Source organism: Fusarium poae, assembly GCF_019609905.1.
Source record: "Fusarium poae strain DAOMC 252244 chromosome Unknown contig_2, whole genome shotgun sequence".
Classification (NCBI taxonomy): Eukaryota; Fungi; Ascomycota; class Sordariomycetes; order Hypocreales; family Nectriaceae; genus Fusarium; species Fusarium poae.
The window spans coordinates 625887-765640 of NW_025408660.1; the positions used below are offsets into that span (position 1 = coordinate 625887).

Genomic DNA, 139754 nt, shown 5'->3' on the forward strand with positions numbered 1-139754 from the left:
TATAAGCGAAGGTGGCTTGACGGAGCCTGGTTGGACGTGTGTCAGGTTCGGGACAGTCGCGGAGGTAGTGGTTGGCTGAACCGCAACGGAAGCACTGGTTGTTCTCCCGTCGTTGGTTAGGGCGGTTATAGCGGCGCTGATTGCTGAGGTCCATAGGTTCTCCGGCTGGTTGGCGGTTTTCGGGGGGGCTTCTCCCTCTACGAGGCGATGGGGACTTCTTTCGGAGTGTCTGGGGGTACTCCTTCAGCGGCATATTCGTCTTTCGTGACGCAGGCTGTGGCTCCGCTGCGAAGCGGCGTCGTCGGTTTTCCAATTCTTGTAGGAAGGTGGCTAGGTCGTGATATTTATAGCTAGGCGGTGGGTTGTGTATAAGCATTCCGCGTAGTTCTCGGGAGACAGCTTGTTCCAACAGGGTAGGGAGGGCCTCTTCTGACATTTCTCCTTCCAGCGCGAGGCGTTGGAACTCGGCGAAGAAGGTGCTGAAATCCTTGTGAGTCTGGCGAAGGCGGAATAATTCGGCGCGGGCATTATTGATCCGGTTCGGGTCTCCAAAAGCGCGTTCTAGTAGATCGATAATATCCTGGTAGTCGGGGAGTTGGCATTCACCAGCTTTAATGTGCGGTAGGACTTGTGCATAGGCGCGTCCCTTAAGACGGCCAGTTACATAGGACATTCGGGCGAGGCGTGTCGGGAATCGGTCGTGGTTAGCTTTTAGTTTTGAGTGTATCTGGGAGACGAAACGGCGTAGGTCGCTCCGTTCGCCCTCAAACTTGTCAGGGTCGGGTAATCGTTCGGTAAGACTGGTTGATTCGGTAGATCGGGAAGAAGGCGGAGGAGTCGTTCCCATAGGAGTCGCTACACGAAGCTCAGCGGGAGCGCTAGTCTCGGGGGGTTCACGGATAGTAGGTACGGTAGGTCGGGTGGCATCGAGGGCGCGACGTTCGGCGAGGCGGGCCTCGAAGATGTCGTCGTCCTTCCTCTTTAGGGCCTTCTCGTGTTGTTGCTCAGTGTACTCGAGCTGGGCTCGGGCAAAGTTACGCTCAGTGGTGATTTGTTGCAGGGATTGTTCGAGTCCTTGATGTTTATCCTTCATGTTCTGGGTCTCATTCTCCAGCTGGGATATACGGTTCTGGGCGTTCTCGGCGTAGGTATAAACGTTCCGGAAGTATTCGAACCAATCGTCTAGGTGTTCCGGGGCATGGTCACGGAATGACTCGACGCTGTCCGGCAGGAAGGGCGGGAGCGGGCGGGCAGACATCGCGTTCGGTGTCCAACGGTTAGGAGCTACGTAGTGTCACGGGCTGAGTCCGGCGGTACGGGTGGACAGGGAACGCTTCGGGCGTAATAGGTTCTATTGCTACGGATAGGCACTGCAGGCAGGTCAGGCTCTATTAACAAGACGTAGCTCAAGGAGCTACGTTCAGGATCTGACTGGCGGTCTAACTAAGGTTACGGCGATAACGCTATCGCCACGTGATCTGATCCACTTGTGGCTCTAGGGTAGGTTGGTCTGACTTCGAGCTGTGACAATAATTAAGCTTTTTTAATATTATTTATAAATATTAGTTATATATACTATATATATATTATATTTATATTTATATACTATAAATATTATTTATTATTATTATCTATAAATATTATTTATATATACTACTTATATACTATACTTATTTATTTTATTTATATTTATTACTTATAAATATTATATATATATATTACTTATATATATTATCTATATATTTTACTTATATTTATTACTAATATATATTCTTTATATATTTTACTTATATATATTATTTATATGTATTAACTATTTATATTACCTATATATATTACCTATATATATTACCTATATATATTACCTATATATATTACCTATATATATTACCTATATATATTACTTATATTTATTAGCTATATATAATACCTTTATATTATACCTATAAATACTACTTTAAAATATTACTTATATTTAATTTCTATATAAATTACCTATATATATTATTTATATTATTACTTATTTATATTAACTATATATATTAATTATATTATTTATCTATATTTATTACTTATAAATATTACTTTTATATATTACTTATATATATTACTTATATATATTACTTATTTATTTCACTTTTATATATTAACTATATTATATATTTATATTTATTACCTTTAAAGTTTACTTATAAATATTATATATAATTTTACTTACTTATTTTTATTTAGTATATAATTATAAGATTACTTTTACTCTTTTTAGTTTAATTAAAGGTTATTTATAATACTTTATCTATTTATATAGATTAAGGAATTATATATAGTTTCTCTTAAGATAAAGTTTTTAATATAAATATAATTAATAGGGTAACTACCTAAACTCTATAATATTAGTAATTAATAAAAAAAGCTTCTATTAAACTATATAAATAGTAATAACTTTTTATCTTATAATTTTACTTATAAATATTCTCTATATATTTTATTTATATATATTACTTATATATATTCCTTATATATATTACCTATATATATTATTTATATTTATTATATATATTTAATATCTATATTATATTTATATATATTAATTCTATTTACTATATATAGCTTATATTTATATTTATATTTATATTTCTTATAGCCTTAGCTATAATAAAGATATAAAACTATTAATATATTTCTTAATTTTACTTTATATAACTAATATTAATAAATAATATAATAAACCTTTAAATTTAATATATAATTTATTTATATTAATATATTTTAACTATAAATATTTTATTATTCTTTTTATAATAAAATAAAGATTTTAATAATATATAATTTAAAATATTGTATTTAAATAATTACTAATAATAAAGATTTAATATAATATATAATCTTTAAGATTATTTATTATTATTATTATTAAGCCTTAAATAAGAATAATAAATAGTTTAAAAAACTATTAATCTTAATAAAAAGAAATATATTATATATTAATATATTTATTAATTATAATATTTCTATTTAATATTATAATATTATATAAAAATATAATTTATCTTATTATAAAAGTATAATTTATACTAAGGGCTTAGGCTTTAGCTTAAGCCTAAGGCTAATTAAATAAGAGAGGATAAAATAAAGACTTAAAAAGGACTTAAAGAGAGGACTTTAAGGAGAAAATATAGGATTTTTATATATTCTTTTCTTTTACTCTTTAAATTTAATAATATTATTATTAATATCTTAAAAGTAGCTATTTAAAAGCTAGTTTTTTTTAATTTATTATTAATTAATTAAGAAAAGTATATAATATAAAAGTATACTTTAATACTTATTTCTTAGTTCTAGGACTATTTAAAAATAGTATATATATTATAAAAGATATTATAATAAAGAGGAATCTTTTTAATTTACTTAATAATTTTCTAATAAGATCTCTATTAATTATATAGATAGTAACTATATAAAGTAATTATTTTATAAGTTTATAAGTTAATACTCTTTTTATTTAAATCTATTAATTAATTATAATAAAGAGAAAGGAATTATAAAAAAAAAAGATCTAGCTTAAATATATACTTCTATATTATAAGAAGATTTTTATTTTTAATTATAAGTATATTTAATATAATAGACTTTATCCCTCTAAGGGGAGACTTTAATATAAAGAAGAATAATATTTCTAGGTATACTATTCTTTAATATCTATAAAGATAGCTTCTAGTTAAGCTTAAAGAAAAGTAAAAATTTTAATATATTAATAGATTAATATTTAAAGTAAAGATTATTTAAAAATAGCTAAATAATTAAATAAAAAAGGAAAAAATAACTTTTATTAATTAGCCTCTATATAGTCTTAACTTAAATCCTATTAAAAATCTATAAAAAAGACTAAAAAGTTAAATAATTAAGAAGTATCTTAATATAGTAGCCTATTTAAAGTTTAAGAATAGTTTTAATTTTATAATTAAAGTTATATAGAAAGTTTAACCTTTATTAAAACTACTAATACTTGCAATTATAAGAGATTACAGCGATTATATAATATAGTAAAAGGTTAAGTATATAATTAAGTTTAATTATCTATAATATTAATAAAGTTAACTTTTGCTTCAGCTTTTTAACTTTACACCGAACTCTCAACTGCGCATATAAATTTCTTTATCTATAGACTCTAACTTAGACAGAGTTTCCTATAGTTTAGGCCACTGTAGCTAGAATATATTAGAAAGCTATTACCTAGAACGCTTATACTCTTCTTTAACAGTCTAAACGAGAACCCTTAGTTCTATAAACTATAATATATACTGACTTATTGCATTTTAGAAAGCGGTCTGCCTTTCTATAAGGCCAGTCCTACCCCTGATACAGTAATACATCGTGTCAAGTTACTGCATCTCCTGTTGAATCTACTGTAAGTCCCCCTGAGGGACAGGGAGGCCAGGGAGTTGCAGAATTTCATAGCTAAATATAGCCAGTGCTACGCTGTCTTCGATCGACGGTGGTTATCCTATAGAGATATATCTTAGCCCCCCTGTCGCAAGGGTATATAGACCTCGGAATTGGATCGGGGTTGCGTATAGGGCCCTGATGATCTGGCTGTGGGTATACCGGAAATGCTATGTATATCGCCTAGCCGTTAGGCTACTGTCTTTCGGCCAGATTGTAAGGCGATATAGTAGGTCTTACTTGTTTTTATCTACTTTGCTTCTGAATTATAACTAACTATTTTAAGCAATTGATATTATAACTATAATCTAGGTTAGCTTAGTATGTTATACATCGGGGCAGGATAACTTGCGTCTTTTTTCCTAGTGATCTTATTAGGTAAGGAAGAAGAAAGTGTATAATATTATTATAATTTTAATAGAGCTTTTATTCTCTAATATAGAGTTAACTTTATTAAACCTTATTAAAAAGTATAGCCTTATAGCTATATAATATTATTTTATTATTAAAGGTTACTATTCTTAAGTATTTTATTTCTTTATAAAATAATTAAAATCTTAATTATATATTATAGAAAGTTTAATATTATATATAGAAGCTTTTTTTATTTCCCCCTTATTATAGAGTTTAGCTATTACTATATTATAGTCTTATTAAGAAAGTTAATTATTAAGAAAAAGTTAAATTTAATATATTAAATTCTTAATCTATATAAATCCTTTGATTTTAAATTTATAAGATAGCTTTAAGAAGACTTAGGCTTTAGTAGAAAGTAAAAAAATAAATAAATATATAATAAAATTTAACTTAAATATACCTTCTATTAATACTTTATAATAGAAATAATTAATATTAGTTATTATTATTAATTTTTCTATAAGTAAAGTAAATAAATTAAAACTATTATTAGCTTTTTTATTTAAATAACCCTTTTTAATATATTATTATTATATTAATAAATATTAAAATATATTAATTATCTTTATTATTTTAATATTTTCTTTTAATATATAAATACCTTTATAGTAAGTTAAATTTATTTATATAATATTAATACTTATAACTATTTATATTTATATTTATATTATTATAAAACCTATGCCAGGCTCCTGCATAATTACCTCAAGGTTTACAATGGGAGGCAGTCTATATAATAAGAGGATAGTTATCTATCTCGACCGGTAGAGATACGCCGTGCAGGGTAATGCCACTGCATTTTAATCGTCGTCCCCGGTAATAGAACGTGTTCGAAACGGGTGACGATGACGAGGTCAGGGTAATCCCACGCTAACGTGTCTTTCTATATGTGCAAGGATAAAGTGTAATATGCATCGAATGAATAATAGGAATTTCGAAGTCTCTCCCTCGCAAATTGGCTAAGCTTCGGAGGATTTAAGGCTGTTATCGACCAGCGAGTAGCACAACGCGTAGGATATAGCTTTCCAACCGGGCAACAAGGAGTTGTTGACGTCGATCGACAACGTCAGCGCCGCTGGTTAGTTGGTTTATCTATCCCGGTTACTCTTTTTGACGTGGTCAGTATAACAATACACGCGAGTAGAGGTTGACGGTAGAGTCATTACCTTACACACAGGGACTGGTTTCAACGACGCATTACACGGCTCTCGGTGAATCCAACACTTCAGTCGGCATTCATTCGCATGAAGCAGCGTTTATGACGTATTGAACATAGAACAAAGGTTCGGGTACCACACTGAAATCAGACTCTAGCCTCGGAGCCAGAAGTGCGCATGTCAGGCGTCCAGAACATGCTATGCAAAATCAACATTTACTCACTTCCTAGCGACAGATGGGTTTTCCGCTGATGAGGATACTCAGTCCCTTTGGTACTGCATGATGCTCGATATTGTGCCGTTACTTCTTCTGAGTTATGCTGATCGCTTTCTGCGGCCCCTTGATGTGATGGTCTATTTACACCTCGAAAACACACAACGAAATGGCCTTGATGCCTTTGGACCGCCGGATTTTACCGTCTAGATAGGTAGAGTACTCTACACTATGCTGCGTTTGGATTGTGTTGCATATACGATAACCGGGAGAAGTCGCGACTGTCACCCGTGAACAGGGACACCCCCCCTTCCACGACTACGGCTTGCAGCCGAGCGGAAGCCCGAGCCTACCCCCCCAGCGTTTATACATCCTGCTACCCGAAAAAGGTCGAAGAACACAGGTCAATGATATAAGTAAAAGGTTTCTGACACTGGGCAGCCCGACGGGAGAGATACGGGAGAACGCAGAGGCATCTCTTGATTGTGCAATCGTCGCAGAGTCGGCGCAGCTTGAGATCGTCAAACTGCAACGCGAGGTTCTCGCGATGGAGACACGCCAGACCGGCTCACGTCGGCGAATCCGCAACGAAGATGGACGTGCCTGTACAGTAAAGAGCCTGCGGGAGCAGGTGACACGACGTCAAAGTGACGAATTGCTGGTCACGAACAGAATACCGGTAGAAGGAGTTGCAGCAACAGGCAAGTCAGGGCTGCGGCCAAGGCGAAAGCAGAAAAGGAAGCTTACGATAACCCAGCATATTCAGATGAACAGGAAGCAGCACGACGCGAACAGGTAATACTCCATCGATACCTCTACGGTATTTACCAATACTTGCCAGTCTACTGTCCGACGCGAACACCGGGTGCAACGCCGAGCTGGAGAGGACCCTGAACCCACGCCGACTCTATCTCAACTGGTCCAACGGCAACAACAACCCAAAGTCGAGCCTCGATCGGTAGCCGTTCAGCATGTTATCCAGCCTGTCGATTTGCCAACTCTGCCTCCACATACTGCTCATCAAAATGTTGCTACTAGTAGATCAGTCGATGATGATGACTTTGTATGTTGTGAACGGTGTGGTATTACTCGGCCCATCCTTATATACCACACCGGCAATATATGTACATACTGTTTCGAGAACAACGAGGACCATAATCGAGATGAAGAGGAGATGGCTTGCCCTGCTTGCCGCCGGTCTTTCCCTCGACGACCATTCACAGATGGCCTTGGTGTTGAACAGGCTTATTGCGTGAATTGCAACTTCAATTCATCGCCCGAGAACCCGAGAACCCGAGAAACCGCTTCGGTGTTGAACTCGGAACGCCTTTCGTTTCTCAGCAACGTGGCTTTGATGACCAGCAATCTGAACCACAACCTGCTACACAAACCATGGCAGGCTCACAATCTTCATTATTGTCCTCTCAGCGCGGAACACAGACAGAGTCACTTCTTGGCTCCAAGCATGGTTCCCGGAGCGGTTCCCAACGATCGGATATGGAGGGCTCACCATGTATTGCATCATCGCAGATTCGCAGCCCACGTCTCCGATCATCACAAGCTGCACCAGATCCTAGGGGTACTCCTGAACCGCTGAATGTTGGAGGCCAACTTGAAGAGCGTTGTGTACCTGCACATGACCGGCGCCTTATCAACAATTGGAAGAACAAGATAGATGAGTATACGATGGTGTGTATCGTCCTCGATGTGGCATCCGCTCGTTCAATCTTGAACTACGCAATGGTATCTGTCGATCCCGCCATGGTCGAGATACTATCCATGCCCGGAAAAAGGAATGCTCGGCGGGCAGGAGGGCCAGAAATCTGGTCTGACGCCAACAACCATGACCCAGGCGACGTTCCAGAACACCTCCCAGACCCGACTCGGGTAGAAGAGATGCTGATCTCTGGCGTTCGTGCATATGTTCAGGTGATGACGTATCGTGGTCAGCAGTATCGATACAAAGGTCATGTTGTCCAGTTCCTCACAGACATCGGTCAAGTCTGTGATCCATTGCCTCTATTGCCTCGCGATGTAGACATTCTTATCTTGCGCCCAGCCAACCAAACTGGACAGCCCCACACGACTTGACCGCTCCGAGGACAGTTTCCGGTCCGCCAGCAAGTTATCGGCACCTGGCTTGAGCATCTCAAGCAGAACCACCCCAGATATGCTGATGTTCAACTCAATGAGTATGCATTGACCCAGTTGCCGATGGACGGAGATGTTACTGATTAGCTGGCAACTGAAACAAGTGATGATGTTCTCGTTGAAGCGTTATTCAAAGACACAGATGACAGTGATGGATTGGAGCATTAGGAAACGGCAGCTATCCCAAACGTCATCGCTCAGGAGAGCAATCTTCAAGCACTGAGAACTCATCTTCAGGGTCACAGCTCAGAGTAAACTGAGCAAGTACCACTCCAGCCTGGTCGACAGCATCTCGAGATGCCTGCTCTACGCAGTACTCCATTGAACGAATTCAATAGGTCCCAAGCATTCCCATCGCTTGCATTCCCGTCTCTGTTCCTCGATGGCGCTGCTGAGTTTGGTGCTCCACGAATGCGAAGCGTCAGCTATGCAGACTCCACTGACAGACTGATGAAGTACCATGATCGACGATTGGCACAGCACCTAAGATTCCCATACGTCATGTTCAATACATTTGTAAGACAGCAGGTCAACCAAAGAAGCTCATTCGTTGTCTCTCTGAATCGACAACGCCGCGATGTCGATACTACACAACTTCGCACTGCGTTTAAAGATGGTACACCAGCATCTCGAGCACTGCTTAACTGTGTTGTACGATGTGCCGGCTGTCTTCGTGGGACACGCCCGTCCTGGGCTGGTCGTCGACATCAATCAGGGGCATATGTGTATGGTCTAGGATGCCCCTCTATCTTCTTGACCTTTTCAGCCGCAGACCTACATTGGGAAAGCTTGATGAGGTTCATGCCTCGCTACCCTGAGTGGCAACAGGCCAACAATCGGAACAAAGTACGGATTGCAATGGCATCTATCAAGGATAATCCACAGATTGCAGCTGCTCACTTTGACCACCGGTTCAAGGCATTCCTCAAGGAGGTCATTATCCCCACGTTTGGTGTCATCGAGTACTGGTTTCGATATGAGTGGCAAGCCCGTGGCAGTACTCATTGTCATGGCCTATTTTGGCTAAAGGATGCACCGAGAAATCCCAACTTGATGCAATATCAAGCTCGACAGCTATTCAGCTCTTTCCGGGGAAATCATGTCACATCCTGGAACCCTAATCTCTCAACGGCCGGCGATCAACGAGATATTGATCCATTGATTATGATTATACCGAACCCTACCTTCCAAGACCTTGCATATGTCGCAAACAAGGTCCAACGACATCGTTGCACTCCTGGGTATTGTCTTCGCCGCCGCAGAGCCCAAGATGGCACTCTAACTGACCAGCTTTACTGCCGTTTCTACTTCCCCAGAAAGCTACATGGCGAGCCTATCCTTACACAGGATATGAACCCTCGGTATTGGGTATACGATGGTGCCCGCAATGACGCTTGGTTGAACAACTATAACCGAACGTTTCTTATGTCCTGGCTTGCAAATATCGACACTTCGCCATGCACAAGTGTCCATGCAGTTCTCAACTACATCGCAAAGTACTGCTCAAAGGCAGAGAAAAACACTGAAAGCTTCAACGACATTGCTAAGTCTATTCTTCCTCGAGTCAATGTGGACCGTGGCATTGTGAGCTTTGTTGCCAAGTTCACGAACCGCCTACTCACTGAGCGAGATTGGTCTGCACAGGAAGTGCATCACCTGCTTCTGAATCTCAATCTACAAGAAGGCACACGGATCGTACGAAATGTAGATTGTCGTCATCCAGACCAGCATTGGCAAGCCGATTTCATCCCTGTTGATGAGGAAGGAGTATCAGTTCGTACATCGAAGAACTGTTACGAGAAATATCTCACTCGCCCCGACAGTCTCCAGGATTTCAGTTACTTCCGCTTCTTGACTAAAGTTGATTTCACTGGCAAACCTACTACTTGGCGAGAGTATCCTAATTCAGCTGATCGCATTCTGAACTACTTCCCACGGTACAAGTCTTTACTGGCTGGCGGTGGGCATGAGGATTATGAGAATTATTGTCGAGTAAAACTCATGCTTCACCATCCTCACAAATCTTTTGATCAACTCCTGGAAGTTGAAGGTGAGCACTTTGAGACCTATATGCTTGCCTACCGACATTGTATGGATCTCCATGGAGGTGCTCATCCTCACGATTACTACGACACTGTTCCGGAACAGGCTGATGAAGAAGAATTCGAGGAAGATCCAGACCAGGAAGATGAAGTCCCTCCAGAAGCCTGGCAAGATCTTGCTGCTCAGCTACCTCAGCATGATCCTGACTCTGAGGAAGTTGAGCTCCTCGGCAATCGTGATATTGATCAAGCGCGTGATTGGTCTTACTGCATTGGCAGATTCGGCCGACTTACGTCTCAGAAGAAGGAATATTAGAACAACGTCAAGGCTGCATTCTCTCTGGAAAACGACATTACAGTCAATCAAGAGACAGTAAACAGCCTGAACCCTGAGCAACGGCTCGTCTTTGATGTTTTTGTCAATCATCTTGCTGCCACTCAAGATCCAAATGCCATTACTCCTCAACTATTGCTTTGTCAAGTTGATGGTCAAGGCGGTATAGGAAAGTCGTTTCTCATCCAAACTCTTTCCATGGTACTTAACAGCAGAGCTCCAGGTTGTGCTGTAAGGGCTGCTCCAACTGGAATCGCCGCCAATGGCATTGATGGCACAACCCTCCACTCTCTGTTGCGGCTACCTGTATCAAAGCAGGTATCTAGTCTGACGGCTCTATCAGGGAACGAGCTTAATAACATCCAGGCATCGATGGCAGATATCGAGTATATCATTCTCGACGAGAAGTCCATGATTGGACTCAAAACATTATACTCTATTGATGCCCGCCTTCGAGAGATCTTTCCCGAAAACCAACATGACTATTTCGGCGGCCGAAGTATCCTCCTTCTTGGGGACTTTTACCAGTTACCTCCAGTTTTCGAGAAGCCTCTCTATGCTCTCGGCGATCTGAACAATGCACTTGAACTCGCCGGCCGAAACGCTTATCGCATGTTTAACCACACAGTTGAACTGCAGCAAGTCGTACGCCAACAAGGCAATGAGCAGGCAGCGTTTCGCCAGGCCCTTCAAAACCTTCGGATTGGCAAGCCTACTCATGACGATTGGCGACCACTGAGCACGCGTACTCAGAGTCAACTGAGTAGAGAGGAGATTGCTTCTTTGAGTGACGCTGTACGCATTTACCCAAAGAACCAACAGGTCCGAGACTACAACCGGGATCACATGGAACAACTCAACAGACCTGTTCTCGTGATCAAAGCCTCGCATGGTAGCCAGTATGGCAATGACGCAGAGTCTCAGAGTGCTAGTGGCCTCCATAAGACCTTGCCTATTTGTATTGGTGCAAGAGTTATGCTTACGGAGAATCTTTGGATTCCAGTTGGCTTGGTAAATGGTGCTATAGGCACTGTTGAAGACATGGCTTGGGAGGATCGCCCTGAAGGAGTTGATACACGCACTCGACCTCCTGATCTCATTATGGTCCACTTCGATAAGTATACAGGACCAGAGTACTTCGACGATGAACCTGAGATGGCTGGAATCGTCCCTATCTTCCGCTCAAACCGAGAGTATATGTCAGCAAACAGACTATGCAGCCGTACACAGTTCCCACTAACAGTCGCTTATGCAATCACTGCCCACAAGTCTCAGGGAGCCACTCTCGATAAAGCAGTTGCAGATATCTCGCAGAAAGACTTCACCAGTGGCCTCACTTATGTCACTGTCTCTCGAGTCAAGACACTCCAAGGCATCATGTTTGAGTCATCATTCGACCTGAATGATATCACTTCTGGCACCAACGTAGAGCAGGGTGGTCGAGAACTTGACATACAGCGTCGACAGGGGCAGATGCTTCTTGCTCGTTAATGTAAGTCAAGGTGCCCTTTATTACCACAGATTACTAACTGAACTCGTTTACAGATATGCCGCTGATGACGATAACGACCGAGCGAACGGCAAGAGCCACCATCAAGTATTCTTTACACATTTACGCCTATCACAAGCGGGACTGACTCCAGTCAATATGCAACCAAACGACAACCCTCAGTCCCGCTTGTGGGAACTCATCGACGGGGACTGACTCCAGTCAATATGCAACCAAACGACAATCATCAGTTATCATCATACGAACGATCGACCGAATGAACTAATAATAATGGGGGGAAGGGGACAAGGGGGAGGGTGACAAAGGGGAGGGAGACAACAACGTGGTCTTCTCAAGCTTGGTGGTGTACATCAGCTTCTTTAAGACCAAGCGCACCACAAAGCTTGAGAAGCTGAAGCAGCGCACCACTAAGCTTGAGAAGCTGATGTACGAGAACAGCGCATCACAAAGCTCGTGAAGCTGATAGGCAAGGGAGGATATTTTCATTGTGTTGTATTGAGTCATTTATGTAGACAAGAGATGTCTTCGGACCAAAGTTGACCCTGCCCCCGTTGTGACCTTGATGAGGAAGGAAGGCAGCTTTACCTGGCTTAGGATCACGGAGTCATCATCAAAGTACCTTGAAATACGGCCTGTTAGTCTGACATGGAGATATCGTTTACTGATTATTGAGAACTCGGGATTCAAGATGGATCGCATGGAAGTGGGACCTAGCTGATAACGGAGAGCGGAAGTGGATGATTACAACGGCACCCAGATCATTCCCTTTACGGCATCGTTGACAATGCCAATCGGCTAGAACTTTACCCTTTGACACTCGTCGTGTTCGACGAGGATGCCAGTATATCGCCAAATGCCGAAGACTTCATCTCCGTGGCTTCACCACTTGACCTCATGGAACTCAAGTGGCCAATGACTTTGGAAAGTCATAATGTTAGTATCGTAATATGCTCTAAATCGTGCACTTCCCAAGAAGCCTCGGGGAGCTACCTAGTAGCTCTATTCGGCGCAGGATTCAATGGATATGAAATGGAGGAGAGGCAGGAGATCTTTTTTTTTTTTTTTTTTTTGGGGGGGGTCACAATCAGAGGCCAGACGACTACTAACTCATCGCGAGGGCAAAGTGGTATTCCGAGTGATTCCTGGCCACTGGTCAACACTGCACCGAAGTCGTCGGAAATAAGTTGATATAGCAAAAGAACTGATATAGCAAGGAGATAAATATACTAATAACGCTGGAAGGAATGTTAGATATACTGCCAGTTAATTGCTGTTCAATGATATACGTCTTGATTTGTTTCTGACGTTGTTTAATAATGGTGGATTGATTATACAGCGGCATTACTACGTAGGTAGTTACAGGCTGCCTCACTGTCTCATGTTGTCGCTCGGTTCCGACCGGCGGTTGAATATCCTCCCTTCAACTGATTGACTGAAGTTTACTCGTCAGTATGCTGAGAGGTGTTTGGCTCAACACTGGGCCTCCAAGAACCCTTGGTCCGTATACACCACCGGACATCGCCCGATAATACTTGCGATGCTTACACGACGAGCGACAATAGCCGTTGGCTCGTCCAAGGACCTGGGTGGCAGGAAAGCAGTGACGTGTATGAAGTTGCGCGTTGCAGCGCTGAGGGGACTATTGTTTGGTGATTTCCGAGGCGTAAGTCCCGAAGTATACATTTAAAAATTGACTCAAAAAAAAAAAACATTCTTTGAACCTAGATATTGATAAAGGTCCAGTCTAAAGGTATATATTATGACTCATAAAGTTAGAATCATAATGATTACCATAAAAGCTCTTGTTCCTTCCAAAGGTTAGTTGTTAAACATTTCCTCATCAACATCAACAAAACCACTGCACAAGATGACAGGCTTCAAAGTCCTCATCGCGCTGAGGGGACGCTGCCGAGGCATGAGAGCACGGCGCTGCAAAATGGTTATATCATACCCAAGGTGCAGACCTGTCGCGTCTTTCTGAGATAGGGTCTTGCCCATCCAGATGTACGAACAAATTGGTCGACGCACCTGTCAAACGGTCGGGGCCATCCATGGGTGCCTGTCTCGAGGTTGGTGGGTAGGTCCACATATGCCCACTGTACCCCACCGTGGAAGCCAGGCACTGCTGGGGCAATCAACCGACCTAGCGCGCCTCGACGTTGGCTACCTGCTGATCCACCACGCCCGCTCCTTTCACCTCCGCAACGTTCAACGCAACCTACTAACCCTAGGTAAGCTGTACTGTGCATAGCGTGGGGATACATTATATAAGTAGCAAGCTCGTGCTGCATTTTCCATGCCCTCATATCCATCTACCCAGTTCTTCATGCTCTATACTCAACTCTCCGATGCATCATGGCCTCCTCCGATTCCCCTTGCCTTTCTCCATCCTACCGCTCTTCAGGGTCGTCTGGCTACGAGTCGGAGTCTTCGACCGTCGAATGGGACCATGAGCCATTCGAAACATTTCAGTCTCGCGTCCTGACGCTTGCGTTAGGAACAATCTGGCCCGAGGCGGCTGCCCACGAAGTGACGGTGGAGCGCCTGAGGGGCGGCAGCTACAATCGCATCATCGGGCTCACACGACGGTCCCTCGATGCCCAGGACGACGAGGAGACGCGGTATATCCTGCGGATACCTCGCCGTGATGCTGCGCGGGTTGACGACGACGTCGCCGCGCTCCGGTTTGTTCAGCAGAACTCCAGTATACCTGTCCCCGAAGTGGTGGCGTTTGACGACACCGAAAACAACGCCATCGGCTCTCCGTACGCAGTACAGGTCCGCGTTCACGGGGTCAATCTGTACTCGACTTTCCCAACACTCAGCCACGATCGTCGATGTCGACTGGCACGGGAGTTTGGAGACATGTGCAAGCAGATGCTGAATATGCGAAACAACAGTGCCGGCAAGTTGGTGTTGCCGATTGACGACGATGGAATGACGGCTGGCGTCTGTGTCACGCCTTGGAGGCCGCTGGCTGGGGCGCCACGTACCCCACAATCCGATCTTGCGCCCCCGAGTCCCGTATACGACACGCTCAGGGACGTGTTCGAGGCTCGGAAAGCCGAAGACGTGGAGAGATGCCCGGAAGATGTGCTTAGGCCGGAATTCATGGATCGGTTTATCCGGATGGCGTCGGAGCTAGGTGCCGACGGTTGGTTCGACGACCAACATTACTCCATTGCCCACTTGGACCTCGCCCCGCACAACATTCTGGTTGACCCAACAGAGAACAAAGACGTGCCCACCATTTCGGCGATCCTAGACTGGGACAGTGCTGTCATGGCTCCTTCATTCATGTCGTGCGCCCCCCCCATGTGGATTTGGGTCTGGCAGGACGAGGAGGAGGAAGACGAACGAAAAGCAAACGACAACCCCCCAACCGAAGACGGTCAGGAGCTGAAGAGGACTTTCGAGGAGGCTGCAGGGCCCGAGTACTGCAGATTGGCGTACGAACCTGCTTACCGGCTGGCGAGACGTCTTGTCCAGTTCGCGATTGACGGTATAAATTCCAGCGTAGACTGCAAAGAAGCTGAGTTGATGCTTACGGAATGGGCGGATGTGCGTCGGGCTGGGCAGGGGGAGAAGGTCACGGTGACTGGAAGTCCATAGAATCTCAATAACGATGCGCAATGTCGATCTGCTTTATGACTGCCTACTCACGCAGCAGCCGCGCCCTGGCTGCTCCCTCGCGATGTGACTGCCTCTTCGTTGAACGGGACTGGAGAGGCACAAAACGCTGCCCGCGAGTCTGGGCTGTGGGTTAGATGCTGCCACGATCCCTCGAGCTCATGCGGGCGCACGACGTTCACGACAAAGAACAATACACCAGGACTAGTTGCGGTGTTGCGGATCCAACAAAAACCACGAAAACCAGAACAACTTCAAAAAACTCATCGACGTTTGGCATGGCCATTGCGCACCCCCCCCCCGAAACTATAGTTTCCTAGTTCAATATTAACGAAATAAAACCCGAGGAGGTGGCCAATATGCCGGCCCAGAAATTCAATGTCATCTATACATATAAAGATTGTTTTGTCTCAGGCATCGAGGAATTCGGTCAAATCGACCTTATGGAACACTGAATTCCACTCAAGAGCGATGCGACACCACGATCAGTTCCGAACAGGAGATGCAGCCAAAGCGGTGTCAGGGCTGCACAAGAGTCCATGCCTACTGTGGAAAAAAACACAGTTTTATCGCGCGCTGTAATGGACCTTGGCCAGAACCTACAACTTGGGTACCCAAGCTCGGGGAACAGAAGTCAGGACAATCACTGCAACTACATATGGTGCATGGCTACATAATGATAAACAGGCAAACAGTCAAATCAGCATACTCATGCCATTATATAGATGCGGACCTGGACTCTATTTATTGCAGGAGACCGGAAGTCTTTCCTCGAGCAGATGCATCATGGGGATATTCGGCAATTCCCATTGCTTAACCGGGCAGAATTAAAACAGGTTTCAGAACTCCAAATAGCCTCTACTACCACAGAAATAACAACATGCCAATAGGGCTCACTGGCCCACTTAACACCTAAGCGCGCTTTAGCAATATTGTGTTCAGCTACCTCAACTTTAAGAGGGCACTGAACTCTAGTAGATTCTGGGATACCTTAAAGAACACGTAACCACGTCCTTCATTTACTTATTTTGTTTTCTATACTTTACTAATAGATACTAGTCCAAGCCTCTTGGTAATTTTAATTGTTAATGTATACCCTAAGAATTTAAATCAGTGATAAATACAGTTTTTGAACCAAGATGCTAATGGAGGTCCGTTCTATAGGTATATATTACGACTCATACAGTTAGAGTTACAATGAATACCATAAAAGCTCTTGTTCCTTCTAAAGGTTAGTTGTCGAACACTTCCTCATCAACATCAACATCAACATCAACATCAACATCAACATCAACATCAACATCAACATCAACATCAACATCAACATCAACAAAACCACACAACCACCGCACAATAAAACAGACCTCAGAGTCCTCATCGACCCTGGCCAGGTGCCGGACCAAGGAACCATCTACAAGAGCTTGGCCCCCGTAACCGACTCCACTTCTGAAGAAAGACGTCGACTAAAGTACGTTCGACATAACCCTCCCGTCGGCACCTGGGGTCAAGATATCACCAACATGAATGACCACCAAATCGTTGCCCTTGTCCTTCTTGTGCAGCATCCATCAACTGACGAGCCTATATAGATCGCAATGTATCATGAATGATGTGCTGTTGTGCTCATCGACAGCCACGGCGAAGAGGGTGCCTACCGTAGGCTTTATATTCTGCCTGTTTTTTTTGGATACAGGAAAGAAAGGTGGGATTAGAACCTAAACCTCGCTAGGATGAGGGGTAAACCAGAGAAGGTTTTTAAAAACGCAAGGCAAACCATGGCAGCACATGTCAATCCCAAGCATTAAACCACTCGATAAACAATATATATAGGATCGTATAATATTTCACACGGATACATAAACGTTTAGTTATATGATACATGCCATTGCAGATTCTCCTGTTTCTTTATGTACTAATAATAAGGGCTAATTTACAGTTATCCACGAGTATGACAATTGGCATGATTATTGGTTAAAGTTGGGAGACAGTGAAAGAGTAGATAATCCATAACTAAAATTTACTATTCGAGTGCGCGTATTTCGCAGACGCCACTTGCATATTTATATAGGATTATAATGTAGTTGTATATTTGCGTAATGCAATAACTAACCCTTGTCATGTGAACCCTCCTCACGTTTACAGGATTGGTTGCCTGTCCTGGCTGGTAGGTGTCGTCCCAAGTGGATCAACCAAGCTTGCTCCGTCGATCATCGGCAGGAGCCACTCCCGTGTCGTATCGTGAAGCGCATCCACTTCTAATCCACCAAACCAGCACCAAGCGTGGATAGACACCATATGTGGGCCAATGAGGGAATGCTTGGGTTCTGGAATAGGAAGTCTCCAACGGCTAGCCCCAATCATGTCGTCATATCGCCAGGGAGGCTGACGCTCGATCGAATCGTTGAATGTGCATGCGCAGTGGCGATTCCACGGAACCTGGGATCGGGTGGGAAGCGCAAGCGCGATGAGGACGGTTGATCAGGCTGTCGACATCGAGCGCCTGCTGTATAGGATCGTGGTGCTCCTGACGGCTGGTGGGAAGCATCGGCAACTGCTCCTCCTCCTAGACGGCAGTGGCGTAGTCCTTCAGGCCCCGTATGCGCCGAGGTCGGTAGTCGTTCTCTGGGTAGACAAACGTTCACGATGTCGCGTGCTTCGAGGCTGACGGGCTCGACGAAACGGGACACAATAAGGTTCTCTTCTCCCGCAGCGGTTGGGGGCCACTCGGCGAGTGAAGTGCAGATCGCGTCGATGCACTGAATGTCATAGTAATGGCGAACTGCCACGTCGTAATGCTCAAACGGATTCGCCAGAGCTTGAGGATCGCATTCGTGGTTGCTCAAACGGTCGGAAATTGGGTCGAGGTGCTCGTGGGTGAGGCTCCACGAGTGGTTTGCAACAGGGAGTTTGAAATTGTCCAGAAGGTCGTCGGCGAACGTCTTCGCGTCTGATTTGCGTTTGCCTAGGCTGTCTGCTGAGGTCATGTGTCGGATGAGGCAGCAGAGTCTCTGGCCTTCACGCTCGGTCGCGCTGTTCACGTCGTCGGAGGCCACGATAGGTGCGACAGGATGAGGTGGTGGGGGGCGCGATTGCTGGAAAGACTGGTCCTGGGTCATGATCTCCTGTCAGCACGATGTCAGCGGCAGCTTTGTGTTCATCTCGAGAGGGGATCGATGTCGTACCTCGAAGGGACTGGATGTCAGGCTTCGGTTCAGTTACTGTGCGCTGCAGCGTGCATTATGAGGGGATATTTACAATCTCGTGAGCGTGGGAACAAGTAAAAATATCATGTGTTGAAAATAGTGGAGCTGCAGAGCTGCGCAAACGCTGCTCAACAAAGAAAGCACTGCCGCGCGGCCGACGGGAGTGCTCTCGCTTGTGAATCACGCTGCAGAGTTTCCCGCTTTGTGTGACCTTGCCCCTCCCACCACTCCATAATTTTCCCAACTTGCTTCTTCCCTCTTGCATCCCTCTCCTCATCCACAAGATTCAACACCTCTCGCACGATCGCACGATCCTCTCGTCTTCGTCCGCCGCGCATCTCAATCGGCGCCTTCGAATATCGTGATTCTGATTTCTTTTCGTTTCCTTTTTTCCCACGGGTGTTCTCATCAACAACTGCCAACAACCACCACGGCGATCCTGCACGCTCTATCGCAGACATGACAATGTGAGTGCAGGCCGGGGAAGCTTGATCGGAGAAGACGGTGTGGCCCACTGGATATTTTGGTCAAGCTGACAATGCATCTATGGAATCACAGGCCCCGATTTAACGCAATGCTCATATTCGAGTATCACGGCGTGGCAGTGGTCCCTGCCCGAAATACTCGTGAAATCGTCCAGCCTGAATTTGTCTGCCTTGACAAGCTCAACATGGAGCACATCACGAGATTCATTCCAGAGATGGCGACCGGCACGCATGCCCTGATATTCTGGCACATCCGAGACCGCGAACATCACGGGATGATGGCGATTGGCGACGATGGCGTCGAAGGCCTGAAGCTCTGGATCCTGAAATTGTGCGATGACGGCTCGCTGAGTGCTGGCCCTCATCCACCAGACTACGACGTCACCGACAACTACATCGAGGTCGGGACCGTACCCGTACCACAGCCATGCAAGCTGGGTGGTTTCATCCATGTATGGGGCAGCCGAGTCGTCTCGAACGAGCGCCACAGGTAAGCATATCTGGGCGGGTTGGGGTTATGGATTGGAGAGCTGTGCTGATGGTTGGGTTCTCAGAATCCCTCACATGAAGGCAATTACTGGCGAGTGAGTTGTCCACCCGACGATGTTTACCCCGGGGCTAGACTGACAAGAACAGCGATATGGATGGGTTGTTGGCCGTTATTCACTTCCGACCGCGAAACGACGAAGATCTCAGCGATGAACTGATGCCAAGCTGGGAGGGGAAACACATGGAAGTTCTGTATGAGATCGTCAACCAGGCCGTCCCCCGGCTTCGCGGTGGGGATAGCGTCTTGCTTGCCAGGGGCGTCAAGCTGTTCGATTTCACGTTCGAATCATTCTTGGCAGGGGTCAAGAAGCACGGCTGCCTCGTGAACGAGGACAACGTCCTCTGCGTTAGCCATCGCCACGACGAGCTCTCGACCTACGCGATGGAGGTCAAAGGACGTGAGGGCTGGGAAGGATTGGTCAATCACATCAAGAAAGTCATTCTTGGAGGTGACGCTGTACCGCTGTCGCCTATGACTGTAGGGCATCGTCGTGGCACGAGCTGGATCTCACGAACGGGGATGCTGGGGCGAATAATGCAGCTGGATGAGGCTGACAATTGAAGGACATGAACCGTACAGTCACCAGATGGTTCAACACTGCTGCTCGCCAAGGCAGCGTTTGCGGGGGTGCTCACGTTCGTTGGTTTGCCGGGCTGGTGGCCGAGAGGGACACAGATCCCGTGGAGATGACACAGGAAGAATTTACGGTACGAACCGTGGGAGATCATGTAGCTATAAGGTGCAAAAGGTTGACAGAGGCAGCTTGCCATATCGCGAGTCGACCAAGATCTATTGGCCCCTAGAATACATGAGGATGACGAAAAGCTGAGATCTTGCTACCAACCATGTGGAACGTAAACGTACGAGGCCGGTGTATCAAAAAGCATCGTGTCAGCGTGTGATTCGGGTTGGCAACACCATGTCCCATTACCCAGGCTGAAGGTTAACATGTCACGGCAGGCAGAATGGCATGCACAGCGACTAGCCGCGCAATGGAGGGACAATAGAGTCATGTTTGCCTGATCGGTGAAGCTGGTTTCTCTGTTGTTGATTATTCGGGGAGCAATCCCGTGTTCGTGTAACGCACGGCAGAAAGGAAAGAGTAAACAAATCAACCGAAATGCCATACAGCTAGCAAAATATCCTTGTTTCCATGTAGACAATCGAGGCGCGCAAGGTTAAAGCAGCCGCAGGTTACATGGCCATGGCTGCGAGATGAGCAGGTTTCTATCGCAGCCTCTCTTCCCCAATGATGTTGAACTGTTCCAGTCTGTGCTGGGCCTAACTAGTTGTCTCCCTGTTGTATCACGAAGTTTTCATGATGCCCGAGTCGCTTTATTATGTAAGCTGATTACCGCCTTTCCCTTCTTAGTGATTAAATATCGCGTGGTTATTGAAATAGATTTCCACTGCTACTGCAAAGAACTTCTTTATTCTTTATCTCTACGCTCTTTGCCGTTCCCATTTGCTGCCTCATTCTTATATCTCAACCCATAAGACAATGGGATGTTGTGTTGCTCAGGCCATCGTCATCACCCTCCAGACCTGTGACATTTCAACGCGTGGCCCGGATACAACGACTGGGCCGGAGGTGGCCCTCACATCGGAGCCAAATCCATACGGACGTTGCGCAGTATGTCGCTATGCTCGAACTTCAACATGACTGTCTTGGCAGCATAGGCTATCCTGAATCTTGCAGACTTTGACTCTTGCTTTGCGAACCCTCATGGGGGGGAAGAGAGGAAGAAGAGGGGCAACCTCTTCTTTTCAGAGGCGAGAGAAGCAGAGGATCGGATAATATTCTGCTACCCGGCCAAGCAGCTGCCAGCTGCATGCAGCTGAGATTCTTTGGCAGTGCTGTGGCAGATATTGTAGGTGATTCACGGCATCGCCCAGGCAGCCTCTAATACCCTAAGCTTCAGCGTAAACTTTCCTTCTCCTCCATATCATTTCTGGCTTTGCCAAGCTGCCTCGTCACCCGACTTGTCTTGCCGTTTTCGTTATCATCATCATCATCAACCTGCGGTCTTCAACACGATGGATCCAGACTACACCCTCGTCGATCGCGACCTCGATGACGTCTTGTCAGGCGACGAAGGCAGCACCGTCCCATACCTACAACAGCCATCAGGGCTCAGTCCCCTGCCCGGCGACGTCGACATCGGTCTGCGCCATGTGTGGTTCAGTATACCAGTCCAGGCGGAGGAGAATGCGGCCAAAGGTGAGAGTTCAAGTGTGGCGTGGGCGAATTGGGGACTTCGGAGTCCGACAGAGAAGCTGACGTCAGTACGTGCAGGAGGTGACATTACGCAAAACCAATCCATGGTCGAAAACGGATCACCGAAATCCCGAACCCTCGCGCCCTCGAGGCAACACCCGACAAACCCCCACATACTTCGACTGATATACGGCAACCACTCAAGGTACACCCAACACGTCCAAGGCGACAATGACTTTTACTATTACGCGTTGGATACGTTGAGCTTTGCCGCCATCGTGACCACGGAGAACTTCGACCCGTTTCGGCCCAGACACTGCGACGATGTCAACGACATCCCGTTTCGACATCTGCGGGAGACTCTCGTAACCGACGTGTTCGTTAGGTCAGAGGAAGAAGGATGGGAGAAGGAGGTGACTGGGAGGGTATTGCTCAACCTATGGACGATGCTTGCATCGGTGGATGAGAAACGACACCGTCAGGTGAGACGACGTTCTATTATACCCTGATGGCAAGACCAGGGATGAGGCAGACGCTAACTTATCATTGTAGGTTATGAAGTTGGCGCGGCAGAAGGCCAATGCTGACCATTTCTTACGTCTCTGCGGCGCACCACCGAGGTGCCCTCCGATGGGCTGTAGCTGGTTTGACCAGTTGGTGGACAACTTCGCGAAAAGCGTCCACGGCCCAGCCACCAAGCTTCTCGACAGTCATGCGGTCGTGTACCTTCTGCGGTCCTGGACAATTGTCGTCAAGAGAGGGAAGGGCAATGGTCATCTTTCGATGGCATACCGTCCTATCCCGGATGAAACGGCCAGTCAGGGCGAAAATTGGAGCGTGAATCTGTGCCCTGCAGAGAGTAGAGCTGTTGCCTCTCGCGCGACCAAGATTCCTCGCGTGGACGTGGACCCGTATGGGCATCTACGCCGCCCTCTGCTTGGGATCGATGATCTGCATGATCTCTGCCTGGGTATCTTCAGCAGCAGAATGTACGAGTGTCTTCCGTCGGGTTTGATGGACATTGAATGGGCGGGCGGTGTTTAGCTTCATGCCAGGGGACAAGATTTCTGTCCGGCAGGGCTTTATGGAGTATGGTTTTATCGATTGACGCAAAGTCCGTACTCGGTGGCTGGTGGTTGTAAGTCTCATTGCGATGTGGGCTCGTGGTTTGTTATGCAGAACGAAATGTAATGTAATTATGGGAGATGTATAGACTGAAGTGCAATTAAGGTTAACCACGTGTGGACCTTGTCGGAATTACCTAAATGTGAACGCCTGCTCGGGTCGGCGAAGGTACGACGGTGGGGGACGGGCCGTGATTATGAGGGGCTAACGGTTTTCCGTTCGACTGAACGTGCATGGCATTAAGGCTATAACCAGTGGGGTGAGTATCCACTGTATTCTAGCCCGTAATGTCCCTGATGTCGATTCTTACATTGACGTGTAACCATGCTATGACAGTGGCAGAGGTGATCTGGGAGGAAAAACTACAGTCACAAGGCTAGCTAGCTCTTTTGGATATTATATTTAAATTGCCTCGGAGGATAAAACAGGACAGACTTCACATAGATCTCAATTTTACCTTGCCTTTTCGCCTACTCTAGTTAGATCTTACTTGGTGAATCACGTATATTTGATCGATCATTGAAATGCGCATCTATTGATATAATCTTTACTCCCGTTGGGAGCCAATCCATAATAAAATTGCTAACCCAACTGGAGGATTTTCACAGTTGCTATCTTGAACAGGCTGTTTTGTTTTATTGTAATTATCGTTTGCCTGGAATTACCCTGTAGTTTGAACTCTTCTGTTAGTCTTAGGCGCAAGGTAAGGGCATTGCTAATAATTTAGATATTTATTTTATATTGCAATTGCATTTATACCTGGGTTAAAGATTACCTTACTTATGGATTCACTTAGGTTAATGTTTTTTTAACTTTTTTTATATAGGTATCCCTCGAAGTCTAATGCAAAATCGATAGATGCAGCTTCGTCACGAAAAATAGGGCTCTTATTAGAGCAACCTTAATCTCACACAAATACAAAAGCACTGTGAGACATACCTGCTATGCAACCCACTTATGCTTCCTTTGACACAAAGACAAGACCACTTTTAGACCCTTTGAACACAAAAGACCAAGCATCCATGTCTTTTCAACAACCGGATCGCTTAAGCGATTGTCGCTTCGCCAGGGCGGGTAATGCCGTCGTCTATATAGTCTTATTTAACTGCGACGCGATATTCGCTTATCAGCCAAGATGTTCAGGTAGCTGAGACGTGGATCGGCCAATGGGTTAGGTTTAACTTGACTGGATAGAACTGCAGCCAAGGCACAATAAACAAGACGGTCCCGCATGTTAGTTTCTCCGCTCACCAACGACCTGGCGCGTCGCGCTATTATTGACGCGGAGAACACTTATCGCTTGACTCTACACTGCCATAATATCTTCGCATCTGCATAATAATCAACTGCAATTATACCCCGCAAGTCATCGACATCAATCATCGCTACGGTACTCCTGTCGATCTCTTTTCATCCTTTTACAGCATCATTATTATGCAGTGCTGCTACAGACTGTATAACGCCTATTGTAACTCTTGCGAGACAGTCTTGCCTCTATGTCTTTAGATTCAGCCTCCATTGGCTCCAAGCGCCTCTCTGGCCGAGTTCCATCTGATCAGAAATGCTTGCTGAAGAGTCAAGGTTCATGGGCAGCGGACCTAGGCAACCAGCCTTGCAGCCCGACACATATTCCCGGTCATATTACAGAAGCAGCCAAATCAGCGCATCGTACCCAAGAGGAGGAGTCTGAAGTTCAAACTATACAATCAAAGAAACGCAGGGCTACTAGTCCTATGTCACCAACCGGCAGTAAGCGCGTCCAGAATAACGATGCGACTGCTCCAAAGTCCAACTCCGACGGACTACCGCAATCGTCACCTGGGGAATCAATACCATGGAGTTGCAATCCAGCACGCGAGCAGCCTGGGCTGGTGGCCTCTGAATGTACAGCAACCAGCATGGCCAATCAATCGCCCCTGGACGTGGCGGGAGGATCGGGTCTGCGACAGGGACAACATCCTTCAATATCTGCATCCCCAGACCTGCCGTCATCAGAATCCGAATATAGGATGGAAACAAAAATCCCGGATGCCCGACCTCTTCTCGACACCTGTATTCGTCGAGAGGTAGCTCATTCTAGCCAGTCAATGCCATCTCCGCTTTCTACGAAACAACCTAGAACCACACCACCATGCGCCCAGCTGATCAATTATACAAAGTCGTCAGGCCATGACGCAGGCGCTCGAGACGGAATGTCTTCGAATGTGAAAAAAAGAGCGGAAGGATGCGAAAACCTGCTTCCCTCCGAGAAAATCGACGTTGATGGCTCGGATGAAGAAATGATGAAAGATTTCCCCGGGAAGGATCATCTGCGACATACGACAATGGCCCCGGCAAGCGGTAGCCCAGCACCGACGTCATCATCAGAATCTTTGATGCCCGTTGTATACGATATACCTCTGATGCAGGATATCGTCAGAGGGTCAACTCAGGTTAACGAAACGGGTACGCCCTCAGCAGCCATGAGAGATATCATGGGGAGATCCCCCAGCTATCCACTGATGTCTGCTGCAAATCCCGACCCTCTTGCTGATGCCGAAACTGGTTCCTGCCAGGATAAACTGTCCGTAAGACGAGATCAAGAACGACAGATCAAAGCGCATCAGATACAACGACCGTCCACGATGACACTGAACAGTCCGCCAAGACGAACCGCCTCAACAAGTTCTCGCCAGCCTTCGGCGACGAATAGGATACCTACACGTCTGCCCTCGCCTGCTCAGCCATGCATAGCCCCAGGAGCTCATTGTGAACCGTTTGAAACGTTTGTGCAATATTACCCTGAGTATGCAAGTGGTGACGGTGGCCAGGTGGCCGCGGCTACCAAGTCCGACTTCATGACTGCATGCGTCTATCTGAACTACCTTCGTTCAAGGAATAAACTGCAGGAGGGTTTGTATGATGAATTTATCCGAACCTTCCCACGGTACTATAATAAGTACCTGGACAAGTGTCGGACACAAGGCAGGAAACCCCTTATTGCCGTTGCATGGTTTAATAAGCAGACAGGCCCCCTGATATTCGACAAGTATTTGGTTTACAGAAGGAACCTAAGCCACATTTTGAGGATGTACCCTTATGAGTTTGAAATGATTAAGGAGAAGCTTGAAGATGGAGGAGGTGGCGATGTGGTAATTTACACGAGCTCGGAGGATGAGGGTGACATTAGCGAAGGGCAAGGGACTGCAAGTCCGGTTTCGGTGCAGCGAGGTGAAAAGGCCCCAGAAGCCTCGCCTCCTATTGCGTCCTTGGAGAGTCAACCGGGAAAGACACTTTGTGAGATACTACCGGAACTTGTCATAAAACCTGTCGGGAGGTTATCTGCAGCTGCAGGGACAGGGACAAAGCGCGGGATACAGTCAGACGGAATAGTCATGCCAGGGCAAAGACCACGACCAATGCCACATAAAGTACCGGGTACAACACCAGAACAGAGATCAAGGCAAATCTCGGGGCGGGTATCGGAGGACGGACTAATGCAAAGGTCAAGTGCAGGGACAGGGCAACCGCTTGAACGGAGACCAGGGAGGGGACGAACACTACCATCGTCGTTCAAGACTCCAGATGCTACATTGACAACACAGCACAAGTCTTCGCGGCCACAAGATTCTATTACGCAAGCGCCTCCCCTGCATTTACCAAAAACCCAAGGAGAATCAGTGCCACCGCCATCGTCGATACCAGAACCAACGCCGGTGACGAAGGATCCGAGATGGGGGCGTTATTTCAAGAGCCTTGCCGCGAGGAGCCGCGCTCCTCCCGCAAGTGGTGATGCCAGTGCTATGTATGCAATGGATGATGACAGAAGGCGAGAGAGACTCTTAAAACACTTCCGTAAGCACAAGGCGGATAAATTGCCAAGGACGGAAGCTAGGACGGATAAAGTACAAAAATAGAGTTTCTAATCCGATGGACAATGGGCTTGAATATATTGGAACTCAAGTCAATCATAGCCTGTGTGAATATGCAAACTAGGCAAGATTAATCGCGTTCCGGAAACCGAGTGGTAGTGATTGCTTAAATAGATTGAGTAGCCTGTTCGTTAGACTAATGTCTATATATGAAGAACAAGGGAAAACAATGTAATTGTGTGGATGCAGGCCAAACCATGATTGGTCGTGTTCTGGCTACCTGAGGTATAGTGATTGCTTGGTGGATTGACCTGTTCACGAGACGAATGTATATGTATGAAGAACAAGAGAAAACAATGCAATTGTACAGACATAAGACAGTAGAATGCAAGAATTCATGGTTTACATATAAGTATATCCTCTATTGCATTCCATTGAGTTAAACCTTTACTCTCTTAAATCTACAGAGATCTAAACGACTACAACAGACGCATCAAGCAATACCAACTTTGCATACCATTTATACAGCATTTACTCTAGGACTTGCGTTACGGTCGGCAAGATGCAAACTGAAGGTATTAATACTGTCGCAGATAGCTTTGCAAAGCTACGCATGGACGAGCCGAGTCAAGCCTCCAAAGACGTCGTCGGAATGACAGCCAGTTTTGGAGGCATGCGTGTGGATGAGCCCGAGTCAAGCCTCCAAAGACGTCGTCGGAATGACGGCCAGCTTTGGAGGCATGCGTGTGGATGAACCCAGTCAGCATTCTAAGAACGTTGCGGCCATGGCGGCGACCTTTGAAGGCATGCATATGGGAGATAAGCGCTAGACTTCCATGAACATCAAGGTGATCGATGCACTAAGTCATTGAAACCAGGCTGTGGCAGATGTTGCTACGATGAGTGGTGTTAGCCATCGGAGGTAGACCTTCAGGGGTATATCATCATGGTAAGGATTGAAAGAGACATCTGCTCTCTGTTCAGACTGTCGATACCTCCAGGTTCTACTGATCAACAAGGTTGCAGTCCAGTGTGGCTGGTGAGCATATGGCTTCGGCAGGGTGCAGTGATTACTACTAGGTAGCATGACCGTGGAAGAGGTTATCTCAGAGGTAAGGCTACGGTCGTAAGGCTAGTTCTTTTGGAGGTCACGTGAAAATTTGTGCAGAGGATAAAACAAGACAGACTTTAGATAGGTTTGAATTTTATTATGTTTTTTTCACTTTCTTTAATTCAACCCTAATTGGAGTATTATATATTATTTAATTATTGACTAGAATACATGTATATTGAGATGAATTTTATATATCTTAAAGAGGAATCAATAGTAAAATTTATAATTTAACTATAGGTTTTTCTCTACTTAATTCTTGTTATACTACCGACTCTAAAAGGACCGCGATTATTGTAGAGGACTGACTTATTATATTCTGCCCAGTAGTAGAATAAAATGCAACAGTCTACTCGTGTCAAATACCTCTGCCTCGGTACTCGATCTCCCGGAGTATCTACAGAATATATTATAGAATTATACTGATCCTGTAATATTGAGCAGTGCCCTCTACGACCTGCTATATAAAAGCAGGATATAAATCGGCGAGTAGTAAAATCTATTGCGACAATATATATCGTGTTAAAAATTGCATACATCCTGATAAATCTCAGCATGCAGATCGTTATCTGGCCTGTGACTAAAGTAACCGGGTCGACTTTCTTAACTACTGTTACGACCCTGTAGTTAGATATGCTTTACTTGTCCTGTATTCCTGGCCTTGTCTGTCTAGGCGGAGGAAAGATGAGATTTATTGAAGACAATAGCATCGATTTTGAATGATAATGGGTAGAAGCTATCGAAGAGGGGAGACAACTAGTTAGGCCCAGCACAGACTGGAACAGTTCAACATCATGGGGGAAGAGAGGCTCCTGTGCTCTTTGTTATGCAGTTACTAATGTACCAAGGTATACATGGCGCTAGAGTCCAACTACGTCTAACTGCATTAGGAATTTTGCAGAGGAGTGTAGAAATTTCCCAGCGAATTCCCTAATACGGTTAGCTCATAGTTGAGATTTATCTGTACATGCATTCTAAGCCAACCTGCCTATTGGTCAGTACTGATGTCATAACCCCTTCTTGTCTTCAGGGTAGGTGCGTGAGATAGAGCACGTAATGATAGGAATGTCACCACTACCCGAAGTTGTCAATCGATGAATCCATCATAGCTTGAGCGACAGATCTACCGAGATATAATATTCAGCATCTGGCGATATATTATTATCCTCACCACATTCGATGACTATGAATAGGTAATATTGCAGCTATTCGGCAAGATCAGGGACACCGTCGTGGAAAGCACCGTTGTCGTTATCAGCTATATCATACTTCAAAGCAATCCCTCGTTGATTCTCAACTTCCCAAATCAGTCGCAATTGGTGTACTTATCCCCTCTTGTCCATATCTCGGACTTTGCTGTTCTCCCGTTGCCGTGACCGCTGCTCCGCATCGCAACTTCAGGCCTCTTGTGTGGATGGAGTGTCGTGCCTCTCGCTGTGGCCGCTCCAACCCGTATTCCTGCACCTCTGCCTGCTTTTCACTTTGGAAAAGCAGGCAGTTCTTCATGTCGAGGTCGTGACAACTGCATCCGCAACCGTTTCATTGTATAGGCACACCCATCTAAACATATTGCTGATTCGCTTACGCGAGCCGCTCGCGTTGCGGCTTGACGATTTTAGTCTTGTCGACTTCGCGACAGGCCGCATAGTCCAGACACGACTGTACATTATTCGGTATTGCTCTCGTTCGGCTGATCGGGTTTCTAAAAAGATGTTCTGACACGTCACGGACTTATGCTTTCGAATTCCTTTGTATGACAGGATGGGGAGGCCTGAGGAGGAGAGGCTTGGATCGTTACTTGACTGCAAGTTGTACTGCGTCAAGGGGGATTTCCCTGCTGCTGGGCCGAGTTCCCAACTTTCCCCAGCTGACGTATGTATAGTAAGCTTTAAATATGGCGTTACCTAATGTATCCCACGTGGCGAGGAACTGGAACCGTGCGATGTGAAGACTGTCGTCGGCAACGAAAGTATCGAGTGAATTTCTCTGTGCCTTTTCGATGTCTCGATGATCTCGCACGTCGAGGGGTCAATAGGGGGCAAAAATGATAATAGAGAAATACAAGCAGCTCTACCTATTATAAAGGCCACTTCTTCATATGAGAGGAACCCTTAGTATTGTGTTATAGTTACTTGGGTGGATTGAAGGTTGGAGAGTTGGATACATGGGAGGGACCAGACGCGTCGTGAAGACCATTAACGGATCGGGTGAATGATGATCCGAGATATCAACACTCCCCCTCGAGCCGATGATGGTCCTTTTCCTTGTCCCTGTGCGGTATCCGTCCTTCGTGATGTCTATCCGTGTGTTACATGTGGTGCTGTCTCGATAAAATTCGGAAAACACCTTCGTGTGTGAAAAATCGGGAAAGATACAGCATGTCTTGTGTACCTGTAAGTCGGGAATAACTGTGTGTATGTGGGGTATGTAGGGTCTCCCCCATAAGCTGTGCCTACTGTGCATGTGTAGATCTGACTTATGCGCATACACTGATGTTGTCCAACTTGTGACTGGTTGGATGATGGATGTGCTGTGACTCTCAAAAGTCGTGATGTAGATTGAGGCAGATTCAGGATCTGGATGTGTGTGTGGCCACGTACGACTCGTGCTGTGATGTCTTCAGCTTTCGTCGACGAGTCCGAGAGCCGAGCAGAATTTCTCAAAGGCTCGTCGCGGAAGTCCTTTCGTGAGTCCGTCAGCGATTTGGTCAGTTGTTGGGACATATTCCATTCGTGTGTCGCCGTCGGCAACCCGTTCTCGGATGTAGTGCTGTCGGATGGCAATGTGTTTTGTCCTGTAGTGGAACTGAGGGTGCTTAGACATTGCAATGGCGCTCTGGCTGTCTCCGTATACGATTGTAGTCTCGATATCGTTGATTTGTCGAATGTGACGGAGGAGTTCATCCACGATAGAGCGTAGTTACATTGCTTCTTCCGCAGCTTGTGTCTTTCCTGCATACTCCTGAGCAGCTTCGGCAAATGACAATGCAACTGTCGGCGGACGTTCTGAGCTCCAGCTGGTTGCTCTACCTCGGTCGTTGAAGACATAGCCAGACGTTGTGCGTCGTGTTCCAATGTCGCCGGCCCAGTCCGAGTCGGTCCATCCCGCGATGTTGATGAGAGGTCCCGAGTAACAGAGTTCAAAGTGTGCTGTCATCTGGAGATATCTCAGGATATTGTTGACTGCTGTGACGTGGGACGGTCATGGGCTGCCCGTGAAGCGGCTGCAAATTGATATGCCGAACGCGATGTCTGGCCTGGTCCCAAGCATTACATACATAAGTGAGCCAATTGCCCTGGCAAGCCATGTCCTGTCGTCTTGGGACGCAGTGAAATCATTGTCAGATGGTTCGAGATGAGCCTTTGGATCGGCTGGGACTTGGACGGTTGAGCAGTCATCCGTCCCGAGGTCTGCAAGGATCTTCCTGCTGTGTCCCTCTTGTGAGAGGGACAACTCGCGTTCGCGTCATGATCGGGTAATACACATTCCCATGTAGTATTGGCATGTTCCGAGGTCTGTCATCTGGAGTCGTTTAGACAGAGCCTTCTTGATGTCGTCGATATCGGAATCCGATGGTCCAACGAGGAGTAGGTCGTCGACGTAGACGGCTATGATGGCGTTGTCTCGGAGGAAGACAACTGCGTCTGCATGCAGTGGTGTGAATCCGAGAGAGGAGAGGAAGTCGGATAGCGAACTTCTTGTACCAGGTGCGAGGTGACTGCCTTAGTCCATGCAGTACTTTCTCGAGACGAAATCGTCTGCCTGATTTGTCGTCGAAGCCTTCTGGTTGTGCAATCCAGGTCTCTTCCTCGATGTAAACGTAGAGAAAGGCAGTCTTGACGTCCATTTGTTCTATCTCGACATCGAGGGCTGCAGCAGCTGCGAAGATATATTTATAGCTCATGGGTTTCACGACGGATGAAATGCTCTCCTAGTAGTCAATGCCGTGTTGTTGTTTGAAACATCTGACGACGAACCGGGCCTTGCGACGCAGTATGCTTCTATTTGCGTCGCGCTTTTGTTTATAGACCCATTTCCCTCGTAGTAGCTGAATGCCAACTTGTGGGTAAGCAAGATAACATGTTCCATTGTCGTCCAGCGATGTCATCTCACCCCTCACTGCTTCCATCTACTCGTCTTGATATGCACTCCGCGTTACTTGTCTATTCGTCTTTGGTTCAGCATTGTCTACCTCCGGAGCAGACAGTGACAGATGTGCCGATACCAGTCCAATGAGGAAATCGGTGTCGTTACCTTCGACATATTGGCTCGCATTGAATATGTAGTTTGCGTTAGGTGCGCTTCGACGCGGTAGACGGAGTTCTGGTCGGTTCTGGATGATGTCTTGAGGGAAGTGTTGGACATCGATTGATCCGGTTGCTTGTGGGAGAGCGGCAGTGATTAAGTTGCGTATTCCTGGGAGTATGTATATTTCGGTCTTGTGCATTGTGTTGGGTCGTATTCGAGTAGCTTTTCTTGTAGTCTTTCACGTGTGAGTCGTTCGTATCCGTGCCGGGGAGAGCCATGTGTGGAACGATCGCGTGTGTCGTGCTCGCGTGTGACCGTTCTGGTGTGCGCCGAGGTGGCGACGGTGATGGTGATGTGTTGTCTGTGATGAAACGTATTCCCGACTGCGTTTCTCGTGACGAAGCTGCATCTATCGATTTCGCATTAGACTTCGAGGGATACCCATATCAATTCCCCACTGTGTGGTTATCGTTTGACGGATGGTACGAGAATTTTGGTCTTTCCTTTTACTGTCTTGTGATTCTGCAAAATCGACGTTGTTGGTGGTTGATACATTCTCGTTGTTATCTATGAGGATATAGTTGCGGCTTCCTTGGTAGTCAGTGAGAAGACAATATGCGCCCCCCCCCCAGCTTCCTCCGTCGGTTTGATGGGAGAAGTGCATATCCATGGGAACCTAGGACGCGGGGATGTCCGAGGTTCAGGTTGTCGTTGCTCCAGGCTTCATATGGTGTCATCTCCAAGCCTGATACTGGGCGGATGTTGCGCAGGTAACTAACTGATCACCTTGACGATGGCTGGCCACCGCTTCTCATCCAGTCCTCAGTTTTCCAGTGTTAGATTGAGCTTCTCCGCGATTATGCCATTCTGGACATCAGCCAGTCCATATTGTGGTATAGTTACTTTAGTGGATGGAAGGTTGAAGAACTAGACACATGAGAGAGACCAGACGGGTGTGAAGACCATTGACGGATCGGATGAATGAGGATCCGAGATCTCAACAGCCCATTCTGTCGATGGCTGTTATCTTGCTATATACTTCCTGTCTGGTCACCAGCTGCTCCCCAAACAGCGTATATCCTTCACAGTGTGATAATGCCTGTTGGATTGCTATTGCTATCCTTAAAGGCCATTGTGGGAGGAGTGCAATGCTCCCTGGAAATCTGAACAGTAGATCTTGCCTACTTTAAGTGAAACGATAGGCATAATAATGCAAATGGGACTGCGTAAGACAGTAATACAGAATAACCTCCAGTTGGGTTACTGATATTACCATGGATTGGCTTCCCATGGAGGCAGTAGTTCTATAATCGGAAGCGCATTCGAAGGATCGATTGCATAATGTACAATGTCTTGATCAACGTCTGACGTGAATGGTTGAAACGCCTGATGAAGTTGAGATCCATCTGAACACTGTATTGGTTTATCTCCGTAGCAGTTTCCACGTGACCGCGAAAAGAGCCAGCCTTGTGACCGTAGCCTCGCCTCCAAGATGACCTCTGCCACTGTTATACTATAATGCGAAGACGAATAATATGCTGTGCGTGAAGATTCGGAGTATCATAGACTGGCATACGATGGCGCCAAGCATTTGCTGATAATTGCGTTTCATGTGGCAACTTCTGAATGCCTGAATAAACTGATTGGCAGCACTCCGATTTACACAGACGCAACCCCTTACATTATCGCGATAGGATCATGGTATTAATCGCAGCGGCAAAGGCGAAGATTAATAATATCTCTTCTGTTATAAACTATAATATACGGGTCTGGGTAAATTAACTGACAAGTGGATGCTTGGTCTTTCGTGTTCAAGTTCAAGGGCTCTAAAAGTGGTCTTGTCTTTATGTTAAAGGAAGGATAAGTGGGTTGCAGAGCAGGTATGTCTCGTAATGCAGTTGTATTCGTGTCAGATTAAGGTTGCTCCAAGAGCCCTATTGTTTTCGCCACGGAGCTGCATCTATCGGTATCGCATTAGGCTTCGAGGAACACCCATATCAATTAATCCGGGGACACTGCCGAGGCTTGCTACGCATCGGCATCGCTGGCTGTTCATGCATCATCCATGGCTCGATGAGGTTGTCTGGTTCGAACTTCCCTTTTGATTGGGTTGGACTGCATAAGATAGCTGGGGTACGTGTACCCTATCTTCTTCTATACATGCTGCCAGCCACGTTGCAAAATTGTCATCAGCTCCAGAAAGGCCATTCGACATCAGGACTTGTATCCTGCATACGCCGGACGGGAACCCCATCTGGCATACTGACTCGGACCTCGTTATCTACACCTCGACGGCGGGTACCGTTGGCATTTGACGAGCTGATGGGAGGAGGGATGTCTAGTATTCGGTGCTGCCCTCAAAGGGAGTTGGGCGTAAAACCTGTCGAGGTCGTGAAGCAACTCGTGACATCATGTGCCAGTTCCGAGGGTTTACCTATCAGGGATTCACCAGACTTAGGACCCATCCTGCCCCCTTACAGTAGATCCCAAGGAAGTACATAACTACCCGTGTCTCATGACTGCACGCCTGCGTGGACCTTTGCAACTGAAACCCCTGCCTCTGCTTCTAGGCATGTAAGGCATGTACTAGAACGGCCTGCTGCATACCGCCCCCGCCCGCTCCCCTCCGCGTAGGTGGCCTCCAATTGGAGCTGCGCTGTACAGAGCCGTGCCAGGTTACATAAAAGGATGGAAAGTTCCTGTCCAAATCAGCACTGGCTGTCGTTCCTCCATCTGCCATAGCCACTAGATGTCATCAATCCTTTCGCACTCGTCACCACCTGGACAGCTGAATCAAGAACACGGCTATCGTCTTCCAGTGTCGAGTCAGGCCAGACCAGTGAGCGGTTTGACGAGACGCTTATCGCCAACTGTTTGAACGTAACATCGTTCGTGTCCCCGACGAATCAACCGAGTTGGCCAGCTTCAGACAGGGACGCTTTATCCAGCAGGCAGGCAGTGCAATATCAGAAGCCAGCCATCATGCCCGAACCGTCACAAGCCCGTGTCGACGATACCGACAGCAAGAGCAGTTGCACCTCCGACGGCGTATACAGGGCTGACGTGGCGTTGCTTGCCGAATTCAAAGACTCGCGCCGCCAATATAAAGAGGCGCTCGCGCAGCACAAGATCATCTTATGCCAGCATGTAGCCATAGCAAGGCAACACTTGCATTATCTCCATCCTCGGAATGCACCCGTTCCGGATGATCCCGCCTTGATCCAGGTTTCGCTGAACGCCTGCCGGGAGTCAGTGAAGGCCATTAGGATGTTATACCGGCAAACGAACTCCGCGCATTTCAGATGGGAGATGGACAAGACAATTGAAGAGGCTATCAATAAGGGTTCGACCAACGCAGTACGCACCAGGGGTCGTCGATGAACATCTCATTGTCACCAATCGTCTGTGTACATATATATTTCAAGGCACACAACTCGTCAAAGTCACTATATTAAAGATATGGAATAGAGTTGCATATATGTATACGACCTGATGGAGATATATGACTCTCATATTAACATTATATACACTTATATCCACCAACTACGCATATGGCGTCTCATATGGCTTACCGATGTTGATGCTGACTTCTATTTCGCCATGCCCCGGCGTGGAGAGGGATGACAGCTGCGTCGACGCAGAAGTGACTGCGGCTGGCTGCATGCATTACCCTGACGAGCAGGGCAGTGAGATCGATAAATCTTATTAAACGTTGGGCCGAGTCACGACAAGCTGCAATACGTATACGTGGAGCTAGCATGGTGCAACAAATGAATCGTGGCCAGCTTCGTGGGTATTTAACACATATATAACATGACGCGCCTGCCGTTCTGTGCTGCTGAACCTCTACAACAGAACCAACACCTAAATAACCTGTTGATGATCATCCATCCCTGCTAAGGTAATGTGGCCTATTTAACATAGGAATAAGAGTCCAGGGGAATGTCTCCCACTATGCAAATGCTGCTGTCCATAGCCCAGGAGGCTAACACTATTATTTGGTGATTTTCAAGGCGTAAGTCCCGAAGTATACATTTAAAATCCAGGATGCTAACACGGTCCCGCTCCCCCCCCCTTTTATTCAGCAAGGTATACAAACTATCTGTTAAATTCAATACACACTTATATTAATATCTCTTCGCTTCTTACTTACGAATTATCCATTATTTTCTTCACTGTATAACAAATATGTCTGCTTTTCTGGGGATGTTCAGCGTCTGGTTACTAATAATGCGCAGAGCCAGAGATATCTCATCTGCATATTCCTTCCACGGTGAGTCGGGGGGGAGGTTGCATTACGATAAGTGACGATATGATAAGCTAAGTGACCGTTTGATCCCCTTGCATCCACGGATCCATGCCTGTATAGCCTAGCAGTCTTTCCGTCGACTGACACCACTCGAGTTCTGACCGATCGCTTAAGGTCTTGCATCCCACCAGAACCTGAGCCCTGTCTCCGGCAGGTTGCTGTAGTATGCAACACCGTATAGGACATCCTGCAGAAGTAATATGCACCAGGGAGGATGCTTAGGGTTGCTGAAGTATTGGCCCAGCCCCGTGCCACCCCCTCCTCTGTTCGCATGTGCCACCCTTCCTACTCTACGCTGAACCACCTCCAGTAGTATTGTTGCGCGTGGGTCCGCCACAGCACATTGCCTAGCTTTCGTTGTCTGCATATCCAGGGCTGCAAGAAAAGCCTCCAAACAGCTGCTGCAGGTAATGCGCTGGGGGCGACGCCGGAGACAACATGATCTTCATCGTATCGAGCTCGGCATTGCTCATCGTACAGATCTGCTTGTCTAGATCTGGCACAATCTCAACCCACCCTGTGAGTAGTATCGTGCCATGATGCCATGGTTGCCTGATACCCGAGAGCCATTCAGCTATGCACTTGTGTCCAGCTCCGTCATGCTGGCAGGCCTGTCGATGGTCATCTGTGGATATGTGGGTAACTGTGACGCACTTCCACACGCCTTCGTACCAGGAAGCCCCAGTTTCCGATCGACTCTTCGGCAAGCCAACAAAATTACAGGACGGGTCGACTTACCTCTGAACGGGCGACTCACGAGCCTTCACATCCTCGAGCTACTCGCCATGCTCGGATGCTGCATGTATTACCCATCGTGGATATGTGACGGAATTTCATCTCATCGCATCACGGATACCACTGTCGCCAATGGACAATATCTCTGGTGCTGCTGCAGAGTGTTCATGGGATGTGTTCCGATTCAGGGGGTGACTGTCCGGAGAGCCCATCGACGAATCATTCATGGAACTTGATGGCACTGGAAGTCCAGCCCAAAAGTCAATCAAACGCAACTGCGCTTCCCGTTTCTTATTCCAACAAATGGAGGGACTTGATGCGGCAGGCAATTACACTAATGCAAAAGTGGTGTCTGACCTGACCCCGTCCCGCCCCTGAGCGGCCGACGACGTGCAGTAGCTACATGCCCCATTGTGCCCCCCCTGAGCTCGGTATCACAACCCTTCTAAATAGAGAAAGAGTCAGAGGTTGTCGCGTGGGTATGACCGTATGTGACGACACGGACGACCAAAAAGCGTTCAATAGTACTCAGTCTTTCCTGTAATGCATTTGGTTCTCTCGATTTTGCGTCACACTTGGCATGCCCAACATCTTGCACGGTTGCCGTTACTGGACATGTGAGCTACCATGCATCTGGCCGCCTCTTGGGCGACACGGGCGACAGTACTAATGGCCCGCCTCATCTAACCCTATGCAGGCTGCGACTTACTGTTATGCTTCCGTCACATCCTTGTCCGCTCGTTCATAACCATAACCACCCCCCATACAGCTGGCCTGCAACGTGGGTTGATCGGCATATACGTTTGTTAATACTTAAACACTCGTGCTTCTGCGACACTCGAAACCTCCCCTCTGCTTCGCCCCCCCTAATCAACTGCGCACACGCACCAGCAAGCTGGACCCCACACACCACCGTCAGTACTGCTCCAACGGCGGACTCCAGGTCTGCTCAACCACAGCACCACGAGTACGCTGGGCCTATGGCGGCCATATTCCAGGACGATTCTCTGGTTGAGAAACATCTCAACACGGCGCTCCTGATGTACATCAAGCACATCGTGTCGTCCTCACATCCCAACGATGCTGCCGTGGACAAATCTGCTATCGACCCCTCTCCAAACCCGCAAACCGTGCGACAATACCTGAACGGGTGGCATACGCCCGACATCGCTCTGAGAGACCGTTATCGCCAGCTGCATGAAGAGTACGACGAGGCGACGAAGTCGTATGACGAGTCCGTCAACCAAACCAACAATCGAATAGCAACAGTGCCATCACAGGCGGTCTCGAGCACAGATTCGCCCCGAGGCCAGAACGGCATCGTGCCGAACAAACATCGAGATCCACGAGTTTGGATGAGCATCAGGGAGTCCCTCTCTTCCGCGAGGATGGAGGCGTTGGAGGAATGGTCCGTGGAGCTGATTGTGGCTTTGGACATTAACTTTATCCTTCTGAGAGTCTACCACAGAGGCATGCCTGCGAGCTGGATGGAAGAAGCGCTTCTTACTACGCTCAGCGACTATCCTTAAATCGCATATATATATATAGTATTTAGGGGAAAGGAAACGCGTGAATACATGTATTAACTAACTGTCTGTACGTAACCCAGTGTGGTATAGTATTAATGTGATTACATTTCCTTCTTGCTACCAAGACACTGATCAACGACGAGGTTGGCTTCGCAAAACGCCCGGCGGCTTGCCAATGATGCAACAAGCAACCCTTGGACAGCGCCCCTTCCCTTACGATGAGAAGTTATAATTGCGAGCCTCTATTATATGCCGACAATGGCGATTAACTACCTATCGAGTACCATGGTCCCCCATACCTGAGGTTGGGTAACGTGAGTGGACGTGCGATAACCGCAACGTGCGCAGGACGGTAATCAATCGGCCAATTGCGACAGGGCCTGAAAATACAGCGTCGAAGACACCCACGGTTCAAGAAGCCACAGTTGACCTTATTTACTGGGCTATCGACAAGGACGGCGCTTCTGCGAATATCGCAAACTCAGGGATCCCTGGAGACGGCGTCCCTCAACCACACCTGGTCTCCAAATGCACATTAGGGCAACCCGTCTACTGCATGGCCCTGCGCACCGGACAATGCAGGCGACGAGATGTTCTGCGATAAAGTTGGAGCATTGTGGGTAAATGGCTTTCCGCAACTCTTCGATGCCGACTATCCAGATATTAACAATGTGCCCTGTGACACATTTCGTGGAACAACTGCGAAGCAAGTACTCGAATTCCTTGTCATCTTGGTGGAACTTACAGACATCAGGAGGCGGCTCGATTGACGATCTGCCTCCCAGCACTTAGGTTCTCGGAATCAGAGACGAGTACAACCTGGCGATTCTATTGCCTGGAATCACGCCGTCCGTCCAGTCACATAAGGTATGCAGTCATGACCATTGCCAATGGACTGCGACAACTGTTACAAGTAGCTAGTTGCCAATGTTAGCGTGGATATGCCCAAAGAGGATAATGATGGAAAAATGCAGACAGTGTTGAATGTATATGCCTTTTTATGTGTTAGAATTAATCACTGCTTGCAGTTATCGAGACTGTTCAACTGGTCATTATAATGCATATCTACTGATATAACTTTTATATCTAGTAGAAACATTTGAACAGTTAGTTTAACATCTCGATTAGAGTTTTTTTTTTTTTACATTCTCCTTACCCTCCCCTGGAGGCACGACACTGCAGAAGCTAGGATGAATGGAATCTGTTTTGTATAATATAACATTCTATGCCTCTTTTACTTGATCTACTGCATACCACGTCCTTTCTTAAAGCTTCTATGGTTAAATGGCCACAACTAGTATAGTACCTTGATAATGCACTTAACCGTGGGTAGTATGGGGAGCCATGATATATAAGGCATACTTCCTGGTACTGTATAATAATAACTATAGGGTAATCCTGCCAACTTTGCAATTGTTTCTATGTTTATTGACGTAGCTATATAAACTATTTACTGACACAATTATCACATCGAGTCGCACCACTGTCAGACTTGCATTCCCGTAGATCCTCTCCGATGCCCTGGTGGACTGCTTGGCGACGGCAACCTTCCAATTCGATATAGCGCCTCATCTGCTCATCGACATTGGGGGAACAGTCACCCGATGCGGTCATTTCCGTGATAACATCTGCTCTGATGCATCTCTCCGCCCCTGCTAGTATACGTATGTCCTCTACGTAGCGGGCAATGGTGAGATTTGGAACCCCGAAGTGGATCGCGTGAGCGAAACCAAATTTCATGATGTCGGCATAGGCAGCTACTTCCTGCATGTCGCTGACCAAAACGTAACTGGCCATGCCTCCCATCCACGACTCAAGACACATCTGATGGCCGTTGCTGGTTTGCGACCGTTGACTACCCACGTCAGTGCGTTGATGCCAATAACATGTTGCCGTCTTGCCATCCTCTACTGTGTTATTGAGTTGGATATTGATGGCTTTGCATTGACCGATATTATTGCAGAAAATGATACCTTTTGCTCCATGCGGCATCGTCTGGATCTGTCGATTTGCTCGATCTACCACTTCTCTTATGCCACCGCCCCGCTTCACACGTTTCGCATTGTAGCATATGTCTAGCCGAGGAACTGTCGACGCTGCTTGCCGGAACGGCTCAACCTCCACGGATGCATCTTCGCCCTGATTTGGACTGACGACGGCTTGATCACGACTCACCACTGCCATCGTCGATTGCACAATACCCTCGTGACCATTATTAAACCCGTCCAGCGATTCTTTCGTGTTAACTGACTGGGCTGGCTGCTCTGCCTGCTCTGGTTCATCTGGTTGCTCTGAACGAACTGGCTGCTCTGCCAGCTCTGGTTCATCTAGATGATCTGCCTGCTCTGAATGAATTGGCTCATCTGGTTGCTCTGGATGAACTGGCTCATCTGGTTCATCTGGATGGTCTGGATGATCTGGATGATCTGGTTGTTCTGAATGAACTGGATGCTCTGCCTGCTCTGGTTCATCTAGACGATCTAGCTGCCCCGAATGAACTGGTTCATCTGATTCATCTGGTCCATCTGCTTGCTCCGAATGAACCTGCTGCTCTGCCTGCTCTGGTTCATCTGGTTCATCTGGTTGAACTGACTGCTCTGGGTGCTCTGGGTACTCTGCTTCATCTGGATGATCTGGCTGCTCTGAATGAACTGGTTCATCTTGTTCATATGGTCGAACTGGCTCCTCCGGCTCCTCCGGCTCATCTGGTTGCTCTGGTTGCTCGGTAGACTCTACGGCGTACTCGTCCACTGCGCCAATTGTAGTATCTCCATCGACTGCATGGTCTGAGTAGGCGATCTCGTCTCCATCGTTTCTGCGATCCGTGTCGACCATGTGTCCTTCACTACCCGCCCTACTCGCTTCTCCAGGGTGCACTACGCCATCTCTGCCCCCCATGTTGTCGGACGGTATCAACTCACTCGGAAGGACCCTGGCGCGCTTTGACCGAAGGAGACTCAACTCCGAACCCTCGCCAGCGTCCGACGTTCTCTTTCGTTTGTGGAGTGATGGTGTAGGAGATACTGGCGTCGACGACAGAGGGCGGGGTGGGGAAGTGGTGGTCGAGGCTGGCGAGCCTGGAGTTTGACGTGGGTGCGTGGTGCAGCCCAGGAGCGCGTGCCAACGGTGACTGGCCCGTCGATACCTTCCCAGAAGATCTGCAGACAAACGATCTGGTATGCCGCCAACGACAACGCGACCAGCGGGTGAAGGGCTGCTGTATGTATTGGCGACGATGTCTACGGACACACCCTCCGGAACGCTGTCGCTGTTGCTGTCGCACACGTTGCGGTTCGAGGTGTTGTCTGAAACGCTGTCGTCTTCGTCACTGTCCCCGAAGTCGGCGCTTCCCCCCCCCTCGAGGGCGTCCTGCTCGACTATGGCGACTGCAATTTGACGCCAGTCGTGCAAGGTGACAGCATCGCCTAGGTATTGAGATGTCCACTTCGCCATCGCCGTTGACATCCTGCTTATGTCCCATGGCCCCATCCCATCGTCCCACATGAATTCGCTTGTTGCCTCCACCTCTCCAGGGACTTCGACCATCTCAGCCTTCAAATGATCCTTCAGAGGTCGGATGTATGCCATATACATCGCAATCAACTGCCCCACCCTGTCGGGCAGGAAACGGGCCATGACATCTCGGGAGTCGAACTCTGCAGGGGACAGGTATTTGGGTGTTATGATGACGACTTCCCCATCCACCACGAATACATCGCGACTCCTGTGAGTACCTCCGACAATACGTACAGATGTGATCTCCGGACCGTGGCATGGCTTGCCCCCCGTGAGGTGGCACAAGACGAGCATGCGTTCCTCCAACTCCTCGACCGTACGCAGGTAGTTGTTAACACCGGCCCACCTCCAGCCACCATCTTGCTCCATGAGCTCTCCCTTGCGCCAACTTGACTGCAGTTCCGACAACATATATGCCGCATCTCTCCTGGGGCGGTTGTTGGTCATGAACGATATTCCTTGCCCAGCTGCGGTCAGATCGTCATCCAGCTCACCAAGGTGGATCGTGAGACGATCCTGGTCGCTGCTGCCCTTGCCGAACATCAGCTGATCCCACAGCAAACCCTCTGTGTGGGCGGTCAGGTTTTCCACCATCCGGACGATGCTATCCGTGAACAGTGGCGATCCACGTATATAGACTGTCCCACAGGCGTCGGCCAAGGACACTTGTGGCCTCCGATCCATCTCATCCAGGACGCTCTTCGCTTCCCCAAGCAAACTTTCCACAAGGCCCATGGGGTAGTGGTTGTTGTTCCCGACAGCGGCGATTCGCACTTGACCGATGAGGGACGTCGGATCCGACAACACCAACTCATTGCACCTCACTGTACACCACTCCCAGAGCAACGCCCTACCTACATAAGAAAGGCCAGCGAGAACGTGGATGAACATGTGCGCGGGTCGGAGTCGTCCTGTGTCACCGTCTATGCCAAGCACAGCTGTGAAATGCCACAAGGGACTGGCGAAGGGATTCCCTTCGACGCGCTGCATCCAGAAACCTGACAGTACCCCAAGTACGCTTTGCGCGAGCCCGCTGTCGGCGCTGCCAGGAGAACGTTCAGTTCCCTCGTCGTCGTCCTGTCTGAGAAGCTCTCTGAAGCGCTCGAGACTGTCCCTCTGATCCTGCGTCAAGACGAGCCCGTAGCCGGTACGGAGTGCATCTTGCTCCAAGTCCAACAGGCGAAGGCAGTAGCATAGGAAGCGCTGCATCAGCGTCAAATGACGGTCCATGCCTGTACTGTCGTTCATCGCCGCGGACGGTATGTCGTGGACGTCGTCGATGCTGGCACCAACCACGAGCTGACTGGCCTCCCCGGGCACGTTGGCGGTGACCATGGCGAGGAAGAGCCTATCCAGAGCTCGAACCATCCTCCGAAGTTCATTCTCGCAGCTACGTGGCATCATGCTTGCGGCATGCAAGGCTTGAAGATCCCTCCCGTCGAAATGTTCAACCCAGCCGGTCCTCCTGAACCAGTTTCTGGTCTCCTGTCCCTGCATGGGATGCGCCGTTTCCGTCACCACCTCGTCATTCACATGCGGATCAGATGCTGGCGCAGTGCGAGAACCGTCTGCTCCCCGTGGGGTGTTTGCGTCGTGATCACCCTCCTCGCCAACAGGCGCTGGGCGGACGCAGAAGTAAACAAAATAACGTTTGGCCCTCCCACGCCTGAAGAAACTCTGCATCTGCACTTTCGTCATCAGGCCCTTCTTCGCTGCCCGCCGACGATTGTGTTTTTGGCCCAGGTGTGTCAACATGACCTGTTCATTTGACGAGAGTTCTCTGCAATCCCCGTACAGACAGGCGAAGCCGTCTACTATGGCTAGACCTCTGACTGCCTGCGTCGGATTTGAATATCCATACTGGCGTATCTGGTTATTGAGCGCTGCAATGTCCACTTCTTCGTATCGACTGTAGCGCGACACAAGCGCCTGGCGGACAGACAGCTCGAGCTCAGTGTGGGACGTGCTCAGATGGTTTTGGACATGGGTGAGTACGAGCCCGCAACGGGTGCAAATGACTACGCCGTATGTGTCATTGAATATGAGTATATCGTTTCCATCCCCTTCCCCAGGTCCTTCCTGATGTTCAGCGACGGCTGACGAGGATCCACGCTGACGCAGCTGTAACATGTCGGCTGTTGCCGTCCTCGAGAAATCAGTTATTGTGAGCTGACTGTCTGGTGACGTGTATTGGGTACGTCGGGCGTACTGTTGATAGCAGTGTGCCTTTGACTGACTTTGGTCGATGTAGGAGGGGAAATGTTAATAGGCAGACAGTGAAGTTAACAGGTATTTATATATTCCTGGTAGCTGGATGATAATTTAAAAATATATATGGTTATTATTATAATTCTTTACTGGTATAATATAAATAAAGATATCTTATAGATAGTTATAATATAGATAAATACTTATATTTTAGTAGTATATATAGTAAGTATATATTAGTATTTATATATATTAATATTTATTTATATAAATATATACTTACATATAGTAGTATTTATATATTTTAAAATATTACTTAAAATTTATATTTACATAATAAGCTCTATATATTTTACTACTTTAATATTCTCTATATAATCTAAATAAATACGCATTTCTAAAGGCATAGGCTATATTGTTTAGGCGATAAGTATACTGGTCATATGAATGCCGTAGGCAAGTAGACGCTGATGGATAACTTGGATATTAGAGGAGGGGAATGCCAGATTGAAGGCTGGCATAGACAGGGATAATTAGATTATGGTGTGATAAGGTAGACGGAAACGATTTCGGATATACAGGCAATGAAAATATTGGCTAGACGGAATGCAGGCGAGGTATGGGTGCTGTGATGGAAGGGGGGTGGGCAACCTGCGGGTTGGCAGCCTGCTTTTCAAATGTTTGCTTCTTCTAATTGTTCTTTGACTGCATTACTACCAGCGAATAGGGGAAGGGTATCTTACGGTGAGCGGGGTAGAGACCAGCTGGTGTATCAGTCAGTGGATCCTGCCCTGTATGATTGTTTGTCTTACGTCGATCGTCCATGATTCTTTTGGCGTAGGGGGGGGGGGGGGGTGTGGGGGGCTACCGGGATGTAATCCAACGGGGATGAATTTGGCGCATCCTGCCACAGTACGTACTGCTTCGATCAGCAGGCGGGGAAAGGGGGGGGGGCGGGGGTAATCGGTGCCCGAGATCGTACCCGGCAGGGGAACTGATTTAGCGGGTTACAGGTGCGTCGATGCCCCACTTTCTACTGTTCCCTGGACACACTGCACGCCAAGAATAAACTTTCCTATTGTCGACCGCTTTAGTTGCTCGACTGGTCCATGCGTCTGGAGTATCGGAAGCAGGGATGGCACTTACTGTCTGTGTGGCAGCCCCACTTCCTATTGTTCCCTCAACATACTGCATGCCAAGAAAAAACTTTCCTATTGTCGACCGTTTGAATTACTCGACTGATCTGTGCGTCTAGACATGTTGTAGACAGGGATGGCACTGCTTTTGTGGCTGCCCCACTTCCTATTGTTCCATGCAAACACTGCATCCGAAGAATGACTACCTTCCTATTGTTGACCGTTTAAGTTACTCAATAGATCCAACATGTCTACGAAATGCTGGGTGCAGGGGTGGTACGGCCTATGTGGCTGCCCCACTTCCTATTGCCTCATGGAAACACTGCATGCCAAGAATTTCCCTATTGTCAGCCGCTTGAGTTACTCAGTACGTAGATCGATGGCACTGCATGTGTGGCTGCCCCGATTCCTGTTGGAACCTGGAAGCACTGCGTGCCAAGAAAGTTTCATATTGTTGGCCGTTTCGTGTACTTGATAGATCCATGCGGACCTGTTGAATGCAGGGATGACAAGCCTGCACATGGCTGACCTATCGCATCAAAGGTTTTATGTTGTCGCGATAACTATGCACCCTAGTGGACTCTGGTCACGGTACGTACTGTGAGTCAGGATGCATGCAGTTTGTTTATCGGCGGGTTGTGTGATGCTCCGTGTTCTTGCATGTGTTGCATGGCGTGTTGGTGCAAGAAGTCTCGTTCCTGTTTGTGGGGGCCGGTTATGGATATGGATCTGCGTCGTGACTGTCTTCTGTCCAGAATCGCTTCGCGGTTTTGCAATGTCTCCTCTTTGGGGTAGATGCGGTACACCATTCCCGATTGGACTTTTGCTTAGTCACGTAGAACTTCGCCTATACCGATTCGAGATTCCTGCGGCCAAAACCGGCTACTAACTGCCTGATATAGGGTAGCTCTGACCGAATAAGACAGGACGGACTTCTCATAAATCTTAATTTTATCTATACAGTTCCGCCCATTTAACATTTGACGTTATAACATGCTTAATGGATCATTCGACGGATCGGTCGATTATGCGTCTCATGACATAGCGTTTATCCCCATTGCAAGTCAGTTGACGGTTGACGTCGTGACCCAGCTGGATGATTCTCTCCATTACTGTCTCTATCCGCCTATTGTTTTTTTTTTTTGCTTCATGCTTATTATTCCCCTCGAAATACTTAATGTGATACTACATGTCAACAACACCTTCTCAACCACTCCCCATTGGGTTCCCGAGACATGTCCAACTCGTACGCCGGTGGTACCAACTGCATGCTTGAAGACACTCGAGAGGCAGCCCTTGTTACTCCTTCCCAGATGTCGTCGTGTGGCAGTCTTGATGCGTCACTTGCGGGCGTTCATAGTCATGCAGAGGACAAGTTCAGATGGGCCGCGGTGGTTATCACGGAAACCGAACGCATCATGCCAATTACGCTGACGCAGTTCATTCAACGAAGAGAGACACACCAGAATGGGTTGGATACACTGGCCAACGGTGCCGTACCCGACATGTTCGCCTCCGACAAGGTCGTGCTGTATATCCCCACAACGCCAGCCGTACTCGCCTGGATCAGCTCGGATATAGGCAAAACTGTTGTTGCGAGCTGTCGATCCATATGGGTCGACGCAATTCTGACACCGAGGTTCACGAAAGGGAAAGCAGGGGCGACCAAGCAGACGGACCCAATGGAAGCCGTCAACCAGATCAGCTTTCTGACATGGGACCGCGAAACGGCGTGGGAGACTGTAGAGGATCTTGATGGCAGCCTCCTGGTACGCAGGGCCTGCGAGTCCGACGGCCCCAGATGCAGCAGCGAAGTGTTTGGGCCACATCGGGTGGTGCGGGCGCTGAGGAACGCTGGCTTCAGACGAGGCAGGTTCGTACTGACGGTGACGGACGCGTGCCATGACGGGATATGGAGGCACGAACAGCGTCCGTGGACTGAATCCGAGCCGGATAGCAGAGCTGGCTTCCTGAAGCTCATGACCCAAGTCGGGGAGCTGGACGTCGACGCAATCGACTTCGCAAGCGTGCCCAGGGGCCCGTCTCGGAACGGGGAGTTGAGGGGATGGGCGGAGGCGGCGACAAGCAAGCTGAGGGTCTCTCTCGTCCACGTCGCGGTGGCGAAGATCGTTACGCTGACTCGATGGGTTGCGACGAGACATGAGTGCATGCACACGGAGGACCGTCCAACGCTTGCCGACCTGGAATCGGGGACTCGCGCCAGGCTGGACGACCTCCACACGAGGATACAGGACATGGAAGGCCAAGTGACGACGGTGGGAAGCAGACTGCGGCGGGCACGAGGAGCGTTACTGCGTAACGAAAGGAAATACTGCCTCCTCAAAGAGCGGCGGCTGCCCCCGGGACGCATCGACGTTGACATACGGCACATTCATGGCCAGAAAGTGGCGCTGGAGAGCATGCTGCCTGGACTGAAGCGTATCCAGGAGTATGAATGCTGCCCGATACTGGCGAATGCTGCAGACACGATTGCTGTCGCGGTGTGCGCTGCCTGCAGGCTGGCGGACGACATTGCTGGCCTTTTCGATGTGTACCGTGATATCGAGACGAGCGGTGTGAGCATGGGAAAGAACGGCGGAGCGCAAGAGATTGCTGATCTCACTGGGAAGACGGTCAATGTGTTCTATCTCAAGGGGCTGGACGGTAGTCCAAAGCCGGGACCTGTAAGGCAGCTTCACCCACGGCGACGAGGGGCTCAGGGGAGCAAGGGAGAAAGCTGTGTGACCTGACCGTTTCCGTCTGTATGGCTACGTGGGAATGTATGCAGGAGCAATAACGACCGACACCTACTACTGTGAACTGCGGCTGTGACGGCCACGTGCGAGTGGACGAAGCACCGGGGTCAGGGTCGGCTTCTGAAACCAACCGCCAGACGACTGGCCACGAGCATGGGATGGGGTATTATACTAAACTGCTTATCTTTATACAGTCTTTGGCTTGTTCACGTAACCTTCCACCCTGACGAGCATTGTGTTCCTACTTGCCAGGCCTGCGATAAAGGCAATGACTGGCTGCGCATGTCAAAACGTGCTAACATGTCGCGAAAGTGTCAACTACCCTCTCTATTTGGTCACGCCCCAAGAGCCGTCTGGCATGAGACCACCGTGGACGTCAACAAGGACGTTCAGGACGTCGGCGTATATGTGGATGTCTGTCCAGTCCACTGCATCAGCGTCCAGTTCTCCGTCGCATTACACATGGCGGGGGCACCTGTTCCAACAGCCTCTCCCACTTCACCCTGGCTGTCTCTGTCTCTGCTGCCGTCTTCCGCATCCGAGACGTAGCTGCCGTCGAATCCGCCCATAACCAAGCTCAAAGGCGATGCAACGTGTTAGACATCTCGGAGATGATCAGGTTAGCTTGATACACTGTACATCAAAGGCAGGGCATATTGTTTGGTTGTCTTCTTCTGTGGTTATTGTGTCAGCCGAAGGAGATCAAGAAAGCCAACCGCGCTATTACGGATTCTTCCTACGCATTGGTTCTAATGTCAAGTCTTTGCTGCATCTTGTTACATCACACAGCCTTATGGCCTTACTGCCCTTTTTATTGCTGCCCTTTATTGTTCCGGTATAGAGTGTATCGGGAAGGTTGTTCCTCTCTTAAGTGATATTGACATTCGAAGACTGGCGAAATAACTGCGCTGTGATACATTCTTAGATATTAATTCTACCGTATCCACTTGCTCCTCAGGCTACTAGTATAGATAAAAGCAGCATCAATCCAGTCTGCGTTAAACTGCCACATGTCGACTCTGCCCACCAACTTGCCTTACCCTTCCCTTGCTAGCCAGACTGCTACAGCCGTGGGGTATAAGTACTGAGTAAAATCTTTGTCAGTTCCAGCGGAATGAGGGGGAATGTTGGCCTGACGTACCCGAAAGCATTTAAGTATGGCTGTAAAAGACGCTGCTGAGTGCTGATGTCTCTGGGTGATTTGGGTTCCCAGACAACAAAACGGACGGAGATATCGAGGTCTCGGTTCTCCTCCCGCAGCAAGAACCGAACCACTGCCCTCACCGCAGTGTCAGCACACTTGTCCTTGTCGCCTTTAAAAATGCCAATGCTGATCGGGGGTATAGCCACGGATGTTATCTCGTGCTCATAGCATTCCTCGAGAATGTTGGTATAGCAATTAAAAAGTGCAACGTAGTGCTGGGACAGTTCGATTGAAGGGATACGGAAATCGGGACCAACGGCGTGAATGATATGGTTGGCCTTGAGCCTGTGGCCCGACGTAGTTACCGCAGTGCCTGCGTCGACTGGGACGTTGAACCTCCGCAACTCGTTACGCAAGGCGGTTGAACCTGCTTTATCGAAGATCGCTGCGCAAATACCAGAGCCTTGCGCGAGACTCGAGTGGGCAGCATTGACGACTGCGGAAATCCCATCGACGGTGGTGACATCTCCCCAGTACAGCGACAACCGATCGCGAATCTGCTTCGTGCTTGCGAACGACACAGGGCCGTCACGTGGGATGATTCCAAGATCATGCATCTCCTCCACCGTCACGGGCGACTTGGAAATTCGCGCACAGTGATTGGGAGAAAGGGTAGCCATTGCAGCTGTGCGAGGAATATGTCGTAGAGCCGTATGCTGATGCTGCGTGCGAAATGGGGAAGGGAAACAGGGACAGGTACCTGCGTCAATGATGATGGGATCTGGGGTTAACTCATTTCAGGATAACGGCCCGGCATGATATAGCCTTGCGAGGAGTGCGCGGCTTCCGATGAAACGTCCCATACTGATCCGTGGGTATTGCGACTGATCGATCACCTCAGTGACGTATCCGGAATGGTGGCTTGCTGGTCTGATGGCGGTGGAGGGGTAAGGCCGAGTGGGGAGTGAGGGGCACGGATCATGTCTGAACGAACCTCGTATAGACGGAATGCCGAAAGGGCTCCCACTGGCGCCAGGCGGGCTGAGGACAATAGAAGTACGTGCTCTAGCGTCAGGTGTGAATAACGCGGCGGTGTGAGTCTAAGGGTTGTGGACTGCAACGCGGGGGGAGGGGTTATCTCACGCACCCTGTTCAAGTCGCCGGCAGTTATAACTACCAAGGTGCTTGCTGAACAAAGAATTACTGATGAACAGAAACGTGTTACTGCATCGCCGACGCTGTCAAGCTACGCAAAGTACATTCAGCTATAAACTGCACAGTATTCCGGCCAACACCAGTAGTACTCAACATACATCAGTACTAGTAATCGACGAACATACCCGGCAACTGCGTTAAGTATTTGACCATTCTCGATGGCAAAGTCAAACGACATGGACGACGTGTGTTATCCGGGATTCGACCCCCTACAGAAAAATGCGAGATCCAACACCAATCGCGCCATAACCAAGATCTTCAAAATGAACAATGGCAAAAAGCAGGCGCTGAAGCACACCATATCCGAAGACACCATGGACGACAGAGCACTGAAGACGATGCTTTCACGCGCGAATCAATTCAACGCCAGGCCACGGCGAGATGACATCGAGGTCGAAAGCATCCCACGGCTGAGCATCAACGAGACTTCAACAAACGAGGGGCTGTCGGGTTCCTATTTCGCGTTGCCCGAGCACAACGAATTGGAGCGCAGCTTCGACTGGTGCAACTGGATAGGCGACGAGATGGAACTCTTGTGGCGGAAGGGCTTCTCGTCGATCGCCCAGGGCAGAGCGCCGCCAGCGGTGGCGCTCCAATCTATGATCCTGCTCGCCTGCGACGACATATATGAGGCGGTGCTTCCTGGATTCGATCCCATGGAGATAACCCACCTGAAGACGTACAGGAAGGATACCTTGGAAGGCAGCGCCCGCGACGAGCTGCGCCTTATGCGCGACGACGATACGACGGTTGTCGGGGATATACAGATGGGCTTTGAAACGCCGGAGGCCCTGCGCACCTACTTGAAAAAGGCACGCATGCTCGTCAACGTCGTGGAGATACGGGGTGCAAAGGCGCAGGGCGCACCGCAGTATCATCCAACATTCATACTCGATACTCGATACTGGTCGGTCTACATCTACTTTCCGAACAGCAACGGGGGGCGCAGGACCCTGATCGTGAACCTTGTAGCATCGGCGTTGCGACAGATGCTGGCCTGGGCTGGGATAGCGGAGGATCTCCACGTGTATGCGCCGCCAATCTCCCCGGTAGACGACAAGGATGTCTTCGGACAGGCCATTGTTGGCGTCTTCATGATCTTTCTTACCCTTCGCGGCTGGACAGGTGTCGATTTCGACACGGTAATCGACGTCAAGCCCGACGAGAAGGGTACCTCCGAGGTCGATAAACACCGCTTCCCCATTCCGCAGCGAGACTGGCTGCTTGGGAAGGGGTGGAACAAGGAGGGCGGGGATAACGTCTTGGCCAAAACTAAGGGACCCAACGTCGGGGTCCGCAACGTTGCGGCGTTTCTAGGAACCGTCATATGCAACCACCTAGGCTTGCATCACAGGGAGTACAGAGACGGGACGGATGTGTGTAACGTTGACGACTGGACGCAGGCGGCGACGTCGTACGACCCCCCCCTGAAGCATGGTAGCGGCTACACGGCTGAAGGGGACGAAGCTGTGCCGGCCGACGAGGAACGCACGAACCTTGGGATGCAGCAGTACCTGCGCTGGCATGATGTTCCGGTGCACAAGCTACAGACAGGCGAGGGTCAGGACTAAGCTATGGATGACGACGATGAAGATAGCTTTGACGTGGAATAACGCATGGTATTACGGAGCGGAAGTTATACAACGGCGGGGAGGACGATTGTGGAGGTGGTGAAGAGGATGGGAAGATTCTGGCAAGGGAGGATGGTCTGTGCTGAAATGCTACGAACGTTTCGAATTGGATGTAAATTCTGAGATTGTATATGGCTAGATGTGTATTCAGATGAAGAGAATCGCAACTGGTTCATGCATACTGCTTTGATGGTCCCAGCCTCGATGGCCCGACCGCCACCTATATTCCTCACGTCCTGACTGATTGGCCAACAGCCCCGAGTTCTAATTGACGCCTAAATTGATGTGGTCGCCTCACTGCTTTAAATCGAGAGTAAATTACACAAAGGTGCGCGTGCGATCCAACGGTCGGCAGCGTGAAGGATATACAAACAATAAGCTCGTGGGCATTCCATCAAGAGAAAAGCTTGACGAGAGCAGTCTTTTGCAGATCTGTCCTCTTCAAGACTGCCATGTAGGCTGCGTTGTCTGTCCGATTGAATGAGTAGAAGATGACCTGCCTCTCCTGACCCGGTCGCCGAATTCTGGCAAGTGCCTGCTTGTTCTTCGTCAACGTGTTGGGCTCCCCGAACAGCACAGCAACCGAAGCGAACTTCAGGTTGTCGATGCCCGTGCCAGCTATGTCCACCGACAACACGCAAATCATGATCTTTCGCACTGGCCGGCCGGGCGGCTTCTTCAAGTCTTCCAGCCTCGTTTGCCACTTGGCTATGTGGTCGGTGCGTTTTCCAGGTTCATTAGGAACGTCTGCTGTCATGATCACGACCTCCGCGATATCTGCCAGGTGGTGACGGAGGAACAGACAGACAAGAACCGTCACCATGGGACTGGTGCAGAATATGGCCACGTCCCTGGACCCATGGTCGTCCGTCTCGGTCGATATCGGCCCATCTGTGTTGCCGGAGGAACCTCTATATATCTTGTTGAGTCTCGACTGTCTGCAGATGGCCAACAGGTCTATGTACCATGGGTCCCTGGCCAGCTCGGCAGACCGCGCCAGCCGACTTATCATGCGCGGTTTGTCTACGTTGTTGCCGTCCCGCGTCCTAGAGTTGGATCCGGACAGTGCCACGTCCAAAGCCCAGTCCGACGGTGGCATGTCCAGTTTGACAAGGTCTGCCGTGATGGGGAACTTGTGTTTCATACCGTTGTAGAAGGCGTGGTGCCACTTGTCCTCCAGTATAGGGGGTGCAAAGGCTGCCTTGAGCATCATGTTGAATCCTCCGACCTTTTCCACGGCCGACATGGGATAGGCACGAGAGCTGAGGTTCGTGTTGAGTTCGTTGAGAATCTTTGCCTGCTGCGACTTCAAAAACCCAGTGTATGCCTCGGGTGTCACGTGGTTGAGTACGATGTGTTTTAGAATAGCCGGCCTTGGATCGGTCCCTCTTATGTTGTCGGTGATTCGGCAGCCGTACGTCCGAGCCATGATGACCCGTTTTACGAGGTCAAAGGCTGTTTCCAGTGCCTGTCGGGTATCCTCCTTCGCTTGGTCGTAAAGCACGTCACCCGCATCCCGCGTGCTTTGATTGTTCTTTATACACTTCTCCAGGGCACCGAGGCTGGTTCCTATTCTGTCCAGTTCAACGCTCTGTGACAGCAGAAGTGACAATATGGATGTGACCTGCTTCATCGTGCTTGGAAACGGAGACCCGCCGGCAAGGAGAACGAGTGGTGTGGTCTCCTCCACATCCGGCGTCCTACTGGGACGGGTGTTGAGGAATATGGAATACTGCAGGTGTGCGCCGATGATTGTCGTTTCAATGTTGACGTTCTGATGTGCTTCGTCCATCACGACGAGTGCGATCCCGAATAGGTCGGGGGCGACGAAACCAAGGTCTACGCGTTCTTCGCTTACGCCGTCCTCCCCTTCAGGTAATAACGCTTTCGCTGGATGTTCGTGTAGAAAACCGAGGCTCTTACTTGATGCTGTTAGGCGGCCGGTCGACACGATGAGGACACAGGATCCGTTGCCTGCGGCCTTGTTGACGTCTGGTTCTTCGAAGTAGAACCAACTGCCCTCGGGTGTCTGTACAGCGGTGTGCTGGTTTTCCCTACTGAGTATGTCTGCGATGACGCGTTGTGATCCCTTAACCAGATTAATTTCTCGTTTAGACTGGTTTTTCAGCATCTGAAATGACCACGGGCACTGCAGACAATCCAGTTGCGTGCCGTCTTCCAGCTTGGCATATCCCACTTCCAGGTCGGGGCACAGGTTTTTCTCCTCGATTTCGGCGCCGTATAACCCGTCGTACCCTTTAACCGGCTGAGGCTCCCTGTCCTGGGACTGGACGAGGAATGCATGCAGGAACGGCTTACCGTCGAAGGGGTGGCCGGGCTGCTTGATGGTAGTGTGTACGTACTCGCCAAATACGTCGGCCCTGTACATATGGGTAAAGGTGATATCACCTGCTGGCCTTGATGACAATACTGCTGAACCTCTGGCCATGTCGCCAGAAGATATACCGAACTACCTACTGCCTGGTCGTTGAAAGACGAAACGTATTCTCGAGTCAACAGGGTGTAGACCGCTAAATTCTCCTGCTTGGCAAATTGGAAGTTAAACCGTTCTTTGGATAGAAAAAAAGGTAATTGGGAAACATATACATTTGCTCCGGCATACATGGCTATTGAAAGACCTGCTATACATATGCTGCGTAATTATGCTGGTTAATGTACACCAGAAGAACGGCTTGCGCTAATATAGGGAGGACACTGTAAGATAGACGCAAATGGAGATTGCCAGTACGTAGTACCTGTCTATGATATGCCATACTGAAATTGCACTATTTACATATATAGGTAACAGAGAGTTAGATAGAAGTGCCTACCTGAGCGGTGCAAAATTGGCTTTTTTACGCCATCCACGCGGTGATGAAACATAGATGGCGAGCGGTAGTGCTAAGGTACCCAATCCCGGACGATGAATACAGCACAGAAGGTGCGGGGTGAGGCATGCTGCTTGCCCTAATAGACCACTTCCTGTTTTCCCGCTTCTACCCCCTCTCTCTTTCTTCCTTCCTTTCTTTCTTTGTCTTATTTTGCAGCGCTGAAATTATATGTTCTTGTGAGGTTTTACACTCCGATAGCTCGAACGTGCACGCTGCCATTTATACTCCTGTGCCACCCAGATAAGTGCACTACGTTCAACTTCCCCGAAAGCATATGATCTACTAATTTACTGCTGGCGGCTACATTCGGGACCTTCAACCTTGCCTCGCCATGGAAACCCTCCTTGGGCCGTTTGGGAAAATAGCTGGCTATCCGGTTGTTGCCTGTAAGTACTGCTGCATTGGCATACTCGCAAGTTCTGGTCTGGGCCACATCTCCAGCAGCCACGATGCTCTGTACTCCAAACATGACGCTGTACGCATAGGATGGGCTCTGTCAGCTTTTGGAGAAAAGCGAAATCTGGTGCGGACGGCAGAGGGTGCTCGTGACGCAAGCAACATGCCTCACGCCGTACCTGAGATCCCAGAGCTTGGCAGCCCTGGTCGTGACGGGCTAGGTTGTCGTTACTGCAACATCGTGTTGGCTGGAACATTTGCGGCAACCTCCATGGCCAGGCACCTGAAGACAAGTCACGAAGATCGCTTGCAGTCCACAATAGAAGGAGAGTCGACATATCTGGGACACTATGACACGGACGTGCCTTATCAGAAGATGTTCCGAAGCGGCGCGGGCTCGAGGCCGTTCCGCGTTATTCTATCCACTGGTGCAGGTCGCAGCAATGCATCTACGACGCCAGCGTGCGTGTCGCCCGATACAGAGGAACGTACAGCTAACGAGTGGTTGCGACGGGACTCGTGGTCGCGGTACCACTCGGACATGTCTCCGGACGCCGTTCGTGCCCTCAGTGATCCTCCAGGAATAAGCGAGACGCAGCTCTCCAAGGCTGTAAACCTGTCGGTGGGTGTTATGCCGTGGCTGTTTGCCCGTGTTTCGCTAGACGAAGACTTGGCATCCGCGTGCAGCCTCGCTGCAGAGCACGCCGATGCCGAGTGCTTCCCGGCCAGCTGGCGGTCGCCAACATCGAAAACCCAGCACATGCACGCTCAGCTGCTGGGGCATCTCGTGCTTCATTTTGGGCGCAAGGTGAGGCTAGGGGAGGGGAAACGTGGGCGCTGGCAACCAACGGCGTTGCAGACTGAAGCGTTCACGAGGCTGCTACAGCAGGCATCTACTATCGGGGCTACGGAGGAAGGGTGCCTCCTACACGCGCACAGTCTCGATGATCCAGTGACGAGGGCGATTGTCGAGTTGACCGTGGCTTCCATGAGCCAGGAGTTGCCTGAAGGCGAGCCACTGTCGGTCGTTCACTCTACCCTCGCCACCTTGGCATTGGGCAGTAACGACGAAGTTTGGAAGCCTGGACTTTCTCTGGTGCCCCTGATTGCAGGTTTCCTCTCCATCGGCCGCCTTGCGATCCTGACGTACCGCGATATGGTAGACGACACTCACAAGCACAGCCTCGCCGACGTCGACTATTGCTGTTCACCAAACGCAATGCAGCAGGGCGTCGGTGCTGGTACGACGATGCGGTGGCTGGAGGATGTCACCAACGATGACGGACGGGCTGCTGTGGACTACTGCGAGCCCTCCTCCGAGCTGCATTGGGAAGGCGAAACTGTATTTGTCGACGGCAGGCCCTTTTCTGGGCGTTGTATACGGAGTATGGCGCAAGCGCTCGTGGATCGGGTGGAACAGGCGATGGCCGACCTCCTGCAACTGTCAGGCCCACAATGTCTTCGACCTGGATCGGATAGATGTACTTGCACCTCCTGCGACCTTCCACCGATCCCCTGGGATGACATAGTGGACGACAGCAACGACGAATCTCCCCAAGACAGTACATTCATAGACCACTCCGAATGGAGAAGGCAAGGGTGTGGACTTCGTGCGCAACGTGACTGGTTATCGCGTAGGATATCCAACGACCACACGTTGCGGGAGCGGTGGTATGGAGGAGCCGGTGTGGCGTACTGTCTGCTGTCTATTCGCAGCTACGCAGCCTTGATTGACGCTTTCCTCTGCCAACTCGTGGCCTGCTTTTACTTCCTTGGAGGGCCGCCGCCGGACCCGGAAGAGCTGGCGTCCTGCCGCTGGCGAGACGGTCCCCATGTCGCGCGTAATATCGAAGTTCGCGACGGTCTCGTCTACCTGCTCCTCGACGAAGGCTACGAGTACGAGACCTCACCGAGGGCCAGAGTCTTACCCCCGAGGGTAGCTTGTTGCTTGGTATGGTACATTTGGCTTGTCGTCCCATTCGAGGAAGAATTGGCAGCGTCTCTTGGCGACACTGCTCGCAGCAGCCCCTTCCTCTTTACGCATTCACGACTGTCGGGTCTCGGCAGCGACAACAGAGACGAGCTCCTGTCACCTAGCGGCAGGGGGTCGCATGGAGGGGCGGGCAATCCATGTGAAGGCAAAAACCACGATGGGCGCGTGTTGTGTTGCCCTTGCGTACCGAGCGCTCGACCGGTTGCGACAGGCATGTGCTCGTGGAAGTATCCCGATCCTTACATCGAGGTTGAGGATTTCCCCATGGCCTCTTCGACTTCGGCCGTGGCTTCACCAGCCCACGGGGATGGAGATCTGGCGATCGATGTTGCCCTCGGTAAACTGATAAACGTCAAGGCACTATCGAGTTCGTCGCTACTAATGCATGGGCAGCAAACTCTTGCCGACTACCACGGCGTTTGGAAAGGGAACGATATCCGGAGACTCGTGGCCCATGTACTGTCCCGTCACATATACCCACGAACGGGAGTACGGTGCTGGAAGCTTGTGGCGAACGCCATGGCGAGTCGCTTCCTTGGCCGACACGGTGCTGGAGCCTCGCCACCGCAAACATGGCTTGAGATTGGCAGCTGCGGACTCTCCGGCGTAAAGTACTGTCGGTGGAGACACGGTGGGCGCTCCCTCCTCGGTACTCGAATTGTGTCCCTCCTGGACGACTGCCACCGATGGCACGTCCTGCTCGGCGTGTGTCGTGTTGGGGCGGAGGGGCATCTCCCCTGCAGCCTTGATGAAGCGCCTGAGGGCGACGGGGAGTACCGCATGGGTGGTGGCGGAGACGTACTTCGCACAGAGGATGCTTGGCCTACTTGTCCTGGCCGACCTGTTGAGGGGTATAGACCACTGCGCTTCCTCCCAGAACCCGTCGGGTCTGGACAGATCGACGATGCGTATGCACACTCGCAGCTCACGAACGAGACGGCGGACAGCTCGACAGCGCTAGACAATACGGTCGCAAGGGCATCGTCCCCCTCGAGAGGCGACCCGCGCACTATCGCTACGGAAGGGCCTCTGTACTCCCCCAGGACGATGTGGGAAGCTTTGTCACCTGTTGCCGAAGCAGCTGAGTCATACTCATACATCGAGGACCTGTTGGCGGTGCCTGACCCAGCATCGTCGTTCGCCTCGGCGGACGACGATCTAATACAACAGAGGCTCGAGGATGTGCCTCCACGGCGAGACTCAACCATGGCTTCATCAACTAGACCCAGCACGGAACCTCCAGTCGCTCTGGCTGGCGACGCAGAGAAGCCCCAAGACCTGGACCTGCCCAACGAACCGAGTCCCGTTGATTGTGTCGACCTCCCCAGTATGCCTTGCTTCAGAGAGGGTCGGGGGACCAAAAGGCCACGTCCAGAAACACCCGATGGGGAGTCAGCCGCAGCCCCGTTCTAAGCCATCAAGGTCAACAGGTGAACAGAAGAAACATAAAGACCTGACGGCAGGATCGCCTAGCGAGGCGGAACGAACCTGCATATTCTTAGATTCGAGTTGTTGGGATCGCAGCGGTGGCGCCAATCACCACTGCGGCAGCCAGAACTTCGATATCATCGATGCCATCGGCTCCAGGAACTGCAATACGACGGATGGTCTTCTCTTCGTGATCAATCTTCTGGTGGTTCATGGGTCGAATATTTGTTTGGTTTGTGTTGCCCATGGCCCCGTAGGTGGCTGCACTGCTGCGGTTACTAAGGTTTGTCGGCGATCCACCTCAGCGCCGAGTTTCGAGGAGGAGCGAAAACGAGTGCAGGCCGGTATAATAAAACAATGTGTGGCTCTCTGGCCACTCAAGGAGGAACGACATATCACGTGCATAAGATGTCTCCGACCATGGCATACAGCGAAGGGCTCACGTCTTAACTGCACCGGCGTCGAACCATTTGCAGCTGACCTGCTATTGGCTATATGCCATAGGCTCGGTGATGATGACTTTACCTACATCCAGACACGAGTCAGACGACTTAGTCGGTCGTCTATAGCAGCTGGAGACTCCTTTGATACTTGGACTGAGGTATTCGCGTGGTTGGCTAGGAAGACAACTATTGGAATTCGTAAGCCGAACTTCTGGGTATTCTTAGCCCTCTCTTTTATTGAGTTACGAGACCGCTGCAGTAACTCAGGTTGAGTATAGGTTTAGGGTAGTCTTATATTGAATTAAGTTTAGGTTTCTTAGAAAGGCAATTAAACAACTCTTAATTTATTTAAAATAAAGGAATAAAGGCTTATATATTTATATTCATTATATTATTTAATATTATATATTTATAATGAATTATTAAGTTTAAAATCCCTTTAAAATATTTTATTTTAATATTATTATATTGTATATTAATAATTTAAAGCCTTATTTTTTAATACTAACTACTATTTATAATATTTAATTCTATAATGTATATAATATATATAATATATATATATATATATATATATATATATATAACTATATACCTTTCTAATAATTTAATATATTATAAACTATACAGATTCATTTACTTATACATTCATCTATATTCTAGGAACAAAGTTAAGATAATTAGAGTATTTGCATTTTCTAGTAGTTACCCTATATATAATATCTCCACTTGCAGCTTCATATCAGTCTTCGTGTTATAATCCAGAAGGAGAATAGAGGGAAAGGGTAGCAGTACTATGGCTACAATTAGACATATTATGTCTACTTCGATGTATCTAATTCAGGACCTGGGGGGCCTCCTGGGGCAGAGGTAGTGCTCGCAACCGGCTCGACAGCAACTATCCCACCAGGTGGAGGCGAGGACTGCAAGTCACGCCCGTCGGAATCCTTGCGCGGGAGTGTCTTAAGAAGACGGCAAATTTCAGCCTCCGGCAGGCTTGAGATTGGCTTCTCGCCACGATAATCATTGAACGCGAAGCGGACATCCCTCTTCTGGACAATTGCCTGGGCTAGAGAGTTGGCCGCAGCGAGCAGTGCCTTCATGTACGGGGTGTCGAGGGCAGACTGGAATTCCTGTAGCCTCGACAGTGAGTGTTCACCGTGCAGCCCGTAGTAGTAGTATCTGGCAGCAACGTTGAGAACGTGGGAATCCCTGCGGCGGCGGGGTATGAGAGCAATGATACCCATGCCTATGCCTGTCGCTACCGAATCCCATTTGGATCCTTGGAGCAGGACCGAGTCGATGTGTCCCGACAGCACTGCCTTGTCCTCCTGCGTGGAACCCGCTGGGAGTAGTCGCCGGATAAGTCCTTCCCTCACGGCGGGGTCAAGTTTGATCTGGCCTCCGCCCTGCGCCTTGTACGGACCCCAACGTGACGTCAATCGAGCTCCCTCCCAGAGGCGACGAGCGGCGTAACAAAAGAAACGCTGTTTATAATCGGATCTCTGTTTACCTATGCGATAACGGTCACTCTTTACCATCTCGAGAATGGCGTCTCGCATTGCGCAGGTTACAGGGTCTTCAGCACTCGAACCGTTGGCAGACGAGAGGCCCTTCTCGAGTTCACTTCTGCCCCCACCGTTCGACATGTCGTTCTGGTGGTCCTTGACCGCAGCGAAAAAGTCATCAAGATGTTGCTTGGTGTAGAGAACGGCAGCGAGTCCGCATCTGTCGTGTGCTGGCTGGGCCACGAGCTGGCTCCGACTGATTGTATTCGCTTCGTAGAACGCGTCGAACTGTGCTAGATTATCGTGGCGCATGGACGACGCTGTACAGGACGTCGTACTGTCGGGAGACGTAGCCGGTGTGGTATCGCTCTCTTCACCACCGCTGCCACTGTTGGCGTCTGTACCCGACGTTGAAGGACTTCGTAACTCTCGCGCACTGGTCTGTCGGTCGCGTGGCGAATCTGAAGGCACAGGCGACGGTTTCGTTTGCGCTGCCGTATGCGATGCGGCAGTGCTTCTGCGCCTCACATGCCGTTCTACCTCAATTCGCGCAGATTCTCGGGTCCGGGGCCGCATATTACGTCGAGTGAGAGCTCGGAGAGAGGAAGACGCAGCCACGGCGGCCCGCTCCTGGCGCTCCGTGGCTTCACTCGCGGCCGTCGCCGACACCCTGGTTGCTTGGTGCGAGGCTGGTGGCAGAGGCTTTCTGCGCTTAGCCAGGCTCTCCCCTTCCGGCAACGTGGATCGTTTCCTACCGCTATCGCCTCGTCCATCAGGTACCGCGTCACCCCTGCCGCTGTTCTCGTCGCCCTTCATTCTAAGATGCCTCTCGTTATTGTCGACGCTAGTGCTGCTGTCCTGGTTGCAAGCCTCGCGTCCATCGGTATGCTTAGGGTTAATCAGGCTGTTGATGCTGCATTTGCTTATCGGTTTCGCCAGCTGTTGAATGAGCGCCTGGACGGTGGCCGTATGACTGCCCAGCTTGGTTGAGTGGTTGACGTTGTAGTCGCGGATGAGGGGTAATTCCCACATTGCTCGCACACCTTAGCATTCTCCAGCGCTGCCACGATGTCAGGATCGTCCCGGTATATGAAATTGTTGGATGTGGCGATGGACGATGTCAAGCCCAACACCATATGATACTCCAACGGGGTTGTGGTGACAAACTCGCCGGGGCCTTGCACCACGATTCGGTACTCGACAGCAGCTTCCTCCAGCTGGGCTGGGGAGCAGAGTACGCCCAGGTGCCTCACGAATTGGTCGCACAGTTGGCTTCTCATGCTCGCTGGCAGCCCCAGCTTACGCATGACATACTGCTCAAAAGCGTCCCGCGAGCTGTCGGGTATAATCACCCAGGCCTTGTAGCCAACATGGCACAGGTTGAAAGACCGCAGACCATTATCCTCGATATGGAAGCCCGTGACTCCGTCCTCGCCCACGATGTGGAAATACACCTGCGTGTAATCGGGGAACTCCGGCTGAATCGAAAGCTGTGCAAGCCGTTCTCCGGGGTGCTGAAAAGTCGGGGTCGGCAGTCTCACGTAAGCTCCGCTGCTGAAAGATACGGCTGAGGTGTTTATATTCTTGAGCGCTCGCGCGATAAGAGACTCGATGGCTTCGCGAGCCTCGTGGATCGTCGGTCGGTCGTGATCGTATGACAAGCGCGGCCACTCAAATTTGGAGCCGTTGTCGATGTCGACAGACTGGACGCATGCTATTTGTGCATCCGCTCCCTGCCTGCCAGGCAATACGCCGGTCTGGGTTTCGTACGTGAGTTGCGGGTCATCGTCGATGGTAAATAGTCGAACCCAATTTTCGATGGTGTCTAGGTCGAATTTAATAGGGGCGCGTGGCCATGACCTTGGAATGCGCGTGATTTTGACAGGGACTGTAGCGCGTCAGGCAGGCTTTTACCTAACTGGCCGGTCTTGATGCGGAATTTCCAGTATGACGTTTCGATCTGTGGGGAAATGACAAACGGCAATGTGTCAGCTAGCGGCTGCGTCCTGGGCTATGGTACTCCTGGTTAGGTATAGTGAGGACGGTGAAACTGACCTGTGATTCGCCCAGCGTGGCGACTGATCCATGGAACCTGTCGATGGCTGCTCTTTCCGAAGCGCGTAGGTGGGCTTGAATATCCTCTGTATCCGGAAACGCCGAGACCTCGTTCCTGGAGTGAAAGTTGCTGTTAGAATACAGAGTACGGTTCATAAGCACGGGGGAGGGGGGATGAGCCTGCTGGCGTACAGTATGTTACGGATATCACCTATAATATTTAGCTCAGGGCCTGGCTCTTCAACCTGCATGGTAATAATGCCACGGTGGCGAGAATAATAATATCAACAGTAGAGGAGGGCAAAGTAGTTTCGCGGATGTTAAAATGAAAGCAATCTGGAAGGGATTGCAGTATGGCTATAGATTTATGTTAATATATTCCCTGGTGATGAGTTATTGTTTCTAGGAAGATTTAAATACTGTACTGCGGGGCAGTAATATACCTACCTGGGTACGGTATAAATGCATAAATAGTCCTATAGTGAATAAGTAGCCTTTTTAATTATTATATATCTTAATTATTAATATTAATTATTATATAACTAGTATAATTATACTTTAAGGGTAGTAATTATAACTAGGAAAGGTATATTTATATTTATAGGTATTAACTAGTTATACTGTATTTTTAAAATTTATAAATAGAGTAAATCTATATTTCTTAGGTTTTTTTTTCTAGTTTTTTTTTTTTTAATTAGTCTATTTATTATTATAAGTTAAGGTCTTTATTATTTATATAAAGTATTACTCTATTAAATTTAAAATACTTAATCTACTCGTTGGCTAGCCGGGAGGGGGTGCCAACTAAGCAAGCTTAGTTGGCCACAAAAGTATGAGACAAGGCGAAAAGTGTGAGACAACCCCGCACAGGCTGCTGTCGCAAAATCATGACTTTTGCCCGCCAAAACCAATGATTTCTAGGACATCAATCAGTAAAAAAGTCATATATCACGTCCATCAAAATTATGCCCTCACAATCAAATCTGAGAGCTGCTCAGGCCGTTGTTCTTTCACGCCAGCGACTTCGCCGCGGTCTCAATCGTGATGCTGCCGGCCGCCGAAAGAAGCCACTGACTCTTCGTGCTGCTGAAGCTCGATATGCCGGCTCTGCTCGTGCATCTATCGGCCGCATCGTCAAGAGACTTGAGGCTGCGAATACCGTAGATTATGAGGATGTTGTCGATCCTAAGATGGGGCGCCCGCGGCAACTCACGGATGAGGAAGAAGAAGCTATCGTGTGTTATATCATCTGGATGGAAAAGTCAGGCCTGCCTGCCTCCAAGTGGGAAATAGAAGATGCAGCACTTACTCTGCGGCGCCGCCGTGATCCTGATGCGAGACCTGTGAGCAAGATGTGGTACTCTCGCTTCCGCGATGATCATCCTGAGCTTGCGAAATCGATATTGAAGTCGAGAGAAGCTTCGCGTGCCGAATATGAGGAAGGCGGCGTTGATGATACGAAGGAGTGGTTCCAACGCCTCAGCGATGTGATGACGAAGTACAATATCGGTGCATCAGAGACCTGGAATGCAGATGAAGCAGGAGTTAGAGTCGGAATGCTACGAGATAAGATGGAATGCCTCGTTGTACGCACCAAGAAGAAGTCAGCAACAGAGGTATTTTCTCCGCAAGATCGCGAGACTTGCACAGTCATCGGCTCAGGCAACGCAGCCGGCGCAACAACGCCCCCCTGGCTGATCTTCAAGTCGTTGCCAACGCTTGAGTGGGCGTTCATTGAAGGCGATCCTGATATGCGCTTCGCTCAGTCAGACTCGGTATTCTCAAGTGCGGCGATAACGCTCGAGTGGGCGAAGCACTTCAACCGATGCTCGTGGGAGAAATCTGCTACTGTACAGAAACGTCAGCTTGATTTTTGAAGAGTGGTTTGGGTGTAATGAGCACCTTCAGGATACAAATAACCGCTTGGTTACTCACGATATGCCTCCCGCGGCGAGGCCTGATGATGAGGCTGTATGGCGGCTGCTCGTTATCGACGGCTTCACAGGCCACGGCTCATTCGAATTACGAGAATATATGATAAAGTTCAATATTCTCGTAGCATTTCTTCCGCCTCATTCAACGCATATACTCCAGCCAATGGATGTAGGCGTATTTCAATTCTGAAGGAAGCGCATCAGAAGAAGCTTCGTGAGGCGTTGCGGAAGGGAAATCTTACCTTTGGCCGGCGTGCCTTTGCAGGAGCTTTTCAGGTATGTGCCTTCTTAATCAGCCTTCACCGAAAAAGGCCCCTTTTCTCACCAAAATCAGGAGATCTTTAATGAAGGCTTCACTGCCGCTCACATCATCTCGGGCTTCCAAAAACGGGCATCTACCCTCCCACAGACCGACCTGCCATAGAATATCTTCTCAGGAAGCAGCTCAAGAAGAAGAAGACCTTCACGCCTGCTCATTTCTCACTTCTTCCCTCAGATATGCGATTTCACGCCGCTTCCAGCACCGCCGAGACCATCGGCGAGCGATATCACGATATCCTCAGTTCTCCTACGCTCGCAGGGCTCCGGCACATTCGCAACATCGTTCATGAAGCTGTGGTGCTTGAGGATGTTATCAAAAGTACGTGGATGATCGAAGAACTCGCATCGAAAAGCGGTATCACGAGAGAAAGCGAGGCCGCCGCGCAAAGACTGTCTCTGACCTTATTCCTACAGTATCGCTGCAAGATCTGCGAGATCAACAAGAGGAGGCTATCGCCGACGATAAGAAGAAGCAACATAAGCAGGGTATACGATTTACACGATCTGTCATCATCAAGGAGATGAACCGCCTCAAGGATGAGTGGCGAGAGAATAAAGAAGTTATCGTCAACGGCATACCAAAGAGGCTGCAGTTCAAGCAGTGGTTGGAGCACACAGGGAAGCAATATGACTATTTATCTATGGATACACAGCGTTCACAAATGACTCAAGCACTGAAAGAAGAGACTGACGGCTATATGATAGATACACAACTCCCTGATGATGTGCGTGAAGCTATCCGCAAGGCACAGTATGCCGCGAAGCCCCTCAGCGCCGTTGATCTCACCGGCCTCCCTCACAGTGATGATACGGTCACTTTCAACCTCACACAAGCACACGAGCACGAGGAAATGGATGAAGAAGACGAGATTCTTCCTGTAATTGAAGTCGCCGGCGGCAGCGAAGTCGAGATGCCCTCATCGCCGCCCTGTGCACCTGACTCTGAGTCATCACTACCTACACTTCCCTCAACTCCTTGTCCCTATCAACACCACACGCAGCTTCATGAGTCACTTCGTGATATCATCAGGGGAATAAGAACGGCACAAGAAGATAGCCTTATTGGCTAAGAAAACAGATATACGGCACATTTTGGCAGGGAAGCTGTTTCCCTTGCCAGAGCATCACCAGAGCCGTCGCAGTCATTTCTCCCACTCTGAAATAGCCAATAAATCAATAGAAGCTTCAAACTACGCCTTTTCATCAGTTTGAGCCTATTTTGACAAGATTTGAGTGTCATTTGATTGAAAAAAATGGTATTTTGGTGCAAATCACGCCAAGTGGGCATCTTCCGGGATGTCTCACACTTTTCGCCTTGTCTCATACTTTTGTGGCCAACTAAGCTTGCTTAGTTGGCACCCCCTCCCGGCTAGCCAACGAGTAGCTAGAATTAACTATTTATTTTAATATTTATTATCCTTTCCTAGTATAAATACCCCCCCCCCCCCCCTTTATATATATATAGATATAGCCCCTTAATAAGATAATACCTCTATCTACTTAAATATATAAAGAGGGTATAGTAGTATATATAGGCAGTATTTAGATTTAACTTAGAATAGGCTAGAAAAGATTTTAAATAAAATTAAATATATTAGTAATTTATTTACTTCTTATTTATAAGAATCTCTACAGCAGTACAAAGTATACTATATTTACTAATGCACTTGCTTTATTTCAAGGGAAATAATAAGCATAATAAGATAAAAGGGACTGACTTAGACAGTAATATAGAAAAACCTCCAGTTAGGTTGCCAATTTTACTGTCAATTGGCTACCAATGGAGACATAAGTTATATTAATAAATGCGCATTTAAATAATCAATTGAATGATATATCATACATCAGTCAAGGTCTAGTTTGAATGGGCGAAAAAGCGTGATGAATTAATATCTATCTGAAGTCTGTCCTATTTTATCCTCTGTAGCAATTTCTATGTGACCTCTAAAAAAGAGCTAGCCTTCTGACCGTAGCCTTGCCTCCAAGATAACCTCTGCCACCGTTATAGTATATGTAAATAGTGTAGGAAATAACGTATAGAATGTATATTCTCTTAATCTCCATTTAACGCTATTTGTTTACAGTATTGCTAAGTTAGTGCAGATATATATTAATTTGGATTACTGGCTACTAAGGTGAACATGACTAATCAATATATATGATTGCACATATAGGTGGCGCCCTGATTGTATTGGCAATTGTCACAGCTCGAAGTCAGACCAACCTACCCTAGAGCCACAAGTGGATCAGATCACGTGGCGATAGCGTTATCGCCGTAACCTTAGTTAGACCGCCAGTCAGATCCTGAACGTAGCTCCTTGAGCTACGTCTTGTTAATAGAGCCTGACCTGCCTGCAGTGCCTATCCGTAGCAATAGAACCTATTACGCCCGAAGCGTTCCCTGTCCACCCGTACCGCCGGACTCAGCCCGTGACACTACGTAGCTCCTAACCGTTGGACACCGAACGCGATGTCTGCCCGCCCGCTCCCGCCCTTCCTGCCGGACAGCGTCGAGTCATTCCGTGACCATGCCCCGGAACACCTAGACGATTGGTTCGAATACTTCCGGAACGTTTATACCTACGCCGAGAACGCCCAGAACCGTATATCCCAGCTGGAGAATGAGACCCAGAACATGAAGGATAAACATCAAGGACTCGAACAATCCCTGCAACAAATCACCACTGAGCGTAACTTTGCCCGAGCCCAGCTCGAGTACACTGAGCAACAACACGAGAAGGCCCTAAAGAGGAAGGACGACGACATCTTCGAGGCCCGCCTCGCCGAACGTCGCGCCCTCGATGCCACCCGACCTACCGTACCTACTATCCGTGAACCCCCCGAGACTAGCGCTCCCGCTGAGCTTCGTGTAGCGACTCCTATGGGAACGACTCCTCCGCCTTCTTCCCGATCTACCGAATCAACCAGTCTTACCGAACGATTACCCGACCCTGACAAGTTTGAGGGCGAACGGAGCGACCTACGCCGTTTCGTCTCCCAGATACACTCAAAACTAAAAGCTAACCACGACCGATTCCCGACACGCCTCGCCCGAATGTCCTATGTAACTGGCCGTCTTAAGGGACGCGCCTATGCACAAGTCCTACCGCACATTAAAGCTGGTGAATGCCAACTCCCCGACTACCAGGATATTATCGATCTACTAGAACGCGCTTTTGGAGACCCGAACCGGATCAATAATGCCCGCGCCGAATTATTCCGCCTTCGCCAGACTCACAAGGATTTCAGCACCTTCTTCGCCGAGTTCCAACGCCTCGCGCTGGAAGGAGAAATGTCAGAAGAGGCCCTCCCTACCCTGTTGGAACAAGCTGTCTCCCGAGAACTACGCGGAATGCTTATACACAACCCACCGCCTAGCTATAAATATCACGACCTAGCCACCTTCCTACAAGAATTGGAAAACCGACGACGCCGCTTCGCAGCGGAGCCACAGCCTGCGTCACGAAAGACGAATATGCCGCTGAAGGAGTACCCCCAGACACTCCGAAAGAAGTCCCCATCGCCTCGTAGAGGGAGAAGCCCCCCCGAAAACCGCCAACCAGCCGGAGAACCTATGGACCTCAGCAATCAGCGCCGCTATAACCGCCCTAACCAACGACGGGAGAACAACCAGTGCTTCCGTTGCGGTTCAGCCAACCACTACCTCCGCGACTGTCCCGAACCTGACACACGTCCAACCAGGCTCCGTCAAGCCACCTTCGCTTATAGCCCCAACCGCACCAGCCAGCCCCCGTCTCCACACTCGCCTACATCCAGCCGCGCCAGTTCCCGCCGATCTAGACACTCCCGAGGACGCCAGGAAAACGGGGTGAGCCTGTCTTAAGTCGGCGCCAGGCTCCCCTCCCCGCACCTACTGTACCGAAGATTAAACTGTCCGCCGCCTCCGTTCATGGAATCCCGATTGAGAACGAGAACAACCAACGTTCGAACCTGATGATACTGCCTGCCAGCCTCAATGTGGCCGGAAGAGAACCAATTCCGTCTTACGCTATGACCGATAGCGGAGCGGAAGGAAAAGGGTTTATCGACGAGAGCTGGGCTAAGTCCCAGAACCTGAAGTTTAGACCCCTGAAGAGAACCTTCGAGATTGAAGTGTTCGACGGGCGACCTGCCGAGAGCGGGAAGGTCGCCTACTACGTCCGCGCCGGACTCCGCATTGCCGATCACGAGCAGAAGAGCATGATCTTCTACGTGACCCAGCTAGCCAGCTACCCTATTGTCCTGGGAATGCCTTGGCTAAAGCAACACGACCCGCAGGTGGGCTTCGCGGCCCACACGTTCACATTTAACAGCCCGTACTGCCAGAAATTCTGCAACACCCCAACCAAGCCTACAAGGATTAAGGCTTTACAGACCGTCCCGAAGAAGTTCATGCGCCAGATGAAAGGGAGTATCCCACCAGCCTTGGAGGGAAAGGATATCCTCCCGGTTTCCCTGCGAACCGCCCGAATATACAGCCAGAAGGACCGTTACCGCCTCTTCACCGTCACCCTGAAGCAACTGGACTACCTGCTTAAGCCTGAGCCAGAGGCATTCGTGCTGCCGGAAGAACTTCGAGAGTTCCAGGACGTTTTCTCGCCTAAGGAGGCAGAGAAGCTACCACCGCACCGATCTGGAGACCACCACATCGAGCTAACCCCAGGAGGAAAACTGCCGTTTGGACCCTTGTATGGAATGTCCCGGAACGAACTGACAGCCCTACGAGAGTGGCTAGACGAGAATCTGCGTAAAGGATTCATCCGCCCAAGCTCGTCGCCTGTAGCCTCCCCGGTACTATTCGTCAAGAAACCCGGCGGTGGTCTACGCTTCTGCGTGGACTACCGAGCCCTGAATAATATTACGGTTAAGGACCGCTACCCGCTCCCCCCTGATCAAAGAATCCCTGAATAACCTGTCTGGTATGAAATACTTCTCCCGTATTGACATCGTATCGGCCTTCAATAATCTGCGTATCAAGGAAGGCCAGGAGTACCTGACAGCATTCCGCACCCGATTCGGATTATATGAGTCACTGGTTATGCCCTTCGGCCTAACAGGAGCCCCCGCGACCTTCCAGCGGTACATTAATGATGCGCTGAGGGAATACCTGGATATATTCTGCACTGCGTACCTGGACGATATCCTGATCTATAGCCGGACCCGAGAAGAACATGTCGAGCAATTAAAGATGGTGCTTGAAAAACTGAGAGCTGCCGGGTTATTCGCAAACCCAGCCAAATGCGAATTCATGGTTACGGAAACCAAGTTCCTAGGCCTTATCGTGGGACGAGACGGCATCCGAATGGACCCTGCAAAGATCGAAACTGTTAAGAACTGGCAAACCCCGACCTGCCTGACCGATGTACAAGCTTTCACAGGATTTGCGAACTTCTACAGGAGGTTCATCCGTGACTTCTCTAAGCTTACAGCCCCGTTGAACCACCTGACAAAGAAAGACGTACCGTTCGTCTGGGACGAAACCTGCGAAAAGGCTTTCCGAGACTTGAAGGGAGCCTTCACATCAGCACCGATCTTACGCCCCTTCGATTGGACGAAGGACGTAATCCTGGAGACAGACGCCTCTGACTATGTATCCGCCGGTGTGCTGTCGCAATACGACGATGACGGAAGGCTGCACCCGGTAGCCTTCTTCTCCAAGAAGCATACGTCCACGGAATGCAACTACGAGATCTACGATAAGGAACTCATGGCCATTATTCGCTGCTTCGAAGAATGGAGACCCGAACTGGAGGGGCACCCTCACCGATAAAAGTGATCACGGATCACAAGAACCTGGAGTACTTCACGACGACGAAGTTACTTAACCGACGACAAGCCCGCTGGTCTGAGTTCCTGTCCCGATTTAATTTCCAGATCACATATCGACCTGGGAAACAGGGAGTTAAACCCGATGCCCTGACCAGGAGGTCAGAAGACCTCCCTAAAGAGGGGGATGAGCGCTTAGCGCACCAAAGCCAGGTGGTACTAAAGAAAGAGAACTGGCAACTTCCGCCGCTACGAGTCCAGAGAGCCCGCATCCGCCACCCACTACAACAGAACCAACCCGCACCAACACCCGAGGAGCCGTCACTCTCAATAGAGCTACCAGAAGAGATCGACCGCTTGCTGAACGAAGGATACCAGACCGATGAAGACCTGCAGTCGATACTACAAGCCCTCAGGACCGACGCACCGCGACACCCGAAGATTACGCTTGCAGAGTGCAAGATCGTCCAGGAACGACTGTTGTACCGGGACCGCATCTATATCCCGAGCCACGACGCCCTCAAGACCGCCCTGCTGAAAGCCTGCCACGAACACCCTATAGCAGGACACCCAGGTCGTGCCCGCACTTATGACCTGCTTTCCGGGATTACTACTGGCCCGGAATGTTGGCCTACATCGAACAATGGGTTAAGAACTGCCATACGTGTCGAAGAGCCAACCCAGCCCGAGAAGCGAAGCAAGGTGTGCTGAAACCCTTGCCTATCCCCGAACGAGCCTGGCAACATGTGTCAATGGATTTTATCACACATCTGCCGCCCAGCGAAGGAAATGACGCCATCCTGATTATAGCCTGCCGCCTGACCAAGATGAGACATATCATCGCATGCAAAGGAACCTGCGATGCCGAAGACGCAGCCCATTACTACCTGAAGGAAGTGTGGAAGCTACATGGGCTCCCACAGACTATAGTATCGGACCGGGGACCCCAGTTCGTAGCGGAGTTCTGGCAGAAGCTCACCAAACAACTGTCGATCAGCTCGCTACTATCCACCGCTTACCACCCTGAGACCGACGGACAGACTGAACGCCTGAACGCTGTGTTGGAACAGTACCTGCGAGCCTACGTGTCATACCTACAGGACGACTGGAACCGATGGCTCCCCCTGGCCGAGTTCGCAGCGAACTCCCTGAAATCCGAAACCACCGGCGTATCTCCGTTCTTTGCAAACTATGGATTCCACCCGCGAATGGGCTTTGAACCCACGATTACAGTCAGAGGAACCCCAGCCACTAGAGACGCAGAACAGTTCGCAAAGACGATGAACGACATCCTAGAGCACCTGAGATCAGAAAGCATTGCCGCACAAGCCCGTTACGAAGCCCAAGCGAACCGACACAGACGACCTGCCCGACGATACCAAGTAGGGGACTCAGTGTGGCTAGACGCCAGGAATATCAAGACCCTTAGGCCACAGAAGAAACTAGACTGGAAGAACATCGGCCCGTTAAAGATCGGCAAGGTCATCTCCCCGTACGCCTATCGACTGGAACTGCCCGCCAGCATGAAGATACACCCCGTGTTTCACACGAGCCTGCTAAAGCCAGCTGCCACCAATCCGCTGCCCGGTCAGAACGTAGACCCGCCACCGCCAGTAGAAGCCGAAGGAGTGGAAGAGTGGGAGGTTGAAGACATTGTCGATTCCCGATGGGACAGACGAGGCCGAGGAGGCCGCCCCAGGCTGAAGTATACTGTGAAATGGGCCGGATATGCAGACCCAACAGAAGTCCCTGCTGCCTACGTGGAGAATTCTGCAGAGATCGTGGCGAACTTCCACAGGAGATACCCTGACAAGCCCGGACCACAGTAGCCCGTCTCGGCAGAGCTCGATGCTAAAGAGGGGGGCACTGTCACAGCTCGAAGTCAGACCAACCTACCCTAGAGCCACAAGTGGATCAGATCACGTGGCGATAGCGTTATCGCCGTAACCTTAGTTAGACCGCCAGTCAGATCCTGAACGTAGCTCCTTGAGCTACGTCTTGTTAATAGAGCCTGACCTGCCTGCAGTGCCTATCCGTAGCAATAGAACCTATTACGCCCGAAGCGTTCCCTGTCCACCCGTACCGCCGGACTCAGCCCGTGACAGTCCTCGACGACATTCATCACAATATGGGCCTGATTCTCTCCTGAATGCCTGCCATGTACCTCTCGTAAAGCAACACAATATGAAACCAGCTCGCCATTACTATCAATGAAGTGTGCAACAATACCAAGGATACCAAGCTTATTTGGAGAGGACCATATATCGATGGTGAAGTGTATTCTTGAGATAGCTGATTGGAGAACTTGTCGTATACGTCGTTTTTGCGTCCCAAACGTTCGCACCACCCACTCGCGAATCGTTTGATGTGATGTAGGTAAAATCGAGAGAACTCCAGGATTGAGGAATTTGAGCAAGCTAAAAGGGCATAAGATTAGTATATGAACCATTAATATTAAGTATGTTAGAGCACTTACGCTCGAAAGCTTTCTCTTGTTGGCATACGAAGTGCAATCCCGCAGTCTGCAATCCACTCTACATACAGTTGCTCAAATTTATCAGCGTCAAGATCTGTCGTTTCGTCATCGTGTCGACGGCGTTTGAGGGGATTCGTGTTCTGAGACATCCGTGAGAAGGCTTCCTCAAGGTGATTCCGTGTTTTAGCAGCCCTTTCTTCATTAGGCGTTAATATATGGAGAGTAGTGTGAGATTTAAGGTGCTTGTAGATGTGTGCCGTGCCTCCATTTTCGAGATATTCGGCAGGCTTCCCTTTACAGTACTTGCAACGCCATATAATCTGACCTTCCGTATTACGGACGATCTGATTCCTTCCAAAGGGCGTATGATCCCATATCTTCGACGTACGCTTCTTCTTCTTAAATCGAGAGGCTAACAACGGTGAAATAGATGTCTCTCCGACATCAGAATCTCCGTTGTCGCTGATAACCGACGAATCAGGGGCTAGGGAAGTCTGGGATGATGTAGCCGTGAAGGAAACGCTAATGCCTGGGCGCTGAGAAGTCATTATTTCGTAGAATAAGACTTGTTGATGAAGTAGGGAAAGATTCAGGAGCTGACACGCTTCGTGTAAGGGGCAAAGGCCTTATTCGTTCAGAAGTGTTCTTGGGAACCAACAAATTGATTATATTAAAGAAAAGAAGAACTGGAAGCTCTCAGAGAGCTGTCGAGCTTGTTACATACTCAAACACTTAGGAGTTTGTAGCGAGGCCATTATTTGGTGGTGTTATTACTATCGGCATCAGCCGAGTGCAGATCAACGTCCTAACCAGGTTACACTTCATTAGTAAAAAGTTCTGTAAATTGGGATCTTCATACTGCTTCATATATGGGGAGAGACCTCATATTGATCTAATTACATAGTATTTGTACTATATTTGATATCATATTTATACGATATTTGAACGACCATGCACTGTACTACACGGTTTCCGGTGTTGCTTGCACTGCACGGTATTTTTATACCGTGCAGGCAATACGATATTGAATATGATATCGTCTTATTTACGGCCACACTATTTACTTCACTGGATGCATTACGTGGCTCAGAAACGCCTTTTCCCTGTTACCTTAGACCTGGCCTTTTTCTTTCCAATTTCCCTTTTATTCCTTTTTCGAAACTCGTCAACTTTTCTCTGGTGATTTTGCGTTAAGAAGACACTATGCTCAGGATGTCGCTCGAGCAAGGTGTTTAGCTTCTGATTATCGTTGTTGACGAGAATCATAAGCCTGTCCGCCTCTTTCTGGTCCCTCATACTAGGTATCCGTCTTCTCGACCCTATCGGTCTCATTTCATGGAACCAATCCAGCAGACACTTCAGGCGTCTCATAAATCTACAAAAGAAACATCTAGTCGAGCGTCTTCTCCAACTCGAGATTTCAAGTAACCACGGCGGTCCAACTCTCATTTTCCGATCGAGAGACAGCAAGTTCGATCCTGATTGGCAAGACGCAGCTTGGGAATCAATGCGTTGGGCTTGCACCGAGTGCCTTCGTCTTCTTCCTCACAAATGCTTTGATAACCATTCCTTACTACGGCTAGGGTTCTGGAAGCCTCTTCCGGACTCTGATGCTGCTCGCATGATCACTACCTGGGAAAGCAGCCCTGTGTGGCGGCCTCAGCATCGACTGATGCGAGGCTCTGAGGCATATCGTTTGGAGAAAAGCAGACGGGTGCTTTACCTTTCCGCGGTGACAAAATGTGTCATGTGTGATGTCCAGGGGAATCCGGCTGAGCACTTGGACGTTTTAAACGTGTTAGGCTTGGTTGGGTTTGAAAGGCTCTTTGAGAAAGAGTTTCGCGATATGGACGATGACGAACAACTGGAGCTGTTTGATGAAATGGCGCTGTCCATTGAGAACGAAGAATGTGGCAAGAAGAGATATCTTCGGAACTGTAATGAGTGTCGGTTCCGCAAGAGCCTCTTCTCTTATACTCGGTTTGCGGGCAATCGTGGCAGTCAACACTTTCCCATCGTCCCGTCTCGGCAAGTCTCTTTTGCGACAGATCTAGATCGTCATTTCCCAGGATTCTTGAGTACATTGAGAAGCAAGAAACCGTCCGCCCGAAATACCAACGGCACTGGACGTCTGTATCCGATGTACATGGCACGGTGCCCCCGGATGCGAGAGCTGGCAAGAGATTCGGTCTTTTCGCAAAGAAGGGCTCCATAATGGATGGAGGTACAGTCTCCACGGGGAAACTGAGTCGCTGGGCCAAGATCGGGACAGGATGTGCTGCAACAGGTGCTTCGTTGACACCATTGGCCGAGGAGAACTCGCTGAGTATCTGAAGAAATGGATTGTGGGATTGCTTGACGAGAAACTCGGTTTCTTTTCATCACTCTTGTGCCAACTATTCAATTCCCAACACTTCACGCCCGTTGGCCACCTCCCAGAAGCTGAAGCTAGGGAGTGGAGAGCACTCCTTGAGCAGACGCCGTGGTTTAACGCAGGCAACAACTCGAACTTTTCACGCGAAGCTCTTGACCTTATCAACACCCGTCGCAGACAATGGAAAGAGCTGTTGGATCGAGCGAAAGAGAGCAATGCTGAAAATTCGCTGCCCCAGATTCTTGATGACCTTTACAACAAGTGGATCCGTCATTCAGATACCGTTGAAAGCAGATGGAAGTGGTTGATGGGTTGCAAGGAGGAGATTGAAGGTTACCCCGAGCTTTTGGTTAATTGGGCTCTTGACCGAGACGGGGCTGCATTTACGTAGACTAGAATAGTTCTTTCTACAGACCATTCTCGCGTTCGAATACAAAAGTCGAAGACGAGTTGGATGAGCAGTTTATATCAGGTTGTAGCTATGATGCATTCAGTCTTTTCGGGAACTGAATCTCTATCTGTGAGCCAGATGTGTTATTTGCAGTTGAGACTTGTGGCCGAGGGTTTAATTCAGCAACGAACTTGGTCTCTATCGGGGAGCTTCGGGAAAGTTCAATGTGAACTGCAATTGTTCATGTGCTATAGATTAAATACTATGGACTGCCCCCATCCACGCTCGCTAAATATCTATCTTGCCACTACGGTCTTGGGAAGTCTGCAAGTTTCAGCCCTGTAATTTCATTTTCAGCTGCCATGACCAAGGGCTCGATAAGGTCCTTCAAGCGACAATTATGTTTAACAATAATTGCGGGCTGTTCTTGGTTCTCAGCCGCTGAAGTATTAGTTCCAACTTTGGAATTAGCATTCCCAAACAAGCCACCGCTTGCAGGGCTCTGAGATGCAGTAGACGAACCAAACAGACCAACAGTAGGCTGAGGAGGGGCACCGAGCTGGCGAGGTGGAGGACTGTTGGTGGTCTGAGAAAAAGCCGATGGCCCAAAAAGGCCGGAGGGCTGAGGCGATGATACAGAGGCATTATTAGTCCCAGGCTGTGTAGACTTCGATTGACCCCCGAAAAAACCTCCAGGCACGACAACCGTAGATGAAGTCTCAATATTCCATTTGCTGGAATACATCGCGACAGGGCCTTGGTTTGGTGGTCCGAAATAGGCTGGCGACTGAACAGTTGCCAAAGATTCGAGAAGAGAGTCAAGAGATAGCTTCGAGAATGGAGACGACGGGCGGGGATATAGACCCAGCTTCTTCCTCGCTTGTGATAGACTCCCCAGCCGTAAAGCTTGACATGCGGGATTACATCCCGCGCTTCCATCAAGGATCCAGTCGTAGAGCTTGTCTAAACCATCCAAGAGATGCTCGAAAATCTGGGTCCTAGTGTTTTCAATTTGACCTAATCTTTAGTTAGTGTCATTCGTTTATGTTCACTTGCGACGTACTCGAAACATCTACCCGGATCGGCAACCCGAATGTTGATGGAACATCGTCACTGTGTCTTATAGCCAACTTGGTGTAGTTCTCGAAGAGCGAAGCATGCTCGAAAACGAAAGATGAGAGGATCAGCTGAGCCAATTCTTTCCCTCTGGCCTTTTTTCTCGCGCTGGGCCAGCACAAGAGCCAGCTTTCGCTGAAATATGCTACGGCCTCGTGGCATTGTAGATCATCAACGATGGTCGCAATGTCAGCTAGGAGATCGAGCTTCATGTCGCGGGGAATCCCACGTGTTTTGCCATGAATAATCTTCAAGACGAGGGAAAATGCTTCATGATTAAAGATTGCTTCGAATTTCCAGTGATAGAGACCATCTGACTCGACCGAAGCCTCTTTGAATTGACTTGAGAAGAGCCTTGCTGCCCGACGAGAGGCAAGGGTCAGGTGTTTCTTGGAACAAAGGAAGTGCTTCTCATCGGGAGAGTTTGGGGCCTCAGATTGAGTAGAAGTCGGCTTAACTGGAACGATGACGAGAGTGTCACCCTCAGGGTCGATCTCAATACGGGTGATTGACATGTTGATTGAGTGACTGAACGTGAAGATTGAGTTATTGTCTCAGCTTTTGATCCCCGCAAACCCAGTTCTTGTTGCTAATTTAAGGTCGGCCTGCCAACCAGATAAGGACAGGTGTCTGTTTCAGATAAGCTAAATCGGGGTCGAGTGATAAGATTGAGAACCTCCAAGAGGCCTCATCAACCCCAACATAAGAGTAGAGAATACAAATGAAAACATACAGGCGATATGCCCTTTGGCCTCACATAATATGCAACCTGTGGTTGAAAGGCTAGACGTACTAATAATTGTCTGTGATGGGGTATCGACGAGAACTGACTCAGGGTCCAATTCAATTAATATTAGTTTCATCATAAGCTACATATTCGTATACTGAACAGTCGTCGTACGTGTCTGCAGTATCCCGTCCTCACTATCGTTATCCCCAGTCGGGTTATTCTCCAAAGACTCATCCCACCGTCCACTGTAGATGTTTACGTCCGTCTTACCCATACCCTCAGGCCGCAGGCTTACTCTGTTGAAGTGAGTATCATGTTCCAGCTCAACGAGCGTATCAAACTTGCGGCGCGGTCCATTTGAACCACCAAAGGTATGGAGGCCAAAATTGGCGCTTCCACTTTGCTCTTCACTGCCTTTTCGTGTGCTTTTGTCGCCGAGAACTCGAGGGGCGACGTTCTTGAGAAAGACACGAAGTGTTGGGAGGGAGCCGCACATGATGAGAAGGTTGGCTTCAATGATGCTGTCGTTGTCAGATATGTTAGATAAAAGAAAGGTGAAAACTTACACCCAAAGACAACCTTCTGCCAATGACCAGCTTTGATCGGGATTTGACAAGCTGGGCAAGAGAAGAACCAGTCGGACAATGGATGTGATAAGAGTAATGGAACCGATAGCAAAGAGACCGACGAGGCCAAGCTTCTGTCTAGTAGACATTTGTAGACCGATGACAGTTGGAATAGGCAATACCAGCAACATCACATCAGTGATGCAACCAAAGGCAGCCTGGGTAATGTAGATGGGAGGACGATTGATGCAAGTAGCCCCAACCGACATCCTAACATCCCATCCTGCAGCGATAGGCTTGCATGCAAACAGAACACTGAACCAGATACCGATGAGACTTGCACTGCAGAGGAAGCCGGTAAAGTAAACCGAGTATTGATACCACAGAGACGGCGAGAGTCGGTAGTAGAAGAAGCAGAGCGTCAGCTTAGAGAGGATTGTCGTCGGGATGTAAGTCAGTGTTGTACACATGACGAGTAGGTTAGCCTGGGTGTTGCTGTCGATTGGCATCTCCCATGCATGAACGCCGAGTAGTTTGCGACTGTATGCATTGAGAAGACACGATTGAGCCGCAATAGAGAGGACCTGAATCGTTAGTAAACGTCATTGAAGAAGACCGGTTCTCGTACCCAAGCGAAAAGAATTAAATCTGCGACCAGTTAGTAATATCCCAAGCAAACAACATCGAACACTTACAGTCGTCAATCAAGAACTTGCGCAAAATCACTGCATTCGTATACATCCGCTGTCCCAAAAACGCCGTCGCTATCGCAAACTCCATCCCGAAAATCCAGTACGCATTCCTCACCATCGACGCATCAGTCAGCGGGTTCTCAAAGTCAACTCTGTACCCCGACGGAGGCGGCACCGCAACCTCGACACCATTGACGACAGGAAATGACATTGTAACAGTTGATCGAGAGTTGAGTCCCCGCGTAGTGCAAACTCAGAACGACATGACGGGATGAAGTGGAAATAATGACACGCAAAATCGTTAGGTGTCAACTTGGGCATCAAATCGTGTAAATCTTTTAAGTCACATCGTCTACTGATATACAGCTGAACGTGATTTGATGATCACTACGCAAAGGGGCAGAATTTAAAAGAGACGACAGAGACTTGACTGGGGTTGAACCTTAATTATTGGGGAAACGTCAGGCGAGATTAGAGGGAAGAAATAAAACGTCAAGCTTGACGGGCCATCCGGGTAGAGAGAATTAGTTATGCCGGCCTTCCATAACAAGCCTAGACTTGTAGAAAAAACAGAGGTTTTAGCTGGTCTGTTCTCACGGTAATTCCGCGCTGTAACGGGCTGTGAACAAGGGCCATGACTCGAGATCAGGAGATCGGCATGAATCCCCGCCTTTTACAGTTGACTACGAGCCGTCAGCCCCAACTGCCGATGTAACGCTCGGATAATATCCCCTGAGGGTTGCAGGATGACTGTGCCGCTGATTGAGGGAACAATGGCCTCCTGAAGTACTCGAGTTCACCGAGACTTTGGGTCGTTAATCCACTATCGGTGCAGACTTTGAGCTAGCTTTTAGGCATGACATCGATTGAGCTTAAACTTGATTCAGCACTAACTTCTCGTCAATCTAGAGCCAGATGGGAATTGAACGGTTGAGTTGTTTTGTGGTTTATGACAATTGGTGATCAGATAGCCTACACCAACAGACTCTGTCTCCTGCATAGCTTTTCATACTGTCTGGTATTACCTCGCCTGCTACCTTGCCTGCCCGCATCCTCACCTATGGATAACCCATGTTAATCCCGGGGTCATGGCCGAAAACGATCAAGATCATCTATGCAGGATCAACCAACATGCATAATCGAGTAATGCCATGAATCCCTTACCAAATCCAACCTCCAGCCCATCTGACGAACCAATCGCATTCCCATCGCCCCCCAGCATTCGACTCCATCTGCGTGATTTTCCCCCAAAGAACCAGGGTCCACGAACCCGCCAGTTCCTCAGCCGCTTCTGCACAAGACGATCAACAAAAAGTACCCAAGTTCCCGCACAGACTTGTCCTCTCAGATCTTCTCTCCCCCCCTCAAAGTGACATCCCGTTTCATCGCAATCATGAAGACGAGTGCCTCGGTCTTGGCTTGGGCATCAGCCCTCCTCGCTGCTTCACCCGCCGTAGCAATGGAGACTTGCGTAAGCCTATTTCTGTCGCATTCAGGAGAAAAAGCAATGTCACTGACCTTTCGCGTTTCAGTGTGCCTCACTTGAAGCAAAGGGTCTGAAGCACGTTTACTACCCAGATAGTAACGGCTACAAGACCCGCACTGAGTCGTACTTTTCCGTGTCGTCGCAGCTGGAACCTTATTGTATCGTTCAGCCCGAGAGTGCCAAGGATGTATCTACGATTATCAAGACCTTGACAGCCGATACAAAGTGTAATTTCGCGATTCGAAGCGGTGGACACACCGTTTGGGCAGCGAATAACAGTGAGTAGGATGCTCGCTTGATTGAGTTTGTCTAATTGCGTGCAGTTAACGATGGTGTCACCATTGACATGGGTGAGTTGTCTTTGCTATTGGTTCAACGTGAAACTAACACGCATAGGATTGATGAACAAGACTACGTATGTCAAGAATACGAAGGTTGCTCAGATCCAGGCCGGTTCCATTTGGCGAGATGTCTACGGTGCTCTTGAACCATATGGTGCTACTGCTGCGGGCGGTCGCACTTCGACTGTCGGTGTCGCTGGCTTCTTGACTGGCGGTGGCAATACCTTTTATACTGCCCGTCGGGGTTTTGGGTGCGACCAGGTTGTCAACTTTGAGGTTGTCCTCGGCGATGGGTATGTACGCGCACGCTATAACAACGTCTACTAATGTTCCATCAGGCGCATCGTCAATGCCAACAAGGACAACAACGCCGATCTATGGAAGGCCCTCAAGGGCGGCTCAGCCAACTTTGGTATTGTCACCCGCTTCGACGTCCAGGCCTTCGACGCTCCTCTCCTCTGGGGTGGCCTGGTCACCTACTCGGCCGAAGAAACAACCGGTGCGCACGTCCAGGCCTACAAAGACTGGACCGATAATATCGTCAACTACCAGGGTGGATCAGTCATTCCTTTCTGGAGCTATACTCCTCAGAATAAGAAGATTGGCATCACTGTCTCGTATGAGGATACCACTGGTGCTGTCGCTCCAAAGGCCTTGGACGAGTTCTGGAAGATTCCTTATGAGACCTCCAACTTGCGCAAGGATACTCATCGCAATATGACGATCGAGCTTGAGCTTGTTGCTGGATACCGGTAGGCGACAGTCGTCCTTCTGTTTACCGTCAATACTGACATCGTTAGCAACGTCTGGTTCGCCATCACCTTCAAGAACAAGCTCGGCTTGTACAAGAAGGCTCTGGAGATGCACAAACAGTTCGTCAGCGACTGGTTGGCTCAGTCCCCCGACGGCGACTTTATCTGCCACGCCATCTTCCAGGCCATCCCCACTATCTTCTCCAAGCACTCCCTCGAGCGAGGCGGCAACGTCGTCGGTCTTGATCGCGAGAAGGACAACGCCGTCATGTTCCAGGTCCAGCTGATGATCAACGGCGTCGAGCAGGAAAAGATTGCTCGTGAGCGTATGGTTCACTTCCGTAAGACGATGAAGCAGTACAGTATTGACCAGGGCGCTGCTGTCGATTGGGAGTATCTCAACTATGCCGACTTCACCCAGGATCCTCTTTCTACTTATGGCCCTAAGAATGTTGACTTTATTCGCAAGGTTGCTAAGAAGTACGATCCCAAGGGAGTGTTCCAAACCAGACTGCCTGGTGGATTCAAGATCACCAAGGTTGCTTAAAGCACATTAGTAGTCTTCAAGTAGTATGAATGCAAACAATATGCGTGATTCGTTTCAATTGACTCTTGAGTCGCATAATTACTCTCTACTGTGCCGTCGGTACGTGCCTCGCCTTCGCGTCAGCTCGCGTCACTCTTGCAACAGGGGTCCTAGCGCCAATGGTGATAGCGTGATACAGGGTAAGGCAATACTTCGCAGGTGATTACACACTATGCCGAGTCGCAGACAACAGTTATATAATGTCAAGTGATAGTTATTATCGAGGTTAAATTTTCAATCTTGCCGAGCTTCTAATTGATTCAAGTAGGTTAACTCGATACTTTAACCCGTCCTTTCGACAGACCTTATTAGACAAGAACTCGTCAGCGACACAAGTATCACACTAAAAGTTCAACATGAATTACTTTACCATCGCTCCAATTTAATAAATCTACGCACTAGGCGCAATTTAGATACTTCAGAGATACCTATATAAAGTGTAATAAGCATGTTTTTAACGTTATCTAGAGTTCTAGTTCCCGCTATCGATTGATCTGCTACTTTCGTCATCACTTCTAGAGCCTGGCTATGATTGGCCATGAGGAATATGGATGGCATTTTGATTGGTGCCATCGTACAGGCAAATCCACTTCCTAATAAGGACAAAAAAGCGAGTTGCTGCCATGAGATTTCTTCATGATGATGATCATTCGCATTCTGCACTTCTGGGACTCGGATTCGGGAACCGCGGACGACTCGGTATAGCCAAGAGATTCGCCGCGGCCACCGTTTTCACTGAGGCGACGGAAACCTCGCGGATTCAGCCCGATATATCACGGATCGATGGAGGAGATGATTTGTTTGTATAGGTATAGATAGGTAGCGCCCGAGTCTTACAACAAGCCCAGTTCAATAGAAACAAAACCACTATCGCAATGATTCCTTCTCCATTCGTTGACGTGATCGTTGTTGGTGCTGGTCTTAGTGGCCTCCAGGCAGCTGTAGACCTCGACAAAGCCGGTCTCTCCTACATCGTCCTTGAGGCCAATGATCGGGTCGGTGGCAAAACTCTCTCTGTCCCAGCTGCTACCGGCGGTGGGCTGGTTGACCTGGGTGCCGCCTGGATAAATGACAGCAACCAGAGAGAGATGTACGCATTGGCCCAAGAATTCGACTTCAACCTTATCGTCCAGCGCACTGAAGGACTGTCACTCGATCAGTCGAACGGAACGACGCATGCCATTCCCTATGGTCAGTTCGGAGATGTAAGTTTCCTCCAGTCTTCACGAACTTGACTAACTTCGAAGTTTACGAATGAGCAACTCGCTGAGATTCTCACAATCATGACGAAGCTGCAAGAATATGTTGATTGATCTAGCCTTGAACATCCTCATCTTGGCCCGGATGCTGGGAAGCTCGACTCCATGACAGCTTTGGAGTTTGCAAGCGAAGAGTTTGGAGAAGGCATCGGCCCGGTCCTTGTGAACATGTTATCGCGAGATCTACTTGGTGTCGAGGCGGATGAACTCAGTGCCTTGTTTCTCATCAACTACATCAAGAGCGGAACTGGTCTTGCAAACATATCATCTGACAGCAAGGATGGAGGCCAGTACCTGCGTAATCGCCAGGGTGAGTCCCTTGCTTTCGATCTAACTGAGCTAACAGATCAGGTAATGAGATGTTTGCAGTAAAACTCGCTACGAAGCTCGACAGGAAGAAGATCAAACTCAACTCTCCCGTCGTCAAGATTATCCAAGGTAAGAAAGGTTGTACTATCAAAACGAAAAGCGGTCACAAATACCACTCCAAGAAAGTAATTCTTTCTATTCCGACATCTCTATATCCCAAGATCGACTTTGAGCCTCACCCACCGCCAACAAAGAAAGAGCTTGCTGGCTCTACTGAGCTTGGCTACTATTCAAAGTCTATCTTGGTCTTTGATGAACCCTGGTGGCGTAATGCCAATTTCTCTGGTGTACTGACGTTTATGGATGGCCTCATCTCATTTACTCGAGATACCTGCGTTCCTGAGGATAAACAGTATAGCATTACTTGCTTCCATGTCGGCCAGCCCGGTCGAAGGTGGTCTCAGCTGTCTGAGCAGGAGCGCAAGGATACAGTGATGAAGAAGTTCAACGACGCTTTTGGTACAGTTGTCGACAAAATCCCTGAGCCTATTAACATCATTGAGAAGGACTGGCTCAATGATCCTTGGTTTCTTGGTGGACCTAGCCCAGTTATGAAGCCTGGACTGCTGACTGGTGCCGGAAAGTCTATTCGTGATCCCTTCAAGAATATTCACTTTATCGGAACGGAGACCTCTATTGTCTGGAAGGGGTACATGGAAGGGGCTATAAGATCTGGTATTTGTGGTGCTCTTGAGGTTACTGAAGCGCTTGACGGATCGCCTTATCTGTAAGCATCGATAGGAACCATTAGACGACAGACGATATAGATAGCAGATAGAACTATTGCAAGAGCTTTACTATAAATAGCCTTTACCTTTACCTTTTTTAATTTACTTTTTTTAGTTATAATCTTATAGAAATATTTTTTTAGTATTTAATTTACTAGCTAATTTCTTTATCTTACTTTTTTACTAATAATTTCTATAACTAACTAACGTGGTTGATAAGCGAATGCACCATCCAAGCGAGTGCACCAAAAATCCCTCATCCTACAACATTTTCATCTAATCAGATACTTCTCAACCACCAAAGATGTCACAACCTTTAGATGAGGCTAGAATCCTTCTTGCACTTCAAGCCCTTCAAAATAACCCCAAATTAAGTCTCCGACGCGCTTCAAGTATCTATAAGGTTAACTATTGGAAGCTACGTCGCCGTCAAAATGGCATTCAATCGCGATGCGATTGTACCCCGAACTCCCGGAAACTATCTGATCTAGAGGAACAAATAATAATTCAATTCCTCCTTGATCTGGATTCGCGAGGATTTCCTGCGCGACTGCGTTTTGTAGAAGAAATGGCTAATTCTCTTCTTGCCGACCGCGACGCATCACCTGTCGGCAAGCGCTGGGCTCATAACTTCGTAAAGCGACAACCAGAGCTAAAGATACGTTTATTTCGGAGATATGACTACCAGAGAGCTAAATGCGAAGATCCGACTATTATTTGTGGCTGGTTTAGGCTTGTACAGAATACAATCGCGAAGTATGGTATCCGATCAGATGATATCTGGAACTTTGATGAGACTGGCTTTATGATGGGCGTTATTATGGCTGGAATGGCAGTTACAGGCTCAGAAAGGCAAGGAAGACCAAAATCAGTGCAGCCTGGAAATCGTGAATGGATTACAGTAATTCAGGCGATTAATGCGGAAGGCCGGGCGATCCCCCCGTTTATCATTGGTGCAGGCCAATATCACCTTGCTAACTGGTACCGAGAAAGCAACCTCCCAGCCGATTGGGTTATTGCAACGAGCCAAAATGGGTGGACAAATAACGAGCTAGGTCTTGAGTGGCTAAAGCACTTTGATCGGTCTACAAGTAACCGATCAGTTGGTGCCTATCGTCTTCTGATCCTCGATGGCCACGAAAGCCACCACTCTGCTGACTTTGAGAGATACTGTCAGGATAATAAGATTATCACGCTTTGTATGCCACCTCATGCATCTCACCTACTTCAGCCTCTTGATGTTGGGTGCTTTTATACTGGTGTGTTAGGGTTAGGTTTTCAGTATTTTAGGTACTATTATGTCTCATCCATTACATATATAATCGGCTCCCTATCACACATGTGATCCCGACTCCCTGTTACATATATAATCCAAGCTCCCTATCATATATGTGATAAATCCCATTCCTATTAAATATATAAATCCCTGCCTAATATCTCAATCCCTATTCATTATAATCCTCATATTCTTCTCCACTTCCGCTCCTATTATTATTACTATTGCTATCACTATTGTTACCCTCCTTATAATATTGCTGGAGAGACTGTTGACGAACCAATGTAATCTCAGCATCAATATCGCCTCCTGCCACATTACCTAATTCCTCTACAAACCCACTGAGAGACATATGAATACCGAGCAGTTGTGGAATAGACGTTTTTCGCAAGCTATATAGATGACCGTATGTAGCCATCTGAACACCAAGGACTCTTAGATCCCGTGAAAGATCTTGTATGTTATTATCACCTGGAATACGTGACTTCAGGACAGGCTGAACGATATGCGTATATGATGCCTTACAGATCTCAAGGAGGTCAGGGAGCTCGTCTGCCACGGCGAGCGCCATAGCGCGGAACTTGTCCTCTTTCTTGATGCCATGGGTTGGATGAAGCTTATTATAGCATGTAAAGAGGCTCCTTGAGACAAAGACATAAATGCCATCGCCAAAGACGTCTGCCATAACTGTCAGTGGTCGCCAGGCATAGATCTTCTTGGCCAAGATGCCGTCGGGAAGACCGAGCTGTCTACTGAGATACTTGGCTATCCTTATTGAGAGTGCCCCTGTGTTGGCGCCCAGTCCGTTCTTGGCGAGGAAATCCTCAATCTCTCTTTCCGACCCTATAGCGGCCTGACTCGACCAATAATCCCATTCACGGACAAGTGACACCTTCATATCAGCAAGTCTGATGTCGTCAACCGTCGACATGTTAGGGCTGTCGTGCTGAACGGCCTGAGCCCAACGTAAGGTGAAGCTGGATAGCATCTCTGGGCCACTCTTGCGGATCTCATCTGCTACCCGACCTGCGTTCCGGCTGAGGTCGGCGAGGTGTTGTCGCGGATGGTGGCCATAGAGATGCGTCAGTGTATCAGCGAGTCGTTTCTGGCCTTTACCGCCGAATACCTCATGTAAGACGGCCATGCCTATGACGCAGATGTCATGCGATGACAGCTTGCCGCCAAAGTCTCTTCTCTGCAGCCTTCGGGCAACAGCTAGGCTATCAAAAGCGTCATCTCCCTCCTCTCCGTGCTTCTTATGTCTACTCTTGGCTCGCAAGGCCTCCACCAGGGTGGCTGGCTTTTTATCCCCGCTGAGTCCCTGCTTCTGTGTTCGCCCACCGGCGCCCAGCCGCACCACGATGGGTTCGTCGCCGCCCGTCCGAGGGGTCTGTGTGAGAGCTCGATTGGCAGATGACCGCGAAGGGATACCACCATCTTCTTTATTGTCTTGATGATTGTTCGACACTTGGGTGGATGCCTGGACGAGCTGGGTGCCTCTCCTCGAGAGCAAACCTGGTGTGGGAGAGACGAGTGGCTTCTTCATACGGCTTGCATCACGTTGGCTATCTGTCTCCGAGTCGTCTTCTTCGTCATTGGTCTGGATGCATTGCTTGGCAAGCTCGTGGACTAGATGCTCTGGTATGCCTTTTTTCACGAGGGATGCATGCCACTGGCCGACAAACTTCTTCAGCTTCCTCTCATATTTGGAGAGGGTATCAGGCAAATGATCGTGGTACTGTTCAGCCGGTGCTTCGGATGATGATAATGTATTTCGCGTTGACAAGCCAGCAGTGTCTGTACTTGGGATGGTGTGAAAGGTAGAATCTGGGATAAGGCTGGATGATGGTAGACTCCTGTGCGCGTCGGCGTCAGGATTCTGCCTAGAGCTGAGTTCCTTCCGTGGGAGAGGCTGGCTCGACCTGGCCCCAGACGCGTCAGGGTCATCATCGGCAGTAAATAGGCCCATGCCTGAGAACTCTTGCAAACCCTTGTCGTGGCTGGGGCTGTTATCTAGAGTGTGACGCGCGGGCAATCCGAGCCTTCCGAGTCGAGGTCCAGACGTGCTGGGAGAGTCACCGGCATAATCAGGCAAGCGGACGCGCTTAGCCGAATCTGCGGCAGTAGCAGAAGCTGTGCCCATCTTCCTTTTTCTGACTGTTGAAGTCATACTGCTGGTCTGTTCCTTCATAATGATGACTTGTCTCTATGGCCTCCTCTTTCCTTCTACTGTAGAAAAGGAGGGAGGGATGGAAGAGAGTTTATGATGAAGAGTAAACATACTACGTTGTATATGTGAGTAATTTCCCAAGGCTACCGGGGTAGGTATGTTACATCACGGTCCCTACTTAAGCCACCCAGACTGGCCCCCCTGTTATTTATGCTTTTTTTGTTTTAGAAAAGACGTTGATCTTTGATATATTGGGATAAACCCCCTAATCACATGTTTGAGAGAAAGTTTAATCTAGCAAGTATTAAGAGAAATTATTAAACGTAGCTTGATAAAATTAAGGGGAATTTGAGGCCTGTATTTATGTTACTGGTGAGGTTACTCTATTACGAATTACCCTAGACTTAGACTATGATGTCTTTTCAAGAACGCCCTACTAATAACACATTACTACCGGTTATATAATAAGATCTAGATATTATTTTTCTATCAAGTAAATAAATAGTATTATTTACTATATACTAAGTATTTATATTATCATCGTTATTATGGCACCAGAGCGGCAGAAGATAAAGGGTAGATCAAATACACGATCCAGGCCCACAGGTCGTGGGCGAGTAGGTGTCTCGTCTTCCCGTTCATCTTCATCTAACGCCCGTACACCTATACCTCAGAATACTATCCTACGATACCTACAGTCAAGTTCGCCCAACCCTACAGCATCTAGAAGAAGAACATCGCCTGGAGCGGCAAGTTCTGACACGCTACGGTCAGACTTTTCCTCTGCTGCCAGCAACAACACATCTATCCACAGATCAGGCAATAGCAGCAGGACAGGTCCCGTTACAACAGGCTCTATCCTTCCCGAGTCGTCATCATCATCATTATCTCTAACCTCAGATATATCACCGCCAACAGATAACTCTCTAGGAAATGCCAGGTTACGACGAGGTAGAGAGGTGGATGCGCCGACCTCGTCTAGACCTCCAGTAAGACGACATTACAGCAGAAACGAATCTATACCAGGTACGTTCTTCCAGACGTGGATATTGATTGGCATGCTGATACTTACACAAAATCGATGTAATAGACTCGATGGACGACAACATGATAGACGCGGCTGCCCTAGATAGTAACGCGTTGCCAAGTAACCATGTACCGGTACATGGCTCTGATATACCGATGGATCAGACCGAGGAGGACAACAGGTCGTGGCATATACACTCAGCACCTCCATCGAGTCACGGGTCGTACCAGGGTCAGATACTCAGTCTCCAGACAATACTTCCAGGCCGCTAACCATCTGCCCCTAGACAGCATAATAAATAACCCGAACGATAACGATAACCTACGCGAACCTGCCATCGCCCGAAGCGATGATCCTCTACACGAGGTATATAACGAAGAACGAGCCGATCCTGTCACTGCGGAACTGCCAACCCGCCAGGAGGTTTACAATTGGGTTGAAGAGGAAGGCTTAGATGAAGGGGATAAGCTGGCTCGACGTATTGTCTATATCCTTACCGCCGGCCTGATATCATGCCCGGCGGATCAGCATAAGGAGCAGGACGCGTCACACCTCGCAACGTGCCGCCGCCATCTGCACCTGCGTGAGACGTGGGCTGGGTCTAGTGCAAGAGTCAGCGGGTTGTCCTTCGCAGAGAGAGAGGAACGGTCACGACAGTTCGGCCTGGACCGGACTGTTCGACCGCTTGACGCTTCAGTCACAGGTCTCCGTCGCGACCAGCTGCCACCAGCCAGCCGGCTCGAAGCCCAATTCGCAGGTTGGCACGACGACAAAGACTGGTCAGATGCCGAGGTCTGTCTTCACCGAGACGACATACCACATCGGAAGCTGGCCCCCGCTGTCCACGACATCGATAGTTTTCTACATGTCACGAAAGACCCGCGCAGCCTAAAAGGACCGCTCAATATATGCATCACGTCGCAGCCGAGACTCCTTCTCTCCAAGTCCATTCATATTCGCGTGCCTATACAGGTGGGAGAGAAGATCAAACAGGTCCCGATCTACCAGATCCCACATACCGTGCTCGCACATCAAAGGCCACGGACGGTCTATATGTTTTTCCCGCGGCTCTATGACGAGAAGCGTCAGAAGAAGGGCCCGGTACCTTTACGCGAGGAGCAGAATCGGCTATTCTTTGACGGCTTTATCCGGCCGAGTATCGAGAAGATTGGACCACACTTTGTGCACCACTTACCTGGAAGCTACGATTCTGTCCGGGCAGCATCACAGATCGCCAGGGAGTCGTCAGGCTCGGCGGCTATACGCGGAGCGGCCTTTGAGGTGCCGTATAGTGAGGAGAACCTCCCCAGGCTGTGGAGCGTTATGCAGGAGGCACTTGATCGGGCGGAGCGTGATATGGTAGCGGATGGGCTCCGACCTGGTAGCGACGGCAACGTAAGGGAGACAGAAGATGCCAGTAAGCTATGGCAATTTGGCGATGCCATCTTCCTCTGCAGTTACAAGGACACAAAGTTATGGCATCAGTCCTCCGGCAGTAGCATCGCGGGTGTGCTAGGAGACTTCCGCGCCCAATGCAACGTCGTCAGCCTCGAGCAGGAACCGGCCATGGGAAGTATTCACGGTGGTGGCCCTTCTTATAGTAGCAATAGGACAGAACCAACGTCATGGGGTCAAACTCAGCTTATCGATGTTGCGTCCGAGCTCCTGCCAACGAGAAGTGGGCATACTATTCTGGCTCGACGGTGCTGCCAGCACAACACCTTACGCTTTCTCTACGGCCAGTCTGGGGAGGCCCTACTCGGAAGGACAACCCCCAGGCGGCAGAGGATGAGTCTGATCACGACTGGGGTGTTGAGACCGGCAGTAGCCAGGAGGATGAGGAAGGTGGAGGTGAAAGAGGCTATGACAGAGACGACGGACAAGTTCGACGCGGAGTAGGGAGCGGGGAAGACCAGGCTGCAGAATATGATGGTTGGAAGCCTCCCCGGATCCCGCGCGCCACGACAACAGAGTACCCAGTACACATGCTACGAGACTCCATCTCTATTACTTCGGAACCCAGGAGAACTAGTCCTATCTTTAAGCACGGCGTCTCGTATATTCAATCCTACACCGTAGAGGAGGGGAACTTCAATGTGGCCGCCATCTGGGCTTTCTCACACCCCAACATCTTTAACCTCGCGCACAGCGATGAGGCCTGGGCAGCAGTAGCCCGGGAGGGAAATATCAAGGCTAGCCGCCAGGACGCGGAACGGGCACTATCACAGTCCATTCAACGTATGGCTAGTAACCTGAAGGATCCGTCACGGGGATACGGATGGCGGATTGAACTGCGCATCACGACAGCACTCGCGGCTCAGTTACGGCCGGCGGAAGAGGCCTGGTGGCAACTGACCAAGCGGACAAACCGGCTATCTGACGAGCCAGGCGCCGTGACTGTGACCCCGGACAGGAATGCTTTCTACGTGCTTGCGGCTGGCGACTTCAATGCATTCGTACGACAGAACATCGATAAGCATCGGCGGCTTATGGACTATATTATGTCATATTGGGCGCGAGACCCATCTACACCACAGTCAGCGGCATCGCTCTATGCTATCGCAACGCTTGCTCTCCGGCAATTCATCAACCACCAGCCGTATGCATTGGCCAGGATACTATCTGCACCTCTCACCGCCGCTGCCGGGGGCAAGATCGGTCTCGATATGGCCCGTTCCAGAGAGCAGCGGGGGTTTGCCTTCTTCCCGAAAGATGTGATAGATTGGCATGAGCTCCGGCTATGTGATTGGGCCATAGACCTATTGCAGGTGCCACAGCTCGTCATTAAGGCACACTGGCTGGAAGAGGCATCACTACGGAAGTCTAGACACCTTATCGACCAGGTGATCAGCCTCGCCATCAGTAGGGATATCCGCACGCGGGAGCAGGCCGAGGATGTACTCGGGATCCTCTCGCAGCTTCTGATCCGCAGCTATAAGGAAACGGCATACCTAGCGCTCTTCCCGGCAAAGGGTGGGAAGAGAAGAGTGCCCGACATGGACGTATTTGAGTTTACCCTAGCTGGCGTGCGTTCTGAGTCGAGAGCCGTGCAGGGCAGAGACTGCAATCCTCCAGGGAACCACCGCTTCTTTATTAAGCACGTTTCGACTTATTTTGCCTGGGCATGGACCCTTGCTGATAGTGATATTAGCCGTGGACATCTCGAAAGCCGGCATTTCCGCGTTGAGGCGAAGAGGGCTATCAAAGCGTTTGAGCAGCTTAGCCACAGTCCGTTCATCACGGCACAACGGTTCCTCTGCGTGCTATACTATCGCTTCTGCCAGCAGGTACTCTGCTTCCCCAACCCCGACAAGATTAACGGTGTTATGTCTGTGACTGCCAAGAACGGCAGCCGTACCGTTCTCTGCACACATGTTATCAAGCCATGTGTAACCATTCCTGATGATGCCAAGTTGACGGATACCGTTGCAGCCATCGTCTTAACCCAGGATCCGAATATACATCCACAGAAGAGCATATACCCACCTCGTATCATATACTCTATTCAACAGATCCGCAGATATCTACGTTTGCCTTTATCTCGAGATAACCTTCAAGAGAGATAGAAGTAATTAGATAGGAATTAGGATGATATATACCAGTTAGAATAAACTAGATAGAAGTATATATAATTACTATCTTGATATAATTAAAAAGAGTGTTAAGTATATAGTGATGGATGATAAGTGAAATTAGAATATATGATTCATCCACACTCAAGAGGGAATATAGACCCTAGTCCTCTATCACATATGTGATCAAGTCCTACTCCTCTTTACAATGGGAATCTCCACTTCACTAGTGACCTAAAATGGATACTCGACTGATTCTCATGCGGGGTTATACAGTGGCTGCGATTAACCCAGCTGAACAGCCAGTCTAGGTCAAACCTAAACTCAATAGTATTTATACATATACGTATATGGCTCGACTCAAGATGCTAGATATTGTATATTCCCCACGTGCTATTAAAAGTGGCTTGCTATGTGATTGCCCTAAATCAGACTACATCAGCAGTTATGGCTAGCTAGTTCACTTGACCTTTCGCTATAATTAACAACCAGACCAGCAGCTATATATCTCTCGATTATACTCCGATAATAGGCCAAGTATATCTAACTTAAGAGCTTCCCTGTACTGGTTCCCCCAAGTGGTACCTACAAATGACCGTGTTAGGGTATAGTGCTGGGTAGTTTCGGACCTAGAGTGATATTCTATCCTGGTGTTGTTGAGTATGGGACAGTACATGCCAAAATCTTGGCTGGTCCAGGTTATAACAGTAATAGATTTTAAAACAATTTCTATTATATTTACCTCCTAGATATAAAGAAAAACCTTATAAGTATGTAACCAGACTGTTTATTGATATAGGTACCTGGGAGCTTTTCTACTTAGGCTACTTATAGGCCTATAATGTACGCCTTATCCATAGAAGTCTTCTACCAATAAAGTGTAACATGCTATTGGTGGAATAAAAACATCCCCTGTAACCGCTGGTTGCATATTTTCATAAATTATTTACCAACAAGGGTCCACACACCCATAGTACCAACCCGATCCTGAGCAACAATAGTGTTACTACTCTTCCCGCCACCTAGTTTATTATCTATAGTAAGCTTCCGTTTTGGATAGTTATAAGGATATAGAAAATAAAACAGAGGGAAAATAAAAGATAGGAGAACTAACCTCTGATTGTTACATGGGCGTCTTCCGTGAAATTCGCCTGTGTAGTAACAATGTATGCCTGGGGTGGCGGATTGTTCTGTTTGTAGTGCGCGGTAGCCTTCTCAGACTTTCCGGACGTGGGTGCAGATGAGACAGATCCAGCGTCAGCTTCAAAGAAGCCGAAGTTGATCTTCTCAACGTCTGCATCTGCTTCGATGATGACCCAGTTCTTGTTGAATGTAATAGACGCCATGGTGATAGATAGAGAAGTATGAATAGGTTTTGTAGTATGTTGTGTGTGAAGTAGAATTGTCAGGAAGAACGAAGGGCTCTACAAGCAGCTATTTATACCTATAAATTACAGTTCCACTCTATAGTTTCTTACCTAATTATAAACTTGTAACTGTCAACAAGCCCAGCCTGCCACCAGTGATCAATACTCTATACAGCTATCATGCATAGCGACATTGACCTTTAGTCGCTGCCTAAGTAAATATGCAGGCCAAGGCACTTGGCAGCTGCGTTCTGCGGTCGGTCAATATGCAGCCCGCCTATCCCAATGACACGTCATAGCTTACATAGCCTATAGGCGTTGCCGTCGTGTCCTGCAGTCAAGCTCAGCCCCCAGTAGCTCCGCAAATCTACTTTACTACGCCGCCTTAGCTTATGTTCTACTATAGAAAGGGTTTGAAATCTGTGCAGCCTATGCGCTATATTTTACAATTGCTGTTGGTTATATCTCATGTAGCCACGGACACTTTCCTTTTATTAAGGCTTGCTAGCTCCTTTTTCTTAGTTAACAACAGTTATACTTTAAACTATAAGGAAACTAATTACCTATTAGTAGGTTAGTTAGGTGAATAGTAGTGTTGATTATGGCTAGGAGGCGTTGTAGACCTTGCGCTTTACCTCGAATCATAGAGCTAATTATGTTACCATTTCCTTATTCACGAGTGATATTAGTATATAGTAGTGATCTGCAGTTGAGTTGTTAAGAGTAACTCCCCACTAGAGAAAACTTGGCCGATCTGCATGTTCTGAAAGGGGAAGTAACAGCAGACAGTCAACATGGAAAGGATTTTCCTTGAGCGAATTAATTTTTCATGCTGTTGGCTCCTTCCTTCTAGGTCACATAAATGGACGATCTATACAGACTTGTGATACTTTAAATTGGGCTACCGCATGAATTACCTTGATTTAAGCTGTCCCGGCGTGGTATGAGGAGTACTTAGAAGCTAGTTTATGTGCGTGTCAAGAAACTAACCAAGTCTGTTCAGTTTACCGTCTTGGCACTCTGTGCCAAAATCATGTTTTTTTAACTGCATGGCAGCCTTGTGTTTTATCGGTGCTTTCCATGTTGTCTCTTTCCAGAATCGAGCTGTCATATGATGATGCATTGAGAGACAATTGTCGGTCGTACGGGTGCACCGAGCGTGGATAAGGAAGGATAGGCTGCATATTTTCAACCCCCACCGGCAACAACGCATTAGGCTGTGACCACCCGAGCCTCAGGCTTCCAGCTATTTTTGAAATGTTGTGTCAGTATTAGTAGCAACCAGACCTATGCTGAATTAAGCGCCCAGTAAGGCGGGGTAGTAAAGTAAGTGAGACGCGGAGAGGTTGCTAATCTTAATTTCGAGGCTTGTGCCGCCTTGGAACGTGTGGATCTCGGCAAGACCAGAAGCCAAGAGTCTGGAGTGGGGAGCTGAATAGCTGGATCAAGCAACTCGTCCTGCACTACCTCGCAAGATTAAATTCTTTTAGTCTAGATCGGCCTGCCCCGATGTAGATTCTCCAGCAGCCTACTACACTAGAGGCAGGGATTAGATTTATAGAGTCCATAGTGAATATTGCGCCATAATACTAATACATGGCTCATGCACTTAACACATAGCGGACTTCTAAATGGTAATATAGTTGAATAGAAAGACCCCTACGTTTTCTTAGTTAGTGATAAGGAATAGTTCTGAGATATAGGATGATGTGTCAAGGAATCATCCCTCATGGTGTCAGTTGAGACTTCAGCCAGGGTGAAGCGTACCATCCACAACCCCTCTTTCGCCACCACCCCTCTTTCGCCACCACCCCTCTTTCGCCAGGCAAAATAAAAAAAGCTCCACCAAAACTCACCAACTTCACTTACACAGAATTTGACCAAATTGACAGAAATGCGTAAAATCATTCATTTAATGAGTCATAAGTAGATCAATCTATTGTACTCTGGTTTTTTCACTATCCGCTGCGACCGCCTAACCGATAGGCCGGTGGTAGTTTGGGCCAAACTACCAACTTCGGAAAACGGCACGGGCCAATGGGGGTGGGGGAGACCCTGTCGGGTGGGTCGGGGCTGATGACAGGGGGCCAAACTACCAACCCCAAACTACCAACCACACAAGCAGCCAATCACAGACTCTCAATTAACCCCAAGTCTCCACTTTGGTCCTTAGGGTAAACCAGGACAGGAAACAAGAAAACAGAAAAAGCGAAGTAAGAGAAGAGAGATAAGAAAAAAGGAAGAGGCTGGGATGGTCTGCCTGTCTATCCATCTATCCATTTATCTACGCTACCTCTCTCTCTCTCTCTATCCATCTCAATTCAGAAAGGCCATAACTGTCACAGACCAAGACCGGGCCTGCCTACCCTAGAGCTACAAGTGGGTCAGATCACGTGGCGATACGTTATCGCTGAGACTTTAGTTCACCGACTAGATAGATCCTGAACGTAGCTCCTCGAGCTACGTCTTGTCAATAGAGTCTGATCTGCCTGCAGTGCCTATCCGTAGCAATAGATCCCGTTCCGCCTGAAGCGTTCCCCGTTCACCTGTATTCCCGAGACCAGCCCGTGACACACACATACAACCCAACCAATTAATCATGGCTGCGATCAATTGTGCAATTAGGGATCGGGTTGGGAAAATCTTTCATGTCTTAGTCAAATTCGAACGTCGGCCAGAAAATACAATTAAAATCCGTTAAAAATCAATCACAGCAAAAGGTAAGGTGAAAGTAACATGCAGCGGTAGGCAAAAGCGTAATTAATCTTCTGATATCTATTATTGACATTTTAATTGCTATTTGCGGCGTATATCCTGCTTTCTTTTGCATCTTTCATGGTCAAATCTATCCCAGACTAAACCACACCAAAATGTTGCTTACGAAATAACGGTACACCCTTGTCGATGGCTTACAGCAGTAGCCAATGACATTACGAATAAACGCGGACGCAATCCTTGTCAGTCTCCTCGAGCCAATACGATAAAGAATAAACGCGGACGCTGGTTCCACTCGATATCCCAACCCTGAAGAGTGACACGAAGACACGTGAATCTCAGGGTTGGGAGTAAAGCCGTGTTTTGAACATCAGCATAGGTTCCATAATAAAATCCATGGCTTCTTTACCCAGTCTCCCTGCCCCGTTAAAGTATCAATGTTCCAAGACCTTCCGTCCGGGATCTCCCACCTATCCGACGAGCACGCAGACCATTATGCATTTACGTGAATCCGTGTGCTCTGTATTCACTCAGCCTTACTTCAAGACGCACTATGCTATGTTTGAGAGGCGAAGCCTAGATGCGCTCTTTATATTCTATCGAAATATGTCGACTTTGCTTATTATTACATTCACACGGTAGAACTCGGCTAGATAAGAATCTCCGACTGATCCATATATATGAGCATTATATAATCATCATAGCACGACCACTTGGGTTGTCCAGACGAAGATGCTCATCGCAACGAATAGAACGGCCAGGAAGGAATATAGCTAATAGGAGCGTAGTATGCTACTGACTGCTTAACCTATCTATGTATAGATTATAGAAACCACAAGATATACGCATATGCTACTACTGAGTGCCGTTACTCTTTCGGTCTGTAGCTAGTAATTATGCCTCCCATGCTGCTACTATACGTAAAGGGAGACACATAAAACGATACCTAATGTAAGTTGCGGCAGGAGGCGATATCATCTCCTCATATCCTACCCATGCCACTTAACGCCACTTCATTTCCATCACCTATATCCTTGTAAGTAAAGACCAATCACTTTACCCGGCAGTCATATAATACGCTTCCCCTTTGTTGACAATAGTATAAACGTAAAAGCAAAGAGACTAGGCATTAAAACTCTATAGAGATAAATGTCAACATCTATATACACAAAGTAAATAATAAATAAATAAATAAACCGACAGGTAGGCCGTGATATGTTCTTTCCTTTGCCTATGGCGCAGATAGACAGATACGAGATTCATCATATTACATTCCCTTGATCATCACTTCCTCAAACTGTGTAAGGCGCATAAAGTATAAAGTTTGTGATCAAGTTTGTAGCAGCTACCCTATACCGTAAACGTCACCGACTTGCCATTGGGTATAATAAACGATTGACTAAAGATTACGATATGCAAACTGATAATAACACACTAATTCCCGCATCGAATGCAGTGCCGCATTTGGTATAGTTTCTTGCGTTATAGCTAGCTATATGGACGTTATGCGCCTCATGTTATCCCATTTAGGTAGAGAAAACATATGCGACTTTGCTATGCACTTGCCCAGCTGTTCACTACAGTACCATGCCTCAAGGTTGTCAATTGCATCAGTTTGTTTATCCTTTCGTGATTAGAGACATGGAACTTTGGTCCCCTGTAGATGTATGTCTCAAAGTGCCTGTCTGCCACGACGGACCGCGGCAGAGACCTGCCTTTCCGCACCCTTCGGTATCGAAATCAAGAGATCAAGCAGCCATATTTCAAGTCTGTCTCAGACTCGCCATGCAACCAAGATTATTGCACAAGCTTTGCAACTCGGTCAACGGCATGCCCTGTACATATGACGTCAAGGGGTGCCGGGTTGGTAAAAGCGGTAACCACTTCTCTGATGTGCGGCTACACACGAATTGAAGGCTACGCATGAGTAAGTTACGTCCAGGAGGTGTCATGTACTCAGTGATGTGTGCAGTGCAATCTTGGCCCATCCCTTCCTAGCATTTCCCTTACAGGCGTTACTTTCCATGCCACCAGTATCAACAAGAAAGCAACGACCTGTCACAAATGGCAGGACATATGATCACGGTCAGGGCTAAGTACAGTTGGAGACCGTCATAGGCGTGACTACCGAGAGCTCTGATGCTACTGGGCACAATGGAGGATCAGTCCAGGTCACTCTCTGTAGTACCGTACATTTCCATGAAATTGATCGAGGTCTGCGTCGGACTAAGGCAAGCGACCGGATTCTGCCGCGTTGATCGCTTCCGCATATAACCTAGATTCAAATCCAAACAGAAGAGGAGAATATCAAGCTCTATTGCCGTCCAAACACGGGATACCCTGGTATCCCCTGGGTCGCCTGACCCTCCCTTTTCTAATTGACTAAGTAAGGCTATCATCAGATGACTTTTGCTCATAAAAATGCTGGTGGAAGAGATTGACCCAAATAGCGGGGGATTTGAGTCAGGGACCCCTCGGAAGAAGATTGGAAGACCACAGAAATTTCTCAAGGACCGTCAACCAAGAAAGACTAAGCCCATCGTAAGGAAGGAAAATTCATACTCAAAGGCAAAGATAGAGGAAGTGATGCTTTTCATGATACATGAGAACTTGCCAAGACTAGCACCGACCGGACCATCACAGCATGGCAGTCAGACCCCACCCCCCAATGGAATGAACACATGACCCAGTCATCGGTAATTCGACGGCCTAGTGGAGGCTTTCTGAAGGCTTCCTGCTGTCTTAGCCCTGATCGCACTCGGCGACTACCTTGCCATGTCTGCTGGCATCTCAGTACATGACCTTCCTCTACTGCGACACCGCTCCCGTATAGAAACGCAGCTGAAAGATGCTTCCGCCCTTGACCGATATGGTATCCAAATTACAACATAGTAGACGCAAACACAGCTGAAAGATAAAAAAGCATATGTTGTGATCTAGATAGGCAGGCGGATCGCAAAAAAACAGGGACTTGAAGCAGCTTAGATGAAATTGTTAGTGCACTCTTAGGCTATATACCCACTAAGAGTGGTCTAATGTTTTTATCAGCTACTAAATCAGTACCGGTTTTTATGCAACCCACCTGATACGGTAATCGCGGACATGCTGCTCTTATTTTTCTGAGACTAGCTCAAATCGGGTCCCCGCAAATCGGTTTCAATACGACAATACTGCGGGGTTCCTGAATTGTTAAAGCCATTATCAGCAATCAGTTCGATTTATTGGCGGCGGTAGCAACCAAGCTAGCATAGCTCTTTCACTGGCTGTTAGAAGATATACACCAGGGCAGGCCGTTCGGGATTTAACACGCGGTGCGGGACGGGTCCGGTCAGGACAGGTGCCAAGTGGGGGGTCCAATCAAAGACGGAACTGATAGCTTCCCAGGCTCACACAGCACAATTCAGGAATGGCTGAGGCCTGTTGCTTTGTTATCTGCAAGGGTTGAAAATTTGAATTGAGTTGATCGCCAGCCTGGGTTCATCTCTTCGTACCTAAGCCAATGGCCACATGCAGCTGAAGGTCTCATTATGAGAATTGATAGTCTCCCGATGGCTTTATTCTCGAGGGTCATCAGCTGGCTCTTCCATCGAGGTTGGGCTGTGATGGACCGATAGGGTGATCTCTAAATGACTAAGGCAGCACAATTCACCACTGGGGTTCCAGTTCAATCTTAGTTTAGGTGCCTAAAGATTGAGAGTCTCAGAGCTGGGGATTTTCTGGGCTGACATATTCCTATAATCTGAAAACAGTCTGTTGTGAACAGGCTGGCGGTCCATTCCATTTCCATCCATGTAGCTTCTCGTAGAATGGATGGACGTCCATCTAGGCTCACTTTGAATGGAAATAGACGCCAAGAGTGGGCCCGTGGAGGATGAGGGAGGCCGCATGAGCCGCCGAGCGGCTCGTCAGCGTCCAGGCCTTAGCGTTGCATTCATCACGTACATGGACATCCTCTTTTCAACAGTTCTGCTTGAAAAGCCGAAACATACATGACAATTGAAAGCCAAAAGTTCCGTGTGACTTTGCATCATTGTAATTGGAACATTCAGAGGGTCAGATATGATGAAATGGTGAGGCGATTGTAACCGCCACTACTGTGCTGATTTTTCTGCTTTGAGGGGCATTTTCCCTTGTGAAAATGACTAAAAGGGACGTCGCATGCTTTTCTGAGTCAAGGTCAGCGTTGAAATACGCATGGCGCAAGCTGAAAAACAACCTTTGTAGGATGCCAATGATATGCCGTGAGAGAGAGAGAGAGTTTATTACGCCCGGGAGAACGAATCTCATAGGGCCAGTAGGTACCCTAAGCTATTCACGATTCCACCGCATTGGTCCGGTCTACACAAACTCTGCTTGACAGGCCTGCTTGAAGACCGACTTCTCTAAGTATTCAGCATCCTATCTTCAGCAGCTGAAACATGGTCTGTCAACTTGAGGCTGTTCAATGTTAGTAGTCAACTGCGATTTTAATGTTTATTATGTTGAGTTTTCCCTTTCAACTCGGTCTTCCCGTCGCCATCTCAAACTTGGTTGCCGCTCTCACATGTCCGATTCTTCGGCTCCTATCTTGCTGAGGTAGCTGTTGATCCTGGCCATTCCTGCGCGAAGCTGGGAAAGCACGTCGGCCTCTCGTCTCTTTAGACTGTCGTATAGCATTTCCGCGTGCTTGCCTGGTAGAGCTCGGTCGATGCGCTTAGAGTAGCCGCCTACTCTGTCACGGGTACCTACGGGGGGCCTGAGCGTGTAAGCTTGGACCGTGGATGGGGACTTTGATGATGTGATGTGTGCGCTAGCCGATGCTGACTGTCGGATCAGGTAGTCTAAGGTACCTAATTCAGTAATAGATCGTCAAGATGATGTTAGATTAGTGGCTGGGGATGGGGTAAAACCCGTCTCGGGCAGATTGAAGAAGGATCAAGTCAACAAACAATCAATAACATCACAACATTTTTAAATCCACATCTGATATTCGTAATTGCGCGCATCCAACAGATGGCCGTGCATATGCGCAAAGAAAGAGTAAGAAAAAGAAGGCACTGACAAAAACCGTACTCGTATAACGTATCCGGTGGGGAAAGCTAACAAGGTGACAGAGCTTCGGAATTGGACGATGTCTCACAACGCCATGACTCTTTTTCAGGCCAATACAACGGCCACGAAAGTTTAAATGTTTCTCGCGTTCTTTTACTTCGACGAGAGGATCTATTTCCCCGACGGATGGGTTGATTGCAGATTAATATATTACTCAACTAATTGGTGGATAAAGCTCAGTTTCATTAGCGATATACATGTGCAGCGCCTGATATGTGAGTAAATACTATAGATGAATAGATAAGCGTCATGACTGAGCCCGAAGTCATAGTAAGAGCCTCTCTCAGGTCACATATCTCCAATATAAAATGATGTGATACGGTGATGTGCTGTGCTCAACGTGAATCTTTCTGTCCTGAGACCTACAGCTGCATCTGCATGCAGAATCCTCTTTTCGTATGGGAGACTCCTGTGTTGGAGAGAAGAAATGAGGATCCTGGACGAAGATCGGCCGCCGCCCTTTTTAGCAAAGGTCTGACACGTCAGAACATTCTATTCTTGACAAAATAGTGTGGTGGTGGTGGTGTCATGAACCTGATGTAGTCGAACACGGAGGGAGTGTGTAACTCTCTTTTAGAGAAACACGCATTGGTCTCAGAAGGCTCGGGCCTCTTCCGCCTGAACCCGCACCCCAACCTTGTGTTCGTCTCACCTCGGGATGAAGCGAGATACAAGTCGGTCACCACAACGCACATCAGGCATATTTCTGTATTGAGAACCTTTAACAGCCTCAGATGTACACAAATCTCAGAAGGGGTCGTTTTAGTAAGGGGTCATTCAGCTCGGGAAGGTCAATGGATTACGCATCGGTCATCTGCCTTGAGGTGTGGACGGCAGAACAGCGTGCAGCGACTGTACGACAACCAGATGACCATGGACGATCAAGTCCCAAAAGAAAACTATAAAAGGAGGAAGATTCAACCAGAGGACACACAGTCAAACATCAACAGATTAGCACACAGCATCAAAATCAATCATACTCTTCTTCTTTGATAACCAAACCTTTTACATCGTTTTCAAACTGCCTCTCTCACCGCCTTGTGCAAGATGGCAGCTCACTCTTTGATCAAGGGCCTCATCGTCGGGTCAGGTCTCCTCGCGGCCGCCGTGCAGGCTTCCTCGGGAGATCATCGCCTGAATGCTCGAGACAATGGCGGCTACAGGCCTGAGCCCCAGGGACATTTTGTCTGCGTCGAGCAGCACAAGATCGTCAAGGTGACCGTCGGTGAACCCGGGGGCGAGTGCACCATGACGACCACGTACCCCGGGACCTCTGTTGGATATCCCCCGGGGACTACCCTTACTCCTACGCCAACCTCTACGCCGCCGCCGGCCTTCTCATGCGATGAGGGTGGTTACCTCATCCAGGGGACAGTTCTGTACCGACTCAACTTGGAGACTGGCGATAATCCGGCTGTCAACGAGAACGTCGGGCCTGGCGGTAACATCAATGCCATCGGTTATAACATCCTTGACAATTACCTCTATGGCTTTGTGGCCGTGAGTGGCGGCCGCTGGCAGCTGATCCAGATTGACGCCGAGGGTGGCCACCAACTGCTTCCCCTCACGGTTGACCGTTTCTACAGTACGGGAGATATTGACGCCAACGGCCAGCTGTGGATTGGGGCATCCGGGACTACGGCTTGGGCACAGATCGACCTGGACCCTGATTCGGCGAGGTACGGACAGCTCGTAGATTCAGGCACTATGAAAGTCCCAGGAAACTTCGTTGCTGACTGGGTGTTCCTTGAGAACGGTGGCCCATACCTCTACTCGATTGCCTGGTCGACCACAGCTCGCCTTGTTCGCTGGTCCATCGAGAGAAAGGAGTGGTCGGAGGTCCGTGACTACGGCAACGTCACGCCCGCGGCGCCTCAGTTCGGCGCCCTGTATGCTGTTGGCGATGAAATGTGGGGAAGCGACAACACCTCTGGCAAAATCATCGCGTTCCCTGTCCTGGACGATAATGCGCCGGCGAGGGATATCAGCGCAGGGCCGCCATCGAACAGCAACGATGGTGCGCGTTGCTTCGCCGCCCCAGCACCTTCGAACCGCTAAGGGCAAAGACGGTGCCGGAGGGGTGAGAGGGCATCATTCTCGTAGGAACACGGACTTTCTGTTGGTTCTTTTTGTGGCTGAAGCAAGCTGACTTGGGCCAGAGTATACGGTGGTCTGGGGAAGAGCTTTGTCAAGTATTTGTTAGTCACAGAGAGAATCGATGTGTGCCCAACCTGGATCGCCAGGCCAGTTGTGTTGCGCTTGGCCATGTCTAGGAAATGTAATCAGTCCCGGTAGTGGATGTGCCCAGACCATCCATCTGTGTTCTATCCGTATTTCAGACTAGCTCAGTGATACGTGTGCATCAAAACAGATCGCTTTTTGACCAATGAAGCCATACGTGACCCGTCGTGTGGGATGCTGCTGCAAGGTTCCGATCAGGCTGGCGAATCTATCTACCGATGTAGATGAAATGTAGATGTAGATAGATGTAGATCTACATCTATCTATCTACCAGAGGGCATGTGGGTCATCTATCTATCTACCTGGAGGTCCGGTAGATAGACGAAATGTAGATAGATGCCAAGACGGCTGGTGAAAATTGGGCAAGGTAGCTGTACTTTCTCGGTACTAATGGCATCCTCCTACTCCGAAGTATTGATACCTCTGACGATCCCTTCCCCAACCGTCCTCCCATTTCCCGATTTCCCCACGCCCTCCCCCTTTTTCGATTGGGTCTTGGTTTGGCAGATTCTCATTGCCCTTGATGCCACCCAGAACATTGCCCAAATGGCATCTCAAAGCGATTTATTTAGTTACGCAACTGATGCTAACATATCGGAAATATCCTATCCAGGAGATCCAACCTTGCCGATGCACGATTCCTCGTCTCGCAGCAGCCGTTCAATCATCAAAGACTGGGATGCAGTATCGCAGGCTGTCCGCAGCCATTGGGTCCTCTCAGCTCGAACTGGACAAGCTACCGGCTGGTTTTGGGCTCACGGCTATGACGTTCAAGCTAGGTCCAAAGGCAATGAGTCTGGCCCCCATACGTGGCTCTGTTGTCACTGTGTCCAGCATGGCGTTCCCCGGCCAAAGGCTTACGTCTCGTCCAATACTCGGAACATTGAAGGTCATCTCAGCAAGGCCCACAATATTTTCATCCAGATCCATCAAAAGCAACACGATATATGCAGGAGCGCCCTCCTAATCAACTAACCCTTCATGATTTGGCAGCCAAGAAACGGAAGAGGGACGACTTTCACGACGAGTTGGTTACTCGATTTGACAAGACCACGTTCCAGCGCCACATTGTCCAGTGGATCACCGATGCAAATCTGTCATTTCGCGTACCGGAGCATAAAGGCCTCCAAAAGGTCTTTCAGTACCTGAACCCCTTGGTTCACGAGACTTCCGCCAATCTAACCCACGAAACGGTTCGAGTTAGGATCATCGACGAGTTCAACACATACAAATCGCGCGTCATCCACGCACTGTCACGAAGCCCAAGCCAGGTTCATATTGCATTTGATGGCTGGACGTCCCGGAACAGACATTCATTCTTCTCCATAAATGCCTTCTTCCTCGATGAAGATACATTCCAGCCACGGAAGATCGTCCTTGGCCTCCTAAACGTCGCCATAGCGCACACAGGAGAAAATATCTTAGCCGCTATTATAGAGGTGTTAGATAACTTCGGGTTGATTGCAAGCAACAAGGTTGGATGCATTATTCTCAATAACGCCGCAAGCAATGAAGGAGCAGTCGAAGCGATAGGCCACAAGCTTTAGTGGCAGAATCCGACCAGCAGAAGGATTCGGTGTTTTGGGCATATTCTTTATCTTGTCGCTAAAGCGCTCCTCTTCATTAAAGACAGCAATACACTCGAGGACCTTAATGCAGACGATTTTATAGAGTGGATAAAAAGAGGTCCAGTAGGTAAACTCCATAACCTTGTCGTCTGGGTTAATCGGTCAAATAAGGCGATAGCAATTCTGCGGAAAATACAAGATAAGGACCCTGACAAGTCCTATCCAGGCACTCTTAATGTCGTGCTTAACAATAGCACACGCTGGCTGTCTCAATATTATATAATCGAGCGAGCAATTAAGCTCCGACGCTATCTAGAGGAGCTTATTGACATTACGATTCAATCAAGTAGGAAATTTCAATAGCCCAGATCTACCTATACCTAGCCGCTAAGCCAACTCCCTTGATGTCTTAAGGAAGCAAACCTACTGAGTGACGCAGACTGGGATGCCCTCAGTTGGTTCAGAGATATTCTTAGAATGTTCGATTCTTGCCTTTTGCGGCTTGAAGGGGACTGTCAGCTCCGAGTCCGTAAGGGAGGCGTTGAAGCTCAATATGGAATTATTTGGCAGGTTGCTGTCGCATACGAATTCCTCCTTTCAACGCTGGAGAAAGCAAAGACTGAGGCAACACATCGGGTGGAACCTAGCTACTATTCCTCGTGCGTCAATTCGGCCTGGGCCAAGCTCAACAAGTACTACACCAAGCTTGATGAGACGCCAATATACTATGCAGCCACGGTTCTCCACCCCGGTATACAGTGGTCGTTCTTGACAAAAGCCTACGGTGAGAAGGAGGAATGGCTTTTCGCGGCACGCCAGCTCATCCAAAAGCTCTGGGAAGAGGAGTATCGCGACCTTCCCGCTCAGTGGGAAATCTCGAGCAGTAACCTTCCTGCCGCGGTGAGGGCGCGCGAGTACAATCCATTTGATTCCTTCCAAGACGAATTAATATCATCCACCCGCCACGGCCATGACGAAGCTACAGACGAACTGGAGAGGTGGTTGTCTACAAAGCAAGACATATACACAACATACCACAATCCTCTGGAATACTGGTCTGCAAAGAGATTTGAGTATCCGCGAGTGGCGAAAATGGCGATTGACATCCTCTCGGTCCCAGCAATGGCTTCTGAGTGTGAGAGGACCTTTTCTTCCGCTGGTAGTATGGTTTCGCCCAAGAGGTCGCGCTTAGATGCAAGCACAATTGCCGTTACTCAGACGGTAAGGTCGTGGTTACGGGCTGGGCTACTAGAAGGGTATGAAGGTTTCGTTTACTGCAGGCTTTCTATCCATACGCGTATGGATTAATTAATCCATATGGAATAATCCATACGCGTTAATCCATATTCCATACGGGGATGTCGTATTCCATAAGTATGGCAATACGGCGGAAAAAATTTGATCCCTGTAGTAATCCCGTTCAGGGGCGATTTTCCAACTCTCCACTCTTTCTTTAATTCCAACACCACTGTGTAAGGACGCTGCGTATGTCCTCGCTGATGACATCTACTTCCACTGACCCTGCGGGGATTCCAGTGTCCACAAGCGAATTGTGCTCTTCCTAATGTTTATATTGCGCAGTAGTGCTGGGTGAAAATGTATTTTATAAAACTTGATTGTTCATTATTGATATGAGAGTTCTTCTCGGGTTTATATCTCTAGATGATTTCATCTAGGACTTTGAACTCTAAATCTAGGACTTTCAGTCTGACAGTCTAAACCCTGAAAGGAAGGGGGATCCCCGGATTTTCCAACACGCCCCCATCCACCTTGTCTTCAGGGTACAGAGTCATCGTGGACTTCAGTACTCCAAATAATACGACCTGCTTCCTCGATCGGACATGCACTGACTCGAATGGCTTCTAGAAAGTGGCCATGACTGACTGCATTCAACGGTTTAGTGAGTCCGTCTGCTACCTGCTCGTGTGTGCTAACGTATTGCACATCAATGTTCCCGGCTTCAACTTCTTCTCGGATATGGTGCTCGGTTAACGGAATGTGCTTTGTCCTTTGGTGGAGCTCAGGGTTTCTGCATAGCTTTAGGGAACCCTGGTTGTCGCCGTTCAGTAGGATGGGCATATGTAGCGGAAGGAGCAGTTCAGAAAAGAGGTTCCTAACCCAGGCCAATTCTCTGGCACACTGGGAGAGTGCTGTATATTCAGCCTCAGTGGTCGATAGTGCTACTGTTTCGTGCCGTTTGGCCCTCCATGAGACTGTAGACCCTTCAAGTTGAACGAGCCACCCGAACGTCGATCTTCCCGTAACGGTGTCGCCTTTCCAATCTGAGTCGGCCCAAGCTGTGATGCTCCAAGCGGATTCAGGATCTTTCTTGACGCCCCCAAGCACTAGGCCGTGGTCTCTTGTCTGCTGTAGATAGCGAAGACTTCTTTTGATCAGTCGTGAATGTGCTGGTGATGGATTCGACATGTATCTCGAGAGTACCGAGAGAAGAAAAAGCTAAATCGGGTCTGGTTTGGGTCATTCCATACATCAACGAGCCGGTTTTTCGAGCTATAGTCTTCTCGTTCTTCTGGAGAAGCCGAGTCGCCATTGTCTCTTGGTTGCAGTGTCGAGAGTGAATTTCGCTCCATCGGGGTCTTGACCGGTCGGCAATCCTCTAAGCCGAATTTCTTCAGTATTCTGGTAAAATATGCATCCTGGGAAAGGTAGATCAGCCTTGAGCTCCTGTCTCGGGTTATTCTTACTCCAAGAAAATGGCTAGCGGGACCAAGATCAGTCATGGTAAAGATCTCTCCCAGGCGGGCTTTGTACCCTTGGATTGCTTCCTTGTTGCTGCCCATGATGAGGAAGTCATCCACATATGTGATGATGATCACTCCCGTTGTGGGATTGTGATATACGGCCGTGTCAGACGTTGCTTGTCTGAAGTCAAGGGATTCCAAGGTCTCCTTCAGCTTCTTTTGCCATTGCCGAGGCGCCTGCTTGAGCCCATAGAGGGATTTGATCAATTTGCAGATCTTCTCAGTTGAAAATCCTGGCGGACGGTCTTCTGGGTGTTGGTCAAAATACTCGACAAGTCCTTCCGGCATTTCGATGAAGACTTCTTCGTCGAGGTCCCCTTCCAAGAACGCCGTCGACACGTCCATCTGCTCAATTTCCCAGTCAAGACAGGCAGCAACGGTGAGGAGGATTCTCCAGGTCGCCGATTTGGCAACAGAGGCAAAGGTCTGGTTGTAGTCAAAGCCGAACTGTTGTTCAAAGCCTCTGACCACCAGCCGCGCCTTGAACTTGTCCAGGTTGCCGTCCTCTTTTTTCTTGACCTTGAATACCCACTTGACTGTAAGTGGCCTATTGTGAGCTTGGTTGCGGTCCAGCATGCGCCAAGTTCCTTTCGTGAGGAGGCTGCGCAGCTCACTGTGTATTGCTCTGAGCCAATGCTCCCTTTGCGGACCTTGAAGCGCTTCAGTCATTGTTTTGGGCTCAGTGATCACCTCTTTTCGGGGATCTGGCAGCTTAGCTGATGTCATGGATGTTGTCGTCTGTCCATGCTGAGGATTATGCACCTCGGCATGCTGAAGATTGTTCACTTCAGACCTTCGTGGGCTCGGAGTTTCTGTCTGCTCCGTGACTGACTGTGGCCGGCTTGAGATGGGAGCTCCGTTCTTGCGGATTTCCGGCTCAACATCATGCTCAGTTTCGGTCAGGAGTTCTTTCTCCCCGACCTTTTCGTAGAATTTCACATTTGCAGAGCGGACGATCTGATGTCCCTTTCTGCGAGAGGGCACCCAGCAGGTGTAGATCTGTGAACCTTCCATGCATAGGTAGATTCCAGCCTCTCCTCTTGGACCAAACTTGTGTGATCTCAATCTTCGTTCTTTTGGTATGTGTATCGTGACTTGTGAGCCACAAATTCGTTCTCCGGATAGATCCGGCTTGTTGTCTTGTCCGGGGAAGGCCTCGTTGAGAAAGCTTTCCATGGGAGTGAGGCCATCAATTGCCCTGGTGGCTGTCACGTTTGTCTTGCGCACCATATCTTCCAGGACCAATGGCCAGAGCTCTATCGGGATTCTTTCCGATTCCATGGTTGCTCTGACTTTGTCAAAGATGATGCGGTTAGAGCGCTCAGCAACTCCGTTAAATTCAGGAGTATATGGTGTCGTCTTGATGATTTTGACGCCGTGGGTGTACTCGAGGTTCTTGAGAGACGCACCATAGAGCTCAGAGCCGCCATCCATCTGGATTGCGTACACTCGGATGCCATACTGAGTTCGTATCTTCGAGATGAGCTGGCCTAGAAGTTCCGAAGCCATTCCCTTCCTCGTGAATGTGTAGGCCCATCTCATTCGATGTTTATCATCTGTGGCAATCATTCCCCATCGTTCGCCTCTAATACCCGGTGGATTGACTTTGAAGGTGTCAACATGGATGAAACCGGCCTTGGAGGCTCGCTTCCGTTTGTTTCGTGGAGTCCATCGTAGGGCCTTTGCGATATCGCAGGCGAGGCAGTAATTGAAAGGCTCATGATTGTGGTGGCTGTCGCAGAACATTCCTCTCGTCATTTTGGCAGTCTGCGATACCTGATATACGTTGACGTGGCCGAGTCTTCGGTGCCAAAGATCGACATCCAGGCATTGCTTTGATGAAACAATGTGGTGATTGCATGGTTCTGGCTGGAGTTCGGAGACGGCCTGGTTTGAAACGGCTGTCTCTCTGACCTCAGTGTTGACGTACAGACCGTCCCTTCCTATACGGAGGAGACCAAAGACGTCTCCTGTTGGGTCGTATATGTCGTTACCGTCAATCCAGCCGCCGTTCTTGTACAGCCTGAGCCCTGACATGACGTTTACCGGAAACTCAGGGATGAATAGCGTGTCTTTGAGGTTGACTGTGACCTGATCGCCCCATTTGTTTATGAAGCAAATTTTGACTGTCCCTCGACCGGATGGGTACACCTTCCCACCGCCCGTAACGAGGACCGTTCGGGTTGCAGGCTGCAGCACTGTGAATAGTCTTTGGTCGTTGCAAATGTGGACTGACGAACCCGTGTCGAACAGCCATTCTGCGGTTGAAGAGATGCTATCAAGGGAGACCTTACACGTTTCTGTATTGTCCATAGGCGGCTCGTCTGAGACGCTGTCTTCAAGAATCAGAAAAGATCGCTCGACTGTCATGTGATTTGATTCCTTAATATGGAGATTCTTGCTGTTGTCGCGTTGACGATCATGCTCCATGAGTTCCTTGGCGAGACGGACTGCCCAGTCGGGCCGCTTACCCTTATGGGCGAACCAACAATCATTTTCGTGATGTCCTCTCTTCTTGCAGTTTGTGCAGGTATAATCCTTGTGCTTGCCGACTCGATGATTGGTCTCCTGGTTAAACTTGTTCGCGGCTCGCTGGTTCTTTGAAGAGCCTCTCCTCCGTCCACTTGCCTCTTGCTTTCTTGTGGTTAGGCCCTTCCTCCCGGTCTTTTTACCGTGGGCCCAGTACGTAGAGGCAGTACCATGACTGTCATCGTCATCTGATGACCTGTTTTCATCAATGAGATCTTGCTGCATTGATCGTAGTGTTGGCGGATGCTCAGAGCGAAGGAGAGCCCGTTGTCTGGCAGTCCAGTCGGGGTACTCGTTCTCACAGGCAGTCAGATAGACCACCTTTTGAGGGTATCTGAGATTGGTTCCTTTTGCTCGAGGAGAAGTTTGACGAGTCGTTCGAAATCGACATTGAATTGTGGAATTGTCTCGTAAGAGCTTGATTTGATCCGGATAAACTGGTAAAGTGTTGTCTGCAGGAGAACTGGGCCTGTGCCAATACAGTAGGCCTGGAGAAGGTTGAACATCTCCTGGGGGTTTTCAATCCCGACCAGTTGACTGAGTGCTTCTCCAGTGCAGTTACCTCGGATGGAGACGGCAGCTTTCGCCGCCCTGATCTTTTGATCCATTGTCTGCTGTTCCTCGGGAGGGTAATCACCAAAGACAGCATCTTCGAGACCATTGATCCAAAGAATGGCCTTCTGAGCTGGGCAATATTGCTCCCAATTGGAGGGGCCGCCTAGCTTGAGCTCTTGCGGAAGGAAAAGAGTATTCTTTTCGGAGATGACCGTGGTACTGTCATAGGTTGAAGATGGTGTGTGGTCTTGACCTGAAGCACCAGATCGCGACGATTCGGATGCAGGCGACACTCTGATGGTGTTGCGAGTTTGCATAGTGAAAGGTGGGGCTCGACGTGAGGCCATTTTGGGATGAGGTTAAAGTTCGGTTCTTTGATTCAGAAGAGAAACCCGGTGTTTGCTAACCCGGGCTCATAACCTAATGTTTATATTGCGCAGTAGTGCTGGGTGAAAATGTATTTTATAAAACTTGATTGTTCATTATTGATATGAGAGTTCTTCTCGGGTTTATATCTCTAGATGATTTCATCTAGGACTTTGAACTCTAAATCTAGGACTTTCAGTCTGACAGTCTAAACCCTGAAAGGAAGGGGGATCCCCGGATTTTCCAACAGGATTTAGGATCACATAGCGATCCGTGCACGAGTGCACGGATATTGTTGCGCCACGTGCAACCCCTGTTTCCACTACACTGAGCCTAGATGTGTCGTGGATTTGAACCCTGAACACAGCTGCTACCATGCAGTACCTACCTACCGGTAACACCCACCTACCGGTAGTTATAAGAGGTTGTTACAGTGTCGAGACAGCTCTCTGACCGGTAGTTCGGTCATCCGGTTAGCCGATCTCATTTTCACCAGTATTCAACACATGGGGTCAAGGATTCAGCAACCTCCTCGGGAGGCGTTGGAGTCCGCAGTTTCATATCAAGCTTTGAGATCACGCTTTCCGGGTTAAAAGGAGCAAGCCTAGCTCCTCCAAAAACCCCTTTGATATATTTTTCAGTTATAGTGGCTTGGAAGGCGGCGTGGAAAGTGGGAAAGAACTCGGTCTTCGAAATATAGGTTATAGAGCATCTGATCCGACGCTCTATTTCTCTACCATATGCCTTCTTTAGTGGCCCAAAGCACCCGACATCAAGAGGCTGAAGTAGATGAGACGCATGAGCCGGAATACAGAGCGTGATGATACAGTGAGGTGCGGGTCCACCGTCAGTAGTTTACTATTGCAATTTTAGCAAAAGCGCCCCAAAATAGACTACTCGTTGGCTAGCCGGGAGGGGGTGCCAACTAAGCAAGCTTAGTTGGCCACAAAAGTATGAGACAAGGCGAAAAGTGTGAGACAACCCCGCACAGGCTGCTGTCGCAAAATCATGACTTTTGCCCGCCAAAACCAATGATTTCTAGGACATCAATCAGTAAAAAAGTCATATATCACGTCCATCAAAATTATGCCCTCACAATCAAATCTGAGAGCTGCTCAGGCCGTTGTTCTTTCACGCCAGCGACTTCGCCGCGGTCTCAATCGTGATGCTGCCGGCCGCCGAAAGAAGCCACTGACTCTTCGTGCTGCTGAAGCTCGATATGCCGGCTCTGCTCGTGCATCTATCGGCCGCATCTTCAAGAGACTTGAGGCTGCGAATACCGTAGATTATGAGGATGTTGTCGATCCTAAGATGGGGCGCCCGCGGCAACTCACGGATGAGGAAGAAGAAGCTATCGTGTGTTATATCATCTGGATGGAAAAGTCAGGCCTGCCTGCCTCCAAGTGGGAAATAGAAGATGCAGCACTTACTCTGCGGCGCCGCCGTGATCCTGATGCGAGACCTGTGAGCAAGATGTGGTACTCTCGCTTCCGCGATGATCATCCTGAGCTTGCGAAATCGATATTGAAGTCGAGAGAAGCTTCGCGTGCCGAATATGAGGAAGGCGGCGTTGATGATACGAAGGAGTGGTTCCAACGCCTCAGCGATGTGATGACGAAGTACAATATCGGTGCATCAGAGACCTGGAATGCAGATGAAGCAGGAGTTAGAGTCGGAATGCTACGAGATAAGATGGAATGCCTCGTTGTACGCACCAAGAAGAAGTCAGCAACAGAGGTATTTTCTCCGCAAGATCGCGAGACTTGCACAGTCATCGGCTTAGGCAACGCAGCCGGCGCAACAACGCCCCCCTGGCTGATCTTCAAGTCGTTGCCAACGCTTGAGTGGGCGTTCATTGAAGGCGATCCTGATATGCGCTTCGCTCAGTCAGACTCGGCATTCTCAAGTGCGGCGATAACGCTCGAGTGGGCGAAGCACTTCAACCGATGCTCGTGGGAGAAATCTGCTACTGTACAGAAACGTCAGCTTGATTTTTGAAGAGTGGTTTGGGTGTAATGAGCACCTTCAGGATACAAATAACCGCTTGGTTACTCACGATATGCCTCCCGCGGCGAGGCCTTATGATGAGGCTGTATGGCGGCTGCTCGTTATCGACGGCTTCACAGGCCACGGCTCATTCGAATTACGAGAATATATGATAAAGTTCAATATTCTCGTAGCATTTCTTCCGCCTCATTCAACGCATATACTCCAGCCGATGGATGTAGGCGTATTTCAATTCTGAAGGAAGCGCATCAGAAGAAGCTTCGTGAGGCGTTGCGGAAGGGAAATCTTACCTTTGGCCGGCGTGCCTTTGCAGGAGCTTTTCAGGTATGTGCCTTCTTAATCAGCCTTCACCGAAAAAGGCCCCTTTTCTCACCAAAATCAGGAGATCTTTAATGAAGGCTTCACTGCCGCTCACATCATCTCGGGCTTCCAAAAACGGGCATCTACCCTCCCACAGACCGACCTGCCATAGAATATTTTCTCAGGAAGCAGCTCAAGAAGAAGAAGACCTTCACGCCTGCTCATTTCTCACTTCTTCCCTCAGATATGCGATTTCACGCCGCTTCTAGCACCGCCGAGACCATCGGCGAGCGATATCACGATATCCTCAGTTCTCCTACGCTCGCAGGGCTCCGGCACATTCGCAACATCGTTCATGAAGCTGTGGTGCTTGAGGATGTTATCAAAAAGTACGTGGATGATCGAAGAACTCGCATCGAAAAGCGGTATCACGAGAGAAAGCGAGGCCGCCGCGCAAAGACTGTCTCTGACCTTATTCCTACAGTATCGCTGCAAGATCTGCGAGATCAACAAGAGGAGGCTATCGCCGACGATAAGAAGAAGCAACATAAGCAGGGTATACGATTCACACGATCTGTCATCATCAAGGAGATGAACCGCCTCAAGGATGAGTGGCGAGAGAATAAAGAAGTTATCGTCAACGGCATACCAAAGAGGCTGCAGTTCAAGCAGTGGTTGGAGCACACAGGGAAGCAATATGACTATTTATCTATGGATACACAGCGTTCACAAATGACTCAAGCACTGAAAGAAGAGACTGACGGCTATATGATAGATACACAACTCCCTGATGATGTGCGTGAAGCTATCCGCAAGGCACAGTATGCCGCGAAGCCCCTCAGCGCCGTTGATCTCACCGGCCTCCCTCACAGTGATGATACGGTCACTTTCAACCTCACACAAGCACACGAGCACGAGGAAATGGATGAAGAAGACGAGATTCTTCCTGTAATTGAAGTCGCCGGCGGCAGCGAAGTCGAGATGCCCTCATCGCCGCCCTGTGCACCTGACTCTGAGTCATCACTACCTACACTTCCCTCAACTCCTTGTCCCTATCAACACCACACGCAGCTTCATGAGTCACTTCGTGATATCATCAGGGGAATAAGAACGGCACAAGAAGATAGCCTTATTGGCTAAGAAAACAGATATACGGCACATTTTGGCAGGGAAGCTGTTTCCCTTGCCAGAGCATCACCAGAGCCGTCGCAGTCATTTCTCCCACTCTGAAATAGCCAATAAATCAATAGAAGCTTCAAACTACGCCTTTTCATCAGTTTGAGCCTATTTTGACAAGATTTGAGTGTCATTTGATTGAAAAAAATGGTATTTTGGTGCAAATCACGCCAAGTGGGCATCTTCCGGGATGTCTCACACTTTTCGCCTTGTCTCATACTTTTGTGGCCAACTAAGCTTGCTTAGTTGGCACCCCCTCCCGGCTAGCCAACGAGTAGTTATGTTATGTCTAGTACTAGCAGCAACTAAGAAAGTGGAAACCACACAGATTGATCCCAATCAACATTATCTTTTGTCGCTTCAATCCGATCATGGCAGGTACCAAACAACTTATCCCAGACTCGAGTCTGCTTACCGTAATTGTGGCTCTTTCTATATCCCTTGCGATGATGCAGGTCATGATCCTCAATCACAAGTTCAGCGCCAACCAGCTGCAACAACCAATTCAGAGTCGAGGGAGGCATACCACAGACTCTGAGTCCACTGTGGCCAAGGACCTCTGTGAACGCAATGTACTGGTGACAGACCCACCACTCATAAAAGCCCAGCGGGATACCGAGACACTGAAATGTCGCCCATGTTAGGAACGGCACTCCAACCATGTCGAAAAACTCTTGCTCGTGGTCGGCATAGGCGGCAAGAAGAGTATTGGGATGTTTCGTCAGGTGATGAGTTCGATGATACTTCCACAAAGAATCAATGTCGTGCATAGCCCGATGGTAGACATAGAACCAAAAGTCGAGAATGATGCCGTATAGTCCGATTTGGAGGTATAGCCATACCCACCAAGACCAGTCGCTCATGACAGACAATGGAGACTGTCCGGTCTTGTAGCTGATGCATGTCGCCAAGAGGATACGTGACCCAGTCGTCTTCCACAGAGACGTAACCACCTTGTCAACTCCAACATCCGGGATCCCATCACGCTCATGAGAGTCACCATCTAGGAACCCATACTGATGCCCCAGTTTGCGTGCAGCTTTGACTTCTCGAACAACAGTCCAGCTAAACGTGGCAAAGTACAAAAGAAAAACAGGGACAGGATGGAGGGCATCCTGGTGCGCACAAGATAGCAAAGCTTGGTGAATTGCAATTGGCGCAAAGGCGTGCAAGAGAACCCATACGTGGTTCTGCCACTGAGAGAAATAGGGCATCTTGTCGGTCTTTTTATGCACAGGCACGTCCTCGCCTGGGCCGATAGGGTAGGTGTTCAAGGCATGTATGATGTGATGGCTAACACCCCATTCCGACTTGTTGCCAAGAGGCCAGGTGGACTTGATAGAGTCTTTGGGATGCATAGTTGCTTTGCTCTGGCACTCAAAGTGCGGTTTTCGTCGTGGGTAGTTGAGACAGTTCTAGACCAGGCAGGTGTGTATAAATGTTGATGGTGATGATAATTATGAAATATGATGAGAATATGACTTGTTATATAACAATGCAAGTTTCAGATACAACATGGTATATAAAGAAATAATGCCGAGGTAAAAGTTCTCACAGCTACATGTGGAGAATGAGAAGTGCATGATAGCCTCACTAGCCATCGCAAACCTAACTCGAAGCAACTGCAAAACACTCGACGACAAAGACCATGACGTAGATACACGTGTCAAACTGCGAGGCAGATCACCGAATAAAAAGATAGCCGACTATGGAAAAGAAACAGAGGATTGCTTGCTTGGCCTGGTGAATTGTGTCTGTTTATTTGTTTTCTCTGGCGATGATCACCCCCAACAGATTATCTACCGAGCACGCCTATCCTAGTAGAGACTAGTTTGCGAGCCCGAGGTTTAATGCATGCACTATCGGAGAACCATATAAGAGGATCCCCGCACCAAAGTCTCTGCAGTACTTACTTGGCCGACGGGTTATTCTCCGTCACTCCGAGCATATGTTCTGTAATTAAATGGCCAGAGATTTCAAGACACCAGAGTGTAGTCGATTTCTTATCAATTCAGCAATCTATAGATGTTCCCTGCAGAGATTGATAGAAACTGAACGAAGGGATTGATGGGATGTAAAATGTATCATTGGAATGATAATGTTTATTAAAATTAGAAGAAATATGTTCTTGGATATGAGCTGTTATGAAATAATCTAAAACTACCTGAGAACTTTATTTTTAGCGGTATGGTCAACCTGTAACAGTTCCATTGCGTTCTTGTGTAGCAGGCTTTCTATCCATATTCCATATTCCATATGGAACGATTCTTGTATGGATTACGGATTCCTCCTCGTATGGAAGCTTATTCCATACGTATGGAATACAATAAATGACGTCATCTATACTTTACCATTTCCGTATTAGGAAAAGCGCGCATTGTCTCGCTCATCTGTCAGCGCGGCTGGAATCCCTGATGCCTGGTTTTGTCCGACTTATTGTACGACTTCCTAGCAGCTACATCGATCCTGGATACGTTTCGCCGTGCACCAGAAAAGGGTCAAAAGACACGCTCGGGCTAGGTGGACATGGTATGTTGATATCAATGGTCATTTTGGAGAGACGGTACTGTTCATGAATCCATACTGCTCGCCGAGCCACCAAGTCAGCGGGGACCGGCCACTAGCGGCACAACTACTTTTGTTCCTGGCGGAAATCATGAACATGAACTTGTTGCCTGGCTGCGTCACCCTGAGTGGTACTCACCGGGATTAACATTCTTCCGCTGTATTTCCATACGTATGGAATACAGCTATCTCATATGGAATACGAATAATCCATACGCGTATGGATAGAAAGCCTGATCAGCGAGGACATACGCAGTGTCCCTACACAGTGATGTTGGAGTTAAAGAAAGAGTGGAGAGTTGGAAAATCGCCCCTGAACGGGATTACTACAGGGATCAATTTTTTTCCGTCGTATTGCCATACTTATGGAATACAACATCCCCGTATGGAATATGGATTAACGCGTATGGATTATTCCATATGGATTAATTAATCCATACGCGTATGGATAGAAAGCCTGCCATCTCAATTGAATGAAGGATACGGCGATCAAGCGTCTCTAGCTTCGAGTAATGTTCCTAGATTGGATAATTAGCCAAGTTAGGGTTTAGAGTCTATCAAGAGACAGCAAACCTTGTTCTTTTCATAGTGGCGTAATAAACCATCCATAATTGTCAATGTTTGCGACAATGTAGAATTCTTACCCTCAGCCCATAAAGTTGCCGACGCGAATGGGTGGAGAAATCTATGTGTTTTTTCAAGGTAATCCCAATCTGATGAGTTGAGGATATTATCGTTGATCTCCTTATCGTAATCAAGCAAGAATTGCTTGATCTGTGATTGTTTTCTGATAAGATTATCGATCAGCTTATACCAAGAGTTCCATCGGGTGTCGTTATCGATCCCAAGCCGCAAGCCTACTCGATCCTCCCATAGATCACTGTGGATAGATGAATTTCGAAGCCAGACCGCAATGTTATGTAGTTTACGCATCGCCGGGATGGTTTGCCAGCCTCTGAAGTTGTCATCCTTGAAATCGGGGGGTTTCCGAGCGGCCCTTTTAGCCTTTCCCTTCCATATCTTACTGAAAGACTGTTCTTGCTGTCCCGAACCTTCAGACCGCGATGCTGGCTCGTTGGCGGATATATAATATAGTGTGAAGTAGAATTGTTCGTACATCTCGGCGCCGGTCACGTCGCTAGAAGCGGCAAGTGCTGCGCGTAAAGCTTCTTTCGAGGACACAAGGAGAAAGGCTTGAAGGGAGAGATTTATGATATGAGCGATGCATCGGATTCGACGCTGGCTGGGATGGAAAGATACCTAGACTCAGTTAACCAACTACCTATTAATCAGCGTTCTAAATAGCATACACCGTATTTATCCTGTAGCATTTGTGAGAGATGTTTTAAACAGGTATCGTTTGAAGTAGCATTATCGCCGGTATCATAGCCGATTTGCTTCGCAATACCGTATTCTTCGATTGCTTCCGCCATTAGAGTTGCTTGGCGCCCGCCATTGTGGCTGTATCGACATTCAGGCATAGCTAGCAGGGCCTTTTGAAGTCGATAGCCATTATCAACCCATCTAGCGCATACTGCTAAAATGCCATGCCGATGAGGCGATGTCCAGAGATCGGTCGAGAGATGGATCTTCGATACGGACGCCTGAAGCTTTGCTTTCAATTGGGATCGGTATAAGTCGAAAGTAGTGGTAATATGACGCATCGCCGCGTCGCGGGACGTGAGGAGAAGATCCTCAATAGCCGGATTGCATGCCAATATGATATCCTGCATCTCATCCCATTTCACCGCGGAGAATGGTAAACGACGGCGTGTGAGCAGACCGACAATCGATTCTATATATTGCTGTCGGTTAAAGACGCGGCGTAAAGTGGCATCTGATGGCCGACTCTGAAAAAAATTGTCCATCCGAGGCTGCTTTGACGGCCGGGTAATAATATCTGTGTCGTGCTCGTCTACGGTACTGGCCTCCGTCTGAAGAATAGAGGCATGCTTCCTTTTCGCGTGGTAAATAGCATTGCCACGCTTTCCATTTGACCATGGACTATCTGGGGGACAATGAAGGCATTCATACATAACACGACCAGACGTCTTTCGTTTGCCAGATGGCCCTAGTTTGGCCTTATCTGGATGAGTGGTGCGGAAAATGACGTCGAAGCTAGATGATTCGAAGGGCAGATCATCGGGTGATGCTTTAGTCTGTGATCGAGTAAGGGTATCAGTGATAACTTTTGAAGATGAACTCATAATTCAATATTGAAAGTCGAGGCAGCAGACTGCCGGACAGCGCGCTCTTACTAGGTACCGGTAACTCATAATCCAATAATGATCGGAATGATTGTCTTCTGTCTCTTTATCATCATGGTTGTTCTTGCTCTCCTCCTTCTTATAGGTAAAGAGGCGAGGTATGATACTAGACCTGCTGACCCTGCTACAGACCTGTAACACTGTTCTGATGATTCACGCGTAATCGTGTGACACCGTTTCCTGTGGCTGCCTATGCAACACTTATCATCCATGCTACTTCTCCAATACCAGGGATGGATATCTTACGAACGGGAATTGAATTGATAGAATAATTCGATGCCAAGTCTTTATCGAATCGAACTTTATTCGCTATCGAATCGAACGGGCCCAAACGTTCGATCGAAATCGGTCGATTCGGTCGAACGAGTGGCGCGGTTCGCTGAAACTCTCATTTCTTGAACGCGTCAACCGACCCCTGACGCTACCTGATGCGATCGAGCTTGATTTGCTGTCTTGAATGCCCAGGCTATGTGGATGTGCTAAGATGTGTTAGTGTATACATCTATACCGCCGAGACTTACACGTCAGGATAGGTATCGTGCAACTGCAGCAATCATATTTCCCCGCAGCCCATAAACGACTGCTTTCTAAATTTCAACGGTAATTTATTGAATGAGACCATTTCCCAATTCCCATAAGGACTATGTCCAGCGTGGGGGAGGTTGAAAAGCAAATCTTTGTGACCATGAAATGCGACTAATATTGTTTAGAGGTACTTGCGCAAGTGTGGGGGAATACGTGAGCACTCTGGTATCTTTCAAGCACTGAGATATAGGGTAGGCCCGACTTGTAAAAACTGTTGAGGTTGAACATGATGGATGGTATATAGATAGTCCGATCCGTCAGTCACGTATATATAGCTAGGAAGGACATGTCTTGTCTGTAGTTAGATCTTCAACCTTACATCAATCAATCTCATTACCTCACATCAATAAAAACTTCCACGATGAACTTCAAAACATGCTGATTTTCCGTAGATTGGAAGTAATGCAAACAAAACTGGCCCGTTTAGATATCTCCCGTCAGGAGCTTTCTATCCGTGCCAATGTTCTCACGGTCAGAAGACCATTTCGACCTTGGAGTCTCACATGTCTCGTGTATCCTCAACCTGGAAATGTCGCGTTGTGCGCCTCGATGGTCTGTGCACGATGACACAAGCCAATAGGGGTGTTGCAAAAGCTAATTAGAGTAGATCCAACAAAAGTAGATAAGATTATCTAATCTTATCGGATAAGCATGCCACACGGCCGATAGCATTTTAGCTATCGTGATATCACATTTAGCTGAAAAAAAGTGTGATATATATTCACGGTGATATATATCACTTTAGCACTTTAGCACAGTGTGATATCACTTTAGCATATCACAATACGCAAGTCTGTAGGTTGATCTCATCCGGAGCTTCTTTCCTGGCCTTCTTGGGGAAGTTTGCAGTGCGCAACAATAACTTTGATCCATGAAATGCCGGAGGGGAGTCTGGAGACACTGGTGCCTGGTTACTTTGAGCATAGTGCCTGTCAAAGTAATCTCTGAAGTCCCGAAGGATCGAGTCTACTTGGTTCGGTAGCCTAAGCTGCAGGAACCCAATGCCGTATCCTGGGTGTAATATCATAGCTGCCCAGTAAACAACGCTCCCCTCCATCAAATTGCGGTATTTGTCGAGCTTTGACATTGCATACTTGATCGAGTGTTGTATGAAATGTAGCCCATCGTCGGACAACTTGAAGGGCTCAGGATCCAGGTCCTTGTCTTCGAATTGTACCGAGATTTCTGCTTGGTATAGTGGAGAACTTGGTTCTCCGCTGGTAGTCGATTCCATGGTTGAATATCTGCCCCAGGTAGATACGCCAGTGTCCTGTTGCAGCCCTCCCTGTTGCTCTCTCTCTCTGCCATCAGTAGGCGCAGCGACTATGATACAATCAAGTACTGGCTCTTCGAGAGTGATCCTCGGCGCCCGATACGGCGCAGGGATAAGGTTGGAAGAATACCGCTGTCGCATTTCAGATAGATGGTCCTTCAAGAGGTACATGGTGGGAAGTACCTCTGCAAATCTAGGAGTGCGACCCTCAAAGTGCTTGGTATACGTGAGGTAAGGCTGTAGGATTTCGATGATCTCGGCCATGCTTGGAAATCGATCACTAGTCGATCGGTTATCATATCGATCGATTTCAAGCCCTAAACGATCGATTTGTATCGAGCATCACCACCGCTCGATCGATATCGATCAACTGAGGGCGACAATCGATCGATCTAGCAATCGATATCGATCGATGACCAATTAGATCAGTTCTGGGTTTCGCTATCCCTATCTACCCTTATCCTGCCTACCAGTTGAAGAACTTGCCTCCAATTCTCGCCTTCAAGTAGACTAAGAGGAAGAGTCGGCCGGTAGATGCCGGCTTTGCTCCAGGATCGAAGACACTGGGACATGCCCACTATATGCCGTCGTAAACGTGACCTCAGTGGTGTTATCATCCTCCCACAACTGCTAAAGTCTCTCTCCGTTTCTGCCGAGGATGATGGGATAGTAAGAAAGTCAACGGCCATGTACGACAGCCGAGGAAAACGTATAGCACCAACGTCTCTCCACCAACCAATCGGGTCAGCTTTGTATGCCATGTTGTCAACTGGTGGCTCTGACAGATACTGGTCAAACTCGTCTTGTGGCGATATCGCCGCCGCTGGTTGTCGCTTGCACTGTCGCCCTTGAGAATCAGAACTGCCCGTAGCCAATGAGCGACTGAAGGCCAGCCGGCGTTCAATATAGTCCAAGGCACTCGTAGCCTCTGCTGCCGAAACGGTCCCAGACCCCGCCCCATAAGCCTTGTTCTCAGTGTTGCGAATAATATAAACAATACGTATATTGGCAATATGGAAGCCTCGCAATATTATTGTATTGCCAAGTGGTGCATATTGTATTAGGCCATATGACATTGGCCTATATTGTATTGTATTGCAAGAACCCAATATATTGCCAGTATGACAATACATCCCATATATTGCACGTGATCTGGGTTATTCTACTGCGGCAGCTAAAGTACATCACCTCGAAGCTCTCGTATCCCAAACCATGACTTCAGGCACTCCAGAGCTTCAACTACATCACTATCCAGTTCAAGAACTCGTTCGTGGTCGTCGATGGGACCTCGCAGAGAGGAAGAGGTGATTCCACGGGTTTATAGTCATTCCACAGCGTCTCCATCAACTTCTTTGACGACTCAACCCACTCCTTTTTCCAGTTCTCCTGTATGTAGTGCCATTTATGCGAAGGGTGGAGCACGATAGCGGCAACGTAGGCAGGCGATTCATCAGTGAGCCGGTAGTACTTGTCCAACTTGGCCCAGCCAGAGTTATACATGGGCGCCATTATCGGATCGTCAATATATGCCTCCTTCCCTGCTTCGAATTGTGCCAAAACGAAATCCATAGCCAAGAGGACGTTATCGAGTGTTGCAAACGATGACTCGAGAGCCTTGGTCGTCATCTTCAGCTTCTCTAAGAAAGACTTGATTTTCTCCAAGATGATCCAGTCCTCTGAAGAGAGCTCGTCTCCAGCGCAATCTAATTCCATCCATTTGTTGAAACAGCCGTCAATCGCATCTCTGAGGTTCAGGGCCACTCGCAGCATGTTATACCACGAACTCCATCTTGTGTCGTTGTCCCGTGCGAGCTTACGGTTATGGCTAATAGTAAGAAACTTTTGGCTGCGCTGGACACTTCGTTGGATGAAAACAACGAAGTTGTGAATCTTGCCAAGAGGCCCCTTTTTCCGCCACGCTTCAATATGTTTTAGTGTCACATTATGCACACCAGGATCGTCGAGTTCGAGCTTCTCATTATCGGTGACGAAGAGGAAGGCTTTGGCGGCGAGGTTGATGATATGGCCTTGGCAGCGGAGTCGGTGCACTTTGGGATCGTATTGGATGTCATATCGGCGTAGGAGGCCTGTGGGATGTTAGGGCCGCTAGTCAGGAGAAATAGTCAGTTGTACTGACCAAACGAAAGGGATCTCATCATGGTGTCGTTATTGCCAGCGTTGTCCATCACGAAATATCCAAGCTTGGAAGCAAAGCCCCATTCGTCAACCACCTTCAAAATGGCCACAGCGAGATGAGAACCGTCGTGCTCACTGTCGATGTCTTTTAACGCCAAAACATGGTGTTCCAGCTGACCGTCTTCCGTGGCATAGTGTGCGACTACGCCTAAAATGGCCAAAGAATTGGGAGAAGTCCAAAGGTTGCAGCTGATGTGAATTCTTGACTTTGCCGACTGTATGCGCTGCTTGACCCTCTCTTTCTGGCATCCATATTGGCGCATAATCCATGTCTTGACGGTATCATGCGTATCCGGAAGCCAAGTCTCGATATCGTTATTGATGTAGGCCAAGAGTGCTCGGAACTCTGGGCATTCCACGAGCCGAAATGGGAGAGAGCAGGCCGTAATAAACCTCACGTATAATGCCTCGAGCTGCTCAGGTTCAATCGAGTCTCCGGATTAATCGTTGAGTCGACGGCGTTTTCAGGGATTTTCTTCTGCCGCAACACGAGCTTGTTCAATAATAGTTCGTATAGTTGTAACTTTCGCTGTTCGCGGGGCTCCTTTTGGCAGGCCGTGACCGTCAGGAGGAGGGTCCATGAGATGTTTTGCAGGAGCTGCAGTACCCCCTGAAGAGGCATAGGTTTTGTCGCAATGTTTACAGCGCCACTCTTCCTTTCCGGTCCGCTGATTGTAGTATCTCGTCTCTACCTCCTCGTCTGGCATATGAGAGAAGACCCATGATGTTCTGGGCTTAGTAGAGGAGGTTGTGGAGACGGTGCGAGGTTGAGATGACAGGCACTTGGACTTTTGGCTTACGTCCAGATCATCCGATTGCTGGCTGGAAAACTCCAGAAGGTCGCCAGAAATTGACGACCCTCTTCGTTGTGACCATTGCGCAAAAGAGAGGCGTTGTTGAGGCATGGCAGTTAGATTTGTAAAGTTGAGTTCGACGAGTGATTTTCAAAAAACAAAAAAACAAAACAAAAAAAACAAAAAAAAACAAAAAAAAAAAAGAAATGGGGGGAGCAGAGGCGAAGATGGCCCAACCCAACATGGTCTGCACTCCCTCACGCGTTTCTTTCATGCGTGATCGCGTGTTAGGTCTAATTGTCAACAAAGAAGTGCGTGGAAGTGAACGATGGCCAATAAAATGCCAGCTATCCCTGCTTCTTATATAGGGTAAGGCCGAGTTCTGCAGCTTTCACGGGGCTAATTCACCCAAGAATTAACAGCCCAATATAGATAATATATTGCCAATATGGACATCCTCATATTATATTGTCACAATATCGTAGACTTCATATCATATTATCACAATACCAGAAAAGGCATATTATATGGTATGTATTGCAATATACTACTTTATTGCCATATTATTCGCAACACTGACTGCAGACGGTCTCTTCAGTAGAGTTATCCCAGTCTGCATCGTATGCCCAAACCCAATATGGATCAAGCTCTTCGTTTTGACACTCAGGAATCAGTTCAATAGGGACTACAATGAATGTGTTTTGCACAATACCTGGGGATGATAGAGACTGTCTATATTCTTGGAAGTGTCTGCTGGAATATCAGCGTGTATCCAAGATATCAATGAGGTAATGTAACTTACCGTCGGAAGCAATCATCCCCAGCCAAGTCTCCCTCAGAACCTGCGGTAGCCCGCACCTCAGTTTGGAGGGCCATCAGGTCATTGCGTTTTCCCTGGCAATGGATACCGAAGTAGGTTGCTTCTCTCACGTCCCTGGCTAAGGAGGGCTACGGGCTGTTGTTGACCATATCCAAGAGTGAACTCCACCTACGACCGTATCGCTGTTCGACCTCCTTGGTTTTGTAGTAGACAAATCCCCAGGGCTGCTGAGCCCGAAGAATCTCTTGTATCCAAGCTGGTGGCGTATGGGATGCTCGCTTCCAGATGGCACGAACCGTTTTCTCGAAGTCCTCAAGGGGCTGTGTTTTTTCCTCATCCGAAAGTCGATCAAGTTCTGAGAGCATCCATTTCGCATTCCTGCGTGCCAGCTTGATCACGTCACGGCGTATATTCTCTCTATCTCGTGCCGCAGGGGTTTGAAGCTCCTCCTCTTGAAGACGACTCTCATAAATGTCTTACAGTGAACAACTATTGTCTCCATCGATATAGTACAAGTCGCAGTAGACTAGCTTCCACGCATCGATTGGTATAGCGAAGTAATAAGCCCGGTCAAAGTTTGAGAATGCTTCGAACAAACCCTCGTACCTGGAAGCGGACCGAGTGACACGTTATCAAGCTGGCGCTAGCTATTTTGGGCGATGTAATACATCACTGATTTGTGGAAACGCGCCTTGTTTTTGCTACCATATACGATTCATTTTGGTACCAATCTGTCTTTATTGAGCGACTTGACCGCCCGCATACTATTAGCTCTATTCTTGGATTGTAAGTAAACGGCTGTTCGTTTGATTTGGAGCAGGATAAATGAAAGACAGGCTTATATATTTTCAAAAACTTGCTTCTCAAGTGTAACTTAAGCTAATCGGCTCGCTTATCAACTACTGTAGGTTTCCAAATTACTGTGTGGCTGAGCAGTGGCATGTGACACTGCCAGCATGACTAAGTAGACTGATGAAATGGGAGCCCCATAGGGACACGCCTAGGCGCCTCTCCACTTCTGCACGCGTAGGCGTGCGGATTATGTCAGCCCTCAATTTGGCCCAAACTCCACTGTCGAAATTCCGCATTCTGATGCAGTTTTTACTTTTTAGAATACTATAACTAATCCTAAACGGTTATGAATTCTTAATTATCTACCGGAATGGATAACGTGCTGGGCCTCACTATCTACTGCTGCCGCCTCCCAGATATTATGCATACCTCTTCTACTGGAAAAAGGGCTGCGTTCTATCTCCGCAGCTACTTAAGCCTCGACACGGTCATCTTCTGCTTTACTCCAATCTAGATAGGCCATCATCTCCTCTTTAGTCCAATCTCTGGAGCCGTTTGGAGTATCGCAGCGCTTACCCATCTGCTTCCAATCGAGACACCATTGATAGCTAGATTTGTCGTACCGCAGAGGTAGACCTAGCGCCCTCCGATACTGCTGGTTAGTTTTAATACTGCCACGAGGCTGCACCTTGTACCAAGCATCTCGAGCAGCAACATATCTCTAATAGATAGCCCGAGGATCATCATACCTTGATGTCGGCATTATCCTTGTCTGTGCCGGTGGTGCTGCTGATGATGCTGCCGGCACCATATTGTCCGCGCCGTCGAGACTGACGATAATGCAACTGGCACTATCTATTACTGACTCTGCCTGCTCTGATGATCCTGAAGACGTTGGTCTTGGAGCTTCTCCTGCGTGCAAGGATGATACTGATGAAGATGTCGTCGACAATGGTCTTGCCTGCGCCGACGGTGCTGGTGGCTTCAAAAGCTCCTCGTATCGTTCAGGGCATGTCTTTGAAGTCATTGTATGACCTATCTGGTGGCATCTGCTGCATTTAGGTTGTGCCTTTGGCCGTGCTGTTGCCTGAACTGCCTCGAATGCACTTGGTTCTCTCTGGGTGCTTGATTGTGTTCTACTAGTACTCGAACCGGTGGCTATCCGATCGGGTCGATGCTGAGGCTCCAGTAGTAACCGGTGAACACCATGGCGATTGAGGTGCCAATGTGTGTGAAAATGCTCCAGGCGAAGGGGCTGATTTTGTTCTTGTAGAGCCTTGAGAGTATGGGCGCAAGGGAGGCCGTGAGATCTGGAGAATGCACCGGTGCAAATGGGCAGGTGTTCTTTTAGGAGCAGCTTCCGCTGTTCTTCCACCTTGCGTAAAGCCTCGTGAGATACCCAGCCACGTATGGCACTGTATAGTGATCCAGAGAGCTCGATTGGTATTCTCATTTGCTGGCTGGCTTGGTTGGATTGCAGTTCGGCTAATTGATTGAGAAGCGCATGCTTCATAGCCCTCCAAGCCTCGAAGAGATCTAGCGTGGATTTCTTGAGGTGGCTCTTAAGGAGCCCATGGATACCCTCAACCCGCGAGGTGACTACATTACCAAAATGAGGATGTTGATCAACCCAAGCCCTCACTACCCTTTCCTTGTACGGATCGAGCCAATTGGCCTTGATATAGTTAACCTCTTTAATGTATTGTGGTAAGTAGCGCCTTTCAAGCTCTTGCACGTGCTGATTAAATGCCTTTTCATCCGGTGACTTCATGATCGAATGCCAGTGATTGAAAAACTCATTCCAATCGGCCAGACCTTGCTGGTAGGCCTCTGATCCTTGTTGGTGGCGCACGAATGTCGGCTGGCAATAACGGAGGACTGCCTTATTCGCATGCCATAGGCACAAGAGTGAAATTGAGGATGGAAAGCAGATTTCTGCGGCGTTCATACAAGCCTTATCGCGGTCTGTTAGGATAACCGATGGAAGCCTTGTATGGCAGAGTTCATACAGGGACCTGAGCCGGTCCAAGGCCCATATGTAGTCCTGCTCAGTCTCGCCGCTGAGGAATGCAAAGGCTATACAGAACGATCGCTGGCAGGCGTCGACGCCAATCATATCAAGCAGTGGCATCCCGTATTTGTTTGTCTTATATGTACAGTCGAGGAAAAGCAGGTCTGGGTAGGCCTGAAGGTACGCCAATGACTCTGGATGGGCGAATAACACCGCTGTGATTCGGTCATCCGAATCAAGCCGCATTCGGTTCCAGAACCCTTCCTTATCCAGTTGGTTAGCAAAGGCGTGTATAGTGCTCTGACCCTCACAAAGCTCTCGTTTGCTATCTGCGATACGATTATAAATATCTTGCTGCGTTGCAATAGTGTTCGAATTCTGGCGGATATAAGTCCTGATATCCTTTGGCGCTACTCCTGCATTCGTAAGGCGGCTGACTGTCGACTTGTCTGCATCGGAGAGCTGCCGATGGACTGGATGGGCCGATTTGTGCCAGCTTGGCTCGTGGTTGTGTAAATGAAACCGGCTGTCCGGACGATGCCTTAAAGACCAAGTCGTCTTATCTAGGGATTCCTTTGCGATAATTGAGAACCGGCAATTGGTTCCTCGCGTAGTAGTCTTACGCTGGCGATCTTTTGACACGCTAGGCGGACGACACCATCGATCGCATGCGTAGGTGATAATCTGCCTGCCGCTAGTTGATCGTGAAGATCTTCCAGTTATGAACGCGTATCCTCTCGGTGCTGCCCACTTGTTGATAGCGGCGAGCAGAGCCTCTCGTGAATCGTATGTACCCTCTGGCGGGAGCACATCATCAGGAAACGTCGCTTGGGCCATGATGAAGCCCGCACCTGGGGACTACAGTTGTGACGAGCAAAAGCAGTAATGGGTGCAGCCCGTGAAAACCGCGACAGTGGAGTTTGGGCGAAATTGAGGGCTGACATAATCCGCACGCCTACGCGTTCAGGAGTGGAGGCGCGCCTAGGCGTGTCCCTATGGGGCCCCGATGAAATGTACTACTCCATAATAGGAAATGTAACGCTTGACAGATAAACACCACTATTCCGTAATAGGAAATGTAACGCCCAATCGAGAGTCCAATCTTCGCAATATTGGATGACATGCCACGACTACAATATTAATCAAAAGTGAATCAAAGTTGGCTCGGAATGCTAATTCAAGCCTTTGAAAGGGGATCGTAATTTAATTTAGCCGAAAAATGTGCTGGTGGCTTTGAACCCCAAGTCGAATTTGCCTACTGGATTGGACGGGGATCAGCAGAAGGCCATAAAACCAGGGCAGTCCCCCCTGTAATCTGGGGCCAACGATTTCTCCACTTTCAACGACATACCAAGACTTTCAACAATGGCGGATACGGCTTGGGATGAGTAATAACTTGAGTATGTCCTAATATAGTAAAGTAGACGATAAAGACGGCGAGGAAAATGACGAAAACGACGGAAGCGACAAAAACAGTGTTTAGGATGACGACTCGAATAATGAAAGGATGGGTAGCCTAAGCGGCCTGAAGGCACTGCTATTTGGACGATAATGGTTTGATAGATATACAATGCGATGAGCGACACGATCAGATACGTCAACGCAACAAGGGACCAGTGTCTAGTATTGATCCAGAGCATCAGAGTAGGATGATTTAGACTTGTGCATAGGGCTTTAAAAATATATATAAATTAATTGAATTGACCTTTATTTAGTATTTTATTTAATTAATTGAAGTTATCACGGTCAGTGGTTGAGTTGCTACAGGGTGGGATGTTCAGATACTTTTGAACCATAATTGTATGCTAAAGCTAAGTAGGAGAAACATGGTAGGGTGCATGTGATGTGACAACGGGGGTCATAACATGTAACGGTTGCACCTAGGTAACCACTAATCCACAGGGCATAATGGTTGAGTAATTTGTTGTTCTAGCGTTTAAGAACTATAAGGGCTACGGCAGAGAAGCGCTACTCCAACCTTGAAGAGTATTTTAGTAAATACTTATCCCTTGCTAACAGTAGGTGTTTGTAGAGAAAGGTTGACTTACAAAAGGGTCAGAACAGCAACGGGCACGTTTGCCAATACTGGCACAATCGGCCTTAAAGCTATCAATGCTTGTAGGAATATTGGTGGCTGTTTCAGTAATTAGCCTTTTCCTGATATTCCAACGAAAGATAATAGTTATTACTTACGGTTTTCACAGTCAACATCAGCAATATCAAGAATACCAGCACTACAGCACCGAGACACGCTATAGAAAACTCCACGGCAGGCATCAAAATCGCCACCATAACCAGAACCAGGAGGAGGAGCAGCGAGGACGCCAGCGAAGAAGATAGCGAGAACTGGGAGTAACTTCATTTTAAAGAGGTAGATTTATTGTTTTGGGATGGTAGGATATAATTGAATGAGATTAGAGGGGTTGTAAGATACTGAAAGAAGTAGGTAATGAGGATGAAGAGAATAGAAAGATAAAAGAGGAGGTAGAGGCAGTATTTATAAATGTTCTTAGGTTTATCAGAGGGTGACTGGAGGTGGCTAACTGGTCATGCATTGCTGATTATTGTCAGGTTTATGGTTAAAATTACATTCCAAAAGTCTTGAGAACACCACACAGTGCCACATATTAAAACTACTAAGATTTTTAGCTCCCATAGCCGCGTCATATTCTAAGATAACTTGAAGGATGTCAGCCAATACCAACGGACGCCATCGGCTCATAAGCGCACTAATCCACTTACGGACCTGCGTCTTGTCCTATGTCTTGGGGCATCACTTCTGACAATAATAATCGCAGACACGCTGCTCTTATTTTTCTGAGACTAGCTCAAATTGGGCCCCCGCAAATCGGTTTCAATGGACAGGTGCCAAGTGGCGTCCAATTAAAGACGGAACTAATAGCACAATTCAGGGATGGCTGAGGCCTGTTGCTTTGGTATCTGCAAGGGTTGAAAATATGCAGCCGCTTCCATTTTCATCAATGCCCAGCGCGGCCATGCAACTAATAATGATATTTAAACGAATCATGATGTGGCTGCTCTGTTCTCAAGAAAATGGAAAGGGGGCTTTCTCGGACACGGATACGATTCCGTTCGTCCGGTGAGGCTGGTTCATCTCTTCGTACCTAAGACAATGGCCACATGCAGCCGAAGGTCTCACTATGAGAATTGATAGTCTCCCTATGGCTTTATTCTCTAGGGTCATCAGCTGGCTCGTCTATCGAGGTTGGGTTATGATGGACCGATAGGGTGATCTCTAAATGACTAAGGCAGCACAATTCACTACTGGGGTTCCAGTTCAATCTTAGCTTAGGTGCCTAAAGATCGAGAGTCACAGAGCTGGGGATTTTCTGGGCTATGGCATATTCCTATAATCTGAAAACAGTCTGTTGTGAACAGGCTAGCAGTCCATTCCACTGGAAATAGATGCTAAGAGTGGGTCCGTGGAATGGATGAGGGAGGCTATATGAGCAGCCGAGCGGCTCGTCAGCATCTAGGCTTTAGCGTTGCATTCATTACGTACACGGATATCCTCTTTTCAACAGTTCTTCTTGAAAAGCCGAAATATACATAACAGTTGAAAGCTGAAAGTTCCGTGTGACTTGGCATCATTGTAATTGGAACATTCAGAGGGTCAGATATGATGGAATGGTGGAGGCAATTGTAACCGCCACTATTTTTTCTGCTTTGAGGGGCATTTTTCCTTGTGGAGATGACTAAAAGGGACATCGCATGCTTTTCTGAGTCAAGATCAGCGTTGAAATATGCATGGCGCAAGCTGAAAAACAACCCTTGTAGGGTGCCAATGATATGCCGTGTCATATATAGCGGGTGGCATACCGTACATTTTTATGAAATTGATCGTAGATAGGGTATGGGTAAGGTAATTTAACTTGCCAATTAAACCAATAGGTGAGCACATTTAGCTTATTAATACTGATTACTGATCAATAGCTAGATATCATAAGGAAGAGATCTTCACAATAAGCTGTCAGAGGCTTGCATTAGTCTGACACTATCTGCAATCAATTTTATAGAAACATACGGTATTTAGGCTTGTGGCAGATCAGATGAGGTGTAGGGTGCAGAAAATAGTTTCAATTGATCAGGGTGGCGATTAACTCAATCTGGGGTGTTGATTGAGTTGAAGCAGTGTGATTGAATTGAGTTGATCGCCAGCCTGCTGAATTGATAACCCTTTGACATCAATATTCTGCAGTATTGGCAATATTTCCCCACGTCAAAGGTTTGTGATGATTGCTCGAGCTTCGCTAAAGTGAATATTGCAGGAGTAATATAATTGGTGCGGTATTGATAAGCCCCAAGGTCTTTAATCTGCAGCGTTTCCCAAGGTTACAAGAGGCACATTCTTTTCTCTCATGCGAATAGCCACTTATCAGTCATGACCTCATTAAAATGTGCCTATGAGGCATTTGTGACAGAAGAAAAGAGACATTCCTGCATATTCGAAATAATGTTATCACAATTGCCTTAAACCAAAGACATGTAGCCAGCTTTGCCGTCTGTTGTATCCCTTTAATTGTGGGAGCTCCGGCCAGGCCACGACAGAGTGATGCAACCAATTAAAATGAGCTAAATGATAGATACCTAGCATCCCACCTATTTTAGCCCATGATAGAAGTACCAGCAATCCCCCAAGCTGGAGCGCGCCTTCTCCGGGGCAAGGCGCACAATATCATGGGACCGGCACCAATTGGATAGTCGTACAATTCAAAGAGGCGAATGCATGAAGAGTTGGATCAAAAGCAGGATAAAACAAGGTTATCCGGTAGATTTACTCGAAGCGGAAGGTATTGAGGACAACAACGTAGAGGGGTTAGATGATTCGGCTGGCTGGCAGAGCTCTAACCCAGGTTCGGTTTAGTTGATAATGTAAATGACGACATTTCTTAGTTTCCATAACTACGTATGGATTAAGTTCCATATGTTGCATTCCATATTCCATATTCCATAAGGCACTGTATGGAGTATGGATAGAAAGCCTGCTGTAGAGGACCAGCCTGTTTTCGTAATATATGACATGGCGAGATTGACTCAAGGCTATACAAACATATGTCGGTCATATTAATAATGAAATAACGTCATTGATTACTAGCAAAACTTTAAATTGAGGGAAATTGAATTCCAGTTAGTTTTACTTGCTACAGTATTAAGCATTTGAACCTTCCTCTCTAATAATACGTTCTGTACTGACAGGGGAAACCCCGGTACCTTATGTTGAACGGATCCCGTGCGCCTTGATGTCCTTAATTGTATGTGTATTGTTCAACTTTTTTTCCCCCGCCTTCCTTGGAGAGGGGTCTGCTTATTATGCTTTCCTGAATGGGTCTAGGGTCGCCGACAGCTGACCGATAGGTCACACGATACCCCGTGCGGCCATCCTACTGTTCAACACCTTATCTTTGCAGGATTTCCACCAAAAAATAGGTACCGAATTTTCATCGGTTAGTAACATTATAGAGCGTATATGGAATATTATGCAATAAGAGAGGTACATTCATTAATGTTATAAAATTTCAACACTGTGTTGTCTTGGTTTGGGAAACGTTGTAGCTAAATTTAATTAGCTAAGTTTCGATATCGAGTTCAAAGTGTTTAAAGTTTATTTGCGCTACACAACTCGCCGCATCCGGTTGAACGGGCAGCTCCACATTTAACAAGGCATAAAGCAAGCACTTGACAGGCGTCGGTCTCAATTCGTATTATTTAATAAAATCGGGTTCCGGATTGAAGTCTGTTGAGGTTGAAGATTGAACATGATGAGTGGTATATAGATAGTCCGATCCGTCTGTCATATAAGCTTGGGATAACACGCCCTGCCTGTAGTTGGATCTTCATCCTTATATCAATCAATCTTATTGCCTCACTTCAATAAGCTCAGCTTCACCGACTTGCTGATCATCTACCGGATCCAGCATTTTATTGGACGCAATGCGGCCTGTCCTATCCTATCCTATCCTAGCTGCATGGCGGATTCGCTAGCGATTCCATTTGAAAGCCCATACTAAAAAAAAAGCGCTAATGAAAGTGTATAGCGATTCCATTTAACATAAACGGAATCGCTGCACCCCCAAGTTTTTATCGCTAAAATGCATTTCAAGCGGATGCATCGATTCATTACATCAAGGGAAGCTTATATCTGGCTTGCCAGCCTTCAAAAGTCATTTTTGCGGCATTACGAACGGTTCAAAGTTGGATTCAATTAATCGATTGAAGTTAACGGAGACGAGGATTTGGCGGGCGAGGTTAGTCATCAGGCCCAGCAGAACCCAATAGTCATCAAGACCAGCCCAGGATCAGTAGTTCAAGCTAAGGTTAAAGAGAGCAAAGAGGCAGGCAAAATATAAGGTTTCGTATCATAGCAACAGCAGAAGCAAGTTCAACAGGGGTCACCATAAGATAAGTAAATAGTCAGAGAAATAACCAGTTATCCATATAATAGGAAAACCAAAGAAATCCAGCCAAGATGTTGCCATTTATCAGATTGCCCGAGTTTCCGTTTGTGATTTGTACAATATGCCGTTATGCATATGTCACCAAGGAGGTCGAGCCGCATTTAAAGAAGCACCATAAGTGCATCAAAGCAGCCACCAGAAGAGGGATTGCCGAGCAAGTGAAGGATTTACCCGGTATGATCGAGGACCAGAGAGGGTTATTGACGTGGCAGAAGCCACCGCCGACGATTAACCCGATCCCGCATATACATCCGCCCGTGGCCGATAAGTTAGGTTGTAATGAGGAAGGGTGTTTATATGTGACAGGCACCATTCGTGGGATGCAGGGACATTACCGGAACGAACACGGATGGAGCAACCCGCAAGGGAGAGGAAGGCGAATAATGCACCAACCCATGAACCCAAGCGAGGTACCGTGGCGTATAGGCGTTCAAAGCCAGCAGTTGTTTCGCAACGGGTCGGCCAGCGGTTGGTTCGAGGTTGGGTTTGGGGCACCGGCCACCCAGACGGCCGACGAAGCCGCCATGATGGAGCGGACGGTGCGTGCCATGAAGCAGAAGCAAGAGCAGTTCGAGCGAGAGGATAAAGAGTGCATTAAAGCCGCCGACGCAAAGACAGATGCCAATGCGTGGTTAGAGCGTGTGGGATGGGCCGACCATTTGCAGGGTTTGGATCCGGAAGCCATGAGACAGTTAACGGACCCGGTCGGCGAAGAAGAGCACGTTTTACAGTTGATTCAGGACAGTATCATGCGGGTCATGTTGCAGGCACGGATCACAGCCACGCCCAGCACGGTTGGCAGCCAGGCGTTGTTCGAAGTACAGCGTAAAGAAGTCGACAAGAAGCCGCGGCGGCCGTTTGATAACCGAGTCGAAGACGATACGTGGGCCCGGTACACGGCGGTGTGGTCCAAGTTGATATGTTACATTTACCGCGCAGAGGCGTTAGAAGACGACAAGAAGCCCGGGTTCAAATTAACAAAGCAGCAGGGCGATCGCATAGATGCGTTAGAATCCATGATTCAGGAGCATATCCAAGATCCCGAAGCCAACCCGTTAGACGAGGACGAGATGGATCAATTAACATTACAGCTGGTTATCGCATTACTGGACCACAGGTTAACGGTAGGTGAGTATCGCAGCGCCATTATTAGCGGGTTGGCCGTATTAGGGATTCGTAAAGACGGCGGTTGGGTGGACGTGATGGATTATACGCCCATATATTCGGCCGTGATCAAAGTGGCACGGGCGATGATTGTGTATCAGTCATATCAGGAGAGGCAGGCCGAGGTGGCCCGGTTGCAGCGGGAGAAGGATTTGGACGAGGAAGAGGCCGAGGAGGAGGCGGCCAGCATGTTCCGCATCGTGCGTGAGAAGGTGCAGAAGTTCATGACGGTGACATCAAAGGAGACATACGCCGAGCCGACGCCGATGGATTGGATATACGAGGCGCGCACGTACGGCATGTATATTCGGTTTAACACGCCAGCAGGCGGGACCGTGGATTGGGACGGCGACCGCATCAAATACCGAAAGACACGGTTCCGGATGAGCCAGTTGACGGAGATGTTGCACGCGTTGACAAGGGAGGCGAGAGAGCATTTGGCGACGTTGACAATGGTGGATGACGTGGACCAGTTGCCGCGGATCCCGTGGTTGGCAGTGGAAGACGATCACAGTGAGGACCGTGTAGGATATTCGTTTTTATCCGACGAACGGAACCACGAGTGGGTAAAGAAGGGCAACGATTGGGTGATGAACCAGATCATCGATACCCAACCGCACGGGCAGGGCCAGGCACGACGCAAGGTGTGGATCGACAACGGGAGAAGAGACGGAAAGCCATTCCAGGCCCGGGCGGTGCAGTCATATGGCCAGACGTTCAACGGGTTCATGGAACGCATGTTCATATTGATGTACATGATGAGCCAGCCCGGACGAGTGACGGAGATAACGGGCATCCGGCACCAGAACACAATGAACGGAGGCGTCAGGAACATATTGGCGCATAACGGCATGATGTGCATAGTCACGTTATATCACAAGGGATTTCGGTTGACGGGCCAGGCCAAGGTGATTCACCGGTATTTACCCCGTGCCGTAGGTGAGTTATTGGTGTGGTATTTATGGTTGGTTTTGCCATTTTGGCAGCAGGTTCAGGGTGTCGTTAAAGATGCCGTTATCCGTAGCCCGTTTATGTGGCCGGACGAAGTGGTGCGCAAGGCAGAGGAAAGCATCATGCAGGAGAGGGAGGCGAGACGAGCGGCATTAGAGAGGCAGAGTCAGAATGGCGGCATGCATAATGAAGACGACGACGATGGAGGGGAGGGAGGAGGCCGTGGTGATGGAAATCGTGTTATAGAGAACCCGCACGACCCCGATAACCCCGGGAACGCCGATGATATTGGGTTCCAGAGTTGGGTGCAGGAGCGAAAGTGGACATCAGACCGGGTCCGTCGAATCATCCAACGGCACAGCAGGCGATTATTAGGTGTGACGTTGGGTATCAGTTCGTGGAGGCAGATTGCGATTGCCATAGCCCGTCGGTATTTAAACGGTGCATTTAAAGAGTCGACATTGGATGGGGACGACGAAGAGGACGATTTGGATGATAACCCGGTGGATTTACAAGCCGGGCACGGAACGCACGTGGCCGGCATGGTATACGCACGCGAGTTGCAGCAGGGGTTGTTCAGCACGGCGTCGATGCGGGACAAGTTCCGGGCCGTCAGCCGGCAATGGCACCGTTTGTTCGAGTTCCAGGACAGCGAGGAGAGTGGTACGTTGCTCGCAATCCGGCGAAAGCGTGCCCCGTATGACACGGAGCGTGAGCATAATCGGATGCAGCGGTTCAGGCGATTGCAGCAGGTCGACGTCGCCGGTCAGTTGCGACAGATGATGGGGCCGTCGGCGGCATTCCGTGGGCAACAGGAGACGGTGATCCGGGCGATTATACGGGGAGAGAGTCCAATCGTCCAGATCGCAGGCACAGGCGAGGGCAAGAGCATGTCGTTTTTATTGCCGGCATATTGCGCCAACGACAACGGCGGGACAACAATCGTGATCGTGCCGTTGGTGTCATTACGGGATGATTTACACGGTCGTTGCGAAAAGAGTGAAATCGGAACATATGTTTGGAAGAGCCGCGAAGGACACCAGATCGCCCCGATCGTATTCGTAACGCCCGAGTCAGCCGTGACGAAGGAATTTGGCGATTACGTGAACCGATTGCATGCGCGGTGTGCATTAGACCGGGTAGTGGTGGATGAGTGTCACACCATATTGGACAGCTGTTGGAAAATCCGGGGATCCCCCTTCCTTTCAGGGTTTAGACTGTCAGACTGAAAGTCCTAGATTTAGAGTTCAAAGTCCTAGATGAAATCATCTAGAGATATAAACCCGAGAAGAACTCTCATATCAATAATGAACAATCAAGTTTTATAAAATACATTTTCACCCAGCACTACTGCGCAATATAAACATTAGGAAGAGCACAATTCGCTTGTGGACACTGGAATCCCCGCAGGGTCAGTGGAAGTAGATGTCATCAGCGAGGACATACGCAGCGTCCTTACACAGTGGTGTTGGAATTAAAGAAAGAGTGGAGAGTTGGAAAATCGCCCCTGAACGGGATTACTACAGGGATCAAATTTTTTCCGCCGTATTGCCATACTTATGGAATACGACATCCCCGTATGGAATATGGATTAACGCGTATGGATTATTCCATATGGATTAATTAATCCATACGCGTATGGATAGAAAGCCTGCAGTAAACGAAACCT

General features: G+C 48.5%; 37 protein-coding genes across 37 annotated transcripts; 23 read left to right on the top strand and 14 right to left on the bottom strand.

Annotated features, from left to right (window-relative positions):
- Positions 1–14623: 14623 nt before the first annotated feature.
- On the top strand, positions 14624–15880 carry FPOAC1_013449 (uncharacterized protein; the record flags this gene model as incomplete). The annotated part of the gene is made up of 1 exon (XM_044857790.1): positions 14624–15880. The coding sequence occupies one exon, from the start codon at positions 14624–14626 to the stop codon at positions 15878–15880; it is 1257 nt and encodes a 418-aa protein (XP_044701172.1).
- A 1215-nt stretch (positions 15881–17095) lies between these two features.
- On the top strand, positions 17096–17487 carry FPOAC1_013450 (uncharacterized protein; the record flags this gene model as incomplete). The annotated part of the gene is made up of 2 exons (XM_044857791.1): positions 17096–17129; positions 17261–17487. The coding sequence occupies 2 exons, from the start codon at positions 17096–17098 to the stop codon at positions 17485–17487; spliced, it is 261 nt and encodes an 86-aa protein (XP_044701173.1).
- A 768-nt stretch (positions 17488–18255) lies between these two features.
- Positions 18256–19562, bottom strand: FPOAC1_013451 (uncharacterized protein; the record flags this gene model as incomplete). Its single annotated transcript, XM_044857792.1, has 3 exons — positions 18256–19020; positions 19081–19090; positions 19261–19562. The coding sequence occupies 3 exons, from the start codon at positions 19560–19562 to the stop codon at positions 18256–18258; spliced, it is 1077 nt and encodes a 358-aa protein (XP_044701174.1).
- A 113-nt stretch (positions 19563–19675) lies between these two features.
- On the top strand, positions 19676–20994 carry FPOAC1_013452 (uncharacterized protein; the record flags this gene model as incomplete). Its single annotated transcript, XM_044857793.1, has 5 exons — positions 19676–20076; positions 20141–20170; positions 20223–20613; positions 20700–20843; positions 20899–20994. The coding sequence occupies 5 exons, from the start codon at positions 19676–19678 to the stop codon at positions 20992–20994; spliced, it is 1062 nt and encodes a 353-aa protein (XP_044701175.1).
- A 1179-nt stretch (positions 20995–22173) lies between these two features.
- Positions 22174–23398, top strand: FPOAC1_013453 (uncharacterized protein; the record flags this gene model as incomplete). The annotated part of the gene is made up of 3 exons (XM_044857794.1): positions 22174–22357; positions 22433–22836; positions 22907–23398. 3 exons carry the CDS (start codon positions 22174–22176, stop codon positions 23396–23398), a joined length of 1080 nt encoding a protein of 359 aa, XP_044701176.1.
- A 1577-nt stretch (positions 23399–24975) lies between these two features.
- FPOAC1_013454 (uncharacterized protein) lies at positions 24976–27251 on the top strand (the record flags this gene model as incomplete). The annotated part of the gene is made up of 2 exons (XM_044857795.1): positions 24976–26755; positions 27064–27251. The coding sequence occupies 2 exons, from the start codon at positions 24976–24978 to the stop codon at positions 27249–27251; spliced, it is 1968 nt and encodes a 655-aa protein (XP_044701177.1).
- Positions 27252–32570: 5319 nt separating this feature from the next.
- On the bottom strand, positions 32571–32888 carry FPOAC1_013455 (uncharacterized protein; the record flags this gene model as incomplete). The annotated part of the gene is made up of 1 exon (XM_044857796.1): positions 32571–32888. One exon carries the CDS (start codon positions 32886–32888, stop codon positions 32571–32573), a length of 318 nt encoding a protein of 105 aa, XP_044701178.1.
- Positions 32889–35671: 2783 nt separating this feature from the next.
- On the top strand, positions 35672–36070 carry FPOAC1_013456 (uncharacterized protein; the record flags this gene model as incomplete). Its single annotated transcript, XM_044857797.1, has 1 exon — positions 35672–36070. The coding sequence occupies one exon, from the start codon at positions 35672–35674 to the stop codon at positions 36068–36070; it is 399 nt and encodes a 132-aa protein (XP_044701179.1).
- A 2643-nt stretch (positions 36071–38713) lies between these two features.
- Positions 38714–39262, top strand: FPOAC1_013457 (uncharacterized protein; the record flags this gene model as incomplete). The annotated part of the gene is made up of 1 exon (XM_044857798.1): positions 38714–39262. The coding sequence occupies one exon, from the start codon at positions 38714–38716 to the stop codon at positions 39260–39262; it is 549 nt and encodes a 182-aa protein (XP_044701180.1).
- A 1446-nt stretch (positions 39263–40708) lies between these two features.
- On the bottom strand, positions 40709–44908 carry FPOAC1_013458 (uncharacterized protein; the record flags this gene model as incomplete). Its single annotated transcript, XM_044857799.1, has 1 exon — positions 40709–44908. The coding sequence occupies one exon, from the start codon at positions 44906–44908 to the stop codon at positions 40709–40711; it is 4200 nt and encodes a 1399-aa protein (XP_044701181.1).
- Positions 44909–47357: 2449 nt separating this feature from the next.
- On the top strand, positions 47358–48872 carry FPOAC1_013459 (uncharacterized protein; the record flags this gene model as incomplete). The annotated part of the gene is made up of 1 exon (XM_044857800.1): positions 47358–48872. The coding sequence occupies one exon, from the start codon at positions 47358–47360 to the stop codon at positions 48870–48872; it is 1515 nt and encodes a 504-aa protein (XP_044701182.1).
- A 333-nt stretch (positions 48873–49205) lies between these two features.
- FPOAC1_013460 (uncharacterized protein) lies at positions 49206–49447 on the bottom strand (the record flags this gene model as incomplete). The annotated part of the gene is made up of 2 exons (XM_044857801.1): positions 49206–49306; positions 49354–49447. 2 exons carry the CDS (start codon positions 49445–49447, stop codon positions 49206–49208), a joined length of 195 nt encoding a protein of 64 aa, XP_044701183.1.
- Positions 49448–49940: 493 nt separating this feature from the next.
- Positions 49941–50702, bottom strand: FPOAC1_013461 (uncharacterized protein; the record flags this gene model as incomplete). The annotated part of the gene is made up of 2 exons (XM_044857802.1): positions 49941–49962; positions 50020–50702. 2 exons carry the CDS (start codon positions 50700–50702, stop codon positions 49941–49943), a joined length of 705 nt encoding a protein of 234 aa, XP_044701184.1.
- A 798-nt stretch (positions 50703–51500) lies between these two features.
- Positions 51501–52808, top strand: FPOAC1_013462 (uncharacterized protein; the record flags this gene model as incomplete). The annotated part of the gene is made up of 1 exon (XM_044857803.1): positions 51501–52808. The coding sequence occupies one exon, from the start codon at positions 51501–51503 to the stop codon at positions 52806–52808; it is 1308 nt and encodes a 435-aa protein (XP_044701185.1).
- Positions 52809–53262: 454 nt separating this feature from the next.
- On the bottom strand, positions 53263–55257 carry FPOAC1_013463 (uncharacterized protein; the record flags this gene model as incomplete). Its single annotated transcript, XM_044857804.1, has 1 exon — positions 53263–55257. One exon carries the CDS (start codon positions 55255–55257, stop codon positions 53263–53265), a length of 1995 nt encoding a protein of 664 aa, XP_044701186.1.
- Positions 55258–56090: 833 nt separating this feature from the next.
- On the top strand, positions 56091–59561 carry FPOAC1_013464 (uncharacterized protein; the record flags this gene model as incomplete). Its single annotated transcript, XM_044857805.1, has 1 exon — positions 56091–59561. The coding sequence occupies one exon, from the start codon at positions 56091–56093 to the stop codon at positions 59559–59561; it is 3471 nt and encodes a 1156-aa protein (XP_044701187.1).
- Positions 59562–60840: 1279 nt separating this feature from the next.
- FPOAC1_013465 (uncharacterized protein) lies at positions 60841–63833 on the bottom strand (the record flags this gene model as incomplete). Its single annotated transcript, XM_044857806.1, has 5 exons — positions 60841–62508; positions 62571–63387; positions 63447–63538; positions 63583–63712; positions 63775–63833. 5 exons carry the CDS (start codon positions 63831–63833, stop codon positions 60841–60843), a joined length of 2766 nt encoding a protein of 921 aa, XP_044701188.1.
- Positions 63834–64547: 714 nt separating this feature from the next.
- On the top strand, positions 64548–65459 carry FPOAC1_013466 (uncharacterized protein; the record flags this gene model as incomplete). Its single annotated transcript, XM_044857807.1, has 1 exon — positions 64548–65459. The coding sequence occupies one exon, from the start codon at positions 64548–64550 to the stop codon at positions 65457–65459; it is 912 nt and encodes a 303-aa protein (XP_044701189.1).
- Positions 65460–65520: 61 nt separating this feature from the next.
- Positions 65521–65940, top strand: FPOAC1_013467 (uncharacterized protein; the record flags this gene model as incomplete). The annotated part of the gene is made up of 3 exons (XM_044857808.1): positions 65521–65685; positions 65721–65792; positions 65851–65940. 3 exons carry the CDS (start codon positions 65521–65523, stop codon positions 65938–65940), a joined length of 327 nt encoding a protein of 108 aa, XP_044701190.1.
- A 74-nt stretch (positions 65941–66014) lies between these two features.
- FPOAC1_013468 (uncharacterized protein) lies at positions 66015–66907 on the top strand (the record flags this gene model as incomplete). The annotated part of the gene is made up of 2 exons (XM_044857809.1): positions 66015–66192; positions 66252–66907. 2 exons carry the CDS (start codon positions 66015–66017, stop codon positions 66905–66907), a joined length of 834 nt encoding a protein of 277 aa, XP_044701191.1.
- A 1400-nt stretch (positions 66908–68307) lies between these two features.
- Positions 68308–69368, top strand: FPOAC1_013469 (uncharacterized protein; the record flags this gene model as incomplete). Its single annotated transcript, XM_044857810.1, has 2 exons — positions 68308–68795; positions 69281–69368. The coding sequence occupies 2 exons, from the start codon at positions 68308–68310 to the stop codon at positions 69366–69368; spliced, it is 576 nt and encodes a 191-aa protein (XP_044701192.1).
- Positions 69369–75291: 5923 nt separating this feature from the next.
- FPOAC1_013470 (uncharacterized protein) lies at positions 75292–76844 on the top strand (the record flags this gene model as incomplete). Its single annotated transcript, XM_044857811.1, has 4 exons — positions 75292–75307; positions 75381–76059; positions 76134–76366; positions 76393–76844. 4 exons carry the CDS (start codon positions 75292–75294, stop codon positions 76842–76844), a joined length of 1380 nt encoding a protein of 459 aa, XP_044701193.1.
- Positions 76845–77151: 307 nt separating this feature from the next.
- Positions 77152–80159, bottom strand: FPOAC1_013471 (uncharacterized protein; the record flags this gene model as incomplete). Its single annotated transcript, XM_044857812.1, has 6 exons — positions 77152–77861; positions 77908–78488; positions 78930–79211; positions 79257–79840; positions 79885–79904; positions 79952–80159. The coding sequence occupies 6 exons, from the start codon at positions 80157–80159 to the stop codon at positions 77152–77154; spliced, it is 2385 nt and encodes a 794-aa protein (XP_044701194.1).
- A 1182-nt stretch (positions 80160–81341) lies between these two features.
- Positions 81342–83074, top strand: FPOAC1_013472 (uncharacterized protein; the record flags this gene model as incomplete). The annotated part of the gene is made up of 6 exons (XM_044857813.1): positions 81342–81419; positions 81481–81712; positions 81758–81784; positions 81831–82068; positions 82114–82527; positions 82576–83074. 6 exons carry the CDS (start codon positions 81342–81344, stop codon positions 83072–83074), a joined length of 1488 nt encoding a protein of 495 aa, XP_044701195.1.
- A 914-nt stretch (positions 83075–83988) lies between these two features.
- FPOAC1_013473 (uncharacterized protein) lies at positions 83989–85472 on the top strand (the record flags this gene model as incomplete). Its single annotated transcript, XM_044857814.1, has 3 exons — positions 83989–84304; positions 84485–84670; positions 84724–85472. 3 exons carry the CDS (start codon positions 83989–83991, stop codon positions 85470–85472), a joined length of 1251 nt encoding a protein of 416 aa, XP_044701196.1.
- Positions 85473–86975: 1503 nt separating this feature from the next.
- On the bottom strand, positions 86976–88936 carry FPOAC1_013474 (uncharacterized protein; the record flags this gene model as incomplete). The annotated part of the gene is made up of 2 exons (XM_044857815.1): positions 86976–86978; positions 87026–88936. The coding sequence occupies 2 exons, from the start codon at positions 88934–88936 to the stop codon at positions 86976–86978; spliced, it is 1914 nt and encodes a 637-aa protein (XP_044701197.1).
- A 527-nt stretch (positions 88937–89463) lies between these two features.
- On the top strand, positions 89464–93508 carry FPOAC1_013475 (uncharacterized protein; the record flags this gene model as incomplete). The annotated part of the gene is made up of 4 exons (XM_044857816.1): positions 89464–89941; positions 90006–90173; positions 90229–91542; positions 91605–93508. 4 exons carry the CDS (start codon positions 89464–89466, stop codon positions 93506–93508), a joined length of 3864 nt encoding a protein of 1287 aa, XP_044701198.1.
- A 948-nt stretch (positions 93509–94456) lies between these two features.
- Positions 94457–94860, bottom strand: FPOAC1_013476 (uncharacterized protein; the record flags this gene model as incomplete). The annotated part of the gene is made up of 2 exons (XM_044857817.1): positions 94457–94548; positions 94629–94860. The coding sequence occupies 2 exons, from the start codon at positions 94858–94860 to the stop codon at positions 94457–94459; spliced, it is 324 nt and encodes a 107-aa protein (XP_044701199.1).
- A 7118-nt stretch (positions 94861–101978) lies between these two features.
- On the bottom strand, positions 101979–102252 carry FPOAC1_013477 (uncharacterized protein; the record flags this gene model as incomplete). The annotated part of the gene is made up of 2 exons (XM_044857818.1): positions 101979–102033; positions 102140–102252. 2 exons carry the CDS (start codon positions 102250–102252, stop codon positions 101979–101981), a joined length of 168 nt encoding a protein of 55 aa, XP_044701200.1.
- Positions 102253–103734: 1482 nt separating this feature from the next.
- On the top strand, positions 103735–104745 carry FPOAC1_013478 (uncharacterized protein; the record flags this gene model as incomplete). The annotated part of the gene is made up of 1 exon (XM_044857819.1): positions 103735–104745. The coding sequence occupies one exon, from the start codon at positions 103735–103737 to the stop codon at positions 104743–104745; it is 1011 nt and encodes a 336-aa protein (XP_044701201.1).
- Positions 104746–113794: 9049 nt separating this feature from the next.
- Positions 113795–114706, top strand: FPOAC1_013479 (uncharacterized protein; the record flags this gene model as incomplete). The annotated part of the gene is made up of 1 exon (XM_044857820.1): positions 113795–114706. The coding sequence occupies one exon, from the start codon at positions 113795–113797 to the stop codon at positions 114704–114706; it is 912 nt and encodes a 303-aa protein (XP_044701202.1).
- A 61-nt stretch (positions 114707–114767) lies between these two features.
- Positions 114768–115187, top strand: FPOAC1_013480 (uncharacterized protein; the record flags this gene model as incomplete). Its single annotated transcript, XM_044857821.1, has 3 exons — positions 114768–114932; positions 114968–115039; positions 115098–115187. The coding sequence occupies 3 exons, from the start codon at positions 114768–114770 to the stop codon at positions 115185–115187; spliced, it is 327 nt and encodes a 108-aa protein (XP_044701203.1).
- A 74-nt stretch (positions 115188–115261) lies between these two features.
- On the top strand, positions 115262–116155 carry FPOAC1_013481 (uncharacterized protein; the record flags this gene model as incomplete). The annotated part of the gene is made up of 1 exon (XM_044857822.1): positions 115262–116155. The coding sequence occupies one exon, from the start codon at positions 115262–115264 to the stop codon at positions 116153–116155; it is 894 nt and encodes a 297-aa protein (XP_044701204.1).
- Positions 116156–116423: 268 nt separating this feature from the next.
- FPOAC1_013482 (uncharacterized protein) lies at positions 116424–117549 on the bottom strand (the record flags this gene model as incomplete). Its single annotated transcript, XM_044857823.1, has 2 exons — positions 116424–116428; positions 116607–117549. The coding sequence occupies 2 exons, from the start codon at positions 117547–117549 to the stop codon at positions 116424–116426; spliced, it is 948 nt and encodes a 315-aa protein (XP_044701205.1).
- Positions 117550–122386: 4837 nt separating this feature from the next.
- FPOAC1_013483 (uncharacterized protein) lies at positions 122387–123145 on the bottom strand (the record flags this gene model as incomplete). Its single annotated transcript, XM_044857824.1, has 1 exon — positions 122387–123145. The coding sequence occupies one exon, from the start codon at positions 123143–123145 to the stop codon at positions 122387–122389; it is 759 nt and encodes a 252-aa protein (XP_044701206.1).
- Positions 123146–131430: 8285 nt separating this feature from the next.
- On the bottom strand, positions 131431–131856 carry FPOAC1_013484 (uncharacterized protein; the record flags this gene model as incomplete). The annotated part of the gene is made up of 3 exons (XM_044857825.1): positions 131431–131472; positions 131543–131628; positions 131688–131856. 3 exons carry the CDS (start codon positions 131854–131856, stop codon positions 131431–131433), a joined length of 297 nt encoding a protein of 98 aa, XP_044701207.1.
- Positions 131857–136365: 4509 nt separating this feature from the next.
- On the top strand, positions 136366–139314 carry FPOAC1_013485 (uncharacterized protein; the record flags this gene model as incomplete). Its single annotated transcript, XM_044857826.1, has 1 exon — positions 136366–139314. The coding sequence occupies one exon, from the start codon at positions 136366–136368 to the stop codon at positions 139312–139314; it is 2949 nt and encodes a 982-aa protein (XP_044701208.1).
- Between the last annotated feature and the right edge of the window lie 440 nt (positions 139315–139754).